At 45.0% G+C, this 142243-nt stretch overlaps 5 protein-coding genes and 3 pseudogenes across 11 annotated transcripts in view; all 8 read left to right on the top strand.

Annotated features, from left to right (window-relative positions):
• Positions 1–33553: 33553 nt before the first annotated feature.
• Positions 33554–37213, top strand: LOC115505069 (T-cell surface glycoprotein CD1a-like). The gene is made up of 6 exons (XM_030302444.1): positions 33554–33834; positions 34398–34664; positions 35347–35625; positions 35824–36102; positions 36434–36524; positions 36668–37213. The coding sequence occupies exons 1-6, from the start codon at positions 33774–33776 to the stop codon at positions 36744–36746; spliced, it is 1056 nt and encodes a 351-aa protein (XP_030158304.1). The 5' UTR covers positions 33554–33773; the 3' UTR covers positions 36747–37213.
• Positions 37214–42126: 4913 nt separating this feature from the next.
• LOC115505068 (T-cell surface glycoprotein CD1a-like) lies at positions 42127–113582 on the top strand. 6 transcript variants are annotated; one of them, XM_030302438.1, is made up of 6 exons: positions 42127–42307; positions 110780–111046; positions 111727–112005; positions 112204–112482; positions 112810–112900; positions 113038–113582. In XM_030302438.1, exons 1-6 carry the CDS (start codon positions 42247–42249, stop codon positions 113132–113134), a joined length of 1074 nt encoding a protein of 357 aa, XP_030158298.1. In that variant the 5' UTR covers positions 42127–42246; the 3' UTR covers positions 113135–113582. The 6 variants fall into 6 exon arrangements, with proteins under 6 accessions (XP_030158298.1, XP_030158301.1, XP_030158303.1 ...); XM_030302439.1 differs by lacking the exons at positions 110780–111046; positions 111727–112005; positions 112204–112482; positions 112810–112900; positions 113038–113582 and adding exons at positions 42882–43148; positions 43831–44109; positions 44307–44585; positions 44918–45008; positions 45152–45638 and having other exon boundaries at positions 42136–42307; XM_030302437.1 differs by lacking the exon at positions 42127–42307 and adding an exon at positions 110048–110227.
• Positions 50338–54123, top strand: LOC115505506 (annotated as a pseudogene).
• On the top strand, positions 66450–68523 carry LOC115505075 (annotated as a pseudogene).
• On the top strand, positions 82514–85496 carry LOC115505071 (annotated as a pseudogene).
• On the top strand, positions 101671–104676 carry LOC116737837 (T-cell surface glycoprotein CD1a-like). The gene is made up of 6 exons (XM_032591726.1): positions 101671–101824; positions 102373–102639; positions 103309–103587; positions 103787–104065; positions 104394–104484; positions 104631–104676. The coding sequence occupies exons 1-6, from the start codon at positions 101764–101766 to the stop codon at positions 104674–104676; spliced, it is 1023 nt and encodes a 340-aa protein (XP_032447617.1). The 5' UTR covers positions 101671–101763.
• Positions 113583–128285: 14703 nt separating the features above from the next.
• On the top strand, positions 128286–132394 carry LOC115505589 (T-cell surface glycoprotein CD1c-like). The gene is made up of 6 exons (XM_030303244.1): positions 128286–128499; positions 128906–129172; positions 129787–130065; positions 130273–130551; positions 130897–130987; positions 131118–132394. Exons 1-6 carry the CDS (start codon positions 128439–128441, stop codon positions 131137–131139), a joined length of 999 nt encoding a protein of 332 aa, XP_030159104.1. The 5' UTR covers positions 128286–128438; the 3' UTR covers positions 131140–132394.
• A 7698-nt stretch (positions 132395–140092) lies between these two features.
• The window catches only part of LOC115505328 (T-cell surface glycoprotein CD1b-like), a 3760-nt gene continuing 1609 nt past the window's right edge, over positions 140093–142243 (top strand). Inside the window, exons 1-4 of one of the 2 annotated variants that reach the window (XM_030302874.1) lie at positions 140093–140201; positions 140679–140945; positions 141528–141806; positions 142013–142243. The exon at positions 142013–142243 is cut by the window's right edge and continues 48 nt beyond it. In XM_030302874.1, coding sequence (XP_030158734.1) covers positions 140093–140201; positions 140679–140945; positions 141528–141806; positions 142013–142243 — 886 coding nt within the window. Of the gene's footprint in view, positions 140202–140258; positions 140431–140678; positions 140946–141527; positions 141807–142012 lie in introns of those variants that run through there. The other variant, XM_030302875.1, reaches the window with a different exon arrangement.

The raw sequence follows: 142243 nt of genomic DNA, 5'->3' as shown, positions 1-142243 counted from the left end.
TTTCACGTGAACAGCAAAGCAAACGCTTTGTAGATTATGGATAAACACAGATGCATAATGGGATAATGTAAGAAATTAATCTATAATCAAAGGGTATGCGGGAAAATTAGGGGGAAACCTCCATGTTATTTCTTAAAGGTTGTTTACGCATAGGACCATTTTCAAAATTAGGTAATGTTAGAAAAACATAGATGACGTATGCTACGAGGAAATCACTAGCAAATAAAATGCCACGTTTACTAAAATAAATCGGCCAGTTCAACACACTGCTGTTGTCTGCGTCCATTTTTTTTTGTTTTTATTTTAGTTTTTTATTTTTTGTTTTTATTTTAGTTTTTTATTTTCGTTGTTTTATTTTCACTTTTTCACCAATGCCGTTCATCCTTTGGGAACTCCTGGACCTGCTGGAGCTGGACTCCGGCAGGCGTCGGCGAAAAAGTGAAAATAAAACAGAACTAAAATAAAAAACTAGAAAATAAAAAACTAAAATAAAAAACAAAAATAAAAATGGACGCAGACAACCGCAGTGTGTTGAACTGGCCGGTTTATTGTAGCAAACGTGGCATTTTATTTGCTAGTGATTTCCTCGTAGCATACGTCATCTATGTTTTTCTAACATTACCTAATTTTGAAAATGGTCCTATGCGTAAACAACCTTTAAGAAATAACATGGAGGTTTCCCCCTAATTTTCCTGCATACCCTTTGATTATAGATTAATTTCTTACATTATCCCATTATGCATCTGTGTTTATCCATAATCTACAAAGCGTTTGCTTTGCTGTTCACGTGAAAGGCCCTCCGTTTCTCAGCACTTCAAGGGGAACAGTTACAGGGACATGACCTCCTAACCACACGAGGCCAGAAGAACAATGTGTCTGCCTCGGTCCGAGGTGCCAGGAAGGGGCCGAAAAGGCCTTAGAAACCCATGCCCCATACATTCTCAGAGAGACAATGCACCTAGGAACCAATGACCCATTCTGTAGCTTAAGCGACTAGGTTCAGTCATCATCTGGAATGCCTCTGGGGGGCAGGTGGGCCTAGGGGCTGAAGTCACCTGTGCCCAGAGACACACTCCTTAGTTGCCGGAGTGGGGCTTTCAAATCCATATGTCTCTCCTTTACAGGCCCTCTTTGCTGGCAAATGCATGAGGCCATCCTTCCCGTAAGTAGAGGAGTCTCCATAGGGGATGGCGAGGGCTAAACGTAAGGCCGCACAATTTCTTGCGGAACCTTATTTTCTTCCCTAATGGTTCTTTTCCCAGGGGGCCTGCCGAGGGCAATTCCCCGACAGACAATACCCCGGGGAGTTTTAAGGCCAAATTACCTAGAAACGGGAGGACAAGAAGCTTCACTGTCGGCGGGCCGCCCTGCAGTCACCAATCCGTCGAGAGCCCGGGCCCTGCCACTCAGGCTGGGATAGCTCGGCTTCCAGCAGACGCCGTTCATCCTTCGGGAATCCCTGGACAGGCTGGAGCTGGACTCCGGCACAAAGGTCCTCCTGATGAAAGTCTTCCAACAACTTCTCCGAGAGGACGGCCTGAAGAACGTTGGGAGCCCAGTGCACACGGCATGCAGGGAGCTGCAGGTGACGCTCAGGTCCTGAGCTGTGGAGCCTCCAGTTTGACATGCAGCATTTTGAAGGAAAATGAAGCATTGGTCAAGGAAATTGAATCGAGACAAACTGTGAAGAATAATATTTTACGTTGCATTCATCACGTTTGAATGCATTGAATTGCTGTGCAATAAACTCTGTTGTCTTTTGAAAACATAAAAGGAAGTAACCACTTGATGGTTTAGTGTATGTGGACACGGTGACATGCCCACAACCAAGCTAGTTAACATGGCTATCACCTCACATCCCGACCCTTTTCTTTTTTTCCTTTTTTTAATCAAGTTTTAATTTAAATTTCTGTTAGGTAGCATATAGGGTAATGTTACTTTCAGGGGTAGAATTTAGCAATTTCATCACCGACATACAACATCACAACAATGCCCATCACCCATTTCACCCATCCCCCACCCAATCCCCTCCAGGAACCCTCAGTCTGTTCTCTGTAGGTAAGGGTCTGGTTCATGGTTTGCCTCCCTCTTTGATCCCCCTACATGTATCTGTTTAGTTTCTTCAATTCCTCATGTGGGTGAATAAAGATGGTATTTGTGTTTCTCTGAGTGAGTTATTTTGCTTAGCATAATACACTCTAGCTCCATCCATGGAACTGTAAACATCAAGATATCGTTATTTTATGGCTGAATGACATTCCATTGTGTGTAGATACCAAGATCCATTCACCAGTCAATGGACATTGGGCTCTTTCCATTATTTGGCTATTGTTGATGGTGCTGCTATAAACATCAGGGTGCATGTACCCCTTCAAATCAGTATTTTTGTAGCCTTTGGGTAAATACCTAGTAGTGATATGGCTGAGTCATAGGTGGTTCTATTTTAACTTTCTGAGGAAGCTCCACACTGTTTCCCAGAGTGCCTGCACCAGTTTGCATTCCCAGCAACAATGTGAGGTATTCCCCTTTCTTCACATCCTCCCCATCACCTGTTGTTTCTTGTATTGTTAATTTTAGCCATTCTGACCAGGGTGAAGTGATATCTCATTGTAGCTTTGATTTCTATTTACTTGATGATAAGTATTGATGACCATCCTTTCATGTGTCTGTAGCCATTTGTATGTGTTCTCTGGAAAAATGTTTATTTATGACTTCTGCCTGTTTCTTAATGGAATTATTAGCTTTTTGGGGGGGGTGTTGAGTTTGATAAGTTTGTTATAGATTTTGGACACTAGCCTTTTGTCGCATATGCCATTTGCAATATGTTCTCTCATTTTGAAGGTTGCCTTTGAGTTTTGCCAATTGTTTTCTTCATGTGCAGGTTGTTATCTTTTTTTTTTTTAACGTTTTATTTTTTTATTTATTTTTGAGACAGAGAGAGACAGAGCATGAACGGGACAGGGGCAGAGAGAGAGGGAGACACAGAATCGGAAGCAGGCTCCAGGCTCTGAGCCATCAGCCCAGAGCCCGACGCGGGGCTCAAACTCACGGACCGTGAGATCATGACCTGAGCCGAAGTCGGACGCTTAACCGACTGAGCCACCCAGGCGCCCCCAGAAGGTTGTTATCTTGAGAATCTCACAACATATTATTTTTGTTTTTGTTTCCATGACACTCATGACATGTCTAGTAAGTTGGTGAGGCTGAGGTCAAAGAGGTTGCTGACTGTCTTCTCCTCTTGGATTTTGATGGTTTCCTGTCTCACATTTAGGTCTTTTATCCATTTTGAATTTATTTTTGTGTCTGGTGTAAGGAAGTGGCCCAGTTTCAATCTTCTGCGTATTGCTGTCTAGTTTCCCCAACACCACTTGTTGAAGAGATGAATATTTTCATTGTATATTCTTTCCTACTATGTTCAACATTAGTTGACCATATCGTTGTGGGTCCATTACTGGATTTTCTATTCTGTTCCACTGACCTATGTGTCTGTTTCTGTGTTCCTATGATACTGTCTTGTTCACCACAGCTTTGTATTAGAGTTGGAAGTCTGGAATTATGATGCCTCCATCTTTGCTTTGCGTTTTCAAGATTGCTTTGGCTCTTTGGGATCTTTTGTGGTCCCACACAAATTTTAGAATTGTTTGTACTATTTCTGCAAAAAGTACTGCTGGTATTTTGATAGGAATTGCATGAAATGTGTAGATTGCTTTGGGTAGTATAGACATTTTAACAATACTTGTTCTTCCTAACTATGAGCACTGTCAAGGCCTGAGTTATGACCCAGTATGTGATCTATCCTGGACAATGTTCCATTTACACTCAAAAAGTGTGTGTATTGTGCTGCTTTAAGATGAAATGTTCTGCATATATCAGTTAAGTCCATCTCGTCCGTGTGTCACTGAAATCCATTGTTTCCTTGTTGGTTTTCTGCTTAAGTGACCTGTCTCTTGCTTAAGTTGAGCATTAACGTCTCCTACTGTTTTTGTATTATTATCAGCGAGTTTCTTTATGTTTGTTACTAATTGATTTATATATTTGGGTTCTTTCAAGTTGGGGGTATAAGTATTTTCAATTGTTAGATATTCTTGTTGGATAGACTCCTTGATTATGATGTAGTGACCTTCTTCATCTCTTGTTACATAAGACAACCTTTTCTTTGTTTTAAAATCTAGGTTGTCTGATGAAAGTATGACTACTACTTCAGCTTTCTTTTTTTGATGTCCATTAGCATGATAAATGTTTCTTTATCCTCTTAATTTCAATCTGCAGGTGTCTTTATGTCTCAAGTCAGTGTGTTGTTAGCAGCATATAAATGGGTCTTGTTTTCTTTTTTTAAAATCCATTCTGATACCCTATGTGTTTTGATTGGAGCATTTAGTCCATTTACACTCAGAGCAATTATTGACAGATATGAATTTAGTGCCATTGAGTTACCTGTACAGTTGGTGTTTCTGGTGAGGTCCTCTGTTCTTTTCTAGTGTTTGTTACTTTTGATCTCCTCCCCCCCCCCCCCTCGCCAAGAGTCTCCTTTAATAATTCTTGCAGGGCTGGTTTAGTGGTCACAACTCCTTTAGTTTTTGTCTGTCTGGGAAATCTGTTACCTCTCCTTGTATTGTGAATGATCACTTTGCTGGATGGATAAAGTATTTTTGACCACACATTTTCCCTACTCGGCACGTTGAATATCATGCCACCCCTTCTGGCCTGCCACATTTCTGTGGACACATCTGCTGCAAACATGATCTGTCTTCCTTTTTAGTTAAGGACTTTGTTTTCCTTTCTGCTTCAGGATCCTTTCCTTGGCTGTGCATTTTGTGAATTTGACTATTATACGTCTTGGCGATGGCTGACTTTTGTTGAATTTAATGGGTGTAGTCTGTGCTTCTTGGATTTAGATGTCTGTTTTCTTCCCCAAATTAGGGAAGTTTTCAGCTATACTTTGCTCAAATAAACCTTATGTTTCTTTTTCTTTCTCTTCTTCTGGGACTCCTATGGTACAAATGTTATTATGCTTTAAGGAGTTGCTGCGTTCCCTAAGTCTACATTCATATTCCCCTACCTTTCTATCCCTCTTTTTTTCAGCTTCATTTTTCCCCCATAATTTAATCTTCTATATCACGGATTCATTCCTGTATCTACTCCATCCTCATTGCCATTTGTATTTGGTTTTGCATCTTGTTTATAGCATTTTTATTTTGGCCTGACTAGTTTTTAGTTTTTTTTTTTTTTTTTTTTTTTAATATGCTGTATGGGATTCTTTAGTGTCCTCTATGCTTTTCTCATCCTCAAATACTGTCCTATGATAACTGTTTTAAATTCTAGTTCAGACATCTTACTTGTATTTGTATTGGTTAAATCCTACGTTTGACTTCTTTTTGTTTGTTCTTTCCTTGAGGTGAGTTCCTCTGTTTTGTAATTTTATCTGGGTCACTGTTTTTGTGTCAGTAAGGCCATTTGTATTCTTGCTACTGAGAGTAATGTCTATGTTAAAAAGAGGTCCATAAAAAAAAGGAAGCTATATCCTATGTTTTGGACTCCTTGTTAACAGAAGCTAGATTCATAAAACAAATATTTTAGAAAGTTAAAATATAAAAAAATTAAAAAGTAAGCTAGATCATATTTCTCCTAGAGGTAAAGCTTTGTAGCAATCTAAAATCAGTTGACTTGCTGCATGAGAAGGGTTGGTGCTGGTGTTCTGGAGTTCTGTTGCATTGATCCTCAGGTGGCCTTGCCCTAGTCAGATGCACCCACAGGGCTCAGTGGGTGGGACTTGGTGTAGGTAGTTCCGAAATCCACTGGGTGGCACTGTTTTGCCCACTGAGGTCAGTAGGTGCTGAGGCATATGTGAGGGGAAAATGGTTTCTCCCCCCTCTTGTGTCCCTAGAGCAGGATTTTGCCTCCACCATTCTTCAGGAAGCCCTGACAGAAGAGCAAATAATCACCCCACTTGTGTGCCTAGCTTCTGCCAGATCCCTGCCTTCACCCTGTAGGCATCAGAGCAGTCTGCCTGGCAGGATGCACAGTCTTCCACAACATCCTACGTTGTACTTCAAGCATGTGGCTGTGTTTCAAAACTCTAACTTTTAGGGACTCCCTCCCAGTAGACCCATGCGTATCATCCGGGAGACCTTCTGGCCACTCTTTTGGTGTTTGCCACTTTGTCATGGAAATTCATCATACAACTGTGCACTGGCTCAGGGTTTATGGTAAAGTGCAGTCAAAACCGTGCACCAAGGTTTGCTGCCCTCATTCAGTATCTCTTTTCCCAGGCCAGTGAGTAGGGCATCATGTTGATGCCTGCAGGGTCTTTTGTCCCCAGACAGTCCATGCCACCTCTCCCAAGTGCACTCCAGCAGAGGTATTGTTTTTCCCTGTGCAACCCAGGGGATCCTAAGTCCACACTGCCCACTACAAAGCATCCACCACACCATCAAGCTCTCCATGCGTGAAACTGGCCTGGACCTCCAAATTTTCAGAATGTGTACACCCCCACTGCTAAAAACTTGCAGTGGACAGCCCCTCTCCTTTTCCCAGTCAATGGTTTTGGGAAAGAGTTCTTCTTACTGTGAAATCCCCCGAGTGTGCCTCCACTTTTTCTCTCCTCCTACTTCTATCTCTCTTTCTCTCTCCTGTCTCTGTGATCAGGGCTCCCTACCCTCTAGTTCTTTTCTCCCCCACATCAAATCTCTGCAGCTTCTTCCTTCCACAGTGTGGTCGCTTTTCTAGCTTTGGTTGTGTGGTTTTGTTCTCTCAATCCCGATATCAATTTCTTGTGTGTTCAAAATGATTTGATATTCAGTTAGCTATGTTCAATGGAAGAGGCAAGCCCAGGGTCCCTCTACTCCTCTGCCATCTTCACTTGTCTCTGATAGAAAATTTAAAGTAATGGCCACAAAGATACTCACTGACTTGAGAAAAAACTGGAAACCCTCAGTGAGCCTCTCAACAAAGAGGTAGAAAACAGGGCCTCGGTGATCCCATCTTGTTCCTTCTACCTGCTTTGCTTCTTTCTGCTATCTACCTTTTCCTTGCTCTTTCCTCTTCTTGGAGTTTTCTTCTATTTCCTTTTTGTCAAGTGTCTGACTACACTTGGATGAAAAAAGAAAAAAAGAGGTATATACATACAATGGAATCGTATTCAGCCTCAAAAAAAAAAAAAAAAAAAAAAAGAGGAAATACTGTCCCTGTGATAATATGATTGAAACTTGGTATTATGCTAAGTGAAATAAGCTAGTCCCAGAGAGATAAACACTGTATGATTTCATTTACATGAGTTATCTAAAATAATGGAACTCATAGAAGCAGAGTAGTAGTTGTTAGAAGTTTGATGGTGGGTAATTGGGAAGTTGTTATTCAAAAAGTATAAAGTTTCACTTATGTTAGTGAGTAAGTTCTAGAGATGTCCTGTGAAATAGTGTCTATGGTTATTAAAACCATATTGTGCACTTCAAGATTTGTTCAAAGAGTAGATCTGTTAAGTGCCCTTCTCACAATACAAAATGAAACAAAACAAAGGGACACAAGAAAACTTGTCAAGATCTTGGAGTTGTCTATTACCTGGTTGTGGTGATGATAACATAAATATTTGCTATCTCTGAACTCATCAAATTGTACATGTTAAATTTGTACAGTTCTTGATATATCAGTTTTACCTCAATGAAGTTGCAAAAATATTAGTAATAGTCACACAAAAAATGAGAAAAGAATCCAAGTATATCATGAAAGAAACTCAACTAACCATGAAAGAAGAGAGCAAGGGAGAAAGGAATGGAGAATACCAAAACAACCATAAAACAAGTAACACAATGGCAATAAATCATACCTATCAATAAATAATTGGACGTAACTGAAATAAATGCAATAATCAAAATACATACTGTGATAAGACGGATAAAAATGTTTCTGCTGCCTACAAGGGACTCATTTCAGACGTAAAGATACATGAAGATTCAAATTGAAGGAGTGAAAAAGCATATATCACACAAATGGATGTGAAATGAAAGCCAGGATGTCAATACCTGTATCAGACAAAATAGAGTTAAAAGAAAGACTACCAAGAGAAAAGAAGGACACTACATAAAAATAAAGGGAATAATACAACAAGAAGGTATAACAGTTGTATGTTTATGTACCTACATAGTAGCACCCAAATATATAAAGCAGCTAATAGCAAACATAAAGGAAGAAATTGTTAGTAATACAATAATAGTAGGGGACTTTTACAACCCACTTATATTTATGGACAGACCACATAAGAATAAAATCACCATTGAAACATGGGCTTTGAATAACATTCAACCAAATAGATCTAAGTGGTTTATTCAGTACATTCCATCCTAAAACAGCAGAATACACATTCTTTATCAGTGCACATGAAACATTCTCCAGAATAGATCATGAATTAGGCCACAAAACAAGTCTCAACATGTTAAAAAAGATCAAAGTCATACCAAGCATCTTTTCTGACCAGAACACTATGAAAGTACAAATTAACAACAGTAAAAATTCTGGAAAGGCATAAAATGCATGGAGGTTAAATAACATGCTACTAAACAACGAATGGGTAGGTCAACAAGGAAATTAAAGAGGAAATCACAAAATACATGGAGAGAAATGAAAATGAAAACACAATGTCCAAAATATTTGGGATGCGGCAAAAGTTGTTATCACAGGGAAATTTATAGCAGTACAGGCACACATACAGAAGCAAGAAAAATCTCAAATATGCAACCTAACTTTACAACTAAGGGGGAGAGAAAAAGAAGAGCAAATAAAACCCCAGACCAGTAGGAGTAAGGAAATAATAAAATCAGAGCAGAAATACAGGATATAGGAAATTAAAAAAGAAAAACACAGTAGAACAGATCAATGAAAGCAGGAGGCAGTTCTTTGAAAAGATCAACAAATTTGATAAACATTAAATGAGACATTAAAAAATGAGCCATTGACACAGCAACTCACATAAACAAAATTAGAAATGAAAGAGGAGAAATAACAGCTGGAACCACAAAAATACAAAGGATTTTAAGAGAACATTATGAAAAATTATATGCCACCAAATTGGAAACCTACAAGAAATGGATAGATTCCTAGAAGCACATAACCTCCCAAAAGTGAGGTGGGAAGAAATAGAAATTTTGAACAGACCCACTAGCAATGAAATTGAATCAGTAAAGACAAAATTACCAACAAACAAAAGTCCAGGATCAGGCAACTTCACAGGAGAATTCTACCAAAAATATAAAGAATAAATAATACCTATTCTTCTCAAACTATTCCACAAAATAGGAGGAAGGAAAGCTTCCAAATTCATTCTATGAGGCCGGTATTACCCTGATACCAAAAGCAGATAAAGGCATTACAAAAAGAGAGAACTACAGGCCAATACATCTGATAAACGAAGATGCAAAAATTCTCAACAAACGTTAGCAAACTGAATCCAACTATACATTAAAGAAAATCATTCATCATGATCGAGTGGAATTTATTCCTGAGATACAAGTGTTGTTCAATATTCACAAATCAATCATTATATGACACCAACAAGAGAAAGGATTAAAACTGCCTGACCGTTCAAAGGATGCAGAAAAGTCATCTGACACAGTACAACATCCATTGATGATAAAATCACTCAAGAAAATAGATTTAGACATAACATAACTCAACATAATAAAGCTCACATATATAAAAGAAACCCACAGCTATCATCATTCTTAATAGTGAAAAATTGGGAGCATTTCCCCAAACGTCAGGAAGAAGTCAGGGATATCCACTCTCCCCATTTTTATTCAATATGGTGCTGGAAGTCATAGCAATCGGACAAGAGGAAGGAATAAAAGGAATCCACATTGGCAAGGAAGAAGGAAAATTTTCACTATTTGCAGATGACATGATACTATATACAGAAACCATAAGATTTCACCCCCCAAAAAACAATTAGAACTGATAAATGATTTCAGGAAGGTAACAGGACATAGAATCAATATAGAAAAATCCCTTGAATTTCTATAAACCGATAATAAAACAGCAAGTAGAGAAATTCAGAAAACCATCCCATTTACCAGTGCACCAAAAATAATAACATACCTAGGAATACACGAAACCAAAGTGAAAGACCTGTACTTTGAAAACTATACAACATTGATTTAAAAAATGGAAGGTGACACAAGGAACTGGAAAGAAATTCCATGCTCATAGATTGGAGAACAAATATTGTTAACATGTGCGTATTATGCTACCCAAAGAAATCTACAGATTTAATGCAATACCCCTTAAAGTACCAACAGCATTTTTCACATTTCTAGAGCAAACAATCATAAATTTGTATGGAACCACAAAGTGGAAGAGAGCAGAGAGCCCAGAAACAAAACCAAGATTTTATGTTCAATTTATCTTAGACAAAGAGGGCAAGAATATGCAATGGGACATAGAAAGTCACTTTAAAAAAATGGTGTTGGGCAGCCAAGATGGCGGAAGAGCATGGAAGTTTTTTGTGTGTCTTGCGTCCAGGAAATGCAGCCAGACCAACACCCAACCATCCTACACACCTAGAAAACTGATTGGAGGATTAACACAACAATCTACACAACCTGAACCGCAGAATTCAGCAGGCACGTGGCGCGGAGAGGTGAACTTGGGGAGAGAGAGGCTGGCGACGGGCAGGGAGCTGTTTTGCAGGCAGAGAGAGGACGAGACTGGGGAGGTGGGGAGAATACGGGAAAAGCACCCCTCCCCAAAAGCAGCTGGAGAGAAAGTGGAAAATTGGAAACGGCCACAGGGACTAAACCGAAAAGGGAGAAAGGAGAAAGGAGAGGGTCTCAATTCCACTAAGACTATAAACAAGGGGAGCGCAAAGGCAGCAACTCCGCAGCTCCCTACCTGGCGGTGCTCTGGTGGGAAGGGCGAATCCCCAGGAGCAGAGTGGGGTCCGGGAGGTTCTCAGGCCACAAGGGGAGAAGCCGTTCCACTGCTGGAGGGACATTTGGTGGAGACTGTTGAAGCCACCTGGTCCCAGCAGACCCCGGAAGGAGGCCACATTCACTGGTGCTAGAACAAGGTCGTGGAGGGTGAAGCCCAGTGTCAGATGCGTGTTGTGATTTTCCATCATCCCTGAAACGCTGCTGCTACACTGCCCCACGAACTTTTTCTGGGACGGGCTGGCACCTGGCTCCATTCTCAGGGCACGGGCAACAGGGTCCAGCGGGCGTCCCTGGGTGCAGCCGACATTCGGCCATTGCTCATTCGGCCATCGCTCGGTGAGACCCTCCCGCAAAGTCGCAGTCCGTCAGAAGTAAGGGGCGGGGGAAAACGGCCACGTCTGAGACAAAACTCAGAGAGAGGTACTGCCTGGGGCTGGTCACGGAGAGTGAAAAAGCAGGGAGTGGACGAGAGCTGAAGACAGAGGACCAGTGCGCGATTGCTGATCCAGAACAGACTGAGTACCTGAGTGACGCCATTTTCACGTTCCCGCGCATGCGCATACTTACCAGCGCCGCAACAATCTACCCCAGTAGGCTGGCAGCGCCATCTATTGGACAGCAAAGCCGTTACACTGAGCCCCGCCCAACTGGGCCAACCTCGCTTTTCAGGAACACAAGTCTCACCACCTACTTAGTTTATGGACTATAAAGAGCTACATAGACTGACTTCTAGGGGAAAACAAAGTCATTTCGGTCCTATTTCAATCTGTTAGCAGGTCCATCTATTCAATTTTCCTTTTTATGTTCTCTTTTACACTTCTTTTCTTTTTCTTCCATACAGAAAAATAAAAAATTGATTTTTATTTTCAATTTTTATTAAAATATTTTTCTTTATTTTTTCACTATATTTTTTACTTTTGTGTAAATTTCTTCAAATTCTATCTTACTTCCATCATTCTATTTTAGTCTACTTCAGTGTATTCCCCTTTTCAAATTTTCAAATGATTTCTTTTTTCTTCTTTCTGTTTCTTTTTTCTCTTTTTCATTTCTTTTCTTTTTCTTGGGTGCAGAAAGAAAAAAAACTTCATTTTCACTTTCAATTTCTATGAAAAATATTTTCTTTAATATTTTTACTATATTTTTTGCTTTTATGTAAATTTTTCAAATTCTATTTTACTTCCATCATTTTATTTTAGTCTACTACAGTGTATTCCCTTTTTCAAATTTTCAAATGATTTCTTTCTTTTTCCTATTTTTTCTCTTTTCACTTCTTTTCTTTTTCTTGATACAGAAAGAGAAAAATTCATTTTTATTTTTAAGTTTTATTAAAAATATTTTCTTTAATTTTTTTCTACTATAATCTTTACTTCTCTGTAAATTTATTCATATCCTATTTTACTCCCATCATCTCATTTTAGTCTACTTCAATGCATTCATTTTTTCAAATTCTCAAACAATTTCCTTTCCCCTCAACATTTTTCCTCTAATCTGTCAAACCATGTCAACACCCAGACGAAAACACACCTAGGATCTAGCATCATTTATTAGATTTTGTGTGTGTGTGTGTGTGTGTTTAATTTTTTCATTTTAATATTTTTTAATGTTAATTTTTCTACCTCATTAATTCCTTTTCTCCCTCCAAAATGACAAAATGAAGGAATTCACCCGAAAAGAAAGAGCACAAGAAACGACATCCAGGGATTTAACCAACACAGATACAAGCAAGATGTCTGAACCAAAATTTAGAATCACAATAGTAAGAATACTAGCTGCAGTCAAAAATAGATTAGAATCCCTTTCTGCAGACATAAAAGGAGTAAAAAAATAGCCAAAATGAAATTTAAGATGTTGTAACTGAGCTGCAATCATGGATACATGCAGCAGAGGCAAGGATGGATGAGGCAGAACAGAGAATCAACGATGTAGAGGACAAACTTATAGAGAATTATGAAGCAGGAAAAAAGAGGGATATTAAGGCAAAAAAGCATGATTTAACAATTAGAGAAATCAGTGACTCATTAAAAAGGAACAACATCAGGGGCGCCTGGGTGGCTCATTTGGTTGAGCATCCAACTTCGGCTCAGGTCATGATCTCGTGGTCCATGAGTTAGAGCCCCATGCCGGACTCTTGCTGACAGCTCAGAGCCTGGAGCCTGTTTCAGATGCTGTGTCTCCCTCTCTCTCTGACCCTCCCCCATTCATGCTCTGTCTCTCTCTGTCTCAAAAATAAATAAACGTTAAAAAAATTAAAAAAAGAAAAGGAACAATATCAGAATCATAGAGGTCCCAGAAGAAGAAGAGAGGTAAATAGGGGTAGAAGGGTTATGTGAGCAAATCATAGCGGAAAACTTTCCTAACCTGGGGAAAGACACAGACATCAAAATCCAGGAAACACAGAGGACCCCCATTAGATTCAACAAAACCCTACCATCAACAATGCATATCATAGTCACATTCACAAAATACTCAAGCAAGGAGAGAATCATGAAAGCAGCAAGGGAAAAAAAGTCCCTAACCTAAAATGGAATCCCGATCAGCTTTGCAGCAGACCTATCCACAGAAACTTAGCAGGCCAGAAAGGCGTGGTGGGATATATTCAGTGTGCTAAATCAGAAAAATATGCAGCCAAGAATTCTTTATCCAGTAAGGCTGTCACTCAAAATAGAAGGAGAGATAAAAAGTTTCCCACACAAACAAAAACTAAAGGAGTTTGTGACCACTAAACCAGCCCTGCAAGAAATTTTAAGGGGACTCTCTGAGGGGAGAAAAGATATATATAAAAGATATATATATGTGTGTATATATATATATATATATATATATACACACACACACAAATATATATTTATATTTATATTATTTATATTTATATTTATATCAAAAGCAACAAAGATTAAGAAGGACCAGAGAACACCACCAGAAACTCCAACTCTACAGGCATCATAATGGCAATAAATTCATATCTTTCAGTACTCACTCTAAATGTCAATGGACTCAATGCTCCAATCAAAAGACATAGGATAACAGAATGGATAAGAAACAAGATCCATCTATATGCTGTTTACAAGAGACCCACTTTAGACCTAAAGACACCTTCAGATTGAAAATAAGGGGATGGAGAACCGTCTATCATGCTAATGGTCAACAAAAGAAAGCCAGAGTAGCCATACTTACATCAGACGATCTAGACTTTAAAATAAAGACTGTATCAAGAGATGCGGAAGGGAATTATATCATAACCAAGGGGCCTATCCATCAAGAAGACCTAACAATTGGGGCGCCTGGGTGGCGCAGTCGGTTAAGCGTCCGACTTCAGCCAGGTCACGATCTCGCGGTCCGTGAGTTCGAGCCCCGCGTCGGGCTCTGTGCTGACGGCTCAGAGCCTGGAGCCTGTTTCCGATTCTGTGTCTCCCTCTCTCTCTGCCCCTCCCCCGTTCATGCTCTGTCTCTCTGTGTCCCAAAAATAAATAAATGTTGAAAAAAAAAATTAAAAAAAAAAAAAAGAAGACCTAACAATTGTAAACATTTATGCACCAAATGTGTTAGCACCCAAATATGTAAATCAGTTAATCACAACAAAAAGAAACTCATTGATAGTAATACCATAATACTAGGAGACTTCAACACCCCACTCACAGCAATGGACAGATCATCTAATCAAAAAATCCACAAGGAAACAATGGCTTTGAATGACACACTGGACCAGATGGACTTAACAGATATATTCAGAACATTTCATCCTAAAGCAGCAGAACATACATTCTTCCCCAGTGCACATGGAACATTCTCCAGAATAGACCACGTACTGGGACACAAATCAACCCTCAGCAAGTACAAAAACATTGAGATCATACCATGCATATTTTCAGCCCACAACACTATGACACTCAAAATGAACCATAAGAAAACATTTGGAAAGGTAACACATACTTGGAGACTGAAGAACATCCTACTAAAGAATTAATGGGCTAACCAAGCAGTTAAAGAGGAAATGAAGAAGTATATGGAAGTGAATGAAAATGATAATACCACAACCCAAAATCTCTGGGACGCAGCCAAGGGGGTCATAGGAGGAAAGTATATAGCAATCCAGGCCTTCCTAAAGAAGGAAGAAAGATCTCAGATACACAACCTAACCTTACTCCTTAAGGATCTGGAAAAAAGAACAGCAAATAAAACCCCAAACCTGCAGAAGACAGGAAATAATAAAGATTAGAGCAGAAAGTAATGCTATCGAAACCAAAACAAAAAACAAAAAACAAAACAGTAGAATAGATCAGTGAATCCAGAAGCTGGTTCTTTGAAAGAATTAACAAAATTGATAAACCACTAGCCACTTTGATCAACAAGAAAAAGGAAAGGACCCAAATAAATGAAATCAAGAATGAAAGAGGAGAGATCACAACCCACACAGCAGGAATTAAAACAATAATAAGAGAATACTATGAGCAATTATATGCCAATAAAATGGGCAATCTGGAAGAAAGGGGCCAATTCCTAGAAACATATACACTGCCAAAACGGAAACAGGAAGAAATAGAAAATTTGAACAGACCCATAACCAGTAAGGAAATCGAATTAGTAATCCAAAATCTGCCAAAAAACAAGAGTCCAGGGCCAGATGGCTTTCCAGGGGAATTCTACCAAACAATTAAGGGAGAGTTAACACCTATTCTCTTAAAGCTGCTCCAAGAAATAGAAATGGAAGGAAAACTTCCAAACGCTTTCTACAAAGCCAGCATTACCTTGATTCCAAAACCAGACAGAGACCCCACTAAAAAGGAGAACCATAGACCAATTACCCTGGTGAGCATGGATGCAAAAATCCTCAACAAGGTATTAGCCAACCAGATCCAACAATACATTAAAAAAATTATTCACCACGACCAAGTGGGATTTATACCTGGGATGCAGGGCTGGTTCAACATCCACAAAACAATTAACATGATTCATCATATCAATAAAAGAAAGGACAAGAACCATATGATCCTCTCAATAGATTCAAAGAAAGCATTTGACAACATACAGCATGCTTTCTTGATAAAATCCCCCTAGAAAGTAGGGATAGAAGGAGCATACCTCGAGATCATAAAAGCCACATATGAACGACCCAACACTAATATCATCCTCAATGGGGAAAAACTGAGAGCTTTCCCCTAAGGTCAGGAACAAGGCAGGGATGTTCACTCTCGCCACTGGTATTCAGCATACTATTGGAAGTCTTAGCCTCAGCAATCAGACAACACAAGGAAATAAAAGGCATCCAAATCGGCCAGAAGGAGGTCACACTTTCACTCTTGACAGATGACACGGTACTCTATATGGAGAACCCAAAAGATGCCAACAGAAAACTGCTAGAATTGATTCATGAATTCAGCAAAGTTGCAAGATATAAAATCAACGCACAGAAATCAGTTGCATTCCTATACACCAACAATGAAACGAAAGAAAGAGAAATCAAGGAATCGACCCCATTTACAGTTGCACAAGAAACAATAAAATACCTAGGAATAAATCTAACCAAAGAGGTGACAAATCTGTGCGCTGAAAACTATAGACAGCTTATGAAAGAAATTGAAGAAGACACAAAAACATGGAAAAAGAGTCCATGCTGCTGGATAGGAAGAGCAAATATTGTTAAAATGTCGATACTACGCAAAGCAATCTACATATTCAATGCAATCCCTATCAAAATAACACCAGCATTCTTCACAGAGCTAGAACAAATAATCCTACAACTTGTATGGAGTCAGAAAAGACCCCAAATAGACAAAGCGATCTTGAAAAAGAAAACCAAAGCAGGAGGCATCACAATCCCACACTTCAAGCTATACTACAAAGCTGTAATCATCAAGACAGTATGGTACTGGCGCAAGAACAGACACTCAGATCAATGGAACAGAATAGCGAACCCAGAAATGGACCCACAAACGTATGGCCAACTAATTTTTGACAAAGCAGGAAAGAATATCCAATGGAAGAAAGACAGTCTCTTCAGCAAGTGGTGCTGGGAAAACTGGACAGCAACATGCAGAAGAATGAACCTGGATCACTTTCTTACACCATACACAAAAACAAACTCAAAATGGATGAAAGACCTCAATGTAAAACAGGAAGCTATCAAAACCCTCGAGGAGAAAGCAGGCAAAAACCTCTTTGATCTTGGCCGCAGCAACTTCTTACTCAACACGTCTCCGGAGCCAAGAGAAACAAAAGCAAAAATGAACTACTGGGAGCTCATCAAAATAAAAAGCTTCTGCACAGCAAAGGAAACAATCAGTAAAACTAAAAGGCAACCGACAGAATGGGAGAAGATATTGGCAGATGACATACCTGATAAAGGGTTAGTATCCAAAATCTATAAAGAACTTTTCAAACTCAACACCCAAAAAACAAATAATCCAGTGAAGAAATGGGCAAAAGACATGAATAGACTCTTCTCCAGAGAAGACATCCAGATGGCCAACATGAAAAATGTTCAACATCACTCATCATCAGGGAAATACAAGTCAAAACCACTATGAGATACCACCTTACACCTGTCAGAATGGCTAACATTAACAACAGATGTTGGCGAGGATGTGGAGAAAGAAGATCTCCTTTGCACTGCTTGTGGAAATGCAAGCTGGTGCAGCCACTCTGGAAAACGGTATGGAGGTTCCTCAAAAAACTAAAAGCAGAACTTTCCTACGACCCAGCAATTGCACTTCTAGGCATTTATCCATGGGATACAGGTGTGCTGTTTCGAAGGGACACATGCACCCCCACGTTTATAGCAGCATTATCAACAGTAGCCAGTGTATGGAAAGAGCCCAAATGTCCATCAATGGATGAATGGATAAAGAAGATGTGGAGTATTACTCAGCAATCAAAAAGAATGAAATCTTTCCATTTGCCACTACGTGGATGGAACTGGAGGGTATTATGCTAAGTGAAATTAGTCAGAGAAAGACAAAAATCATGGACTTCACTCATATGAGGACTTTAAGAGACAAAACAGATGCACATAAGGGAAGGGAAACAAAATAATATAAAAACAACGGGGGGGGGGCGCCTGGTTGGCTCAGTCAGTTAAGCATCTGACTTTGGCTCAGGTCGTGATCTCACAGTTTGTGAGTTTGAGCCCTGCATCTGGCTCTGCGCTGACAGCTCAGAGCCTGGAGCCTGCTTCTGATTCTGTGTCTCATTCTCTCTCTGCTCCTCCCCCACTTGTGCTCTGTCTCTCAAAAATAAATAAAAATGTAAAAAAAAATTATTAAAAACAAGGAGGGGGACAAAACAGAAGAGACTCTTGAATATGGAGAACAAACAGGGTTACTGGAGGGGTTGTGGGAGGGGGGATGGGCTAATCGGGTAAGAGGCATTAAGGAATCTACTCTTGAAATCACTGTTGCACTGTATGCTAACTAATTTGGATGTATATTTAAAAACATAAAAAATAAAAATGTTTAAAAAATAAATAAAAATTACAGTATTAAAAAAATGACGTTGGGTAAACTGGGCAGCAACATGCAAAAGAAAGAACCTGGACCAATTCTTACACGATACACAAAAGTAAACTCAAACTCGATTAAGAACCCAAATGTGAGAACTGAAAGCATAAAAAATCTAGAAGTGAGTCTAGGCAGTAAGATCTCTGGCATCAACTGCAGCAATATTTTTCTATAAATGGCTCCTGAGGCAATGGAAACAAAAGCAAAAATTACATATTAGAACTACATCTAAATAAAAAGCTTCTGGACAGCAAAGGAAATAATCAAGAAATTAAAGAAAATGTACTGATGATAGTAGATATTTGCTAATAACATAGTCAATAAAGGGTTAGCACCCAAAATATACAAGGAATTTGTACAACTCAGCACCAAATAAAACAAAAAATCCAATTTAAAAGTGTGCAGGAGACATGAACAGACATTTCTCCCAAGAAGACATCCAGATGGCCAACAAACCCCTGAAAAGATGATGAAAAGATGCTCAACATCACTAATCATCAGGGAAATGAAAAACAAAACCACAAGAAATCACCTCACACCAGTCAGAGTGACTAAATTCAAACACAGAAGAAACAAGTGTTGGGGAAGATGTGGAGAAAAAGGAAGTTGCACCCTGCTGGTGGGAGTGTAAATTGGTACAGCCACAAAGGGAAACAGTATTGAGGTTCCTCAAAAAACTAAAAGCAGAATTACCATATGATCCATTAATTCTACTACTATATACGTACCCCAATAATACAAAAAAAGCAATTTGAAAAGATACATGCACCCTTATGTTTATTGCAGCATTACGTACAATAGCCAAGATATGGAAGCAACGCAAGTGTCCATGGGTAGATGAATGGACAAATATGATGTGGTATACACATGCAGTGGGATATCACTAACTGTAACAAGGAGCAAAATCTTTCCATTCGCAACCGCATGGATGGATCTAGAAAATATGATGGTAAGTGAAAGAAGTCAGTAAGAGAAAGACAAATAGCATATGATTCCACTTATACGTGGAATTTAAGAAACGAGAAACATGGGGCGCCTGGGTGGTTCAGTCGGTTAAGCGTCCGACTTCAGCCAGGTCACGATCTCGCGGTCCGGGAGTTCGAGCCCCGCGTCAGGCTCTGGGCTGATGGCTCAGAGCCTGGAGCCTGTTTCCGATTCTGTGTCTCCCTCTCTCTCTGCCCCTCCCCCGTTCATGCTCTGTCTCTCTCTGTCCCAAAAATAAATAAACGTTGAAAAAAAAATTAAAAAAAAAAAGAAACGAGAAACAAATAACAAAAAAGAGATAAGAACAAAAAGAACTGGACCCTGAACTATAGAGAACACACTGCTGGTTTCCAAGGAGGATGTGGGTGGCAGGTGGGTGAAGTAGGTGAAGGAGATTAGGATTACCCTTATATTGATGAGCACTGAGTAATGTGTAGAGGTGCTGAATCACTCTATTGTACACGTAAAACTAATATAACACTGTATGTTAACTATACTGGAATTAAAAAAACAATAACAACAACCAAACAGAAGACCACTAACACTAATCAGCTGGGTTGGGGGTGAGACATGAAGGAAGTTCTTGGGCAGTGTCCCAAGGACTGGAGAGACAGGGTGAAGGGAGGGTCCAGGGCTGGATGCTGGGGAGCCATGTTCATGGGTTACTGCCTTGATGAGGAGAAAAGGCACGAGAGGTAGGTCCCTTTTCCATGCCACACAAGACTTGTTCTGCAGCACCTGAACTAGGGCCTCAGGGATCAGGATGGAGGCAGGTGACAGGGAGAAGCTGGAAGCTGGAGAGGAGGGTCAGACCTGGAGGAGAAGTGAGAGTCTGAGTAGGTGTCCAGGGTTGAGGGTGGAGCCCATTTGCATTGTCGCGGAGACTCAGGGAAGACGTGTGTTGAGAAGGAAGTCAGAAGAGAGGGGCTGTGTGTGTGGAGGTTTGTTAGGACAGATGCCAAAGACCCACTTTCTGAGAGAAAGAAAGTTGCAAATGGCAAGATTTCATTCTTTTTGATTGCTGAGTAATACTCCATTGTATATGTATACCAGATCTTCTTTATCCATTCATCCATTGATGGACATTTGGGCTCTTTCCATACACTGGCTACTGTTGATAATGCTGCTATAAACGTGGGGGTGCATGTGTCCCTTCGAAACAGCACACCTGTATCCCATGGATAAATGCCTAGAAGTGCAATTGCTGGGTCGTAGGAAAGTTCTGCTTTTAGTTTTTTGAGGAACCTCCATACCGTTTTCCAGAGTGGCTGCACCAGCTTGCATTTCCACAAGCAGTGCAAAGGAGATCTTCTTTCTCCACATCCTCGCCAACATCTGTTGTTAATGTTAGCCATTCTGACAGGTGTAAGGTGGTATCTCATAGTGGTTTTGACTTGTATTTCCCTGATGATGAGTGATGTTGAACATTTTTCATGTTGGCCATCTGGATGTCTTCTCTGGAGAAGAGTCTATTCATGTCTTTTGCCCATTTCTTCACTGGATTATTTGTTTTTTGGGTGTTGAGTTTGAAAAGTTCTTTATAGATTTTGGATACTAACCCTTTATCAGGTATGTCATCTGCCAATATCTTCTCCCATTCTGTCGGTTGCCTTTTAGTTTTACTGATTGTTTCCTTTGCTGTGCAGAAGCTTTTTATTTTGATGAGCTCCCAGTAGTTCATTTTTGCTTTTGTTTCTCTTGGCTCCGGAGACGTGTTGAGTAAGAAGTTGCTGCGGCCAAGATCAAAGAGGTTTTTGCCTGCTTTCTCCTCGAGGGTTTTGATAGCTTCCTGTTTTACATTGAGGTCTTTCATCCATTTTGAGTTTGTTTTTGTGTATGGTGTAAGAAAGTGATCCAGGTTCATTCTTCTGCATGTTGCTGTCCAGTTTTCCCAGCACCACTTGCTGAAGAGACTGTCTTTCTTCCATTGGATATTCTTTCCTGCTTTGTCAAAAATTAGTTGGCCATACGTTTGTGGGTCCATTTCTGGGTTCGCTATTCTGTTCCATTGATCTGAGTGTCTGTTCTTGCGCCAGTACCATACTGTCTTGATGATTACAGCTTTGTAGTATAGCTTGAAGTGTGGGATTGTGATGCCTCCTGCTTTGGTTTTCTTTTTCAAGATCGCTTTGTCTATTTGGGGTCTTTTCTGACTCCATACAAGTTGTAGGATTATTTGTTCTAGCTCTGTGAAGAATGCTGGTGTTATTTTGATAGGGATTGCATTGAATATGTAGATTGCTTTGCGTAGTATCGACATTTTAACAATATTTGCTCTTCCTATCCAGCAGCATGGACTCTTTTTCCATGTTTTTGTGTCTTCTTCAATTTCTTTCATAAGCTGTCTATAGTTTTCAGCGCACAGATTTGTCACCTCTTTGGTTAGATTTATTCCTAGGTATTTTATTGTTTCTTGTGCAACTGTAAATGGGGTCGATTCCTTGATTTCTCTTTCTTTCGTTTCATTGTTGGTGTATAGGAATGCAACTGATTTCTGTGCGTTGATTTTATATCTTGCAACTTTGCTGAATTCATGAATCAATTCTAGCAGTTTTCTGTTGGCATCTTTTGGGTTCTCCATATAGAGTACCGTGTCATCTGTCAAGAGTGAAAGTGTGACCTCCTTCTGGCCGATTTGGATGCCTTTTATTTCCTTGTGTTGTCTGATTGCTGAGGCTAAGACTTCCAATAGTATGCTGAATACCAGTGGCGAGAGTGAACATCCCTGCCTTGTTCCTGACCTTAGGGGGAAAGCTCTCAGTTTTTCCCCATTGAGGATGATATTAGTGTTGGGTCGTTCATATGTGGCTTTTATGATCTCGAGGTATGCTCCTTCTATCCCTACTTTCTAGGGGGATTTTATCAAGAAAGCATGCTGTATGTTGTCAAATGCTTTCTTTGAATCTATTGAGAGGATCATATGGTTCTTGTCCTTTCTTTATTGATATGATGAATCATGTTAATTGTTTTGTGGATGTTGAACCAGCCCTGCATCCCAGGTATAAATCCCACTTGGTCGTGGTGAATAATTTTTTTAATGTATTGTTGGATCTGGTTGGCTAATACCTTGTTGAGGATTTTTGCATCCATGCTCACCAGGGTAATTGGTCTATGGTTCTCCTTTTTAGTGGGGTCTCTGTCTGGTTTTGGAATCAAGGTAATGCTGGCTTTGTAGAAAGCGTTTGGAAGTTTTCCTTCCATTTCTATTTCTTGGAGCAGCTTTAAGAGAATAGGTGTTAACTCTCCCTTAATTGTTTGGTAGAATTCCCCTGGAAAGCCATCTGGCCCTGGACTCTTGTTTTTTGGCAGATTTTGGATTACTAATTCGATTTCCTTACTGGTTATGGGTCTGTTCAAATTTTCTATTTCTTCCTGTTTCCGTTTTGGCAGTGTATATGTTTCTAGGAATTGGCCCCTTTCTTCCAGATTGCCCATTTTATTGGCATATAATTGCTCATAGTATTCTCTTATTATTGTTTTAATTCCTGCTGTGTGGGTTGTGATCTCTCCTCTTTCATTCTTGATTTCATTTATTTGGGTCCTTTCCTTTTTCTTGTTGATCAAAGTGGCTAGTGGTTTATCAATTTTGTTAATTCTTTCAAAGAACCAGCTTCTGGATTCACTGATCTATTCTACTGTTTTGTTTTTTGTTTTTTGTTTTGGTTTCGATAGCATTACTTTCTGCTCTAATCTTTATTATTTCCTGTCTTCTGCAGGTTTGGGGTTTTATTTGCTGTTCTTTTTTCCAGATCCTTAAGGAGTAAGGTTAGGTTGTGTATCTGAGATCTTTCTTCCTTCTTTAGGAAGGCCTGGATTGCTATATACTTTCCTCCTATGACCCCCTTGGCTGCGTCCCAGAGATTTTGGGTTGTGGTATTATCATTTCATTCACTTCCATATACTTCTTCATTTCCTCTTTAACTGCTTGGTTAGCCCATTAATTCTTTAGTAGGATGTTCTTCAGTCTCCAAGTATGTGTTACCTTTCCAAATGTTTTCTTATGGTTCATTTTGAGTGTCATAGTGTTGTGGGCTGAAAATATGCATGGTATGATCTCAATGTTTTTGTACTTGCTGAGGGTTGATTTGTGTCCCAGTACGTGGTCTATTCTGGAGAATGTTCCATGTGCACTGGGGAAGAATGTATGTTCTGCTGCTTTAGGATGAAATGTTCTGAATATATCTGTTAAGTCCATCTGGTCCAGTGTGTCATTCAAAGCCATTGTTTCCTTGTGGATTTTTTGATTAGATGATCTGTCCATTGCTGTGAGTGGGGTGTTGAAGTCTCCTAGTATTATGGTATTACTATCAATGAGTTTCTTTTTGTTTGTGATTAACTGATTTACATATTTGGGTGCTAACACATTTGGTGCATAAATGTTTACAATTGTTAGGTCTTCTTTTTTTTTTTTTTAATTTTTTTTTTCAACATTTATTTATTTTTGGGACACAGAGAGACAGAGCATGAACGGGGGAGGGGCAGAGAGAGAGGGAGACACAGAATCGGAAACAGGCTCCAGGCTCTGAGCCGTCAGCACAGAGCCCGACGCGGGGCTCGAACTCACGGACCGCGAGATCGTGACCTGGCTGAAGTCGGACGCTTAACCGACTGCGCCACCCAGGCGCCCCAATTGTTAGGTCTTCTTGATGGATAGGCCCCTTGGTTATGATATAATTCCCTTCCGCATCTCTTGATACAGTCTTTATTTTAAAGTCTAGATCGTCTGATGTAAGTATGGCTACTCTGGCTTTCTTTTGTTGACCATTAGCATGATAGACGGTTCTCCATCCCCTTATTTTCAATCTGAAGGTGTCTTTAGGTCTAAAGTGGGTCTCTTGTAAACAGCATATAGATGGATCTTGTTTTCTTATCCATTCTGTTATCCTATGTCTTTTGATTGGAGCATTGAGTCCATTGACATTTAGAGTGAGTACTGAAAGATATGAATTTATTGCCATTATGATGCCTGTAGAGTTGGAGTTTCTGGTGGTGTTCTCTGGTCCTTCTTAATCTTTGTTGCTTTTGATATAAATATAAATATAAATAATATAAATATAAATATATATTTGTGTGTGTGTGTATATATATATATATATATATATACACATATATATATCTTTTATATATATCTTTTCTCCCCTCAGAGAGTCCCCTTAAAATTTCTTGCAGGGCTGGTTTAGTGGTCACAAACTCCTTTAGTTTTTGTTTGTGTGGGAAACTTTTTATCTCTCCTTCTATTTTGAGTGACAGCCTTACTGGATAAAGAATTCTTGGCTGCATATTTTTCTGATTTAGCACACTGAATATATCCCACCACGCCTTTCTGGCCTGCTAAGTTTCTGTGGATAGGTCTGCTGCAAAGCTGATCGGGATTCCATTTTAGGTTAGGGACTTTTTTTCCCTTGCTGCTTTCATGATTCTCTCCTTGCTTGAGTATTTTGTGAATGTGACTATGATATGCATTGTTGATGGTCAGGTTTTATTGAATCTAATGGGGGTCCTCTGTGTTTCCTGGATTTTGATGTCTGTGTCTTTCCCCAGGTTAGGAAAGTTTTCTGCTATGATTTGCTCACATAATCCTTCTACCCCTATTTATCTCTCTTCCTCTTCTGGGACCCCTATGATTCTGATATTGTTCCTTTTTAATGAGTCACTGATTTCTCTAATTCTTAAATCATGCTCTTTTGCCTTAAGATCCCTCTTTTTTTCTGCTTCATTATTCTCTATATTTGTCCTCTATATCGCTGATTCTCTGTTCTGCCTCATCCATCCATCCTTGCTGTTGCTGCATCCATCCATGATTGCAGCTCAGTTACAGCATTTTAAATTTCATTTTGGCTATTGTTTCACCCCTTTTATCTCTGCAGAAAGGGATTCTAATCTGTTTTTGACTGCAGCTAGTATTCTTATCATGATTCTAAATTCTGGTTCAGATATCTTGCTTATATCTGTGTTGGTTAAATCCCTCAATGTTGTTTTTTCGTGCTCATTCTTTTGGGGTGAATTCCTTTGTTTTGTCATTTTGGAGGGAGAAAAGGAATTAATGAGGTAGAAAAATTAACATTAAAAATATTAAAATGAAAAAATTACACACACACACACACACACAAAATCTAATAAATGATGCTAGATCCTAGGTGTATTATGGTCTGGGTGTTGAAAGTGGTTTGACAGATTAGACAAAATAAAGGGGGGGGGAAGGAAATCGTTTGAGAATTTGAAAAAATGAATACACTGAAGTAGACTAAAGTGAGATGATGGGAGTAAAATAGAATTTGAAAAAGTTTACACAAAAGTAAAGAATATAGTAGAAAAAATTAAAGAAAAATATTTTTAATAAAAATTAAAAATAAAAATGAACTTTTCTCTTTCTGTATTCAGGGAAAAGAAAAGAAACAAAAAAGAGGAAAAAGAGAAAAAGAAATTGAAAATTTGAAAAAGTGAATACACTGTAGTAGACTAACAAAATGATGGAAGTAAAATAGAATTTGAAAAAATTTATACAAAAGCAAAAAATATAGTAGAAAAATTACAGAAAATATTTTTAATAGGAATTGAAAGTAAAAATGAAGTTTTTCTCTTTCTGCATTCAAGAAAAAGAAAAGAAATGAAAAAGAAAGAAGAAAAAAAAGGAAATCATTTGAAAATTTGAAAAGGTGAGTACAGTGAGGTAAACTAAAATAATATGATGCAAGTAGGATGGAGTTTGAAAAAATTTACACAAAAGGAAAAATTTGGTAAAAAAAATTAAGGAAAAATATTTTAATAAAAATTGAAAATAAAAATCAATTTTTTCTTTCTGTATTCAAGAAAAAGTAGTGTAAAAGAGAGAAAAAAGAAAGAAAATTGAATAGATGGACCTGCTAACAGACTGAAATATGACTGAAATTACTTCGTTTTCCCCTAGAAGTCAGATCATGAAGCTCTTTATAGTCCATAAACTAAGCCGGTGGTGAGATTTGTGTCCTTGAAGAGCGAGGTTGACCCGGTTGGGCGGGGCTCAGTGTAATGGCTCCCGTCTCCACTAGATGGCGCTGCTAGCCTACTGGGGTGGAGTGTTGCGGCGCTCATAGGTCCGTATGCGCCTGCGCGGGAGCGGTAAAAATGGCGTCACCAGGTCTGTTCTCCCAGATCAGCAGTTGCGCACCCGTCCTCCGTCTTCAGCTCTCGTCCACTCCCCGCTTCTTCGCTCTCCGTGACCAGGCCCCAGGCAGCAGCTCTCTCCCGAGTTTTGTCTCAGACGGGGCTGTTTTCCCCGGCCCCTTACTTCCGAAGGACTGCGGCCTTGACCCGCTCCGCCCCTCTGCGGGAGGGTCTCCCCGAGCAATGGCCAAATGAGCAATGGCCGAATGTCGGCTGCACCCAGGGACGCCCGCTGGACCCTGCTGCTGCTGGTGCCTGAGACTGCTCCGAGGCGCCAGCCCGGCCCAGAAAAACTTCGCGAGCTAGTGCAGCAGCAGCGTTTCAGGGATGATGGGAAATCACAACACATCTGGCACCAGGGTCCACCCCCAACAACCCTGTTCCAGCACCAGTGAATGTGGCCGTTTTCTGGGGTCTGCCGGGACCAGGTGGCTTCAACAGTCCCCACCAAATGTCCCTCCGGCAGTGGAACCGCTTCTCCCCTTGTGGCCCGAGAACGTCCCGGACCCCACTCTGCTCCTGGGGATTCGCCCTTCCCACCAGAGCACCGCCAGGTAGGGAGCTGCGGAGTTGCAGCCTTTGCGCTCCCCTTGTTTACAGTCTTAGTGGAATTGAAACCCTCTCCTTTCTTCTTTCTCCCTTTTCAGTTTAGTCCCTGTGGCCGTTTCCAATTTTCCACTTTCTCTCTAGCTGCTTTTGGGGAGGGGTGCTTTTCCCGTATTCTTCCCCCCTCCCCAGTCTCTGTCCTCTCTCTGCCTGCAAAAGTGGCTCCCTGCCCGCCACTGGCCTCTCTCTCCCCAGCTTCACCTCTCCTCGCCACGTGTCTGCTGAATTCTGTGGTTCAGGTTGTGCGGCTCGTTGTGTTAATCCTCCAATCAGTTTTCTAGGTGTGTAGGATGGTTGGGTGTTGGTCTGGCTGCATTTCGTGGACGCGAGACACATAAAAAACTTCCATGCTGTTCCTCCATCTTGGCTCCTCCCCTCCCAGTTCTTTTTTTTTTTTTTTTTTAATTTGTATTATTTAATCACCCGGGGCAAACTATAGAACTGTGAGTAAAAAAAAATTCAACCGTGTATATTTGAGTATCTAATTGGCTTTATTAATTGATCCATGAATTGGGCATCACCCAATTTGGCACACAGGTAGGCACTCAGAGGAGTTGTACAAATGAAGGTTCTTAGAGGGAGGGTGGGGGCGGAGAATTAGTAGCAAATGAGAAGGGTTGTTCCAGGAGTCAGGCATGCTTTCTTGGGGAAAGAGCAAGGGGTCTCATCATGCACATGACCTCATCTTTTTTAGTGGGTTTTAGCTGCATTAGTTGACAGATTCACTGGTGCTGATGGAAAGAAAAATATCCTGCCTGACTCCTTTAGGCTACATTTCTGGGGCCACTGAAATTAGTTAGATGGGGTATGAAGCCCCCGGGAGGGAACTCAGTTTATGACATCCTTTTGGGTCTGAGATTTTCTGTTTCAAACAGGATGTGGCTCAAGGGGTTGCATCTTCATCCTCTTGTCCCCCCACCAGCAGGAGCTGCTCTTGGTTCCCTACTGGCTGGCCTGCTTAGGGCAGAGAAGGGGGTGCTACCTCTGCTCTGGTCCAGTCCCATCCTCATCCAGGTGCTTTGTGTTTCAGTTTGTGGACTAGGGGCCTTCTGAGTGTTCCCCCCTTTGGCCCAGCAGATGAAGACTCTTAGTCTGGGACAAAGTGTGTTCTTGTCTCTTCCCCCACTGGCACTCCCTCTTCCCCCAGTTGCACTCTGTGTCTCACTGTGCCCTGAGGCAGTGGGGCTCTCTGCCCTCCCCACACCCAGTTAAGGCTCCTTTCTGTGTGGGGAATGGTGGCCCTCTTCCTCTTCTCAGGAGGGAGCTGCTCTCAGGAGTCAGGCTTGTACCACCAGGAAGCAGTTCCCTGGTGTGTACCCTGAACTCCAGTCTGTCAGGACCCCCTGGCCAGGTCAATGGGAAAAAACCTAGAGATACAGGAAATTTCCTAAGTCTGTGACTCTCAGGACCTCTCAGGATTCAAGTAGCCTTCAGTCATTAGTTAACAATTGTAGTTGGATTATTCTTTCTGGCTTATAGAGCCCTTGGCATCTGTCCTAAGTAAGCAAGAATTTGCAAAACAGGGGGTGACCTGATCAGGAGGAGGCAGCATTGCCGGTGGTGAAAGAATTCACTTAAGGTAGAACAAAGGACATAGAAGTTTCTCGAATACACTGCAAGAGGGCAGGGAGCAGGACAGGAGAGATGGCCGGCAAGAAGGCGGTGGCGTTGGGGGCTGTAGTTAAGGGGGAACATAAGCAGGCATGGGAATGCAAGGAATTTTACGTTTTTGGTACCTGTGTTCAGGCATGAGTAACCCATTGGTCAGATGGGCTTATGGATATTTTGAGGTGGGTCTCCTAGTGGGCCAGTTGGCATTCAGCCAGGGGGTCACTGTGGGCCTTTCTATCTTACTCAGGTTTCCACACACCAGGTGCTGACCCAGAGTGGCCTCTACATTCCCCCTGACACATCCACAATGACAAATCTTTGACATTTTGGGAGAGGTCTCATTTTTTTGTGTGTTTCCTCCTGTTGAACAAGGGGTTCTGTGCAATTATATACCAGAGCATGGTATTATATTAACATACTGATAGGTGATTTGAATATTCCCTGGTGGTCAGGTTCATGGTATTTGGGGGAGGGAGCTCTCTGATGGTAGGGGTATAATCCCTGTTGAACCATCATTCGAATGTGGAAATGTTGGATTCTAGAAGAGACAAGTTGAACAAAAAGGTTAAATAGTAGGAGACCAATAATTAGGAGTAAAAATATTGAGGCCAGGGATTCTAAAAAGGAAATAATCCAGGAAAGCCATGAACAGATTTCTTTCCAGGAAAACCATCCTTACGTTGCATGGTCCCAGAGGGAGGAAACCAAAAGAAGGTTATGATGAGAAAGACACAGATTAGCCTAAAAAGGGATGTGACTATATTGTGAGAGCAGGACATTAAGGGGGCAACATAAATTGGTGGCATTTTTATACACCAATAATGAAGCAACAGAAAGAGAAATAAAGAAACTGATCCCATTCATAATTGCACCAAAAACCATAAAATACCTAGGAATAAACCTAACCAAAGATGTAAAAGATAGGTATGCTGAAAACTATAGAAAACTTATGAAGAAAATTGAAGAAGACACAAAGAAATGGAAAAACATTCCATGTTCATGAATTGGAAGAATAAATATTGTTAAAATGTCAATACTACCCAGAGCAATCTACACATTCAATGCAATACCAATCAAAATTGCACTGGCATCCTTCTCAAAGCTAGAACAAAGAATCCTAAAATTTGCATGGAACCACAAAAAGACCCTGAATAGCCCAAGTAATATTGAAAAAGAAAACCAAAGCGGGAGGCATCACAGTCCCAGACTTTAGCCTCTACTACAAAGCTGTAAGCATCAAGACAGTATGGTATTGACACAAAAACAGACACATAGACCAATGGAATAGAATAGAGAACCAAGAATTGGACAGACACATGTATGGCCAACTAGTCTTTGACAAAGCAGGAAGAGTATCCAATGGAAAAAAAGACAGTCTCTTTATCAAATGGTGCTGGGAGAACTGGACAGCAGACAGCAACATGCATAAGAATGAAACTGGACAACTTTCTTACACCATACACAAAACTAAACTCAAAATGGATGAAAGACCTAAATGTGAGACAGGAAAGAATCAGAACCCTAGAGGAGAAAGCTGGCAACAACCTCTTTGACCTCAGCTGCAGCAATCTCTTGCTCGACACATCTCCAAAGGGAAGGGAATTAAAAGCAAAAATGAACTATTGGGACCTCATCAAGATAAAAAGTTTCTGCACTGCAAAGAAAACAATCAACAAAACCAATAGGCAACTAACAGAATGGGAAAAGATATTTGCAAATGACATATCTGATAAAGGGTTAGTATCCAAAATCTATAAAGAACTTACCAAACTCAACACCCATAAAACAAATAATCCAGTGAAAAAATAGGCAGAAGGCATGAATAGACACTTTTCCAAAGAATACATCCAGATGGCCAACAAACACATGAAGAAATGCTCAACATCACTTATCATCAGGGAAATACAAATCAAAACCACATTGAGATACCACCTCACACAGAGTGGCTAAAATGAACAACTTGGGAAACTACAGATGCTGGCCAGGATGTGGAGAAATGGGAACCCTCTTGCAATGTTGGTGGGAATGCAAACTGGTGCAGCTGCTCTGGAAAACAGTGTGGAGGTTACTCAAAAAATTAAAACCTAGGATTACCCTGTGACCCAGCAATAGCACTACTAGGGATTTATCCAAGGGATACAGAAGTGCTGATGCATAGACGCACATGTACTTCCATGTTTATAGCAGTGCTTTCAACAATAACCAAATTATGGAAAGAGCCTAAATGCTCATCAACTGATGAATGGATAAAGAAGATGTGGTTTATATATACAATGGGGCAATACTTGGCAATGAGAAAGAATGAACTCTGGCCATTTGCAGCAACATGGATGGAACTGGAGGGTATTATGGTAAGTGAAATAAGCCAGGCAGAGAAACACAGCAATATTTTTCTAGATATGTCTCCTGAGGAAACAAAAGAAAAACAAACTATTGGGGTTACACCAATATAAAAAAAAACCTGCACAGGTAAAAAATCTATTCACAAAACTAAAAGAAAATCTATTGAATGTGAGTAGATATTTGCTAGTGATATGTGTGATCTAGGGTTAGTATCCAAAATACATAAAGAACTTGTACAACTCAACACCCCAAAAAGCAAATAATCCAATTAAAAAATGGGCAGAAGAGGGGCGCCTGGGTGGCTCAGTCGGTTAAGCGTCCGACTTCAGCTCAGGTCACGATCTCACGGTCCGTGAGTTTGAGCCCCGCGTCAGGCTCTGGGCTGATGGCTCAGAGCCTGGAGCCTGCTTCCGATTCTGTGTCTCCCTCTCTCTCTGCCCTTCCCCCGTTCATGCTCTGTCTCTCTCTGTCTCAAAAATAAATAAACGTTAAAAAAAATTTTAAAAAATGGGCAGAAGATATGAACAGATATTTCTCCAAAGAAGACATCCAGATAGCCAACAGACACATGAAGAGTTGGTCACTATCACTCATCATCAGGGAAATACAAATCAAAACCGTAAGGAGATATCACCTCACATCTGTTGGAATGGCTAAAATTAAAAAAAAAAAAACATAAGAAATAACAAGTGTTGGTGAGATTGTGGAGAAAAAGGAACCCTGGTACACTCTTGGTGGGAGTGCAAATTGAAGGGACCACTATGGAAACAGTATAGAGGTTCTTCCAAAGCTAAAAACAGAATTAGCATATGATCCAGCAATTCTACTACTGAAAATTTTCTCGAAAATGTGAAAACACTATAATGAGCAGATGCATCCAGCCTGAAGTTTACTGCAGCATTATTTATACTAGCCAAGATACGGAAGCAGCACAAGGGGCCATGGATAGATGAATAAAAGAAGATGTGGTGTATATATATATATGTACAAGGAAATATATATATACACAAGGAAGTATTACTAAGCCACAAAAAGGACAGAAATCTCACCATTTGCCACAACATGGATGGAGCTAGAGAATATTATGGTAAATGAAATAAGGCAGAGAAAGACAAATATCCTATGATTTCACACATTGGTGGAATTTAAGAAACAAAACAAATGAAACAAGAAAAAAGGGACTAATGAAAAGACAGACTTTTTTAATGTTTATTTTATTTTTGAGAGAGACAAAGTGCAAGCAGGGGAGGGGCAGAGAGAGAGGAAGACACAGAATCTGAAGCAAAAAACCAACGAAAGGGAAAGAAAACACCAACTCAGCGCACCAAAATGTATAGTTCTCGGTTTATGTGTTTTTTCCTCCAGTGTAGACTAAAAGCTCCTGGAATAAAATGATTGCATTGTGAACACTGTATTTTCATGAGTGCAGCAAGGTTCTTGGATCCAGGCTGGTGCTAAGTGACGGGTGAGTGAATACATTTTTAAAATTTTTTTATTTAAAAATTTTTAAAAAATATTTATTTATTATTTTGAGAGAGAGAGTGAGTGAGTGAGTGTGTGAGCAGGGAGGGGCAGAGAGAGAGGGAGACACAGAATCTGAAGCAAGCTCCAGGTTCTGAGCTGCCAGCACAGAGCTGGACGCAGGGCTTGAACTCACAGACCTCGAGATCATGACCTGAACCAAAGTCGGACGCTTAACTGACTGAGTCCCCCAGGCGCCCCTGGCGCGTGAGTATATTAATGCAAGTCACACAGACAGGGAATTCTTCAGATGTTTCAATGTCCTACAGTCTCTGTGGTGGCAACTGGTTCCTCCCTCAGAATAATGGCGTATTGGTGGGTGCTGACACTGTTACACAGGCAATCATGGGGGAATCTGGAAACGCAAATAGAGCAAGAGTTAAAAAGGAAACCATGGGCACAAAATGGCGGCTTGGGCCAGGCAAACTCCCCAAACCTTGTTGAACAGCTAACCTAAGTGCAGTTCCAACCTTGCCCAGAAAGGTAAGTCTTCCCCTGTCAGTGAGGAATCCTCTGGTCAGTGCCAATAAGGTCCTCTGTCACATGGACCCTCTCCCTCTCCATCCCACAAGGAGGGGAGGTCATCTGCATGATTAGACCCCTATCTTCCCAATTAAGGGAAGGTGACCTTCAAATCAATCTGCTTGATTTTGTATTTGAACACAGGCAGTGAGAAGTCAGAGATGTGAATGGGCTGGGGTGGGGGTGACACAGGGAAGGAAGACCATAGGGAGTGACCCAAGGGCATGAGGGACAGGGTGACAGCAGACTCCAGGGCTGGGTGCTGGGGAGCCATGTGTCTTCATGGGTTACTGTCTGGATGAGGAGAAAAGGCACGAGAGGTAGGGTCCCTTTTCCATGCCATGCAAGACTTGCTCCCCAGCACTTGAATTAGGGCCTCAGGGAGCAGCATGGAGGCTGGTGACAGGGAGAAGCTGGAAGCTGAGAGGAGGGTCAGACCCGGAGGGGAAGTGAGAGTCTGAGTAGGTGTCCAGGGTTGAGGGCGGAGCCCATCTGCATTGTCGGGGAGACTCAGGGCAGGCGTGTGTGTTGAGAAGGAAGTCAGAAGAGAGGGGCTGTGTGTGGGGAGGTTTGTGAGAACAGACGCCAAAGACCCACTTTCCGAGAGAAAGAAAGAACATCTGCACATAAGATGCTGTTGTTGCAACTGGTGTTGCTTACGGTTCTTGTCCCAGGTGGTGACACTGACGACGGTGAGGACTCCCGGTGGGAACGTGTGTGTGTGTGTGTGTGTGTGTGCATGTATGTCATATGTGCACACGTGTGCAAGTCTGTGCGTCCTGTGCAAGTGTGTACACATGTGTGCATGTGTGTGCTTGTGTGTCTGCATGTGTGTGTAAGTGTGTGCATATAGGTCCCTGTGTGTGAGTCTCTGTGTCCGCATGTATGTATGTATTTATGTCTGTTTGCATATTTATCTATGTGTGTGCATACATGTATAAATCTGAGTGTGTGGGTGTGTCAGTGGGTTTGTGCACATACCTGTGTGTGCACTTGTGGTGTAGGTTCCATGCCACACACCTGGGGAGTAAGGGATGTCAGCCTGGTTCCTTCCCGAGCGTCTCTGACCCCAGGTCCCTCTGCCCTTCTAAATGAAGGGTATGAAGCTCGGGACTCCTGGGCAGCACATGTCTCCAGAGAGAACTATGGCTCCCTGTCCTCCAGATTTTGGTGGCCTCCCTGGCGCCTCAATTCTGCATTCTCTGTCCTTCCCAATGCCATTCTCTTCCTCAGTCTATCTGTTCCTGTGGCACAGATTTCCAGGAGCCAGTCTCTTTTCGAACCATCTTGACAACATCCTTTTACAACCATTCCTGGACACAAAATCTGGGCTCAGTTTGGCTGGATGAACTGCAGACTCATGGCTGGGACAGCAAGACGGGCGCTTTCAGTTTTCTGCGGCCCTGGTCCAGGAGCAACTTCAGCAATGAGGAGCTAATGGAAGAAGAAAAGTCATTTTATACATTCTCCATCAGACTTCCTCTGATCTTTCAGGACCATGTCAGTGAATGGCAGCTTGAATGTGAGTTCAGTTCCCTCAGGGCAGGTGGGATGGAGGTGGCCGGTGTGTGTGTCTCTTGAGTTTCTTTTTCCTCCAGGAAAGAGCCCCCACTGGCTTCTGAACCTCATGTATTCCCATCATAAAATGGAATCAAACCGTGTGTTCAGGGGGCAGAAACTAGGACCTGATCTTGAAAAGCTGCATGTTCTCTGCTACTTCCCCTCGTCTCATTGACCTGAGGCTGTTCTTGAGTTTCTCCACTAGTTTCTCCTGTGATTACCCCATTGCCTGGCCTCTAGCCAGGCACATCCCTCTCCTTCACTGTGTGACAGATCCTTGAAATGTGCTTTTCTCCCCATTCAATCCCGTCAGCAAACTTTGTCTATGTGTTCCCTATACCCAGTGCTCTCCCTTCACCCTAGATGATTTTATCCCAGCTCTCCCACGGAGCTATTCCCTGTTCTCTGCCCACATCCTTCCTGTTTCCCCTAAAACATTTGTTCCATCTCCAGTAATTTACCTCTACCTCTGTCTCCAGTGACCACCACTTCCCATCTGTCTGAACTTCCACTCAAACCAAACTTTGTTCCATTCCCTCCAATATGCTCAACTTCTCCCTCTGATTCACCCATCGTTGTTTCTACTCATGTCATTTCATTTATTTCTCTCTCCCTTTCTTGTAACACACAGTCTCTCTTCCCAGATCCCTTTCAGGTACAGGTGTCAGTAGGCTGTGGGCTCCATGTTGGGGAACGGTCATTAGGCTTCATGCAGATTGCATATGAAGGATCAGATCTTGTGAGCTTCCAGAACATGTCATGGTGGCCATCTCCAAAGGGAGGAAGGAGGGCTCAGCAGGTCTCCAAACTATTCAATCAGTACCATGTGGACAACTTACAGCTACAAGCATGTATTAATGAGGTCTGCCCCCGTTTCCTCTTGGGTCTTCTTGATGCAGGAAAGGAAGATCTTCAGCGACAAGGTCAGTCCTGCTTCCTCTTTCCAAGAATTCTCACTCTGCACTCATAAATTTGCACCATTTCCTCAAATTCAGGGGAGAAGGGGGCAAGGGAGAGAGGTGATGATGGTGATAGGTTTCTAGAGGTAGAAAGATGTGTGTATCTAAAGCGATGTGAAAATCTACCTTCTCAGTCTGAGAATTCCTGTCCTGTCTCTGCAGTGAGGCCAGAAGCCTGGCTGTCCACTGGCCCCAGTCCCAGTCCTGGTCGTCTGCTCCTCTTGTGCCACGTCTCTGGCTTCTACCCAAAGCCAGTATGGGTGACGTGGATGCGGGGTGAGGAGGAGCACCAGGGAACCCGGCGAGGTGACATCTTGCCCCATGCTGATGGGACATGGTATCTTCAGACGTCCTTGGTCGTGGAAGCCAGAGAGGCATCTGGCCTGTCTTGCCGAGTGAGACACAGCAGTCTAGGAGGCCAGGACATGGTCCTCTACTGGGGTGAGAAAGGGTAGGGGTCCAGCTGGAAAAAGGGGGTGAGTGGTCCTGAAGCAGAGCAGGAGAGTGAGATGAAACATTTGGGATTCTAGGGACTCCAGACCATAAAGGACAGAAATGTAAGAACCCAAGAAATGGAGAGCTGAGGGTGAAGGTCCTATGGATGTGGGAGGAAGTAAAGGGTTGGGTGAAGTCCATCACTGAACAGGGATGGGAAAAGAGACAGAGGAAGGGTGGTTGGTGAGACAGGGTGACGGGAGCAAAAGGGAGCAGGAAGGTGCAGGTCAACCCGGGGTGGATGGGAAATGACACCCCCTGCACACTAAACCCACAGAGCAGCACCGCCCGGTGGGCTTGGTCTTCCTGGCGGTGGTCGTGCCCCTGGTGCTTCTGGCAGGTCTTGCGTTCTGGCTCTGGAAGCGCTGGTAAGTCTGGAACCACCTTCCTGCTCTTTCCCAACTGTGTCCCCACCTTTCTGTCTGTCCTCAGCCCTCCTCCTCACCATGCCCTTTCCCCTGGAGTCCTCACCTCCACCTGCTGCAGAGCATTTCCGATCTGTTCCTCCCAGGAAATCACACTGGAGACCTCAGTGCACTGGCCTCCCTTTGGAGAGAGATCCCAGCAGCCCAGGACCAGGACGTCCCTAAACCCAGCTCAGATGATGGACTTGCAAGTCTCTGTGTGCAGCTTTGTCTTTTCTTTCTGCTCAGTGATCAGTTGTCAAGACGAGTTAAGTGTAATTTAGTAGAATTTGTTGTTCTGACCTGATTCTGGGGCTTAAACATCAAAAGTATCTTAGAGTAAAATGAAGTCCCAGAAACCTCCATGAGCCACTGGCATCAGGCGTCACTTCCTGCAGTGAGCCGTCCCTTCTTCACAAGTCAAATAAATTTTTGCTTGGTTGGGATGGGATTAGCTTCACATTTTCCTGCACTTGCAAATCTATTCCTGACTTCCAGCCCTTGTTACCAACAGTTAGGGTCCTTTCCCTTCTAATTCTTAGGACTTTAGAGATCAGGTCCATGTCTTTTTAATATTTGTATCCTTGGCAAAGAATCTCCCCTGCATGGAATATGTCCTCAATAAAATCTGTGTTGCAGTTTTGTCAATATCATAGGTTTTCTTTTTCTTTTGCCTCGTGACATGTTTGTAGTAGTTGAGACATTTGCACATGTGGACATTCACGGAAAATAACGTTGAGGATGGGAGAGGTGGCAAAGGTGAAAATTATTGGGAAAGGGAGAGCAAATTATGGGACTTCCCCAAACTTCTCTCCTAAATTAGACTTGTTGACTGGTTCTCTAGGGTCCAGTCCACCTTGTCACCCTCGCATGGCCACCATGCGGTGTTTGGTTGGTTGACCTCCACCCTCAGGTGTAGCCCTGGGCTCCGATCACCTTGAGTCTCTCAGGAGAAAGTATCCTTGACAACGTGACAGGATGACGGAAGGGCAGGTTACATCAGGTTCAGGCCAAGACAGAAGCTACTTGTCCTTGGTCAGAGTGATGGTTCAGGGCTAGACGCCTGCTCCAGGTGGCTCAGGTCACAGGCATTATGACTCTTGTGGTCAATGGCAGGGAAAGAGATGGTGTCTCTTGTCCCGGATAATAAGGTTGGGGTATGAAGCCTGAAACAACTACAACCCATTTTTCAGCATCAGGGAAGCAAGGCTGAGGATGACACCTTCATGCAAGAAGGGTGAGAAGTTGCGCACGTGAACTTTTCCAAGAGAGTGGATCCAAGCGTTCTCATGGCAAGAATGAGAAGAAAAGAAAGAGAAAGAGAATCCAGATGGGAGCTGGTGGCTGTGTTGCCTACTGTGCTTGTGGGCCTCGTGTCCCCACGGACACACACACCACACATCAAGCGTGTACTTCATTTTATGCTCTTTAGAGAGAACAGAGTTTATTGCTCACCAATGAAAAGTATTCAAATGTGGGGGGAATGCTACATAAAATATCGACTTTCATGGTTTGCTTGAATGCAAGCTTTCTTGACCAATTCTTCATTTTCCTAACAAATGCTGCATGGCACACCGGAGGCTCTGCAGCTAAGCACGGAGGCATTCGTATCCAGCTCCCGACACGCCCCGTGTGCACTGGGCTCCCGAAGTTCCTCAGGCCTCGTCTCTGAGAAGTTGTTGGGAGACGTTCATCAGGAGGACCTCTGTTCACGTTACGTCATAGTCTCTGCTGCTCCTGTAGTGCCAGTGGCGGTCCACGTGTCCCATCGTGCCTCCCAGGTTTCCTCCCTGGCTGGTCAGGAAGCCGCATGCTGTACAAAGGTACAATTTTCAGTTAAAACTTTTTAAAATATTTTTTATTCATTTTTGAGAGAGAGAGAGAGAGAGAGAGAGAGAGAGACAGAGTTTGAGTGGGGAGGACCAGAGAGAGAGGGAGATAGAATCCGAGATAGACTACAGGCTCTGAGCTGTCAGTACAGAGTTGGACACAAGGCTCAAACTCATGGACGGTGAGATCATGACCTGAGCTGAGATCAGGCACCTAACAAACTGAGCCTCCCAGGCGCCTCCCCCCCAATTTTCATTTGTGATCATACTTCATTGAAGCCAGAAAGAGCAGCCACAATGAAACCAAAACATCAGGAAACTGAAGGCAGACACACAGACCCACAGAAGGGACTGGAGCCCCAACAACCCTGGGCTCCGCAGTTCCATGAGCTGATGATATATTCCCAGTATGTCTTCAGCTCCACAGGGTGGATTTCTGTCTTTTGTGACTGGACACTCCTCTCTGATGGATGTGGATGTGGTCCATGGGGAGGCTGGGCTAATGTCTCTTTTTCTTGCAATGTTTTTCCTCACTTCTCTCTTCCTCTCCCTGAGTTCTTGAAAATATTCCTTTTCTTGCCTGCTTGCCTTTTTCTTCATGTGTCCTCATCTGTCACACTCTTACCCTGTTTTACTTGGTAATCCTGACATCTGGGTGAGGCCCCATCCTGGGTGTTGTCATGGCTTTCTAACAAACCACTGGTCAGGAATCCATTGCTGGTTCTGCTGCTGAGTAAGTGACTGGTAAAAATTCACTCCATGGTTTTCCTACAGATGACAGACAAGCTGTACCAGCCTCCATGAAGCAGGAAATGTTGTGACAATGGCAGTTAAATCCTCAAAGGGAAGGAAATTTTCCATGGATTTCCTGCACACACAATATGTTCATTTTTTCCTTCCTTCTCTTCTTCCTCCCTTCCTCCCTCCCTTCTTCCCTCTCTCTCCCTTCCTCCTTCCCTCCCTTCCTCTCTCCCTTCCTCCCTCCCTCTGTTCCTTCCTTCCTCCCTCTCTCCATCCTTCCTTCCTTCTTCAATGCCACCCTCCTTTCCTCCCTGCCTCCCTCCCTCCCTCCCTCTGTTCCTTCCTTCCTTCCTTCCTTCCTTCCTTCCTTCCTTCCTTCCTTCCTTCATGACTTCCTCAGCTTTTCCTGTTTGTATGGTAAACACATTCTCTGAGACTGGTTTCAAAACATATGAGAAGCAGCTTGTGCCCAGATATTTAACATATAATGAATAATACTGTCCTCCAAGCTTTTATTTTATTTTTTGATGTGTATATTTAATCATCCAGAGGCAAACTTCAGAACCCTTAAAACAAGAAATTTCACCTTATAAACTTGACCAATAATTGCTTTATTAAATGATCCATGAATCGCACATCACCCCATCTGGCACAGAGGTGGGCACTCAGAGAGGTTGTACAAATGAAGGCTTTTATAGATGGAGCGTGGGGCCAGGGAATTAGCAGCAAATGAGAAGCCTTCCAGGAGTCAGACCTGCTTTCTTGGGGGAAGAACAATGTGCGTGTCTTATCATCGGGGGCTGGAGAGGACCCAGGAGACAGACCCATTGCTCTATGGAAAGAAAACTTTCCTGCCTGCCTGGGTAAGACTACATTTCCGGGGTTGTGAAATTTGTTCAATTGGGTATGAAGTCCCAGGGTGGGAACTCGGTTTATGACATTCTTTTGGGTCTGAGATTTTCTTTTTCAAATAGGATGTGGCTCAAGGGTATGTATCTTCATCGTCTTGTCCCCCCACCAGCAGGAGCTGCCCTTGGTTCCCTGCTGGCTGGTCTGCTTGGGACAGAGAGGGGGACGCTACCTCTGCTCTGGTCCAGTCCCATCCTCAGCCAGGTGCTTTGTGTTTCAGTTTGGGGACTGGGCCTTCCGAGAGTTCCCCCTTTGCTCAGAAATGGAGCCTCTTAGTCTGGGACAAGGTGTGTTCCTGTCCCTTCCCCCACTGCCCCTCCCCCAGCTGCAGAGTGGCTCACTGTGCCCTGAGGTAGTGGGGCTCCCTGCCCTTCCCACACCTAGTGAAGGCTCATTTTGTGTGGGGAATAGTAGCCTTCCAGCCTTTTTCAGGAGGGAGCTGCTGTCAGACCTCAGGCTTGTACCACCAGAAAGCAGTTCTCTGGTCCGTATCCTGGTCTCCATTCCATCTGGAATCCCTGGGAGGTTGGTGGGCAAAATCCTGGAGGTATAGTGAATTTCCTGAGTCTGTGACTCTCAGGACCTCCCAGGACTCTGCTTGCTTTCAGTCAATTGTTAGCAATTGTAGCTGAATTATTCCTTCTGGCTTCTGTCCCAGGTAAGCAAGGGTTTGCATGCCCTATTTTTTTGATGAGTCTGTATTTCTCTGGTATTTACGTTAACAAGTTGCTCTGATCCTTCTGCTCTGATGGACTCAGGAGAAGCCATTTTGATTATCCAGGCTTTCAAAATCTTAAGTGTGGGAGTGAGCTCTTCTTTCTGTATTCCAATCTGAACATTCCAAACAATATTATCTGTCTCTCATTAGCCTGAGGTTATTTCTGCTTACCTGTCAACCAAAAAATAACAAGACCAATAGCCCAAACACATTATCTGGAAGATATAAAGCACAAACAAATACTTAAGAGCCTTTAAACACTTAAGAACACCAAGGGGTAGAAGGTCAGCGTGTCCAGCACGGCCAACTCATGATAAGACAAGCATGGAACATTCTAGCAGGAACAGTAGGAAGGAAATCTGGATACATGATTCCAGAACACTCTATTAACTCCGCATACAATAAATTCCCATGATTTCTTATTGTAGATTTGCCGTAGGACCCTCTGTGTGAACTTCATAGTTATTAGCATATGCTTGCATCCAAAAGAAAATGTGCAAGATTCTCATTTCATCAGGTCAGATTACAGCCACTACTTTTTGATTCCTCAAAGATCTTTATGTCGAAGAAGTCCATAATCTTAAGAATGATTTGATGCCTGAAGTGAATTATTCAATCATTCAGAGATAATCGTTGGGCACCTACCACTTGCCAGGCCCCGTTGGATGTTGAGATCCGGGTAGAAACACTGAGTCCAGATTGTGAGAGGGCAAACACCAGCAAGGGTCACCATTTGAGTAAATATTGTTTCCAGCAGATTTGTTTTAGTCTAGAGTCTGCACGTTAAAAGTCAGCACACCAAAATGTATATAGTTCATCTTCACAATTAAGGGAAGGCGACATTCCCTCAGCCATTGCTCTCTCTTCTTTTGCTAATAAGAGAACATTTGTACAACGTCTGGGAGCTTCCCTCTTTCTTCCAGATGAGATGCTGCCTGACTAATGACTCACTCAACAACCAATTCGATCTTCAAATTCCTGGTTGGTTTTGTTTTTTAACACAAGCAGTGACACGTCAGAGATGTGAATGGGCTGGGGTGGGGGTGAGACAGGGAAGGAAGTCCATGGGGGTGTTCCAAGGGCACGAGGGAGAGGGTGACAGCAGACTCCAGGGCTGGGTGCTGGGAACGGTGTGTTTTCATGGGTTACTGTCTGGATGAGGAGAAAAGGCATGAGAGGTAGGGTCCCTTTTCCATGCCATGCAAGACTTGCTCCCCAGCACTCGAATTAGGGCCTCAGGGAGCAGCATGGAGGCTGGTGACAGGGAGAAGCTGGAAGCTGAGAGGAGGGTCAGACCCGGAGGGGAAGTGAGAGTCTGAGTAGGTGTCCAGGGTTGAGGGCGGAGCCCATTTGCATTGTCGGGGAGACTCAGGGCAGGCGTGTGTGTTGAGAAGGAAGTCAGAAGAGAGGGGCTGTGTGTGGGGAGGTTTGTGAGAACAGACGCCAAAGACACACTTTCCGAGAGAAAGAAAGAACATCTGCACATAAGATGCTGTTGTTGCAACTGGTGTTGCTCACGGTTCTTGTCCCAGGTGGTGACACTGACGACGGTGAGGACTCCTGGTGGGAGCGTGTGTGTGTGTGTGTGTGTGTGTGTGTGTGTGCGCGCGCGCACATTTGTGTCATATGTGCACACGTGCAAGTCTGTGCGTCCTGTGCAAGTGTGTACATATGTGTGCATGAGTGTGCTTGTGTGTCTGCTGTGTGTGTAAGTGTGTGCATATAGGTCCCTGTGTGTGAGTCTCTGTGTCCTCATGTATGTATATATGTCTGCTTGCATATTTATCTATGTGTGTGCATACATGTATAAATCTGAGTGTGTGGGTGTGTCAGTGGGTTTGTGCACATACCTGTGTGTGCACTTGTGGTGTAGGTTCTCCGCCACACACCTGGGGAATGAGGGATGTCAGCCTGGTTCCTTCCTGAGTGTCTCTGACCCCAGGTCCCTCTGCCCTTCTAAATGAAGGGTATGAAGCTCGGGACTCCTGGGCAGCACATGTCTCCAGAGAGAACTATGGCTCCCTGTCCTCCAGATTTTGGTGGCCTCCCTGGCACCCCAATTCTGCATTCTCTGTCCTTCCCAATGCCATTCTCTTCCTCAGTCTATCTGTTCCTGTGGCACAGATTTCCAGGAGCCAATCTCCTTTCGAATCATCTTGACAACATCCTTTTACAACCATTCCTGGACACAGAATCAGGGCTCAGCTTGGCTGGATGAACTGCAGACTCATGGCTGGGACAGCAAGACGGGCGCTTTCAGTTTTCTGCGGCCCTGGTCCAGGGGCAACTTCGACAATGAGGAGCTAATGGAACGAGAAAAGTTATTTTATACATTCTCCATCAGATTTCCTCTGATCTTTCAGGACCATGTCAGTGAATGGCAGCTTGAATGTGAGTTCAGTTCCCTCAGGGCAGGTGGGATGGAGGTGGCAGGTGTGTGTGTCTCTTGAGTTTCTTTTTCCTCCAGGAAAGAGCCCCCACTGGCTTCTGAACCTCATGTATTCCCATCATAAAATGGAATCAAACCGTGTGTTCAGGGGGCAGAAACTAGGACCTGATCTTGAAAAGCTGCATGTTCTCTGCTACTTCCCCTCGTCTCATTGACCTCAGGCTGTGCTTGAGTTTCTCCACTAGTTTCTCCTGTGATTACCCCATTGCCTGGCCTCTAGCCAGGCACATCCCTCTCCTTCACTGTGTGACAGATCCTTGAAATGTGCTTTTCTCCCCATTCAATCCCATCAGCAAACTTTGTCTATGTGTTCCCTATACCTAGTGCTCTCCCTTCACCCTAGATGATTTTATCCCAGCTCTCCCACGGAGCTATTCCCTGTTCTCTGCCCACATCCTTCCTGTTTCCCCTAAAACATTTGTTCCATCTCCAGTAATTTACCTCTACCTCTGTCTCCAGTGACCACCATTCCCATCTGTCTGAACTTCCACTCAAACCAAACTTTGTTCCATTCCCTCCAATATGCTCAACTTCTCCCTCTGATTCACCCATCGTTGGCTTCTACTCACTTCATTTCATTTATTTCTCTCTCCCTTTCTTGTAACACACAGTCTCTCTTCCCAGATCCCTTTCAGGTACAGGTGGCAGTAGGCTGTGGGCTCCATGTTGGGGAATGGTCATTAGGCTTCATGCAGATTGCATATGAAGGATCAGATCTCGTGAGCTTCCAGAACATGTCATGGTGGCCATCTCCAAAGGGAGGAAGGAGGGCTCAGCAGGTCTCCAAACTATTCAATCAGGAACATGTGGACAACTTACAGCTACAAGCATGTATTAATGAGGTCTGCCCCCGTTTCCTCTTGGGTCTTCTTGAGGCAGGAAAGGAAGATCTTCAGCGACAAGGTCAGTCCTGCTTCCTCTTTCCAAGAATTCTCAATCTGCACTCATAAATTTGCACCATTTCCTCAAATTCAGGGGAGAAGGAGGCAAGGGAGAGAGGTGATGATGGTGATAGGTTTCTAGAGGTGGAAAGATGTGTGTATCTAAAGCGATGTGAAATCTACCTTCTCAGTCTGAGAATTCCTGTCCTGTCTCTGCAGTGAGGCCAGAAGCCTGGCTGTCCACTGGCCCCAGTCCCAGTCCTGGTCGTCTGCTCCTCGTGTGCCATGTCTCTGGCTTCTACCCAAAGCCAGTATGGGTGACATGGATGCGGGGTGAGGAGGAGCACCAGGGAACCCGGCGAGGTGACATCTTGCCCCATGCTGATGGGACATGGTATCTTCAGACGTCCTTGGACGTGGAAGCCGGAGAGGCATCTGGCCTGTCTTGCCGAGTGAGACACAGCAGTCTAGGAGGCCAGGACATGGTCCTCTACTGGGGTGAGAAAGGGTAGGGGTCCAGCTGGGAAAAGGGGTGGGTGGTCCTGAAGCAGAGCAGGAGAGTGAGATGAAACATTTGGGATTCTAGGGACTCCAGACCATAAAGGACAGAAATGTAAGAACCCAAGAAATGGAGAGCTGAGGGTGAGGGTCCTATGGATGTGGGAGGAAGTAAAGGGTTGGGTGAAGTCCATCACTGAGCAGGGATGGGAAAAGAGAAAGAGGAAGGGTGGTTGGTGAGACAGAGGGTGACGGGAGCAAAAGGGAGCAGGAAGGTGCAGGTCAACCCGGGGTGGATGGGAAATGACACCCCCTGCACACTAAACCCACAGAGCAGCACCGCCCGGTGGGCTTGGTCTTCCTGGCGGTGGTCGTGCCCCTGGTGCTTCTGGCAGGTCTTGCGTTCTGGCTCTGGAAGCGCTGGTAAGTCTGGAACCACCTTCTTGCTCTTTCCCAACTGTGTCCCCACCTTTCTGTCTGTCCTCAGCCCTCCTCCTCACCATGCCCTTTCCCCTGGAGTCCTCACCTCCACCTGCTGCAGAGCATTTCCGATCTGTTCCTCCCAGGAAATCACACTGGAGACCTCAGTGCACTGGCCTCCCTTTGGAGAGAGATCCCAGCAGCCCAGGACCAGGACGTCCCTAAACCCAGCTCAGATGATGGACTTGCAAGTCTCTGTGTGCAGCTTTGTCTTTTCTTTCTGCTCAGTGATCAGTTGTCAAGACGAGTTAAGTGTAATTTAGCAGAATTTGTTGTCCCACAAACCTCCATGAGCCACTGGCATCAGGCGTCACTTCCTGCAGTGAGCCGTCCCTTCTTCACAAGTCAAAGAAGTTTTTGCTTGGCGGGAATTAGCCCCACGTTTTCCTGCACTTGCAAATCTATTCCTGACTTCCAGCCCTTGTTACCAACAGTTAGGGTCCTTTCCCTTCTAATTCTTAGGACTTTAGAGATCAGGTCCATGTCTTTTTAATATTTGTATCCTTGGCAAAGAATCTCCCCTGCATGGAATATGTCCTCAATAAAATCTGTGTTGCAGTTTTGTCAATATCATAGGTTTTTCTTTTTCTTTTGCCTCGCGACATGTTTGTAGTAGTTGAGACATTTGCACATGTGGACATTCACGGAAAATAACGTTGAGGATGGGAGAGGTGGCAAAGGTGAAAATTATTGGGAAAGGGAGAGCAAATTATGGGACTTCCCCAAACTTCTCTCCTAAATTAGACTTGTTGACTGGTTCTCTAGGGTCCAGTCCACCTTGTCACCCTCGCATGGCCACCATGCAGTGTTTGGTTGGTTGACTCCACCCTCAGGTGTAGCCCTGGGCTCCGATCACCTTGAGTCTCTCAGGAGAAAGTATCCTTGACAACGTGACAGGATGACGGAAGGGCAGGTTACATCAGGTTCAGGCCAAGACAGAAGCTACTTGTCCTTGGTCAGAGTGATGGTTCAGGGCTAGACGCCTGCTCCAGGTGGCTCAGGTCACAGGCATTATGACTCTTGTGGTCAATGGCAGGGAAAGAGATGGTGTCTCTTGTCCCGGATAATAAGGTTGGGGTATGAAGCCTGAAACAACTACAACCCATTTTTCAGCATCAGGGAAGCAAGGCTGAGGATGACACCTTCATGCAAGAAGGGTGAGAAGTTGCGCACGTGACCTTTTCCAAGAGAGTGGATCCAAGCGTTCTCATGGCAAGAATGAGAAGAAAAGAAAGAGAAAGAGAATCCAGATGGGAGCTGGTGGCTGTGTTGCCTACCGTGCTTGTGGGCCTCGTGTCCCCACGGACACACACACCACACATCAAGCGTGTACTTCATTTTATGCTCTTTAGAGAGAACAGAGTTTATTGCTCACCAATGAAAAGTATTCAAATGTGGGGGGAATGCTACATAAAATATCGACTTTCATGGTTTGCTTGAATGCAAGCTTTCTTGACCAATTCTTCATTTTCCTAACAAATGCTGCATGGCACACCGGAGGCTCTGCAGCTAAGCACGGAGGCATTCGTATCCAGCTCCCGACACGCCCCGTGTGCACTGGGCTCCCGAAGTTCCTCAGGCCTCGTCTCTGAGAAGTTGTTGGGAGACGTTCATCAGGAGGACCTCTGTTCACGTTACGTCATAGTCTCTGCTGCTCCTGTAGTGCCAGTGGCGGTCCACGTGTCCCATCGTGCCTCCCAGGTTTCCTCCCTGGCTGGTCAGGAAGCCGCATGCTGTACAAAGGTACAATTTCAGTTAAAACTTTTTAAAATATTTTTTATTCATTTTTGAGAGAGAGAGAGAGAGAGAGAGAGAGAGAGACAGAGTTTGAGTGGGGAGGACCAGAGAGAGAGGGAGATAGAATCCGAGATAGACTACAGGCTCTGAGCTGTCAGTACAGAGTTGGACACAAGGCTCAGACTCATGGACGGTGAGATCATGACCTGAGCTGAGATCAGGCACTTAACAAACTGAGCCTCCCAGGCGCCCCCCCCCCCCAATTTTCGTTTGTGATCATACTTCATTGAAGCCAGACAGAGCAGCCACAATGAAACCAAAACATCAGGAAACTGAAGGCAGACACACAGACCCACAGAAGGGACTGGAGCCCCAACAACCCTGGGCTCCGCAGTTCCATGAGCTGATGATATATTCCCAGATGTCTTCAGCTCCACAGGGTGGATTTCTGTCTTTTGTGACTGGACACTCCTCTCTGATGGATGTGGATGTGGTCCATGGGGAGGCTGGGCTAATGTCTCTTTTCTTGCAATGTTTTTCCTCCTTCTCTCTTCCTCTCCCTGAGTTCTTGAAAATATTCCTTTCTTGCCTGCTTGCCTTTTTCTTCATGTGTCCTCATCTGTCACACTCTTACCCTGTTTTACTTGGTAATCCTGACATCTGGGTGAGGCCCCATCCTGGGTGTTGTCATGGCTTTCTAACAAACCACTGGTCAGGAATCCATTGCTGGTTCTGCTGCTGAGTAAGTGACTGGTAAAAATTCACTCCATGGTTTTCCTACAGATGACAGACAAGCTGTACCAGCCTCCATGAAGCAGGAAATGTTGTGACAATGGCAGTTAAATCCTCAAAGGGAAGGAAATTTTCCATGGATTTCCTGCACACACAATATGTTCATTTTTTCCTTCCTTCTCTTCTTCCTCCCTTCCTCCCTCCCTTCTTCCCTCTCTCTCCCTTCCGCCTTCCCTCCCTTCCTCTCTCCCTTCCTCCCTCCCTCTGTTCCTTCCTTCCTCCCTCTCTCCATCCTTCCTTCCTTCTTCATGCCACCCTCCTTTCCTCCCTGCCTCCCTCCCTCCCTCCCTCTGTTCCTTCCTTCCTTCCTTCCTTCCTTCCTTCCTTCCTTCCTTCCTTCCTTCATGACTTCCTCAGCTTTTCCTGTTTGTATGGTAAACACATTCTCTGAGACTGGTTTCAAAACATATGAGAAGCAGCTTGTGCCCAATATTTAACATATAATGAATAATATTGTCCTCCAAGCTTTTATTTTATTTTTGATGTGTATATTTAATCATCCAGAGGCAAACTTCAGAACCCTTAAAACAAGAAATTTCACCTTATAAACTTGACCAATAATTGCTTTATTAAATGATCCATGAATCGCACATCACCCCATCTGGCACAGAGGGTGGGCACTCAGAGAGGTTGTACAAATGAGGCTTTTATAGATGGAGCGTGGGGCCAGGGAATTAGCAGCAAATGAGAAGCCTTCCAGGAGTCAGACCTGCTTTCTTGGGGAAGAACAATGTGCGTGTCTTATCATCGGGGGCTGGAGAGGACCCAGAGACAGACCCATTGCTCTATTGAAAGAAAACTTTCCTGCCTGCCTGGGTAAGACTACATTTCCGGGGTTGTGAATTTGTTCAATTGGTATGAAGTCCCAGGGTGGGAAACTCGGTTTTATGACATTCTTTTGGGTCTGAGATTTTCTTTTTCAAATAGGATGTGGCTCAAGGGTAGGTATCTTCATCGTCTTGTCCCCCCACCAGCCAGGAGCTGCCCTTGGTTCCCTGCTGGCTGGTCTGCTTGGGACAGAGAGGGGGACGCTACCTCTGCTCTGGTCCAGTCCCATCCTCAGCCAGGTGCTTTGTGTTTCAGTTGGGGACTGGGCCTTCCCGAGAGTTCCCCTTTGCTCAGAAATGGAGCCTCTTAGTCTGGGACAAGGTGTGTTCCTGTCCCTTCCCCCACTGCCCCTCCCCCAGCTGCAGAGTGGCTCACTGTGCCCTGAGGTAGTGGGGCTCCCTGCCCTTCCCACACCTAGTGAAGGCTCGTTTGTGTGGGGGAATAGTAGCCTTCCAGCCTTTTTCAGGAGGGAGGCTGCTGTCCAGACCTCAGGGCTTGTACCACCAGAAAGCAGTTCTCTGGTCCGTATCCTGGTCTCCATTCCATCTGGAATCCCTGGGAGGGTTGGTGGGCAAAATCCTGGAGGTATAGTGAATTTCCTGAGTCTGTGACTCTCAGGACCTCCCAGGACTCTGCTTGCTTTCAGTCAATTGTTAGCAATTGTAGCTGAATTATTCCTTCTGGCTTATAGAACCTCTGGAATGTGTGCCAGGTAAGCAAGGGTTTGCATGCCCTATTTTTTTGATGAGTCTGTATTTCTTTGGTATTTATGTTAACAAGTTGCTCTGATCCTTCTGCTCTGATGGACTCAGGAGAAGCCATTTTGATTATCCAGCCTTTCAAAATCTTAAGTGTGGGAGTGAGCTCTTCTTTCTGTATTCCAATCTGAACATTCCAAACAATATTATCTGTCTCTCATTAGCCTGAGGTTATTTCTGCTTACCGGTCAACCAAAAAATAACAAGACCAATAGCCCAAACACATTATCTGGAAGATATAAAGCACAAACAAATACTTAAGAGCCTTTAAACACTTAAGAACACCAAGGGGTAGAAGGTCAGCGTGTCCAGCACGGCCAACTCATGATAAGACAAGCATGGAACATTCTAGCAGGAACAGTAGGAAGGAAATCTGGATACATGATTCCAGAACACTCTATTAACTCCGCATACAATAAATTCCCATGATTTCTTATTGTAGATTTGCCGTAGGACCCTCTGTGTGAACTTCATAGTTATTAGCATATGCTTGCATCCAAAAGAAAATGTGCAAGATTCTCATTTCATCAGGTCAGATTACAGCCACTACTTTTTGATTCCTCAAAGATCTTTATGTCGAAGAAGTCCATAATCTTAAGAATGATTTGATGCCTGAAGTGAATTATTCAATCATTCAGAGATAATCGTTGGGCACCTACCACTTGCCAGGCCCCGTTGGATGTTGAGATCCGGGTAGAAACACTGAGTCCAGATTGTGAGAGGGGCAAAACACCAGCAAGGGTCACCATTTGAGTAAATATTGTTTCCAGCAGATTTGTTTTAGTCTAGAGTCTGCACGTTAAAAGTCAGCACACCAAAATGTATATAGTTCATCTTCACAATTAAGGGAAGGCGACATTCCCTCAGCCATTGCTCTCTCTTCTTTTGCTAATAAGAGAACATTGTACAACGTCTGGGAGCTTCCCTCTTTCTTCCAGATGAGATGCTGCCTGACTAATGACTCACTCAACAACCAATTCGATCTTCAAATTCCTGGTTGGTTTTGTTTTTTAACACAAGCAGTGACACGTCAGAGATGTGAATGGGCTGGGGTGGGGGGTGAGACAGGGAAGGAAGTCCATGGGGGTGTTCCAAGGGGCACGAGGGAGAGGGTGACAGCAGACTCCAGGGCTGGGTGCTGGGAACGGTGTGTTTTCATGGGTTACTGTCTGGATGAGGAGAAAGGCATGAGAGGTAGGGTCCCTTTTCCATGCCATGCAAGACTTGCTCCCCAGCACTCGAATTAGGGCCTCAGGGAGCAGCATGGAGGCTGGTGACAGGGAGAAGCTGGAAGCTGAGAGGAGGGTCAGACCCGGAGGGGAAGTGAGAGTCTGAGTAGGTGTCCAGGGTTGAGGGCGGAGCCCATTTGCATTGTCGGGGAGACTCAGGGCAGGCGTGTGTGTTGAGAAGGAAGTCAGAAGAGAGGGGCTGTGTGTGGGGAGGTTTGTGAGAACAGACGCCAAAGACCCACTTCCGAGAGAAAGAAAGAACATCTGCACATAAGATGCTGTTGTTGCAACTGGTGTTGCTACGGTTCTTGTCCCAGGTGGTGACACTGACGACGGTGAGGACTCCCGGTGGGAGCGTGTGTGTGTGTGTGTGTGTGTGTGCATGTATGTCATATGTGCACACGTGCAAGTCTGTGCGTCCTGTGCAAGTGTGTACATATGTGTGCATGTAGTGTGCTTGTGTGTCTGCATGTGTGTGTAAGTGTGTGCATATAGGTCCCTGTGTGTGAGTCTCTGTGTCCTCATGTATGTATGTATTATGTCTGCTTTGCATATTTATCTATGTGTGTGCATACATGTATAAATCTGAGTGTGTGGGTGTGTCAGTGGGTTTGTGCACATACCTGTGTGTGCACTTGTGGTGTAGGTTCTCCGCCACACACCTGGGGAGTAAGGGATGTCAGCCTGGTTCCTTCCCTGAGCGTCTCTGACCCCAGGTCCCTCTGCCCTTCTAAATGAAGGGTATGAAGCTCGGGACTCCTGGGCAGCACATGTCTCCAGAGAGAACTATGGCTCCCTGTCCTCCAGATTTTGGTGGCCTCCCTGGCACCCAATTCTGCATTCTCTGTCCTTCCCAATGCCATTCTCTTCCTCAGTCTATCTGTTCCTGTGGCACAGATTTCCAGGAGCCAGTCTCTTTCGAACTCATCTTGACAACATCCTTTTACAACCATTCCTGGACACAGAATCAGGGCTCAGCTTGGCTGATGAACTGCAGACTCATGGCTGGGACAGCAAGACGGGCGCTTTCAGTTTTCTGCGGCCCTGGTCCAGGGAGCAACTTCGAGCAATGAGGAGCTAATGGAACGAGAAAAGTTATTTTATACATTCTCCATCAGATTTCCTCTGATCTTTCAGGACCATGTCAGTGAATGGCAGCTTGAATGTGAGTTCAGTTCCCTCAGGGCAGGTGGGATGGAGGTGGCAGGTGTGTGTGTCTCTTGAGTTTCTTTTTCCTCCAGGAAAGAGCCCCCACTGGCTTCTGAACCTCATGTATTCCCATCATAAAATGGAATCAAACCGTGTGTTCAGGGGGCAGAAACTAGGACCTGATCTTGAAAAGCTGCATGTTCTCTGCTACTTCCCCTCGTCTCATTGACCTCAGGCTGTGCTTGAGTTTCTCCACTAGTTTCTCCTGTGATTACCCCATTGCCTGGCCTCTAGCCAGGCACATCCCTCTCCTTCACTGTGTGACAGATCCTTGAAATGTGCTTTTCTCCCCATTCAATCCCATCAGCAAACTTTGTCTATGTGTTCCCTATACCTAGTGCTCTCCCTTCACCCTAGATGATTTTATCCCAGCTCTCCCACGGAGCTATTCCCTGTTCTCTGCCCACATCCTTCCTGTTTCCCCTAAAACATTTGTTCCATCTCCAGTAATTTACCTCTACCTCTGTCTCCAGTGACCACCATTCCCATCTGTCTGAACTTCCACTCAAACCAAACTTTGTTCCATTCCCTCCAATATGCTCAACTTCTCCCTCTGATTCACCCATCGTTGTTTCTACTCATGTCATTTCATTTATTTCTCTCTCCCTTTCTTGTAACACACAGTCTCTCTTCCCAGATCCCTTTCAGGTACAGGTGTCAGTAGGCTGTGGGCTCCATGTTGGGGAACGGTCATTAGGCTTCATGCAGATTGCATATGAAGGATCAGATCTTGTGAGCTTCCAGAACATGTCATGGTGGCCATCTCCAAAGGGAGGAAGGAGGGCTCAGCAGGTCTCCAAACTATTCAATCAGTACCATGTGGACAACTTACAGCTACAAGCATGTATTAATGAGGTCTGCCCCCGTTTCCTCTTGGGTCTTCTTGATGCAGGAAAGGAAGATCTTCAGCGACAAGGTCAGTCCTGCTTCCTCTTTCCAAGAATTCTCACTCTGCACTCATAAATTTGCACCATTTCCTCAAATTCAGGGGAGAAGGGGGCAAGGGAGAGAGGTGATGATGGTGATAGGTTTCTAGAGGTAGAAAGATGTGTGTATCTAAAGCGATGTGAAAATCTACCTTCTCAGTCTGAGAATTCCTGTCCTGTCTCTGCAGTGAGGCCAGAAGCCTGGCTGTCCACTGGCCCCAGTCCCAGTCCTGGTCGTCTGCTCCTCTTGTGCCACGTCTCTGGCTTCTACCCAAAGCCAGTATGGGTGACGTGGATGCGGGGTGAGGAGGAGCACCAGGGAACCCGGCGAGGTGACATCTTGCCCCATGCTGATGGGACATGGTATCTTCAGACGTCCTTGGTCGTGGAAGCCAGAGAGGCATCTGGCCTGTCTTGCCGAGTGAGACACAGCAGTCTAGGAGGCCAGGACATGGTCCTCTACTGGGGTGAGAAAGGGTAGGGGTCCAGCTGGAAAAAGGGGGTGAGTGGTCCTGAAGCAGAGCAGGAGAGTGAGATGAAACATTTGGGATTCTAGGGACTCCAGACCATAAAGGACAGAAATGTAAGAACCCAAGAAATGGAGAGCTGAGGGTGAAGGGTCCTATGGATGTGGGAGGAAGTAAAGGGTTGGGTGAAGTCCATCACTGAACAGGGATGGGAAAAGAGACAGAGGAAGGGTGGTTGGTGAGACAGGGTGACGGGAGCAAAAGGGAGCAGGAAGGTGCAGGTCAACCCGGGGTGGATGGGAAATGACACCCCCTGCACACTAAACCCACAGAGCAGCACCGCCCGGTGGGCTTGGTCTTCCTGGCGGTGGTCGTGCCCCTGGTGCTTCTGGCAGGTCTTGCGTTCTGGCTCTGGAAGCGCTGGTAAGTCTGGAACCACCTTCCTGCTCTTTCCCAACTGTGTCCCCACCTTTCTGTCTGTCCTCAGCCCTCCTCCTCACCATGCCCTTTCCCCTGGAGTCCTCACCTCCACCTGCTGCAGAGCATTTCCGATCTGTTCCTCCCAGGAAATCACACTGGAGACCTCAGTGCACTGGCCTCCCTTTGGAGAGAGATCCCAGCAGCCCAGGACCAGGACGTCCCTAAACCCAGCTCAGATGATGGACTTGCAAGTCTCTGTGTGCAGCTTTGTCTTTTCTTTCTGCTCAGTGATCAGTTGTCAAGACGAGTTAAGTGTAATTTAGTAGAATTTGTTGTTCTGACCTGATTCTGGGGCTTAAACATCAAAAGTATCTTAGAGTAAAATGAAGTCCCAGAAACCTCCATGAGCCACTGGCATCAGGCGTCACTTCCTGCAGTGAGCCGTCCCTTCTTCACAAGTCAAATAAATTTTTGCTTGGTTGGGATGGGATTAGCTTCACATTTTCCTGCACTTGCAAATCTATTCCTGACTTCCAGCCCTTGTTACCAACAGTTAGGGTCCTTTCCCTTCTAATTCTTAGGACTTTAGAGATCAGGTCCATGTCTTTTTAATATTTGTATCCTTGGCAAAGAATCTCCCCTGCATGGAATATGTCCTCAATAAAATCTGTGTTGCAGTTTTGTCAATATCATAGGTTTTTCTTTTTCTTTTGCCTCGTGACATGTTTGTAGTAGTTGAGACATTTGCACATGTGGACATTCACGGAAAATAACGTTGAGGATGGGAGAGGTGGCAAAGGTGAAAATTATTGGGAAAGGGAGAGCAAATTATGGGACTTCCCCAAACTTCTCTCCTAAATTAGACTTGTTGACTGGTTCTCTAGGGTCCAGTCCACCTTGTCACCCTCGCATGGCCACCATGCGGTGTTTGGTTGGTTGACTCCACCCTCAGGTGTAGCCCTGGGCTCCGATCACCTTGAGTCTCTCAGGAGAAAGTATCCTTGACAACGTGACAGGATGACGGAAGGGCAGGTTACATCAGGTTCAGGCCAAGACAGAAGCTACTTGTCCTTGGTCAGAGTGATGGTTCAGGGCTAGACGCCTGCTCCAGGTGGCTCAGGTCACAGGCATTATGACTCTTGTGGTCAATGGCAGGGAAAGAGATGGTGTCTCTTGTCCCGGATAATAAGGTTGGGGTATGAAGCCTGAAACAACTACAACCCATTTTTCAGCATCAGGGAAGCAAGGCTGAGGATGACACCTTCATGCAAGAAGGGTGAGAAGTTGCGCACGTGAACTTTTCCAAGAGAGTGGATCCAAGCGTTCTCATGGCAAGAATGAGAAGAAAAGAAAGAGAAAGAGAATCCAGATGGGAGCTGGTGGCTGTGTTGCCTACTGTGCTTGTGGGCCTCGTGTCCCCACGGACACACACACCACACATCAAGCGTGTACTTCATTTTATGCTCTTTAGAGAGAACAGAGTTTATTGCTCACCAATGAAAAGTATTCAAATGTGGGGGGAATGCTACATAAAATATCGACTTTCATGGTTTGCTTGAATGCAAGCTTTCTTGACCAATTCTTCATTTTCCTAACAAATGCTGCATGGCACACCGGAGGCTCTGCAGCTAAGCACGGAGGCATTCGTATCCAGCTCCCGACACGCCCCGTGTGCACTGGGCTCCCGAAGTTCCTCAGGCCTCGTCTCTGAGAAGTTGTTGGGAGACGTTCATCAGGAGGACCTCTGTTCACGTTACGTCATAGTCTCTGCTGCTCCTGTAGTGCCAGTGGCGGTCCACGTGTCCCATCGTGCCTCCCAGGTTTCCTCCCTGGCTGGTCAGGAAGCCGCATGCTGTACAAAGGTACAATTTTCAGTTAAAACTTTTTAAAATATTTTTTATTCATTTTTGAGAGAGAGAGAGAGAGAGAGAGAGAGAGAGAGAGACAGAGTTTGAGTGGGGAGGACCAGAGAGAGAGGGAGATAGAATCCGAGATAGACTACAGGCTCTGAGCTGTCAGTACAGAGTTGGACACAAGGCTCAAACTCATGGACGGTGAGATCATGACCTGAGCTGAGATCAGGCACCTAACAAACTGAGCCTCCCAGGCGCCTCCCCCCCAATTTTCATTTGTGATCATACTTCATTGAAGCCAGAAAGAGCAGCCACAATGAAACCAAAACATCAGGAAACTGAAGGCAGACACACAGACCCACAGAAGGGACTGGAGCCCCAACAACCCTGGGCTCCACAGTTCCGTCAGCTGATATATTCCCAGTATGTCTTCAGCTCCACAGGGTGGATTTCTGTCTTTTGTGACTTGACACTCCTCTCTGATGGATGTGGATGTGGTCCATGGGGAGGCTGGGCTAATGTCTCTTTTTCTTGCAATGTTTTTCCTCACTTCTCTCTTCCTCTCCCTGAGTTCTTGAAAATATTCCTTTTCTTGCCTGCTTGCCTTTTTCTTCATGTGTCCTCATCTGTCACACTCTTACCCTGTTTTGCTTGGTAATCCTGACATCTGGGTGAGGCCCCATCCTGGGTGTTGTCATGGCTTTCTAACAAACCACTGGTCAGGAATCCATTGCTGGTTCTGCTGCTGAGTAAGTGACTGGTAAAAATTCACTCCATGGTTTTCCTACAGATGACAGACAAGCTGTACCAGCCTCCATGAAGCAGGAAATATTGTGACAATGGCAGTTAAATCCTCAAAGGGAAGGAAATTTTCCATGGATTTCCTTTACACACAATATGTTCATTTTTTCCTTCCTACCCTCCTCCCTCCCTTCCTCCCTTCCTCCTTTCCTCCCTCCCTCCCTTCCTCTCTCCCTTTTTCCCTTCTTTACTTCCTCCCTTCCTTCCTTCCTTCCTTCCTTCCTTCCTTCCTTCCTTCCTTCCTTCCTTCCGTTATGCCCAGAATTCGCGATCCCCAAAGATCACCAGGGAGCCGAGTCCGATGCATAAGCAAAGAGCCTTTATTCGAGCTAGCTCGAGCTCAATCCCCTACCTGCACCGACGCAGTGGTGAGATGCTGGAGAGAGCCAGTGAGTTTCAAAAGCACAAAGGTTTTATAGGAGTCTAGGGGCAGTTGGTGAGGTAATGGTTGTGGCCTTAGCTGATTGGCTGGAGAAGGGTTGTGGCCTCAGCCAATTCGCTGGGGAAGGGTCGGAGTCCCGATATGCAGGTTGCTGGGTGTGTTTTGATCAGGAAATTTGAACAGGTGAGCAGGAGGTTACTCAAGGGAAGGAGGCCTGTTCTGAGGTTTCTGCGATTTTCCTGGAAAGGGGGCCATGTCAGGGACATAGTCACTCAAGGTGGAGGACACAGAACAAGATGGAGTTGGCCGGCATAGGTCCGCTCTTTCATTCCCCCTTATCATGTAGCTTGCTGACCCAATCATGGGACCAGCTGCATTTCTATTTTGTCCTCTTCTGTTTTTAGGGGCTCGCCTTTAGCACAGAGGACCATTAGTTGGATGGACCCCACGCGGTCCCTGACAAACCGGACCAGTCTGTTGATTTTACAGGGTTCAAGGGTTGCTAGTATGAGCAGGATGGTGAGGGGCTGGCAAGGGCCGAGATGAGGGTAGTTAACCAGGGAGACCAGTTGAACAAAGACTCGTATGAGGACTGAGATTGTTCTCTCTCTAACTTCCCATTTTGCAGCCCTTCCCTTATGAGGGCCATAGATTCTTTTACGACTCCCCAAGTGATCAACATAGAGGCAACATTCTTCCCCTAGGGCTGCACATAGTCCTCCTTGCTGCAGGAATAATAAGCTTAATCCCCTTCTGTTTTGGAGTACTAGTTCTGATAAGGAAGTAAGGGATTCCTGTAAATGAGAAATTGATTTTTCAATTCTTTCTGTGTCTAAGTCAATGGCTGCCCTTAGGGTTCCGTAGTTTTTGTCCTGGATGATGAGTGAGGATATTCCGGTCCCCGCCCCCACTAATCCCAATCCCAAGAGCACAGCCAGGGTTAAGGTTGTAATAGGCTCTCTTTTACTTCGGGGGTTAGCAGAGCCTAACCTGTTAAGTATTTCTCCCCCCAAATGGTACACTAACTTGGGGATCAACTGCACGAGTAGGCAGAAGCTTTCTTTCAAGGAGTTAAGGACCTGGGAGTGGACACAGGGAGTAAGGCCACTGGAACAGGCCCACCATGCATTTTTGGGCAGGAGTAGATACACTCTCTCCCTGGGGACTGTTTGGGTTTCATTACAGAGATGTGATTGCTCGGGGGGTACGTGGCCTATACAAGTGCCTTGCCCCGTTACCGCCTGGAGGGTTAGTCTTGCAGTAGCCTGCTGCCATCTACAGGAGCTAGAGTTGGAGGCTGTTGTATAATTGCCTTTAATGGCAATACCTTCGTAATATGGGGGCCAGACATCTAGACAGAGCCAACAGGCCTTGGTCAGGTCGGGTCTAGAAGTGTTTAGTACCTGGTATGCTCCGACAACTGTGCTCCACAGGAGGTCTGCATCAGATAGTAAGTTGTGACCCGGGGCAGGAGATGCAGGTGACTCTCTAGTAGGGACAGGGGATGTGGAGGGCCATGTGGCTGGGGCCTGGGTGTTTCTGGGAGTGGCCATCTGGGTGGGGGCAGGTTGGGGAACTAGTACTTGGTTGGGTCCTACCCTCGTGGTGGACTGCTGGGTAAGGGGAGTCGCTTGCATTCAGAGGGTAAATAATGCTCCCTTGTCTTTGGCTCCCGACATAACCTGGTCTTATATCCTGAGTCCCCATGTTTTTCCACTCTCCCATCCTGTTGTTTTTTTTACCTTGGCTTGTAAAGGATATAACTATGGGATTACCGCGCCCCCAGACATATGGTGGTTGGCTGCCACTGGGCCGCATTACTACGATGAGATCTCTGGTGCGTGGTGGGGTCCACTAGATGTGCCCCATCGAGACACATGACCAGGGGGCACAAAAATAGTCAGCCACGTCCCCGCATGTGCTCGAGCGAGAGTGGCCGGGGCAGACATAGAAATAAAGGTTCTGCTCATGGAATCCGGGGGCGTATGGTGACAAGGGGAACAGAGTTTGGAGATCTACACAAAGTTCTAGGAACCAAGTGTCCCTGGGGTGGCTCTGGGAAGTCTGATTAAGTATTGTCCCTGAGCTGGTGTCTATGATCTGCCAGGTGATGTTTTGGGGGGCATGGGGACTCTCGGCAGCATGAGCAGTGCCAAACAGAGCTAACAGAGTTACCAAATTAGGTGGGTCGAATGCGCTGTAGCTTGAGCTTGAGTGGGTTGTGTTGGTCCCAATTGACAGCCCATCGCGTGACGAAGTCCTTCCGGATCGAGGAGGGGTCTGCTGGCCGAACGTGGGTGTGATGGACCCAGGTCGCGATGCCGTCTACTTTGAGAGCAGTGGGGGTTGTCAGCACCATGGTGTATGGTCCCTTCCAGGGCGGCTCGAGGGTCTCTCGGTGGTGCCTCTTGACGTAGACCCAGTCTCCCGGCCTGTACTGAAGAGGTGTCGGGGTTGGGCCAGCCTCGTAGATGGCACGGAGGTGCGGCCAAATGTCCTCGTGTGCCCTCTGGAGCCCTCTCAAGGAAAGAAAAAGTTCTTGATCTTTAAACTCAGCAAGAAGGTTGGGAATAATAGGGGGTGGCCTGCCACACATGATCTCGTAGGGAGTAAAACCCAGAGTGTAAGGAGTGTTTCTAACCAGGTAAAGGGTGTACGGTAGGAGGGTCACCCAGTCCCCGCCAGTCTCCATGGTTAATTTGGTCAGGGTCTCTTTTAGGGTTCTATTCATTCTTTCTACCTGTCCTGAGCTCTGGGGCCTGTAAGCACAAGGTAATTTCCAGTTTGCCCCCACCGCCTTGGCTACTGCCTATGTTACCTGTGAGATAAACCTGGTCCATTGTCTGATCCTATCATGGCAGAAAAACCATACCTGGGTAAAATGTCTTCCAGTAGCTTCTTAGCCACCGTCTGATCCGTTTCATGCTTGGTTGGGTATGCCTCCACCCAGCCAGAGAAGGTGTCTGTAAATACTAAAAGATATTTATAACCATACTTTCCTGGTTTGACTTCAGTGAAGTCGACTTCCCATTGGGCTCCCGGTCTGGTGCCTCTGAGCCTGGTTCCTTTTTTATTTGATGTGGCTCTCGCGTTGGTGAGTTGGCAGGTCTTGCAGGCAGATACAACTTGCTCTATTTTGGTGTCCTGTTGGTGCATCTTGATTCCAGCACGTCGGATTAAGTCTTTTAATTTTCGGGCCCCCATGTGAGTAGACCGATGCATGTGCTCTAATACTGAGACTCCCAGCTGGTCTGGCAGCACGAGCTCCTTGTTAGGTGTATACGACCATCCCTTTATCTCCTGGGCCATGGGGAGTTTCTTGATCTGCTGTAACTCCTCCTGGGAGTATTTGGGCTGGTCTGGTAAAACTGGGTCTCCCGGGTCTGGTAGTTGTATGGTCATGGTGGGGACTAAAGTAAGGGCTACTGCCTTGGCTGCCTGATCAGCCTTTTGATTACCTCTAGCCACTGGGTTATCAGTTTTTTGGTGCCCTTGGCAGTGGATAATGGCTAGCTTGGCAGGAAGCCATAAGGCCGTAAGCAGGTCAAGTATCTCCTGTTTATTTTTTATAGTCCGTCCTTCTGCTGTCAGTAACCCCCTCTCCTGATAAATTGCCCCATGAATATGAGCTGTGGCAAACGCATAACGGCTGTCTGTGTAGATGTTAAGCCGTTTTCCAGCTCCCAGCATCAGTGCTTTGGTGAGGGCTATGAGCTCTGCTCGCTGGGCTGACGTTCCAGAGGGTAGAGCCTCTACCCATACGGTGTCCATTTCGGTGACCACCGCTGCACCTGCATACCTGTGTCCGGCTCGTACAAAGCTGCTACCATCAGTGAACCAAGGAGCCTGGGCATCAGGGAGGGGCCGGTCGGTCAGGTCCGTCCAGAATCCATGTACTTGTTCCAGGATTCCCGCACAGTCATGTAGTGGAGCACCTAGGTCAGGATTGGGCAGCAGGGTTGCAGGATTGAGGGCTGCACTGGGGTGGAACCGCACCCGTGGAGGGTTGAGTAGGAGGCTCTGGTAATGAGTCATACGTGTGTTGCTCATCCATCTATCAGGAGGCTGTTTCAGGACCCCTTCAATGGCGTGTGGGGTAGTGATCCAGATCTCCTGTCCTAGGGTCAGTTTGTCTGTGTCCTTGACTAGGAGTGCTGTCGCCGCAATAATTCTTAGGCATGGCGGCCAGCCGGCAGCCATTGGGTCTAGCTTCTTGGACAGGTAAACCACTGGGCGGTTCTGGGGGCCTAAGGCTTGAGTTAGAACCCCTTTTGCTATTCCCTTATGTTCGTCTACAAAGAGGTGGAAGGGCTTCGTAATGTCTGGTAGGCCCAGGGCTGGGGCACTTAGGAGGGCCTTTTTTAACCGATTAAAGGCAGTTTCTTCTTTTTCAGCCCATTTAAATGTTTTCCCCTCTTTGGTAGCTTCATATAGGGGCCTGGCGATCTCAGCAAAACCCGGAACCCAGAGGTGGCAGTAGCTGGCCGATCCTAGGAATTCTCTTACTTCTCTTTGGGAGGTGGGAATAGGGATCTTTAGGACAGTTTCTTTTCTGGCATCTGATAACCGCCGCTGTCCGCCCTCCAGGATATATCCCAGGTAACTTACCCTCTCCCTGCATATCTGAGCCTTCTTCGTGGATGCCCGGTACCCTAAGGCCCCCAGGGTAGCCAGCAGGTCCTGGGTCCCTCGCTTACAGTCTTTGGCCATGTCGGCAGCAACCAGGATGTCATCTATGTACTGTAGGAGGGTGAGGCCAGGGTACTCCCTTCTGTACTCACCCAGGTCCTCGTGTAGTGCCTCGTCGAAGATGGTGAGTGAATTTTTGAATCCCTGAGGCAACTGTGCCCAGGTGAGTTGCCCACTGTAGCCCTCCTCTGGATCATGCCACTCGAAGGTGAACAAGGGTTGGCTCTGGGGTGCCAGCGGCAGACTGAAGAAGGCATCCTTTAAATCTAGTACAGTATACCAGAACCTGGAGGGTGCCAAGGAGCTCAAGAGAGTATATGGGTTGGGAACAGTTGGGTGTATGTCTGTGACCCTCTTATTTACTTCCCGGAGGTCTTGTACCGGTCGGTAGTCATTTGTGTGAGGCTTTTTGACTGGCAGTAGGGGGGTTTTCCAGGCAGACTGGCAAGGAACTAGGACCCCTAGGCTTCGTAGTCTCCGGTTGTGTGGCTGGATCCCCTTCTGGGCCTCCTGAGACATGGGGTATTTTTTGATCCTTACCTTCTGCTGTGTTGAAATCCCACTGGGGCCAAGTTAAGGGGAAGGAGGCATCTATCTGAGCCTGGTTGGTGGTGGGATTCCCGTCTGCACCTGGAACTAGTTTTCGGGCCTCATTGAGGATTCTTTCTCTTTTCCTCAGTCGTGAACAGGACCTGCAAAAGCTGCTGGCAATCGTCCTACGTGGGCTGATGAGTAAAAAGAACAGAGTCTAATAAATCAATAAGCCCTGCCAGTTTCTCGGAAAACTTAGGATTCTGAGCTTTCCAACTGTAGAGGTCACTAGTGGCAAAAGGCCAATAGTGATGGGGCTGATTCCCCTCCGCATCTGGGGGTCTGGTGGCTTGCAGGGGCAGAATAGTGGCGTCGGTGGCAGAGGCGGATTGCTCCCTCTGAGCCCTTTGTCTGGTAAAGGGCGGGCTTCCCACTGGAGCATTTCCACCTCCCGCTTTCAGAACAGTGTCTGCCTCCCCCGGAGGGGGAGGATGGTGTTCTTCCAGCATCCTAGGGGGGTTATATGGGGGAGGAAAAATTAATTCATCTTCAGTCCTCCCCCTCGTTGGACAGGGTAGAGGGGTATTAAAGGTTGGGTAAGACTTTTCTTGTTCTCCTTCTTCTCTGTCCCCTGCAAAGCAAGAATGGGTTTTGGCTCCAGAGGGTGTGGGGCTAGGAAGGGCTTAAGCCAAGAGGGTGGGTCTTTTACAAGGTCCCGCCAAGTGATAATGTAAGGGAGCTGATCAGGATGGCCAGTCTTAGGCGGAGAGATGATATCCCTGACTCGGTGGATGGAAGGGAGGTCTCGAAGGTTCCCTCTGGTGGCCATCCAACGTTGAAAGCTGGCCACTCACTAGAACAAAAAACCTGCCACTGACCCTTTCGGACTTCCACACTGAGGTTGTTAGCTCTTCCCCTCACATCCTTAAAGTGATCAATCATAATACTTAGAGGAGCAGTCTGAGTCTGTCCCATAACGTCCGTCCAGTAAGTCAACAGAACAAAACAGAGAAACACAGAAACAAACAGAGGGCCCCTAGAGACATTCTTCCAACTCTGTGGAAGCAAAACTGAAAGCTAGATGATGGTCTCGTGCCAACTGGCGGGAGCGACCCGCCTCATCTCAGACCTTTGAGGGCAATCCACGTCCCTCCAAAAGGGAGGATCGGAACGTCTTCCAAAACTCCTGGCCCGTGGTCCTCCAGTGTGTCCACTTAGACCACGCCAGACACTACCAGAATTTCAGAAATGAGCTCACACAGAAAAGACGGAACGAACATACACTAACCATGGCCAGTCAGGCTCTCCGGGTGGGGGGTCCCTCGGGGCTCTTGGAGATCCCGGACGAGCCCCCAAATATTATGCCCAGAATTCGCGATCCCCAAAGACCACCATGGAGCCGAGTCCAATGCAAAAGCAAAGAGCCTTTCTTCGAGCTAGCTCGAGCTCAATCTCCTACCTGCACCGACGCAGCGGTGAGATGCCGTAGAGAACCAGAGAGTTTCAAAAGCACAAAGGTTTTATAGGGGTCTAGGGGCAGTTGGTGAGGTAATGGTTGTGGCCTCAGCCGATTGGCTGGGGAAGGGTCGTGGCCTCAGCCGATTGGCTGGGGAAGGGTCGTGGCCTCAGCCGATTGGCTGGGGAAGGGTCGGAGTCCCATTACGCAGGTTGCCGGGCATGTTTTGATCGGGAAGTTTGCACAGGTGAGCAGGAGGTTACTCAAGGGGAGGAGGCGTTGTCTGAGGTTTCTGCGATTTTCCCGGAAAGGGGGCCATGTTGGGGACATAGTCACTCAAGGTGGAGGACACAGAACAAGATGGAGTTGACCAGTGTATGTCCGCTCTTTCACCTTCCTTCCTCCCTTCCTTCCTCCCTCCCTCCTTCCTTCCTCCTGTCCTCCCTCCCTCCTTCCTTCCTCCTGTCCTCCCTCCCTCCCTTCCTTCCTCCCTCCCTTCCTCCCTCCCTCCCTCCCTCTGTTCCTTCCTTCCTTCCTTCCTTCCTTCCTTCCTTCCTTCCTTTCTTCATGACTTCCGCAGCTTTTCCTGTTTGTATGGTAAACATATTCTCTGAGACTCATTTCAAAACATATGAGAAGCAGCTTGTGCCCAGATATTTAACATATAATGAATAATATTGTCCTCCAAGCTTTTATTTTATTTATTTTTTGATGTCTATATTTAATCATCCAGAGGTAAACTTGAGAACTCTTAAAATAAGAAAATTTCACCTTATAAACTTGACCAATAATTGCTTTATTAAATGATCCATGAATCGCACATCACCCCATCTGGCACAGAGGTGGGCACTCAGAGAGGTTGTACAAATGAAGGCTTTTATAGAGGGAGCGTGGGGCCGGGGAATTAGCAGCAAATGAGAAGCCTTCCAGGAGTCAGACCTGCTTTCTTGGGGGAAGAACAATGTGCGTGTCTTATCATCGGGGGCTGGAGAGGACCCAGGAGACAGACCCATTGCTCTATGGAAAGAAAACTTTCCTGCCTGCCTGGGTAAGACTACATTTCCGGGGTTGTGAAATTTGTTCAACTGGGTATGAAGTCCCAGGGTGGGAACTTGGTTTATGACATTCTTTTGGGTCTGAGATTTTCTTTTTCAAAGAGGATGTGGCTCAAGGGCATGTATCTTCATCGTCTTGTTTCCCCGCCAGCAGGAGCTGCCCTTGGTTCCCTGCTGGCCGGTCTGCTTGGGACAGAGAGGGGGACGCTACCTCTGCTCTGGTCCAGTCCCATCCTCAGCCAGGTGCTTTGTGTTTCAGTTTGGGACTGGGCCTTCCGAGATTTCCCCCTTTGCCTCAGCAGATGGAGCCTCTTAGTCTGAGACAAGGTGTGTTCCTGTCCCTTCCCCCACTGCCCCTCCCCCAGCTGCAGAGTGGCTCGCTGTGCCCTGAGGTAGTGGGGCTCCCTGCCCTTCCCACACCCAGTGAAGGCTCCCTTCTGTGTGGGGAATAGTGGCCTTCCAGCCTTTTTCAGGAGGGAGCTGCTGTCAGACCTCAGGCTTGTACCACCAGAAAGCAGCTCTCTGGTCCGTATCCTGGTCTCCATTCCATATGGAACCCCTGGGAGGTTGGTGGGCAAAATCCTGGAGGTATAGTGAATTTCCTGAGTCTGTGACTCTCAGGACCTCCCAAGACTCTGCTTGCTTTCAGTCAATTATTAACAATTGTAGCTGAATTATTCCTTCTGGCTTCTGTCCCAGGTAAGCAAGGGTTTGCATGCCCTATTTTTTTGATGAGTCTGTATTTCTTTGGTATTTATGTTAACAAGTTGCTCTGATCCTTCTGCTCTGATGGACTCAGGAGAAGCCATTTTGATTATCCAGCCTTTCAAAATCTTAAGTGTGGGAGTGAGCTCTTCTTTCTGTATTCCAATCTGAACATTCCAAACAATATTATCTGTCTCTCATTAGCCTGAGGTTATTTCCGCTTACCGGTCAACCAAAAAATAACAAGACCAATAGCCCAAACACATTATCTGGAAGATATAAAGCACAAACAAATACTTAAGAGCCTTTAAACACTTAAGAACACCAAGGGGTAGAAGGTCAGCGTGTCCAGCAGGGCCAACTCATGATAAGACAAGCATGGAACATTCTAGGAGGAACATTAGGAAGGAAATCTGGATACATGATTCCAGAACACTCTATTAACTCTGCATACTATAAATTCCCATGATTTCTTATTGTAGATTTGCCGTAGGACCCTCTGTGTGAACTTCATGGTTATTAGCATATGCTTACATCCAAAGGAAAATGTGCAAGATTCTCATTTCATCAGGTCAGATTACAGCCACTACTTTTTGATTCCTCAAAGATCTTTATGTCGAAGAAGTCCATAATCTTAAGAATGATTTGATGCCTGAAGTGAATTATTCAATAATTCAGAGGTAATCGTTGGGCACCTACCACTTGCCAGGCCCCGTTGGATGTTGAGATCCGGGTAGAAACACTGAGTCCAGATTGTGAGAGGGCAAACACCAGCAAGGGTCACCACTTGAGTAAATATTGTTTCCAGCAGATTTGTTTTAGTCTAGAGTCTGCATGTTAAAAGTCAGCACACCAAAATGTATATTTCGTCTTCACAATTAAGGGAAGATGACATTCCCTCAGCCATTGCTCTCTCTTCTTTTGCTAATAAGAGAACATTTGTAGAACTTCTGGGAGCTTCCCTCTTTCTTCCAGATGAGATGCTGCCTGAGTAATGACTCACTCAATACCACCAATTCGATCTTCACATTAACTTGGTTGGTTTTGTTTTTTAACACAAGCAGTGACACGTCAGAGATGTGGATGGGCTGGGGCGGGGGTGAGACAGGGAAGGAAGTCCATGGGGGTGTTCCAAGGGCACGAGGGAGAGGGTGACAGCAGACTCCAGGGCTGGGTGCTGGGAACTGTGTGTTTTCATGGGTTACTGTCTGGATGAGGAGAAAAGGCACGAGAGGTAGGGTCCCTTTTCCATGCCACACAAGACTTGTTCTGCAGCACCTGAACTAGGGCCTCAGGGAGCAGGACGGAGGCAGGTGACAGGGAGAAGCTGGAAGCCGGAGAGGAGGGTCAGACCCAGAGGGGAAGTGAGAGTCTGAGTAGGTGTCCAGGGTTGAGGGCAGAGCCCATTTGCATTGTTGTGGAGACACAGGGCAGGCGTGTGTGTTGAGAAGGAAGTCAGAAGAGAGGGGCTGTGTGTGGGGAGGTTTGTTAGAACAGACGCCAAAGACCCACTTTCGGAGAGAAAGAAAGAACATCTGCACATAAGATGCTGTTGTTGCCACTGGTGTTGCTTAAGATTCTTGTCCCAGGTGGTGACAATGATGATGGTGAGGACGGTGGCCCTGCTCAGAGTGGATGTGTGTGTGATGTGTCTGCATGTGTGTGTAAGTATGTATGAGTATGTGTGTGTAGGTGCCTGTGTGTGCGTCTCTGTGAGTCTGCATTTCCATGTTTATATGTAGGTCTAGGTGTATGCATTTGCGTGTGACTCCCAGTGTGTGTGCACATTTGTGCACTTGTACCCGTGTGTATGGACGCTCGTGGTGCAGTTCCCCAGCACATACCCGAGGAGTGCGGGATGTCAGCTTCCTTCCTTCCTGAGAATCCCTGACCACAGGGCCCTGTGTCTTTTGAATAATGGGTGGCAAGTTCGGGGCACTGGGGCAGCACATGTCTCCAGAGGGAACTATGGCTCCCTGTCCTCCAGATTTCAGTGCCCCTCCCCGGCACCTTTCTTCTACATTCTCTCTCCTTCCGAATGCCCTCCTTTTCTTGGTCTATCTGTCCTTCTGGCACAGGCTTCCACAAGTCCATCTCTTTTTGAACCATGTTGACAATATCTCTTTCTAACCATTCCCGAACACAAAATTCTGGGCTCCGCTTGGCTGGAAGAGCTGCAGACTCATGGCTGGGACAGCAAGACTGGCACTGTCATTTTCCTGCGGCCCTCGTCCAATGGCAACTTCAGTAACAAGAAACCGATGGAACATGAAAGGAAATTTCATACATGCTAAATTAGATTTCCTCTGATATTTCAGGACCGTGTCAGTCAATGGCAGCTTGAATATGTGTTGTGATCCCTCAGGGCAGGTGGGTGAAAGTGGCAGATGTGTGTGTTTCCTTCAGTTTCTTCTTCTTCCAGGAAAAAACCTCCACTGGCTTCTGACTCTCATGTCTCCCCATCATAAACCTGAATCACACCAGCCTGGGTAGGGAGCAGAAGCCAGAGCTTGATCTTGAAAAGCTTCATGCTTTCTGCTACTTCCCTTCCTCTCATTGAACTTAGGCTGTGCTCTCATGTCTCCAACTTGTGTCCCCTGTAACCACCCCTTTCCATGGCCTCCATTCAGATACCTTCTAGTCCTTCCCTCTGTAACTGATCTTTGAAATTTGCATTTTTCCCCATTTAATCCCCTCAGTGGCCTCTGTCTATGTGTTCCCTGTACCCACGGCCCTCCCTTAACTTTGGGTGGTTTTATCCCAGCTCTCCTGTGGAACCCTTCCCTGTTCTCTGTCCACACCTCTCCTATCTATCCTCCAACAGTTGTTCCTTCCTCAATTATTGACTTCTTCCCCTCTGTATGATCCTCCATTCAAACCAAACTTGGCTCCATTCCGTCCAATACCCTCAACTTCTCCCTCTGCTTCAGCCATCCTTGGCTTCCACTCATCTCATTTCATCTCTTTCCCTCCTCTTTCCTGTAACTCACAACCTCTCTTCCCCAGATCCCCTTAAGGTATAGCTGCCAGGAGGCTGTGAGTTGCACTTTGGAGAAGCATCACTAGGCTTCATGTGGATTGTGTTTCAAGGATCAGATCTCATGAGCTTCCAGAACACGTCATGGTGGCCATCTCCAAAGGGAGGAAGGAGGGCTCAGGAGGTCTGCAAAGTATTCAATCAGTTCCATGTGCTACACTTAAGAATACAAGCACACATCAATGACATCTGCCCCTGTCTCCTCTTGGGTCTTCTTGACACAGAGAAGGCATATCTCCAGCAACAAGGTCGGTCCTGCTCCCTCCCTCCTAGCATTTTCTCTCCCTGCTCATAAATTTGCAACATCTTCTCAACTTCAGAAGAGAAGAGGCCAAGAAGGAGAGATGATGGTGCCAGGTTTTGAGAGGTGGAAAGATGTGTATCTTAACTGATGTGAACATCTTCCCTCTCAGTCTGCGAACACCTGTCCTGTCTCTCCAGTGGGGCCAGAGGCCTGGCTGCCCAGTAGCCACAGTCCTGGTCCTGGCCATCTGCTTCTGGTGTGCCACATCTCCAACTTCTACCCAAAGCCATTGTGGGTGACATGGATAGGGGTCAGCAGGAGCAACAGCACACTTGGTGAGTCAGTGTAGAATTCAGTGATTCATCGCTTACACACAACAACCAGCGCTCATCACAAATGCCCTATTTAATGCCTATTACCCATCTAGCCCATCTCCCACCCATATTCCTCCATCAATCGTCAGTTTGTTCTTTTTCATAAAGAGTGTCTTATGGTTTGTTTCCCTGTTTTTTCTTTTTCTTCCTTCCCATATGTATGTCTGTTTTGTCCACAAGTGAAATCAGATGGTATCTGTCTTTGTATGACTGACTTATTCACTTAGCATAATACACTGTAGCTCCATCCATGTCATTGTCAATGGCAAGATTTCATTTTTTTTTGATTACTGAGTAATATTCCATCACACACACACACACACACACACACACACACACACACACACCACATTTTTATCCATTCATCATTTTTGGGCTCTTTCCATAATTTGGCTATTGTTGATAATGATGCTATAAATACCCCCTTTGAATCTGTATTTTTGTATCCTTTAGGCAAATACGTAGTTGTACAATTGCTGGATCATGGTGTAGTTCTATTGTTAACTTTTTGAGAAACCTCCACACTGTTTTCCATAGTGACTGTGCCAGTTTGCATTCCCATCAACAGTGTCAGAGGGCTCCCCTTTCTCTGCATCCTTGCCAACATCTGTTGTTTCCTGTGTTTTATTAATTTTAGTCATTCTGATAGCTGTGAGGTATTTTGATTTGTATTTCCCTGATGATGAGTGACTTTGAGCACCTTTTCATATATCTGTTAGATATCTGGATGTCTTCTTTGGAAAAATGACTATTCATGCCTTCTTTCCATTTCTTAACTGAATTATTTGTTTCATGGGTGTTCAGTTTTATAAGTTCTTTATAGATTTTGGATGCTAACCCTTTATCAGATATGTCATTTGCAAATATCCTTTCCCATTCCTTAGGCTGCTCTCAGTTTTAGTTGATAGTTTCCTTGAGTGTACAGAAACTTTTTATTTTGGTGAAGTCCCAATAATTTATTTTAGCTTTTCTTTCCCTTGCCTCCAGCAACCTGTCTAGTAAGAAGTTGCTATAACCAATGTCAAAGAGGAGGTTGCTGCCTGTGTTCTCCTCTAGGATTTGATGGTTTCCTGTCCTACATTTGTGTGTTTCATCCATTTCGAATTTATTTTTATGTATGGTGTAAGAAAGTTGCTCAGTATCATTGTTCTGCATGTTGCTGTCCAGTTTTCCCAACAATGTTTGTTGAAGAGACTTTTTTCCATTGGATATTCCTTCTTGCTCTATTGAACTTTAGTTGACTGTATAGTTGTGGGTTTTCTAATCTGTTCCATTCATGTATGTGTCTGTTTTCATGCCAGTAGCTTCCTGTGTTGATGACTATAGCTTTGTAATATAGTGTGAAGTTCAGTGTCATGATGCCTCCGGTTTGCTTTTCTTTTTCAAAAGCATTTTGGCTATTCAGGGTCTTTTATGGTTCCACACACATGTTAAGATTGGTTGTTCTAGCTCTGTCAAGAATGCTGGTGGTATTTTGATAAGGATTGCATGAAATATGTAGATTGCTTTGGGTGGTATAGATATTTTAAAAGTGTTTGTTATTCCAATGCATGGGTATGAAATATTTTCCTGTTTATTTGTGCCCCATTCAATATCTTTTATAAGTATTGTATTGTTTTTAGAGAACAGATTGTTTACCTCTTTTGTTAGGTTTATTCTTAGGTATCTTATGGGTTTTGGTGCAATTGTAAATGGGATCAATTCCTTGATTTCTATTTCTGTGCTTTGTTATTGGAGTATAGAAATGCATCATGTTTCTGTACATTGACTTTATATCCTGCAACTTTGCTGAATTCAGTGCTAGCAAACTTTTGGTGGAGTCTTCGGTTTTCTACATAGAGTATCATGTTGTCTGCAAATGGTGAATATTTGACTTCTTCCTTGCCTATATGGATACCATTTATTTCTTTGTGTTATCTGATTGCTGAGGCCAAGACTTCCACTAGTAGGTTAAATAATAATGGTGAGGGTGGATATCCCTGTCTTGTACCTGACTATAGAGGAAAAGCTCTTAGTTTTTCCCATTGTGGATGATATGAGCTATGGGTCTTTCATATGTGGCCTTTATGATATGTGGTATGTTCCCTCTATCACTACTGTTTTGAAGGTTGTTACCATGAATGGATGTTGTATTTTGTCAGATGCTTTTTCTGCATCTATTGAGATGATCGTATGGTTCTTATCCTTTTTTCCATTAAGGTGCTGTATCACACTGATTGATTTGTGAATATATATATATATATATTTTAAATATTAATTTTTTTTATTTTTTTTATTTTTTTTTATATATATATATGAAATTTATTGACAAATTGGTTTCCATACAACACCCAGTGCTCATCCCAAAAGGTGCCCTCCTCAATACCCACCACCCACCCTCCCTTCCCTCCCACCCCCCATCAACCCTCAGTTTGTTCTCAGTTTTTAACAGTCTCTTATGTTTTGGCTCCCTCCCACTCTAACCTCTTTTCTTTCTTTTTTTTTTTTTTTCCTTCCCCTCCCCCGTGGGTTCCTGTTAAGTTTCTCAGGATCCACATAAGAGTGAAACCATATGGTATCTGTCTTTCTCTGTATGGCTTATTTCACTTAGCATTACACTCTCCAGTTCCATCCACGTTGCTACAAAGGGCCATATTTCATTCTTTCTCATTGCCACGTAGTATTCCATTGTGTATATATACCACAATTTCTTTATCCATTCATCAGTTGATGGACATTTAGGCTCTTTCCATAACTTGGCTATTGTTGAGAGTGCTGCTATGAACATTGGGGTACAAGTGCCCCTATGCATCAGTACTCCTGTATCCCTTGGATAAATTCCTAGCAGTGCTATTGCTGGGTCATAGGGTAGGTCAATTTTTAATTTTCTGAGGAACCTCCACACTGCTTTCCAGAGCGGCTGCACCAATTTGCATTCCCACCAACAGTGCAGGAGGGTTCCCGTTTCTCCACATCCTCTCCAGCATCTATAGTCTCCTGATTTGTTCATTTTGGCCACTCTGACTGGCGTGAGGTGATACCTGAGTGTGGTTTTGATTTGTATTTCCCTGATAAGGAGCGATGCTGAACATCTTTTCATGTGCCTGTTGGCCATCTGGATGTCTTCTTTAGAGAAGTGTTTATTCATGTTTTCTGCCCATTTCTTCACTGGGTTATTTGTTTTTCGGGTGTGGAGTTTGGTGAGCTCTTTATAGATTTTAGATACTAGCCCTTTGTCCGATATGTCATTTGCAAATATCTTTCCCATTCCGTTGGTTGCCTTTTAGTTTTGTTGGTTGTTTCCTTTGCTGTGCAGAAGCTTTTTATCTTCATAAGGTCCCAGTAATTCACTTTTGCTTTTAATTCCCTTGCCTTTGGGGATGTGTCGAGTAAGAGATTGCTACGGCTGAGGTCAGAGAGGTCTTTTCCTGCTTTCTCCTCTAAGGTTTTGATGGTTTCCTGTCTCACATTTAGGTCCTTTATCCATTTTGAGTTTATTTTTGTAAATGGTGTGAGAAAGTGGTCTAGTTTCAACCTTCTGCATGTTGCTGTCCAGTTCTCCCAGCACCATTTGTTAAAGAGGCTGTCTTTTTTCCATTGGATGTTCTTTCCTGCTTTGTCAAAGATGAGTTGGCCATACGTTTGTGGGTCTAGTTCTGGGGTTTCTATTCTATTCCATTGGTCTGTGTGTCTGTTTTTGTGCCATGATTTGCGAATATTGAACCAGGCTTGCAACCCAGGAATAAATCCCACTTGATTGTGGTTAATAATTCTTTTAATGTGTTATTGTATTTGATGTGCTATTATCGTGTTGAGAATTTTTGAATCCATGTTCATCAGGGATATTGACCTACAATTCTCTTTTTTCAGTGGAGTCTGTGTGATTTTGGAATCAAGGTAATGCTGGTTTGCTAGAATGAGTTTGGAAGTTTTCTTTCCATTTCTAATTTTTGGAACATTTTGTGGTAATAGGTATTAACTCTTTAATTGTCTGGTAGAAATCCCCTGGGAAGCCATCTGGATCTGTCCCTTGGTCTGGTGAAAGATTTTTTATTAGTGGTTAATTTTTTTTTTTGTTGTTGGATATGGGTCTGTTCAAATTTTCTATTTCTTCCTGTTTTGTTTCTAGGAACTTTCCATTCCTTCCAGATTGTCCAGCTTGTTGGCATATCATTTTTCATAGTAGTCTCATAATTGTTTGTATTTCTGTGATGTTGGTTGTGATCTCTCCTCTTGCATTCGTGATTTTATTTATTTGGGTCCTTTCTATTTTCTTTTTGCTAAGTTTGGCTGGAGTTTATAAATTTTATTAATTCTTTATAGGGCCAGATCATAGTTTTTTTGATCTGTTCTACCCGTGTTTTTCTTTGTTTCTATATTGTTCGGTTCTGCTCTAATATATTTTATTTCCCCCTTTCTGCTGGCTTTAAGCCTTATTTGCTATTCCTTTTCTAGCTCCTTTAGGTGTAAGATTGAGCTGTGTATTTGAGTATTTTATTACTCTTGACATAAGCCTGTATTGCAATATACTACCCTCTAGGACTGCCACTACTGAATCCCTGAGGTTTTGGAATGTCGTCTTTTCATTTTTATTTGCTCCCATGTATTTTTCTTATTTCATCTTTAATTTCCTGGGAAATTTAGTGGAATGTTGTTTATTCTCCATGTATTTGTGATCTTAACAAAATTTTTCTCGTGGTTGACTTCAAGTGTCATAGTGTTGGGATCTAAAAATATGCATGCTATGGTTTCAATATTTTATACCTGTTGAAGGCTGATTTGTGACTCAGCATGTGATCTCTTTTGGAGAATGTACTCTTTGCCCTTGAAAAGAATGTGTGTTCTGCTGTTGTAGGATGGAATGTTCTGAATTATCTGTTAAGTCCATATGGTCCAGCGTGTCATACAAAGTCATTGTTCCCTTGTTGATTTTCTACTTAGATATGATCTGTCCATTGTTGTAAGTGGAGTGTTAATATCTCCTACTATTATGGTATTATTATCAGTGAGTTTCTTTACGTTTGTCATTAATTGTTTTATATATTTGGGTGCTCTCGCAGTGGGGGCATAAGTAGTTAAATTAGATCTTTTTGATGGATAGACCCCCTTATATATGATACAATGCACTTCCTCATCTCTTGTTCCAGTCTTTGGTTTACAATCTAGTTTGTCTTGTATAAGTATGGCTTCTCTGGCTTTCTTTTGACACCATTTGCATGACAGATCATTCTCCGTTCCCTCACTTGCAATCTGCAGATGTCTTTAGGTATTAAATGAGTCTCTTGTAGGCAGCATATAAATGGGTCTTGTTTTTAAGCATTCTGATAACCTATGTCTTTTGATTGGAACATTATTCTCTTTACATTCATCGTGATTATTGATAGAGATGAATTTGGTGCCATTGTGTTGCCTGTAAAATTGGCGTTTCTGGTGGTATTCTCTGTTCCTTTCTAGTCTTTGTTGCTTGGTCCTTTCCCCCACTCTAAGAGTCCCCTTTAATATTTCTTGCAAGGCTGATTTAGTGATCATGAATCTTTGAGTCTTTGTTTGTCTGTCTGGGAAACACTTTATATCTCCTTCTATTCGGAATGACAGCCTTGCTGGATAAAGTATTCTTGGCTTAACATTTGTCTGAATTAGCACTTTGAATTTATCTTGCCACTCCCTTCTGGCCTGCCACACTATGTACAGAGCTGTTGCAAACCTGCTCTGTTTTCCTTATAAATTAAGGAATTTTTCCCCCCTTGTTGCTTTCAGGATTCTTTCCTTGTCTGTGTTTTCTGTGAGTCTGACTATGTCTTGGTGATGGCCAGGTTGGTTGAATTTAATAGGAGTTCTCTGCACTTCTTGAATTTTGATGTCTGTTTCCTTTCCCAGACTAAGGAAGTTTTCAGCTATACTTTGTTCAAATAAACCTTCTGCTCATTTTTCTTCTCATCTTCTGGGACTCCTATGATATGAATGTTATTATGCTTTAAGACGTTCCTGAGATCTCCAAGTATACATTTATGATCCAATACCTTTATTTCCCACTTTCTTTCAGTTTCATCATTTTCCATAATTTTATCTTCTATTTTGCTTATTTGTTTCTCTGCATCATCTATCCTCATTGTCATTGCATCCACTTAGCTTTGCATCTCGGTTATAGCATTTTTAAATTTCTTCCTAAAAGGTTTTAGTTCTTTTATCTCTACAGTAAGAGACTCTCTGATGTCTTCTATACTTTCCTTAAGACCAAATAGAATTTTTATGATTATTGTTTTAAATTCTGGTTCCAACGATTCACTTGTATCTGTATTGATTTAATACTTGGCTGTTTCTTCTTCTTGTTCCTTTTTGGGGTGAATTACTCCATCTTGTCATTTAGTCTGGGTCACTGCTTTTTTTTTTTTTTTTGTTAATGAAGTCTATATTATTTCTGTTCCTGTGAGTAATGGGTACATTAAGAAAAATTCCAAAAATAAAAAAATAAAAGGAAGCTAAATCCTATATGTGTTTTGGTCTGCTTGCTAAAGTAGCTAGATCCAAATAATAATGATGATAATTAATAAAACTAAAAAGGGAAGCTATATTCTATGTGTGTTTTGGTCTTCTTTTTAAAACAAGTTTGATCAAAAAATAAGAGAAAAATAAATTAATAACATAAAAAAATAAAAAAGTAAAAAAAAAACAATAAAAAGGAAGCTGGATTCACAGAGTGCTTTGTAGCACTCTATGATCAGTAGACTTGGTATGTGAGAGGTATTTGTGCTTGTCTTCTGGGAAAGGGGCAATCTGTGTTGATTCTCAGGGGGACTTGTCCTAGTGGAGAATGCATCTGCTGGGTCAAGGAGGGTGGGGCTTGGTATCAGAGGCTCCAGCCTCCCCTGGGTGGCACTGTTTTGCTTACTGAGATTAAACAGTGCTGAAGGGGGGTGAATGGCATCGCCCCACTCTCATCCCCAGAGTGAGAACCTGGTGGCTGCCACTCTTTGGGAAGCCCTCACAGAAGAGCAAATAATCACCACTCTTATGTCCCTGGCTTCTTCTAGATGCCTGCCTTCACCCTGACTGTGTCAGAGCTGTCTGTCTGTCACAGCACAATTCTTCTTCTCCTCCTCTGCCCTCCTCCTTCTTCTTCTTCTTCTTCTTCTTCTTCTTCTTCTTCTTCTTCTTCTTCTTCTTTCTTCCTCTTCCTCCTCCTCATAAATGTTTCTTTTTGATGAGAGAGAGAGAGAGAGATTGAGAGCAGAGGAAGGTCACAGAGAGAAGGGGACAGAGGATCTGTAGCAGGCACCATGCTGACAGCAGAGAGTCTGATGCCAGGCTTGAACACACGAACCATGAGATCAAACTCAGATGCTTAGCCAACTGACCCACCCAGGTGTCCCATCCTGTGTTTTCTCTAAGACACACAGCTGGGTTACAAAACTCCAAAGTTTAGAGATTAGCGTGGACTTGTGCTAATCTTGTGGGGGAGTCTGTTGTGCTTTTGCTGTTTGACAGTTTGTCCCAGATATCAGTTGCGTGACTCTGTAGCATTTCGGAATTTATGATCAAACTCAGCCAAAATCTGGCATTAAGGTTTGCTACCCTTAACTGGTGTCTATGTTCTTATGCCAGTGAATAGGGCAGCACATTGGTGCCTACCAGGTTTCTGTCCCCAGAAAGGCTGTGCCACTTCTCCCAAATGCTTGGGAGCTGTTTCTCTCCAGGACATACTCAGACTATGCTGACCATTTCTGGTCTCTACCCTCCTTCTTCACTGGAGCACCACGGAACCCACCAGGCAAGACACTGGAGATGGTGTGGGCCTTCAAAACTTTAGACTCTACACTCTGCTCTTATAAAAACTCGTGATGGTCAAGCCCTCTTCTTTTCTCAGTCAATGGTTTTGGGGAAGGGTTCTTACTGTGAAATCCCCTGCAGGGACTTTCAACTTTTTCTCTCTCTGTCCCTCACACACTCTCTCTGCTTTCTTCTCTCTCCATGATCAGGGCTCCCTCCCTTTGCAACACCCACAGATGTTTTGCCCCCCAAATCAACTCTTTGCAGCTTTTACCTTTTATGATGTGGTCACTTTTCTACCTCCACTTCTGCATTTTTGCTCTCTCCGTTCTCAAATCAATTCCTTGTGTATTCAAATGATTTGATATTCATCTGTGTTCAGGGATGAGGCAAGTTCAGGGTTCCCCTATTATTCTGTTGTCTTAACTCCTCCTTGATAGAGAATCTAGAGTAATTGTCATAAAGATGCTCTCTTGACTTGAGAAAATAGAGGAGGACCTCAATGAGACCCTCAACAAAGAGAGAGAAAACATAAAAAAGAATCAGAGAAAGAGAGCACAATACATGAAATTAAAAATACACGCATGGAATGAAGGGTAGACTATAGGAAGCAGAGGAATGGAGTAATGAAAAGCAATCAAGTTTAACAGGAGAGAGAAAATAAAAACAAAATGAAAACAGACTTATGGAACTCAGAGATACCATTAAGCAGAGTAACATCGGAATTATCGAAATCACAGAAGGAGAAGAGAAAGAAAAGGGGGAGGACATTTGAAGAAATAATAGCATGAATCTTCCCAAATCTGATAAAGGAGACAGAAATCAAGAATCAGAAGGCATAGAGAGCCTCCACAAAATCAACCCAAGGAGGTCCACATCAAGACACATAGTAATGAACATGACAAAGCATCATGATAAAAGAGAATTTTAAAACCAGCAAGAGAAAAGAAGACAGTTGGATACAACGGAAACACATAAGCTATCAGCTGATTTTTCAGCAGAAACTTTGCAGGCCAGAAGAAGTGTGATGATGTATTCAAACTGCTGAAGGAATGAGAGCTGCAAGCAAGAGTACTCTACCCACCAAGGCTATCGTTCAGAATACAAATAGAGATGAAGATTTTTCCAGACAAACAAAAGTTAAAGGAATTAATGACCACAAAGCATCAGTACAAGAAATATTAAAAGGGACTGTGAGTAGAAAGGAAAGACCAAAGGTGAACTAAGCACAGAAGCAGTAAAAATAAGGATATCCATAAAAATCAGTCACAGAATTTACAAAATAAAAGGACGTAAAGTATGACACCACATACCTAAAAAGTGGGGGGCTGCGAGAGGGAGAGGAATAAAGAATGGGCTTAAAGTGAAGTGACCAATAAGTTCACATTGACTGCTATATGCAGAAGATATTATGTAGAAACTGAATGACAACTATAAATCAAAAATTAGGAATAGCTATCAAAAAATAATGAGGAAACAATCCAAGCATATCATTAAAGAGCCCAACTGATCACGAGGAAAAGAGCAAGAGGAGAAAGAAACAAAGAATACCAAAACAACCACAAAAGGAGTAAAGAAAATGGCAATAAATACATACCAATCAGTAGATATATTGAATGTAAGTGGATTAAACGTCCTAATCCAAAGACATAGTGTGATGAGATAGATTAAAAAAACAAGTCCTGTCTCTATGTTGCCTACAAGAGACTCATTTCAGACCTAAAGACACATGCAGATTCAAAGTGAAGGCATGGAGAAGAATTTATCTAGCAAATGGATGTGAAATGAAAGCCAGGGTAGCAATACTTGTATCACACAGAATAGTCTTTAAAATAAAAACTGTACCAAGAGACAAAGAGAGACACTATATACCACTAAAGGGAATAATCCAACAAGAAATATAACAATTGTAAATATTTCTGCACCCTACATGGAGGCACCCAAATACATAAATCAGCTAGTAACAAAAATAAAGGAAGTAATCCATAGTAACACAATAATAGTAGGAGACTTTAACACCCCACTGACATTGATGGACAGACCACCCAAGCAGAAATTCAACAAAGAAGCAATGGCTTTGAATGACACCTTGGATCTGATAGATCTAAATGATATATTCAGAACATTCCATCCAAAAACAACAGAATACACAACTCTTTAAGTGCACCTGGAAGGTTATCCAGAATATATATTAGGCAACAAAACAAGTCTCAATAAATTAAAAAAGATCAAAATCATACCAAGCATCTTTTTCTGACATAAACAATATGAAACTACACATGAAACTCAAGAAAAAAATCTGGAAAAAGCATAAAATACATGGAGGTTAAATAACATGCTACTAAAGAATGAATGGGTCAAACAGGAAATCAAAGAGGAAATAAAGAAAATACATGGAGACAAAGGAAAATGAAAACACAATGGCCCAAAAGTTTGAAATGCAGCAAAGGCAGTTCTAAGAGGGACGTTTATATCAATACATGGCTCTCTAAAGAAGCAAGATAATTATTTAAAAAATTTTTTTAAATGTTTTATTTATTTTTGACAGAGGGAGAGAGACAGAGCATGAGCAGGGAGGGGCAGAGAGAGAGGAAGACACAGAATTCGAAGCAGGCTCCAGGCTCCAAGCTGTCAGCACAGAGCCGGACACAGGGCTTGAATTCACAGATCACAAGATCATGACCTGAGCCAAAGTCAGACTCTCAACCGAATGAGCCACCCAGGCGCCCCAGAAACAAGACAATTATTAAAGAAACAACCTAACCATACAACTAAAGGAGCTAGGAAAAGGAGAAATAAAAACAAAAAGCAGTGGAAGAAAGGAAAAAGATAAAGATTAGAACAGAAATTGGGGCGCCTGGGTGGCGCAGTTGGTTAAGCGTCCGACTTCAGCCAGGTCACGATCTCGCGGTCCGTGAGTTCGAGCCCCGCGTCAGGCTCTGGGCTGATGGCTCAGAGCCTGGAGCCTGTTTCCGATTCTGTGTCTCCCTCTCTCTCTGCCCCTCCCCCGTTCATGCTCTGTCTCCCTCTGTCCCAAAAATAAATAAACGTTGAAAAAAAATTAAAAAAAAAAAAAAGATTAGAACAGAAATAATGATATAGAAAAAAAAACACAGAAGACAGTTCAATGAAACCAGGAGGTGGTCCTTTAAAAGATCAAAAACTGATAAACATGTAGCCAGATTCATTAAAAAAAGAGCAAGCAATAGAGCAAACTCAAACAAAATCAGAAATGAAGAGGGGAAACAATAACTGACACCACTGAAATACAAGGGATTTTAAGAGAATTTTATGAAAAATTATAGACCTCCAACTGGACAACCTATAAGTAATGGATAGATTCCTAGAAACACATAATCCCCCAAAATGAAGTGGGAATAAATAGAAAATTTGAGCAGACCAATTACCAGCAATGAAATTGAATCAGCAGGGAGAAAATTCTGAACAAACAAAAGTCCAGGACTAACAGCTTCACAAGAAAATTCTACCAAATATTTAAAGAAATAATATCTATTCTTCTCAACTATTCCACAAAATAGGAGAGGACGGAAAGCTTCCAAATTCATTTCATGAAGCCAGCATTACCCTGATACCAAAAGCAGTTAAAGACACTACAAAAAGAGAGAACTACAGGCCAACACTTCTGATGAACAAAGATCCAAAATCCATCACAAAATATTAGCAAACCAAATCCAACAATATATTAAAAATTCATTCCTCATGATCACGTGGAATTTATTCTTGCTGTACAAGTGTCATTCAGCATTCACTAATGAATCAACACAATACATAATACCAAGAGAAAGGATAAAAACTATATGACCATTTCAGAAAATACAGAAAAAGCATCTGACGCAGTACAACATCTATTGATGATAAAATCCTTCAACAACATAGATGTAGATGTAACATAACTCAACATAATAACGATCGTATGTAACAGACCCACAGCTAACATCATACTTAATGGTGAAAAATTGAGAGCATTTCCCCTAAAGTCAGGAGGAAGATGAGGATGTCCACTCTCCACTGTCACCACTTTTATTCAACATAATAGTGGAAGTGTCAGCCACAGCAATCATACAAGAGAAAGACTAAAAGGCATCCAAATTGGCCAAGAAGAAGAAAAATATTCACGATTTGCAGATGACACAATACTATACATGTAGAAACCCTAAAAACTCCTCCCCATAACAACCAGAACCAATACATGAATTCAGTAAGGTCATAGGATACAAAATCAATATGGGGAAGTCCCTTGCATTTCTATACAAAGATAATGAAGCAGCAGAAAGAGAAATTAAGCAAACCATCCCATTTACAGTTGCACCAAAAATAATAACATATCTAGAAATACACTTAGCCAAAGAGGTGAAAGACCTGTACTCTGAAAACGATAACACATTGATGAAACAATTGAAGGTAACACAAAGAAAGGGAAAGATATTCCAGGCTCATGGAATGGAAAAACAAATATTGGGAACATGGCTATACTATGCAAAGCAACCTACAGATTTAATGCAATGTTTCTCAAAACACCAACAGCATTTTTCACAAAACTGAAACAAGCAATCCTAAATTTGTATGCAAGCACCAAAGATTCTGAATGGCCAAAGCAATCTTGGGGGAAAAAAACAAAGCTGGGGGAATCATGAGTCCACATTTCAAGTTAGCCTACAAAGCTGTAATCAAAACAGTATGGTATTGGCACAAAAGTAGACACAGAGAACAATGGAAGAGACTAGAGAGCCCAGAAATAAACTGACGATCTTGTGGTCAATTAATCTTTGACAAAGGAGACAAGAATATGCAATGGGAAAAAGAAAGTCTCTTTAACAAATGGTGTTGGGAAAATGGGACAGCCACATGTAAAAGATAGAAACTAGACCACTTTCTTATACCATACTGTAAGACTTGAAATCATACACATCCTAGGAAAATCCAGGCAGTAATGTCTCTGACATTATACATAGAAACTTATTTCTAACTTATTATGTCTCTGGAAGTGGGGGAAACCAAAAGAAAAATAAGCTATGGAAACTACATCAAGATAAAAAGCTTCTGCACAGCAAAGGAAACAATAAACAAAACTAAAAGGCAGCCTATGGAATGGGAGAAGGTATTAACAAATAACATGTTTGATAAAGGATTAGTATCCAAAATATATCATGAACTTGTACAACTCAACAGCAAAAGGACAAATAATCAGAAGACATAAATAGAAGTTTCTCTGAAGAAGGAATCCAGATGGCCAACAGACATTTGAAAATATGCTCAACATCACTGATCACCAGGGAAATGCAAATCAAAACCACAATGAGATATCACCTCACACCAGTACTCATAGATGTTTCAGTGTCCTGTGGTCTCACTGATGGCAACTGATTCTCCCCTAAAAACATTGGTGAATTGGTGGTTGTTGATACTGTTACACAGGCAATCAAGGGACATCTGGAAAAGCAAATAGAACAAGTATTAAGAGAAACCCATGGACTCAAAATGGTGCCTTGGGTCAGACCAATTTCCCAAACCTTGTTTAACTTAACCTAACTGCAGTTTCAACCTCCCCCAGAAATGTAAGTCTTCCCCCGTCAGTGAGGAATTCTCTGTTCATCACAAGTGAGGTCCTCTCTCACATGGACTCTCTCTATCCCGCAAGAAGGCAAGATTATTTGCATGATTAGACTCCTGTCCCCCCAGTTAAGGGAAGGTGACCTTCAAATCAAGCTGCTTCATTTTGTATTTGAACACAGACAGTGAGAAGTCAGAGAGGTGAATGGGTTGCAGAAGGGGTAAGACAGGCAAGGAAGTCCATGGGGAGTGACCCAAGGGCACGAGGGACAGGGTGACAGCAGGGTCCAGGGTTGGGTGCTGGGGAGTCGTGTGTCTTCATGGGTTACTGTCTGGATGAGGAGAAAAGGCACGAGAGGTAGTGTCCCTTTTCCATGCCACACGAGACTTGTTCCCCAGCCTGAACAGGGCCTGAATCAGGGCCTCAGGGAGCAGGATGGAGGCTGGAAGCCAAGAGGAGGGTCAGACCCGGAGGGGAAGTGAGAGTCTGAGTAGGTGTCCAGGGTTGAGGGTGGAGACTCAGGGAAGGCGTGTGTGTTGAGAAGGAAGTCAGAAGAGAGGGGCTGCATGGGGAGGTTTGTTAGAACAGACGCCAAAGACCCACTTTCGGAGAGAAAGAAAGCACATCTGCAAATACGATGTTGTTTCTGCAAATGGCGTTGCTCACAGTTCTTGTCCCAGGTGGTGACAGTGACGATGGTGAGGACGGTGGTCCTGCTCAGTGGGTGTAAAGTGTGCATGCGCACATACGCATACCTGTGTGTGTTCGTATGTGTCCTGTGTGTTTTTGTGGGTGCACATGTGTGTCTGCACATGTACATGTGCTTGTGTGTCTGCATTGGTGTGTAAGTACGTAGGAGTATGTGCATATAGGTGCCTGTTTGTGTCTCGGTGTGTCCGCATGTGTCTATACATCTTTTTGCATATGTGTGTATGTTTGTGCATACATATGCGACTCTGTGTGTGTGTACATATGTGCATTTGTGTCTGTGCATGTGGGCACACAGGGTGTGGGTTCCTAGCATCTGGGGAGTGAGTGGTATCAGCCTGGCTCCTTCCTGAGCACCCCTGACCCCAAGACCCTCTACTTTTCTGAACAATTGGGTACGAAACCTGGGAGTCTGGGGCAGCAAATGTCTCCTGAGAGAAGTACGGCTCCCTGTCCTCTAGATTTTTGGGCCCCTCCCTGGCAGCTTTCTTTGGCATTCTCTCTCCTTCCCAATGTGTATCTGTTCTTCTGGCACAGACTTCCAAGAGCCAATCTCTTTTGGAACCATCCTGACAACATCCTTTTGCAACCGTTCGTGGACACAGAATCAGGGCTCAGCTTGGCTGGATGAACTGCAGACTCGTGGCTGGGACAGCAAGACGGGCGCTTTCATTTTTCTGTGGCCATGGTCCAGGGGAAACTTCAGCAATGAGGAGCTAATGGAACAAGAAAAGTCATTTCACACATTCTCTGAGATTTCCTCTGATATTTCAGGACCATGCCAGTCAATGGCAGCTTGAATGTGAGCTCGGGTCCCTCAGGACAGGTGGGATGGAGGTGGCCTGTGTGTGTGTCGCCATGAATTCCTTCTTCCTCCAGGAAAGAGCCTCCCCTGGCTGCTGAACCTCTCGACTCCCCATAATAAAACAGAATCACACCCGTGTGTTCAGGAGGCAGAAGCCAGACCCCGAACTTGAAAAGCTTCACGCCTTCTGCTATTTCCCCTCCTCTCCTTGGCATCAGGCTGTGTTCTCCTGTCTCTCACCAGAGTCTCCCATGACCACCCCATTCCCTGGCCTCCAGCCAGAGACTCTCTTCTTCCTCACTCTGTGACTGATCCTTGAAATGTGCTTTTCTCCCCGTTCAGTCCCATCAGAGACATTTGTCTGTCTATGTGTTCCCTCTGCCCACTGCCTTCCCCTCACCTTTGATGATTTTATCACAGCTCCCCTGTGGAGCCCTTCCTTGTTCTCTGCCCACATCCTTCCTGTTTCTCCTCCAGCATGTGTTCCTTTCTCAGTAATTTACCTTTCTTCTGCCTCCAGCGACCACCACTTCCCCTCTGTCTGAGTCTCCACTCAAACCAAACGTTGTTCCATTCTGTCCAATGCCCTCAACTTCTCCTCTGCTTCCTCTGTCCTTTGCTTCCACTCATCTCCTTTCATCTCTTTCCCTCTCCCTTTCCTGTAACTCACATTCTCTCTTCCCAGATCCCTTTCAGGTACAGCTGGCAGGAGGCTGCAATTCTCACTTTGGAGAGGCATCAGCAGGCTTCATGCAGATTGTGTATCAAGGATCAGATCTCGTGAGCTTCCAGAACACGTCATGGTGGCCATCTCCAAAGGGAGGAAGGAGAGCTCAGCAGGTCTCCAAACTATTCAATCAGTACCATGTGGTCAACTTATGAATACAAGCAAATATTAATGACATCTGCCCCCGTTTCCTCTTGGGTCTTCTTGAGGCAGGGAAGGCAGACCTTCAGCGACAAGGTCAGTCCTGCTCCCTCTCTCCAAGCATTATGTCTCCGTGCACTCATAAATTTGCACCATATTCTCAAATTTGGTGGAGTAGGGGCCAAGAGAGTAAGGGGATGATGGTGACACGTTCCTAGAGGTGGAAAGATGTGTATTTCTAATGTGATGTGAAGACGTACCCTCTCAGTCTGAGAATGCCTGTCCTGTCTCTGCAGTGAGGCCAGAGGCCTGGATGTCCACTGGCCCCAGTCCCAGTCCTGGCCATCTGCTCCTTGTGTGCCACGTCTCTGGCTTCTACCCAAAGCCAGTATGGGTGACGTGGATGCGGGGTGAGGAGGAGCACCAGGGAACCCGGCGAGGTGACATCTTGCCCCATGCTGACGGGACATGGTATCTTGAGACGTCCTTGGATGTGGAAGCCAGAGAGGCAGTTGGCCTGTCTTGCCGAGTGAGACACAGCAGTCTAGGAGGCCAGGACATGGTCCTCTACTGGGGTGAGAAAGGGTAGGGGTCCAGCTGGGAAAGGGGGTGGGTGGTCCTGAAGCAGAGCAGGAGAGTGAGATGAAACATTTGGCATTCTAGGGACTGCAGATCATAAAGGACATAAAATTAATAACGCAAGAAATGGAGAGCTGAGGGTGAGGGTCCTACGGATGTGGGAGGAAGCAGAGTGTTTGGTGAAGTGTCCATCTCTGAGCAGGGGTGGGAAACAAGAAGGAGGAAGGGTGGTTGGTGAGGCAGAGGGTGACAGGAGCAAAAAGGACCAGGAAGGTGCAGTTGAACCCAAGATGGATGGGAATTGACACCGTCTGCACCAAACCCACAGAGCAGCACCGCCCGGTGGGCTTGGTCTTCCTGGCGGTGGTCGTGCCCCTGGTGCTTCTGGAAGGTCTTGCGTTCTGGCTCTGGAAGCGTCGGTAGGTCTGGAACCACCTTCCTGCTCTTTCCCATGTGTCTCCTTACCTTCCTCTCTGTCCTCAGCCCTCTTCCTCCCCATGCCCCTCTCCCTGCTGTCCTCACCTACACCCGCTGCAGAGCAATTTCCAATTTGATCTTCCCAGGAAAACGCACTGGAGACATCGGTTCACCGGCCTCCCTTTAGAGCAAGATCCCGGCAGCCCAGGGGTCAGGACTTACTTAAACCCAGCTCAGTGGTGATGGATTTGCAAGTCTCTGTGCGCAACTTTTGTCTTTTCTCTCTGCTCGATGATGGGTTGTCAAGATGAGTTAAGTGTAATTTAGCAAGATTTCTTGTTCTGACCTGATTCTGGGGCTTAAATCTGTAATTTATCTCAGAGTAAAATGAAGTCCGAGTACCTCCATGGGTCATAGGCATCTGTGTCACTTCCTCCAGGGAGCCTTCCCTCATCCACAAGAGGAAGTGGTCTCTGCCTGGTGTGAATTTCCGCCACTTTAACCTGCACTGTGGATAATCTGCGCCTCACTTCCCATCCTTTTTGCCCCACATTTACATCCTTTTTCCCTTCCAATTCCTAGGCCTCTTGAGTGCAAAGTCCATGTCTTTTTAATATTTTTATCCTTGGCAAGGAGTCTCGCCTGCATGGAATATGTTCTTAATAAAAATGTGTGTTGAATTGATGCCAATTTCGTAGTTTTTTCTTCTTTCGCCTCCTGTGGTGTTTGTAGTAGTTGAGACGTTTGATGTTCTTCTTGTCAAAAGTCTTTTCACTTTGCCTGGAGACTTGATACTGTTATGGTTCCTTGGTAACATCTCTGAGCCTCTGAGGAGAATACAGTTTTGTCTGTGGATATTTCTATTATTTAAACACAGACACCTGTTGGAGTGGACGTGTTGTGGATGAAAGGAACAGGTCCTGGCTGTTTGAGGCCCTCAGGACAGGAGCAGAGACGTCACCTTGGGGCTTGTTGGCAATATAGGGGCTTGGCCTCAGCTGAGGTTCACTGCATCACAATTTGCATTTTAGCAAAACCAGCAGGGGATTCACAGGTGCATAAATGTGGTGCCTGAGAGGTAGCAGTGCGAGCGTGTCCCTGGAGGGAAACGAGTGGGTCCAGAAAAGACAGGAAGAGTGTTGTGCTCAGGAATGAACGGGGGTCCGGCAGGGAGAGGGCATACAGAGCATCCTCACATTCGTGGCTGCTGTGTCCCAGTCCCTGAGGACACGGAATCAGCCACAGTGAGCCGTTGCTCCTGGAGTTAATAGGGGGTTGGGATCATGGGAGCTTCTGCCTGCAACACTTGCCCACTGATGAATACACAGCCTTGTTCCCTGTGTGTTTTTTTTAAAGACACCTTATTTTACACACACACACACACACACACACACATCCAAATAATTTATTGTATGTTGAATTTCCCTATCCTGAAATACCAGCTCAGAGCTGTGACATTTCCAGGCCTGGCTACTTTGATCCCCAGTGTCTTTGGCTTTCAACTTCACAACTGTGCTACCCATGATGCCTTTAGAAACAGTTAGAAATCATCATCATCATCTCATGAATCCTCATATTGAGCTCTTTCCCCCTCTTTTCCGTGGCATCATCATAACATCCTAGATGTTCCTTTAACATTTTCTTAGGTGGCTCCACATAGACATCAAGAATTTCCTTTTCCTGGAATTACCGCATTGTTGATTCATTACCACTGAACTCAAAGGCACAGGACTCTGCATCGCGAGCCTGAGCAGGACCTACCTGCACAGGAGTTTTGTCAGTGAGGCTCATCTCACCTTCTTGTGCTTAGGAACACCAGTCAGTCCTGCAGCTCTGGGCTTCAGGGCCTTTTGAAACACTGAAATCACCAGGAAAGTGCATGTAAATGCAGAAAATGTGGCACCAAATAGACACTGAAAAGGACACGTGTTTACAGTGTGGGACTTACCATGGAAATGCAGAGCAGCAACTTGTTCAGCCTCACAGGACACATGCGATGGGTGACACATGTCAGAGCACTCTCCCTGCCATCATGAACAGCAGTGAGCTGGTGGATCTGGGGGTTACAAATCAATGTCACTAGGTGGGTCCATTAGCACAGACAGCCTCTGTGGATAATTGATTATTTCAATGGCAGTGCTAGTGGAGATGTCCATGGTTAGATTTCAGTTACTCTAGTTTTTTTTTAATTTTTCAATACATTTTACTTTTTTTTAATTAAAAAAAATTTTTATTTGATTTATTTTTTAAATTTACATCCAAGTTAGTTAGCACATGGTGCAATAATGATTTCAGGAGTAAATTCCTTAATGTTCCTTATCCACTTTGCCCATCCCCCCACCCACAACCCCCCCCCCCCATCAACCCTCTTTTTATTCTCTGTATTTAAGAGTCTCTTATGTTTTGTCCCCTTCCTTGTTTTTATATTATTTTTGTTTCCCTTCCCTTCAGTCCATCTGTTTTGTCTCTTAAAGTCCTCATATGAGTGAAGTCATATGGTATTTGTCTTTCTCTGACTAATTTCACTTAGCATAATATCCCCTAGTTCCATCCACGTAGTTGTGAATGGCAAGATTTCATTCTTTTTGATTGCTGAGTAATACTCCATTGTGTATATACACCACATCTTCTTTACTCATTCATCCATCAATGGACATTTGGCCTCTTTCCATACTTTGGCTGTTGTTGATAGCACTCCTGTAAACATTGTGGTGCATGTGCCCCTTTGAAACAGCCCACCTGTATCCCTTGGATAAATGCCTAGTAGTGTAATTGCTGGGTTGTAGGGCAGTTGTATTTTTAATTTTTTGCAGAACCTCCATACTGTTTTCCAGAGTGGCTGCACCAGCTTGCATTCCCACCAACAATGCAAAAGAGATCCTCTTTCTCTGCATCCTTGCCAAAATCTGTTGTTGCCTGAGTTGTTAATGTTAGCCATTCTGACTGGTGTGAGGTGGTAACTCACTGTGGTTTTGATTTGTATTTCCCTGATGATGAGTGATATCGAGCATATTTTCATGTGTCGGTTGGCCATCTGGATGTCTTCTTTGGAGAAGTGTCTATTCATGTCTATTGCCCATTTCTTCAATGGATTATTTGGTTTTGGGCGTTGAGTTTGATAAGTTCTTTGATTTTGGATCCTAACCATTTATCTGATATGTCATTTGCAAATATCTTCTCCCATTTCATCGGTTGCCTTTTAGTTTTGCTGATTGTTTCCTTTGCTGTGCAGAAGCTTTTTATTTTGATGAGCTCCCAAAAGTTCATTTTTGCTTTTGTTTCCCTTGCCTCCGGAGACGTGTTGAGTAAGAAGTTGCTGCAGCGGAGGTCAGAGAGGTTTTTGCCTGCTTTCTTCTCTAGCATTTTGATGGCTTCCTATTTTACATTTAGATGTTTCATCCATCTTGAGTTTATTTTTTTGTGTGGAGTAAGAAAGTGGTTCAGGTTCATTTTTCTGCATGTCACTATACAGTCTTCCCAGCACTTCAGCCTCTTGCTGAAGAGACTGTCTTTATTCCATTGAATATTCCTTCCTGCTTTGTCAAAGATTAATTGGCCATACGTTTGTGGGTCCATTTCTGGGTACTGGGTTCTGTTCCATTGATCTGAGTGTCTGTTCTTGTGTCAGTACCATACTGTCTTGATATTACAGCTTTATAATACAGCCTGAAGTCTGGGATTATGATGCCTCCTGCTTTGGTTTTCTTTTACAAGATTGCTTTGGCTATCAGGGGTCTTTTCTTGTTTCATGCAAATTTTAGAATTGTTTGTTCTAGCTCTGCGAAGAGTGCTGGTGTTATTTTGATAGGTATTGCATTGAATATGTAGATTGTTTTGGATAGTATTTACATTTTTATAATATTTGTTCTTCCTATCCAGGAGCATGGAATCTTTTCCAATTTTTTTTGTGTCTTCTTCAATTTCTTTCATAAGCTGTCTAAAGTTTTCAGTGCATAGATTTGTCACCTCTTTGGTTAGAGTCATTCCTAGGTATTTTATGGTTTCTGGTGCAATTGTAAATGGGATCGATTCCTTGATTTCTCTTTCTGTTGCTTCATTATTGGTGTATAAGAATGCAACCGATTTCTGTGCATTGATTTGATATATTGCCACTTTGCTAAATTCATGGATCAGTTCTAGCAGTTTTTTGGTGGAATCTTTTGGGTTTTCCATATAGAGTATAGTATTATGTCATCTGTGGAGAGTGAAAGTTTGACTTCCTCCTGGCTGATTTTGATGCCTTTTATTTCCTTGTGTTGTCTGATTGCTGAGGCTAAGACTTCCAATACCATGCTGAATACCAGTGGCGAGAGTGAACATCCCTGCCTTGTTCCTGACCTTAGGGGGAAAGCTCTCAGTTTTTCCCCATTGAGGATGATATATGGGTCTTTCATATATGGCTTTTACGATCTCGAGGTATGATCCTTCTATCCCTACTTTCTTAAGAGTTTTTATCAAGAAAGGATGCTGTATTTTGTCCAATGCTTTCTCTGCATCTATTGAGAGGATTATGTAGTTCTTGTTCTTCTTTTTACTGATGTGATAAACCACATTGATTATTTTGTGGATATTGAACCAGCCCTGCATCCCAGGTATAAATCCCACTTGGTCGTGGTGAATAATTTTTTTAATGTATTGTTGGATCCCGTTGGCTAATATCTTGCTGAGGATTTTTGTATCCATGTTCATCGGGGAAATTGGTGTATATTTCTCCTTTTTTGTGGGGTCTCTGTCTGGTTTTGGAATTAAGGTAATGCTGGCTTCATAGAAAGAGTTTGGAAGTTTTCCTTACATTTCTATTTTTTGCAACAGCTTCAAGAGCATAGGTGTTAACTCTTCCTTAAATGTTTGGTAGAATTCCCCTGGAAAGCCATCTGGCCCTGGACTCTTGTTTTTTTGGCAGATTTTGGATTACTAATTTGATTTCCTTACTGGTTATGGGTCTGTTCAAATTTTCTATTTCTTCCTATTTCAGTTTTGGTAGTTTATATATTTCTAGGAATTTGTCTATTTCTTCCAGATTGCCCATTTTATTGGCATATAGTTGCTCAAAATATTCTCTTATTACTGTTTTAATTTCTGCTGTGTTGGTTGTGATCTCTCCTCTTTCATTCTTGATTTTATTTATTTGGGTCCTTTCCTTTTTCTTTTTGATCAAACTGGTCAGTGGTTTATCAATTCTGTTAATTCTTTCAAAGAACCAGCTTCTGGTTTCATTGATCTCTTCTACTGTTTTGTTGTTGTTCCTGTTGTGTTGTTTTGTTTTTGTTTTTTGTGTTTTTTTTGTTTGTTTTTTGGTTTTGATAGTGTTGATTTCTGCTCTAATCGTTATTATTTCCTGTCTTCTGCTGGTTTTGGGTTTTATTTGCTGTTCTTTTTCCAGCTCTTAAAGGTGTAAGGTTAGATTGTGTATCTGAGACCTTTCTTCCTTCTTTATGAAGGCCTGGATTGCTATATACTTCCATCTTATGGCAGACTTTGCTGTGTCCTAGAGGTTTTGGGCTATGGTGTTATCATTTTCATTGGCTTCTATGTACTTTTTAATTTCCTCTTTAACTTCTTGGTTAGCCTATTCATTCTTCAGTAGAATGTTCTTTAGTCTCCAAGTATTTGCTATCTTTCCAAATGTTTTCTTATGGTTGATTTTGAGTTTCATAGTGTTGTGCTCTGAAAATATGCATGGTATAATCTTGATCTCTTTGTACTTGTTGAGGGCTGATTTGTGTCCCAGTATGTGATCTACTCTGGAGAATGTTCCATGTGCACTGGAGAAGAATGCATATTCTGCTGCTTTAGGATGAAATGTTCTGAATATATCTGTTATGTCCATCTGGTCCAGTGTGTCATTCAAAGCCATTGTTTCCTTGTTGATTTTCTGTTTAGATGATCTGTCCATTGCTTTAAGTGGGGTGTTGAAGTCCCCTACTTTTATGGTATTATTATCAATGAGTTTCTTTATATTTATAATTAATTGATTTATATATTTGGGGGCAAACTCATTTGGTACATAAATGTTTACAATTGTTAGGTCTTCCTGGAGGATAGTCCCCTTAATTATGATATAATGCCCTTCTTCATCTCTTGTTACAGTCTTTATTTTGAAGTCTAGATTGTCTGATATAAGTATGGCTACTCTTGCTTTCTTTTGACAATCATTAGCAGGATAGATGGTTCTCCATTCCCTTACTTTCAATCTGAAGGTGTCTTTAGGTCTAAAGTGGGTCTCTTGTAAACAGCGTATAGATGGATCATGTTTTCTTATCCATTCTGTTACTCTATGTTTTTTTATTGGAGCATTTAGTCCAATGACGTTTAGAGCAAGTACTGAAAGATATGAGTTTATTGCCATTATGTTTCTTCTTGTAGAGTTCGAGTTTCTGGTGGTGTTTTCTGTCCCTTCTAGTCTTTGTTGCTTTTGGTCTTTTATTCCCCCTGTCTTTCCTCCTCTCAGAGAGTCCCCCTTAAAATATCTTGTAAGGCTGGTTTAGTGGTCACAAACTCCTTTAATTTTTGCTTGGGAAACTTTTAATCTCTCCTTCTATTTTGAATGACAGCCTTTCTGGATAAAGAATTCTTGGCTGCATATTTTTCTGATTTGGCACATTGAATATATCCTGCCACTCCTTTCTGGCCTGCCAAGTTTCTGTGGATAGGTCTGCTGCAAACCTGATCTGTCTTACCTTGTAGGTTAAGGACCTTTTTCCCTTGCTGCTTTCATGATTCTTTCCTTGCTTGAGTATTTTGTGAATTTGACTATGATGTTCTTTGTTGATGGTTGGTTTTTGTTGAATCTAATGGGGGTCCTCTGTGCTTCCTGGATTTTGATGTCTGTGTCTTTCCCCAGGTTAGGAAAGTTTTCCACTCTTATTTGCTCACATAACCCTTCTGACCCCTTTTCCCTCTCTTCATCTTCTGGGACCCCTATGATTCTATTGCTCCTTTTAATGAGTCACTGATTTCTTTAATTATTAAATCATGCTCCTTTGTCTTAGTCTCCCTCTTTTTTTGTCTTCATTATTCTCCACAAGTTTGTCCTCTATATCACTGATTCTCTGTTCTGCCTCATCCATCCTTGCATCTGTGGCATCCATTTGAGATTGCAGCTCAGTTATAGCATTTTTATTTCATTCTGACTAGTTTTTACTTCTTTTATCTCCACAGTGAGGGATTCTAATTTATTTTTAGCCCCAGCTAGTATTCTTATTATTGTGATTCTAAATTCAGGTTCAGACATCTTGCTTGTATCTGTGTTGATTAAGTCCCTGGCTGTCACTTCTTCCTGTTCTTTCTTTTGGAGTGAATTCCTTTGTTTCATCATTTTGAAGGGAGGAAAGGAATTGATAAGGTAAAAAAAATTAAAATTAAAAAATTAAAAACAACATACACACAAATCAAATAAATGATGCTAGATTCTAGGTGTGTTTTGGTCTGGTTAATGAAACTAGTTTGATAGATTAGAGAAAAAAGGGAAAAAAAGGAAAACCTTTGAAAATTTGAGAAAATGAATACAATGAAACAGAATAACATGAAATGATGGAAGTAAGATGGAATATAAAAATTTTACAAAAAAGTAAAAAATATAGTAGAAAAAATAAAGAAAAATATTTTTAATAAAAATTGAAAATAAAAATAGATTTTTCTCTTTCTGTATTCAAGAAAAAGAAAAGAAATGAAAAAGAATACAAAAGAAAGAAAATTGAATAAATGGACCAGTGAACAGACTGAAATATGATTGAAATTACATCGGTTTCCCCTAGAAGTCAAACTATGAAACACTTTTTAGTCCATACACTAAGCAAGCAGAGAGGTTTCTGGTGTTCCTGAAGAGCAACATTGGCCCACTTGGGTGGGGCCTAGTGTATCAGCTGTGTTTTTCACTAGATGGCACTGCTTAGCTTACTGGGGTGGATTGTTGTGGTGCTTGTAGGTGTGTATGTGCATGCGCAGAAGGGGTGAAAATGGAGTCACCCAGCTACCCAGTGCTCTCCCCTACTAGCAATCTTGCTCCTGTCCTTTGTCTCTGGTTTCCATCCACTCCCTGCTTTTACACTGTCTGTGACCAAGCCATTAGTTTACCAGGTGGCACTTCTCTCCTGAGTTTTATCTCAGATGTGGCTGTTTCCCCACCCCTCACTTCTGAGGGACTGCAGCTTTGACCCATTCAGATCGTCTGCAGGAGGGTCTCACCAAGCAATGGCTGGGTGCCGGCCATGCCCAGGAACATTTGTGGGATGGTGCTGCTGTTGATGCCCAGAGACTACAGCTGGGCGCCAGCCCACCCCAGAAAAAGTTCACGTGATTGTACAGCAGCAGCATTTCAGAGATTATGGAAAATCACAACGCACATCTGGCACCAGGCTTCACCCTTAATGACCTTGTTCCAGCACCAGTGAATGTGGTTGTTCTCTGGGGTCTGCTGGGACTGGGTGGCCACACAACCTCTACCAAATGTCCTTTCAGCAGTGGAACCACTTCTCCCCATGTGGCCCAAGAACCTTCCAGGCCCCACTCTGCTCCTGGAGATTTGCCCTTCCCACCAGAGCACTGCCAGGTATTGAGCTGAAGAGTTTCAGACTCTGAGATCTCCCTGTTTATAGAGTGTTAATGGAATTTAAACCCTCTCCTTTCTCCTTTCTCCCTTTTTAGTTCAGTCCCTGCGACTGTTTCCACTTTTCCACTTTCCTTCCAGCTGCTTTTGGTGGGGCGCTTTTCCCGAACTCTCCCTCCATCTCCGTCTTCTCTCCTCAAGCAAAAATAGCTCCCTGCCCTCCACGGCTTTTCTCTCCCCCAGTTCACCTCTCCGCGCTGTGAACCTGATGAGTTCTGTGGTGCAGGGTGCAGATTGTTGCGTTGATCCTCAAATCAGTTTTCTAGGTGTGCAGGATGGTTTAGTGTTGATCTGGCTGTATTTCATGGATGTGAGATGCAAAAAAACTTCCATGGTGTTCTGCCATCTTGGCTCCTCCTCCAGTTGGTTCTTTGCAGCATTCTATGATCAGTAGATTTGGTATGTGAGACAAATTTGTGCTGGTCTTCCGGGATTGGACCGGTTTTGCTGATTCTCTGGAGGACTTGCCCTAGTGGAGATGTACCTGCAGGGTGCAGTGGAGGGGGCTTGGTGTAAGAGGCTCCAACCTCCACTTGATGGTGCTATTTTGCTCACTGAGGTCAATCATGCTGGGGGAGGGTGGGAACGGCATTACCCTGCTCTCTCGTCCCCAGAAAGGGAAGCTCAAGCCTGCCGCTCCCCGGCAAGCCCGCACAGAAGAGCAAATAATCACCCATCTTGGGTCACGAGCTTCTTCCAGATCCCTGCCTTCTCTCTGCTTGCATCCAAGCTGTCTGCCTGCCAGGTGGCTCAGTACTCCTAGGTTTTATCTCAGATGAAGAGCTGTTTCAAAACTCCAAATTTTAAAGATCCACATGGTTCAGATTCATTCTAACCCTCTGGGAGAGTGTTTTGCTGCTTTTTTGCTGCTTGACAGTTCATCGCAGATATCAGTTGCCTGACAATGCAAGGTTTTGGAGTATATGGTAATGCTCAGCCAAAACCTGGCACCAAGGCTTGCTACCCTAAGCTGCCATCTCTATTTTATGCCAGTGAATAGAGCAGCACATTGGCATCTTCCAGGTCTTTTGTCCCCTACAGGCCATGCCACCTCTCCCAAATGAACTCCAAGCAGGGGAACAGTTTCTCCCCATGTGACCCAGGGGATCCTCAGACCATGCTGCCAGCTTCTGGGTCTCTACCTTTATTCCCCACCAGAGCACACTTAAGCCCACCAAACAGGACACTGGTGATTGTTCTGACCTCCAAAACTTCAGTCTTTGTGTTTCATTGCTTATAAATAATGTGGTAGTCAGTCTGTCTTCTTTTTCCACAGTGGTTTTGGTGAAAATTTCTTAATGTAAAATACCCTTTGTGTGCATCCACCCTTTCTCTCCCTCCAACTGTCTCTCTCTCTCTCTCTCTCCCTCCTCTTTGCTCTGTGATCAGGGCTCCCTCCCCTTTGCAGTGTCCACAGTTCTTTTCTCCCCCAAATCTCCTACCTACCACATTGTGGCTGTTTTTGAGCTATTGTTCAGTTTTGCTCTCTCAGTACCCAGATCATTTCTTGTGTACTCAAAATGTTTTGATATTCATCTACCTATGTTTGAGCAATGAGGCAAAGTTTCCCCTAGTACTCTGCCAACTTAACTCCCACCTGATAGGGAATTTAAAGTAAGGAAACCATAAGGAAACCATCTGATTTGAGTAAATAATGGAGGGCATCAGTGAGACCCTCAATAAAGGGAGAGAAGATAAAAAAAAGAAAGAATCAGAGAGGAAAAACTCAAGAGATGAAATTAAAAATACATGGATGGAATGAAGAGTAGACCATATGAAGCAGAAGAATGGATCAGCAACCTGGAGGATAAGGTAAATGGAAAGCAATCAAGCTGAGCAGGGGAGAGAAAAGATAATACAGAATGAAAATAGATTTATGGAACTCAGAGGCCCAGGCAAGCATAGTAGCATTTGCATTATCAGGATCATAGAAGGAGAAAAGACAGCAAAGGGTCAAAACATTTATTTGAAGAACGAATAGCTGGAGAATTCCCAAATCTGTTGAAGGAAACAGAAATCAAGAATCAGACAGCACAGACAGAACCTTACAAAATTACTATGTCCACACCAAAAGACATAGTAATGAAAATGACAAAGAATCATGATAAGGGAGAATTTTAAAACCAGCAAGAGAAAAGAAGACAGTTGCATACAAAGGAAATCCATAAAGCTATCAGCTGATCTTTCATCAGAAACTTTGCAGACCAGAAGGGAGTGCCATGATATCTTCAAAGTGCAGAAAGAAAAAGACCTCTAAACAAGAATGCTGTACCCAGCAATTGAATTGAAGGAGAATTAATGAGTTTCCCAGACAAACAAAAGTTATGGGAATTCATGACCACTAACCCACAATACAAGAAATACTGAAAGGAACTGTGAGTAGTAAGGAAAGGAAAGATCAAAAGGAAAGGAAGCACAAAAGTAGTAAAAATAAGGATATACATAAAAATGAGTCAAAGGACTCACAAAATAAAGGAAGTAAAATATGACACCATATCCCTAAAATGTGGGGAGAGAGAATAGAGAAAGATTTCAAAGTTAAGTGACCAATAAGTTAATATTGACTGCTATATACAGAAGATGATATATATAACCTAAATGATAACTACAAATCAAAAATTAATAGTAGGTACTCAAAAAATAAAGAGAAAACAATCCAAGTATATTACTAAAGAACACAACTAATCACAAAAAAAGAGACCAAGAGGAGAAAGGACCAGAAAATACCTAAACAACAATGAAACAAGTAACAAAATGGGAGTAAGCATATGCCTAACAATAAATACATTGAATATAAGTAGATTAAATGCTGTAATCAAAAGACATAGTGTGATGAGATGGATGAAAAAACAAGTCATATCTCTATACTGACTACAAAAGACTCATTTCAGACCTAAATACACATGTAGATTGAAAAGGAAGGGATGGAGAAACATTTATCCAGCAAATGAATGTGAAATGGAAGCCAAAATAGTGTTTAAAGGAAAAACTGTACCAAGAGACAAAGATGAACACTATGTACTAACAAATTGAATAATGGAACAAGAAATACAGCAGTTGTGAATATTTCTGCCCCCTACATGAAAGCACCCAAATACATAAAGCAATAGCAAACACAAAGAGAAAAGGAACTAGGAACAATGGCTTTGAATGATACATCAAATCTGATAGATCTAAATGATATATTCAGAACATTCCATCCTAAAACAGCAGAATACATATTCCCTTCAAGTGCACATGAAACATCCTCCAGAACAGACCATATATTACACAATGAAACAAGTCTCAATAAATTCAAGAAGATGAAAATCATACCGAGCATCTTGTTCTGACAGCAACACTATGAAATTAGAAATTAACCACAAGAAAAAAAAATCTGGAAAAAGCATAAAATACATGAAGTGTAAATAACATGGCACTAAGCAATTAATGGATCAGCCCAAGAAATCACAGAGGAAATAAAATTTCATGGAGACAAATGAAAATGAAAACACAATAGTCCAAAATTTCTGGGATATAGCAAAGGCTGTTTTAAGAGGAAGGTTTATAGCAATACAGGCCTACCTAAAGTAGCAAGAAAAATCTCTAGAAACAACCTAACCTTACAACTAAAGGAGCTCGAAAAAGAAGAAGAAATAAAACCCTTAAGCAGCAGAAGAAAGGAAAGAATAAAGATTAGAACAATTTAAATTATATAGAAAATTTTTTAAAAGGACACAAAAGAACAGATCAATGAAACTAGGAGGTGGTTCTTTCAATAGAACAACACAATTGATAAACATTTTGCCAGGTACATAAAAAAGGAGGGAGTAATAGAGTGAACTCAAACAAAATCAGAAATTAAAGAGGAAAATAACAACTGACACAACAGAAATAAAAAGGGTTTTAAGAGACTATTATGAAAAATTATACACCATCAAATTGGACAGCCTACAAGAAATGGATAGATTCCTAACAACACATAATCTCCCATAAACGAAGTCAGATGAAATAGAAACTTGGAGCAGACCATTTATCAGCAAGGAAATTGAATCAGTGAGGAAAAAATTCCTAACAAACAAAAGTCCAGGACCAGAAACCTTCACAGGAGAATTCTACCAGATATTTAAAGAAGAAATAATACCTATTCTTCTCAAACTATTCCACAATATTGGGTGGAAAGCAGAGCTTCAAAATCATTTTATGAAGCCAGAATTATCCTGATACCAAAAGCAGATAAAAACACTATAAAAGAGAGAACTTCAGATGAATAAAGATACAAAAATCCACAACATCATAGTAACATATTGAATCCAACAATACATTAAAAATTTCATTTGTAATGATCATGTGGAATTTATTCCTAAGATTCGGTATCATTCAATATTTACAAATCAATCAGTATTATATATGACATAACAAGAGACAGGATAAAAACTGTATGATCATTTCAATAGGTGCAGAAAATTTGTTTGACACAGTACAACATCCATTGATGATAAAGTCCCTCAACAAAATAGAGTTAGATATAACACAGCTTGACACAATAAAGGTCATATATAAAAAACCCACAGCAAACATCATACTTAATAGTGGAAAATTGAGACCATTTCCCTTCATTTCAGGAAGAAGGCAAGGATATCCTCTATCACCATTTTTATTCAACACAGTTCTGGAAGTCTCAGCCACAGAAATCAGACAAGAAAAAGTACATCCAGATTTACCAAGAAGAATAAAAACATTCAGTATTTGCAGATGACACAATACTATATATAAAAATCCTGAAGATCCCTCCAAAACTACCAGAGAAAATAAATGAATTCAGTATGGTCACAGTATACAGATTCAATTTAGAAAAATCCCTTGCATTTATATACACTAATAATGAGGCAGCAGAAAGAGAAATTAAGAAAACCATCCATTTATAGTTGCACCAAAAATAATAACATATCTAGGCATACACTTGACCAAAGAGGCGAAAGACCTGTGCTCTGAAAACTATAACACACTGATGAAAACATTTGAATGAGACACAAAGAAATGGAAAGGCATTCCATGCACATGGACTGGAAGAACAAATATGTGAACATGTGTATACTACTCAAAGCAATCTATAGATTTAGTGCAATACCGCTCTAAATCCCAATAGAATTTTTCACAGAACTAAAGCCAACAATGTAAAATTTGTATGCAACCACAAAAGACTCCAAATGGCCGAAGAAATCTGGAAAAAGAAAAACAAAGCTGGAGGTATCACAATTCCATATTTCAAGTTATACAACAAAGCTATGGTAATCAAAACAGTATGGTATTGGCACAAAAGTAGACACATAGATGAATGGAAGAGAGTAGAGAGCCCAGAAATAAATCAATGATCTTATGGTCAATTAATCTTTGACAAAGGAGGCAAGAATTTGCAATAGGAAAAAGAAAGTCTCTTCAACAAACGGTGTTGGGAAAACTGGACAGCTACATGTAAAAGATAGAAACTAGACCACTTTCTTACACCATACATGAAAATAAACTTAAACTAGCTTAAGGACCTAAATGTGAGACCTGAAATCATATACATCGTAGAAAAGAGCATGCCCAGTAATGTCTCTGACATCAGCCACAGCAACGTTTTTCTAGATATGTCTCCTGAGGCAAGGGAAACAAAAGGGAAAGATAAGCTGTTGAGACTGCATCAAGATAAAAAGCTTCTGCACAGTGAAGGAAACAATTAACAAAACTAAAAGGCAGCCTATGGAATGGGAGAAGATATTACCAAATAACATATCTGATAAAGGATTAGTATCCAAAATATGTAAAGAACTTGTACAACAAAACACCAAAAAGACAAATCATCCAATTAAAAAATGGGCAGAAGACATGAATAGACATTTCTCCCAAGAGGACATCCAGATGGCCAACAGACTCCTGAAAAGATGCTCAACATCACTAATTGTCAGGGAAATGCAAAGCAAAACCACAAGAAATCACCTCACACCAGTCAGAGTGGCTAAATTTATTTATTTATTTATTTATTTATTTATTAAAATTTTTATTTTTTCAATATATGAAGTTTATTGTCAAATTGGTTTCCATACAACACCCAGTGCTCATCCCAAAAGGTGCCCTCCTCAATACCCATCACCCACCCTCCCCTTCCTCCCACCCCCCATCAACCCTCAGTTTGTTCTCAGTTTTTAAGAGTCTCTTATGCTTTGGCTCTCTTCCACTCTAACCTCTTTTTTTTTTTTTTCCTTCCCCTCCCCCATGGGTTTCTGTTAAGTTTCTCAGGATCCACATAAGAGTGAAACCATATGGTATCTGTCTTTCTCTGTATGGCTTATCTCACTTAGCATCATACTCTCCAGTTCCATCCACGTTGCTATAAAGGGCCATATTTCATTCTTTCTCATTGCCACGTAGTACTCCATTGTGTATATAAACCACAATTTCTTTATCCATTCATCAGTTGGTGGACATTTAGGCTCTTTCCATAATTTGGTTATTGTTGAGAGTGCTGCTATAAACATTGGGGTACAAGTGCCCCTGTGCATCAGTACTCCTATATCCCTTGGGTAAATTCCTAGCAGTGCTATTGCTGGGTCATAGGGTAGGTCTATTTTTAATTTTCTGAGGAACCTCCACACTGTTTTCCAGAGTGGCTGCACCAATTTGCATTCCCACCAACAGTGCAAGAGGGTTCCCGTTTCTCCACATCCTCTCCAGCATCTATAGTCTCCTGATTCAGAGTGGCTAAATTTAAACACAGAAGAAACAAGTGTTGGGGAAGATGTGGAGAAAAAGGAAGTTGCACCCTGCTGGTGGGAGTGCAAATTGGTACAGCCACTAAGGAAAACAGTATTGAGGTTCCTCAAAAAACTAAAAGCAGAATTACCATATGATCCATTAATTCTACTACTGTATATGTACCCAAATAATACAAAAACAGCAATTTGAAAACATACACGCACCCTTATGTTTATTGCAGCATTACTTACAATAGCCAAGATATGGAAGCAGCCCTAGTGTCTGTGGATAGATGAATGGACAAATATGATGTGGTATACGCATACAGTGGAATATCACTAGCTGTAACAAGGAGCGAAATCTTTACATTCGCAACCGCATGGATGGATCTAGAAAATATGATGGTAAGTGAAAGAAGTCAGTAAGAGAAAGACAAATAGCATATGATTCCACTTATACGTGGAATTTAAGAAACGAGAAACAAATAACGAAAAAGAGATAAGAACAAAAAGAACTGGACCCTGAACTATAGAGAACACACTGCTGGTTACCAAGGAGGATGTGGTGGCAGGTGGGTGAAGTAGGTGAAGCAGATTAGGATTACCCTTATATTGATGAGCACTGAGTAAGGTGTAGAGGTGCTGAATCACTCTATTGTACACCTAAAACTAATATAACACTGTATGTTAACTATACTGGAATTAAAAAAACAACAACAACCAAACAGAAGACCACTAACACTAATCAGCTGGGTTGGGGGTGAGACACGAAGGAAGTTCTTGGGCAGTGTCCCAAGGACTGGAGAGACAGGGTGACAGCAGACTGCAGGGCTGGGTGCTGGGGAACTGTGTGTTTTCATGGGTTACTGTCTGGATGACGAGAAAAGGCACGAGTGGTAGGGTCTCTTTTCCATGCCATGCAAGACTTGCTCCCCAGCACTTGAATTAGCGCCTCAGGGAGCAGGATGGAGGCAGGTGACAGGGAGAAGCTGGAAGCCGAGAGGAGGGTCAGACCCGGAGGGGAAGTGAAAGTCTGAGTAGGTGTCCAGGGTTGAGGGCGGAGACTCAGGGAAGGTGTGTGTGTTGAGAAGGAAGTCAGAAGAGAGGGGCTGCGTGTGGGGAGGTTTGTGAGAACAGACGCCAAAGACCCACTTTCCGAGAGAAAGAAAGAACATCTGCACATAAGATGCTGTTGTTGCAACTGGTCTTGCTCACGGTTCTTGTCCCAGGTGGTGACAGTGATGACGGTGAGGGCTCTGGGCCTGCCCTGTGGGGGCACGTGTGTGTGCGCGTGTCTGTGTGTGTGCTTGTATGTGTGCGCACACACATGTGTGCATTGGTGTGCATGTGCTTGTGTTCTGTATGTGTAAATATATGTGACTATGTGTGGATAGTGCCTGTGTGCGTCTCTCTGTGTTTGCACGTGTGCACACGTGTGTGTCTGTACATCTGTGTTTCTGTATGCGTGTGTGCGTAATTCTGAGTATTTGTGTGTGTACACATACGTGCATTTGTGTCTGTGCATATGGGCATGCAGGGTGTGGGTTCCCCAGCACATACCTGGGGAGTGTGGGATGTCAGCCTAGTTCCTTCCTGAGCATCCTTGACCCCAGGGCCTTGTACTCTTCTGGACCATGGGTATGAAGCTCTGGGCTCTGGGGCAGCACATGTCTCGAGAGGGAACTATGGCTCCCTTTCCTCCAGATTTTGGTGCCCCTCCCTGAGACCTTTTTCTGCATTCTCTCTCCTTCCCAATGCCCTCCTCTTCCTCAGTCTATCTGTTCTTCTTGTACAGACTTCCAGGAGCCAATCACTTTTCGAAGCATCATGACAGCATCCTTTTACAACCATTCGTGGACACAAAATCTGGGCTCTGCTTGGCTGGATGGGCTGCAGACTCATGGCTGGGACAGCAAGAAAGGCATTTTCATGTACAAGCGGCCTTGGTCCAAGGGCAACTTCAGCGAGAAGGAGCTGAGGGAAGAGGAAAGGACATTACAGACATTCTCCATGATTTTTCCTTTGATATTTCAGAACCATGTTCGTCAATGGCAACTTGAATGTGAGTTTGGATCCATCAGGGCAGATGGGATGGAGGTGGCAGGCATGTGCATCTCCTTGAGCTCCTTCTTCCTCTAGGAAGGAGCGTCCCCTGGCTTCTGAACTTCATATCTCTCCCCATCGTAAAACTGAATTCCACATGTGTTTAGGCGGCAGAATCTAGACCCCGGTTCTTGAAAACCTTCATGTCTTCTGCTACTTCCCATCCTCTCATTGACTACAGGCTGTGCTGTCATGTCTCTATTGGTATCTCCCATGACCACCCCATTTCCTGGCCTCCAGCCAGGTACCCACCTCTCCCTCACTCTGTGACTCATCCTTGAAATGTGCTTTTCACCCAATCCAGATCGCTCAGTGAATCTATGTGTTTCCTGTACCCACTGCTCTCCCCTCACCCTAGATGATTTTATCCCAGCTCTCCATTGGAGACCTTCCCTGTTCTCTGCCACACCCTTCCAGTATCTTCTCCCACATTCGTGCTTTCCTCATTCACCTCTTCCTCTGCCTCCAGTGACCACCTATTTTCTGAGCCTCCACCTAAACCAAACTTTGCTCCGTTCTTTCCAATACACTCAATATCTCCCTCTGCTTTCTTTGCCTTTCACTTATATTCACCTCATTTCATTTCTTTCTCTCCCCCTTTCCTATAACACACAGCCTCTGTTTCCAGATCCCTTTCAGGTACAGGTGGCAAAAGGCTGTGGACTACATGTTGGGGAGCCATCAGTAGGCTTCATGAAGATTGCATATGAAGGATCAGATCTCGTGAGCTTCCAGAACACGTCATGGTGGCCATCTCCGAAAGGAGGAAGGAGGGCTCAGCAGGTCTCCAAACTATTCAGTCAGTACCATGTGGTCAACTTAAGAATACGAGCACATATTATTGACATCTGCCCCCGTTTCCTCTTGGGTCTTCTAGACGCAGGGAAGGCAGATCTCCAGCGGCAAGGTCAGTCCTGCTCCCTCCCTCCAAGCATTCTCTATTTTGCACTCATAAATTTGCAACATTTCCTCAAATTCAGAGTGAAAAGGGGCCAAGAGGGAGAGGGGTGATGTTGACAGGTTTCTAGAGGTGGAAAGACGTGTGTATCTAAAGCGATGTGAAGATTTACCTTCTCAGTCTGAGAATACCTGTCCTGTCTCTGCAGTGAGGCCAGAGGCCTGGCTGTCCACTGGCCCAAGTCCGGGGCCTGGCCATCTGCTCCTCGTGTGCCACGTCTCTGGCTTCTACCCAAAGCCAGTGTGGGTGACGTGGATGCGGGGTGAGCAGGAGCACCAGGGCACCCGACGAGGCGAGGTCTTGCCCCATGCTGACGGGACATGGTATCTTCAGACGTCCTTGGACGTGGAAGCCAGAGAGGCAGCTGGCCTGTCTTGCCGAGTGAGACACAGCAGTCTAGAAGGCCAGGATATGGTCTTCTACTGGGGTGAGAAAGGGCGGGGTCCCCTCTGGGAAAGACGGTGGCAGGTCCTCAGAGCCAGAGAGCCTGAAGAGAAACTTGGGATTCTAGGATTCCAGACTAAAAAGTACATATATTTAGTAACCCAGGAAGTGGTGAGCTGTGTGTGAGGGTCCTGTAGATGTGGGAGGAAGCAGATATTGGGTGAACGGTCCATCTCTGAGCAGGGATAGGAAACGAGAAGGAGGAAGGGTGGTTGGTGAGGCAGAGGGTGATGGGAGCAAAAAGGACCAGGTAGGTGCAGGTCAGCCTGGGGTGGATGGGAATTGACACCCTCTGTGCACCAAACCCACAGAGCAACACCGCCCTGTGGACTTGCTCTTCCTGGTGGTAATCATGCCCCTGGTGCTACTGGCAGGTCTTGCCTTCTGGCTCTGGAAGCGCCGGTAAGTCTCTGGAGCCACCTTTCTGCACTTTCCGAAGTGTCTCCCCACTTTCCTGTCTGTCCTCAGCCCTCCTCGTCCCAGTGCCGTTCCCCCTGCATTCCTTACCTCCCCCTGCTGCAGAACGATTTCCAATCTGTTCCTCCCAGGAAATCACACAAGACACCTCAGTGTACTGGCCTCCCTTTGGAGTGAGATCCCGGCAGCCCAGGACCAGGACGTCCCTAAACCCAGCTCAGTGGTGATGGACCAGCAAGTCTCTATGTGACTGTTGTCTTTCCTTTCTGCTCAGTGATCAGTTGTCAAGATGAGTTAAGTGTAATTTAGGGGGATTTGTTGTTCTGACCTGACTCTGGGACTTAAATCTCAAAATTATCTCAGAGTATAATGAAGTCCCAGCAACGTCCATGCGTCACAGGCATCATACATCACTTCCTCCAGTGAGCCATCCCTTATTCATAACTGGAAGCAGTCTTTGCTTGGTGAGAATTAGCACCGCATTTTCCTGCACTTGGCAAATCTATTCCTGACCCCCAGCCCTTGTTGCCAACAGTTAGGGTCCTTTCCCTTCTAATTCTTAGGACTTTAGAGATGAGGTCCATGTCTTTTTAATATTTGTATCCTTGGCAATAAATACCTGTGTTGAATTTATGTCAGTTTCATAGGTTTGTCTTTTTTTTTTGCCTCCTGACAGGTTTGTAGTAGTTCAGATGTTTGCACACGTGGACATTTCTGGAAAATAACGTTGAGATAGAAGGGATGGAAAAGGTGAAAAATATTGGGAGAGGGAGAGCAAATCATGGCACTTCACCAAACTTCTCCCCTACATTGGACTATTTGCCTGCTTCTGTTGGGTCCAGCCCACCTGTCATGCTCTCATGGCCACCTTGTGGTTTTTGGTTGGTTGACTCCACCCTCGTGTGTAGCCCTGGGTTCTAATCAGCCTGACTTCCTCAGGAGAAAGCATCTTTGACAATGTGACAGGACAAAGGATGGACAGGTAACCTCCAGTTCATGACAATCATCAGACAGCTGCCACTTGTCCTTGCCCAGAGTGATAGTTCAGGGCCACGCACCTGCTCCAGGTGGCTCAGGTCACAGGGATTCTGATTCCTGTGGTCAATGGCAAAGAATGAGATGATCTTTCTTGTCCCAGATGATAAGGTCGGGGTATGAAGCGTAAACAACTGCAATCCATTTTTCAGCAGCAGAACAGCAAGCCTGAGGATGACACCTGCATTCAAGAAGGCAGAGAAATTGTACATGTGAAGTTTTCCAAGAGGTTGGGTCCAACGTGGTCTCACCACAAGAATGAGAAGAAGAGAAAAGAAAGAGAAAGGAGAGGACCCAGATGTGAGGTGGTTGGGTAGTGTGGTTGTGGGCATCACGTCACCCTGTACATCAATGTGTACTTCGTTTTATGTTTTTTTTGGAGAAAACAGAGTTTATTGCCCAGCAATTAAAAGTATTCAAATGTGGGATGAAAGCTACATAAAATGTTAATTTTCAAGGTTTGCTTGAATTCAGGTTTTCTTGACCAATTCTTCATTTTCCTTCAAAATGCTGCATGCCACTCGAGGCTCGGCAGCTCAGGACCTGAGCGTCACCTGCAGCTCCCTGCATGCCGTGTGCACTGGGCTCCCGACGTTCTTCAGGCCGTCCTCTCGGAGAAGCTGTTGGAAGGTCATCAGGAGGACCTTTGTTCATGTCACATCACAGGCTCTGCTGCACCTGCCAGAGCTGGCGAAGGCCCATGTGGCCCGTGGGGCCTCCCAGCCATCCTTCCTCAGGGGTTAGAAAACTGCACTCTGTACAAAGGTACAATTTTCATTTGTCATCATATTCCCGTGAAGCAGAAAACAGTAGCAACAACAAAACCAAAGCATCGCAAAAGTGAAGGCAGACGCACAGACCCACAGAAGGGACTGGAGCCCCAATAACCCTGGGATCCCCAGTTCCATCAGCTCATTCATTTCCTGTATGGTTTCAGCCCACAAAGGTGGATTTCTGTCCTTTGTGATTGGGTGCTCCCTCTGATGGACGTGGACGTGGCCCCTGGGGATGCTGGGATAAAGCTCTCTTCCTTGCGGTGTTCTTCCTCACTCTTCTCTTCCTTTTCTTCAATTCTTGAAAATATTCCTCTATTCTTTTTCTTGCCTGCTTGCCTTTTTCTTCACATGTCCTCACCTGTCCCACTCTTACCCTGTCTTATTGACACTGACATCTGGATCAATCCCTATCCTGGGTGTTTTCGTGGGTTTCTAACAAACCGCTGATCAGGAATCGAGTGCTGGTTCAGCTGCTGGAGAAGTGGTAAAAATTTTCTCCAGGGTTTTCCTAGAGATGGAAGGGTAAGCTGCACCAGCCTTCATGAACCAGGAGCTGTCGTGGCAATGGCATTAAATACTCAAAATGCAAGAAATTTTCCATGGATTTCTTCCCAACACATGTATTCATTCATTCATTCACTCATTCATACATACATTCTGTTATTCATTCATTCATTCATTCATTCATTCATGACTTGGTCAGCTTTTCCTATTTGTATGGTAAACATGTTCTCTAAGACTGGTTCTAGAATGTATGAGAGACAGCTGTGTGTACAGGTGTTTAAGACATAACGAATAATCTTGTCCTCCAAGCTTTTTTTTTTTGATATGTACATTTAATCATTCAGAGCAAACTTTAGAATTGGTAAATAAGAAAATTTAACCTCATAGATTTCAGCAATAATTGCTTTATTAAATGATCCATGAATCACACATCACCCCATGTGGCCCTCAGGTAGGCACTTAGAGAAGTTGTACAAATGGAAGGTTTTTACAGAGGGAGGGTGGGGCCGGGGAGATGGCAGCAAATGTGAAGGATTGTTCTAGGAATCAGGCCTCTTTCTTGGGGGAAGAGTAAGGGCTCTTATCATGCATATGACCTCATCTGTCTTTGGGGGCTGGAGAGAAACCAGGTGACAGACTCATTGCTCTGTGGAAAGAAAAATTTGCTGGTGATGACTGGGTAAGGCTACATTTCTGGGTGGTTGTAGTTTGTTCAACTGGGTATGAAGTCCCAGGGAGGGAACTCAGCTGATGACATCATTTTGGGTCTGCGATTTTCTTTTTCTAACAGGATGTGGCTCAAGGGCGTGTATCTTCATCGTCTTGAGCCCCCACCAGCAGGAGCTGCCCTTGGTTCCCTGCTGGCTGGTCTGCTTGGGACAGAGAGGGGGACGCTACCTCTGCTCTGGTCCAGTCCCATCCTCAGCCAGGTGCTTTGTGTTTCAGTTTGGACACTGGGCCTTCCGAGAGTTCCCCCTTTGCTCAGAAGATGGAGCCTCTTAGTCTGGGACAAGGTGTGTTCCTGTCCCTTCCCCCACTGCCCCTCCCCCTAGCTGCAGAGTGGCTCACTGTGCCCTGAGGTAGTGGGGCTCCCTGCCCTTCCCACACCCAGTGAAGGCTCCTTTCTGTGTGGGGGATGGTGGCCTTCCCGCCCTTCTCAGGAGGGAGCTGCTGTCAGACCCCAGGCTTGTACCACCAGAAAGCAGTTCTCTGGTCTGTGTCCTGGACTTCAGTTTGTCAGGACCCTGGGAGGCCAATGGGCAAAAGCCTAGAGATATATCAAATTTGCTAAGTCTGTGACTCTCAGGGCCTCCCAGTCCTCAATGAGCCTTCAGTCATTTGTTAACAATTGTAGCTGAATTATTCATTCTGGTTTATAAAGCCTCTGGCATCTGAATCCCTGATTTCCTTGGAGGAGTCTGTATTTCCCTAGATTTTGGGTTGACAACTTGCTCTCACCCTTCAACTTTGATGGATTCCAGAGAAGTGATTTGGACGATCCAGCTTTTCAAAATCTTATGTGTGGGAGTGAGCTCTTTCCAATTTTCTATGTTCCAGTCTGAACTTGCCAAAAATATTATCTTTCTCTCAACAGCCTGAGTTTATTTCAGTTTACTGGTCATCCAAGAAATAACAAGACAAATAGCCCAAACACATTATCCAGATGACATAAAGCACAAATACTTAAGGGCTTTTAAACACTTAAGAACACCACGGAAGTAGAAGGTCAGCATGTCCAGCACGGCCAACTCATGATAAGACAAGCATGGAACATTCTAGCAGGAATAGTAGGAAGGGAATCTGGATACATGATTCCAGAACACTCTATTAAGTCCACACACTATAAATTCCCATGATTTCTTGTTGTAGATTTGCCGTAGGACCCTCGGTGTGAACTTCATGGTTATTAGCATATGCTTGACTCCAAAAGATAACTGTGTAGATTCAGATTTCATCAAGTAGGATTACAACTAATACTTTTGGATACTAAAAACATTTTTATGCCAAAGAAATCCATAATCTTTAAGAATAATTTGATGCCTGAACTGAATTATTCAATCACTCAGAGTTAATCATTGAGCGCCTACCACTTGCCAAGCCCTGTTGGATTTGGGATCCGGTTCCAGGGGATTAGAAACACCTGAGCCAACAACTGAGTCAAGATTCTGAGAGGGCAAACACCTGTAAAGGTCACCACTTTAGTAAATATTGTTTCAGGCAGGTTTGTTAGAGTCTAGAGTCTGCACATTAAAAGAAAACTCAGCACACCAAAATGGTTAGTTCTTGGTTGACGTGATTTTCTTCCCAAGTAGACTAAAAACTCCTTGAATAGTGGTTGCAGTGTGAACACTGTATTGTCATGCATGTAGTGAGGTGCTTGGATCCAGGAAGCTGTTAAGCGACTATTTGGTGAGTGAATGTATATTAATGCAAGTCCGACTGAGGGGGTATTCTTCAGATGTTTCAATACCCTGTGGTCTCTCTGATGGCAACTGATTCTCCCCTAAAAATAATGGTGAACTGGTGGTTGTTGATACTGTTACACAGGCAATCATGGCGAAATTTGGAAAAGCAAATAGAGTAAGTGTTAAAAGAAACTCATGGACTCAAAATGGTGCCTTGGGCAGGCCAACTCCCCAAACCTTGTTTAACCTAACCTAAGTGCAGTCCAACCTCCCCCAGAAATGTAAGTCTTCCCCCGTCAGTGAGGAATTCTCTGTTCATCACAAGTGAGGTCCTCTCTCACATGAACCCTCTCCATCCCCCAAGAGAGGAAGTCATCTGCATGATTAGACCCCTTTCCTCAATTAAAAGAAGGTGACCTTCAAATTTATCTGGTTGATTTTGAATTTTAATGCAGACAGTGAGAAGGCATAGATGGGAATGGGTTGGGGTGGGGGTGAGACATGGACGGAAGCCCTTGTGGGGTGTCCCAAGGTCACGAGAAGGTGACAGCAGGGGCCGGGGCTGGGTGCTGGGGAGCCGTGTGTCTTCATGGGTTACTGTCTGGATGAGGAGAAAAGGCATGAGAGGTAGGGTCCCTTTTCCATGCCACACGAGACTTGTTCCCCAGCCTGAACAGGGCCTGAATCAGGGCCTCAGGGAGCACGACGGAGGCTGGTGACAGGGGGAAGCTGGAAGCCGAGAGGAGGGTCAGACCCGGAGGGGAAGTGAGAGTCTGAGTAGGTGTCCAGGGTTGAGGGCGGAGCCCATTTGCATTGTCGCGGAGACTCAGGGAAGGCGGGTGTGTTGAGAAGGAAGTCAGAAGAGAGGGGCTGTGTGTGGGGAGGTTTGTGAGAACAGACGCCAAAGACCCACTTTCCGAGAGAAAGAAAGAACATCTGCACATAAGATGCTGTTGTTGCAACTGGTGTTGCTCACAGTTTTTGTCCCAGGTGGTGACACTGACGACGGTGAGGATGTGGCCCTGCCTGGTCGGTGCAAGAGTGTTTGTCTACATTTGTGTGATGTGTGTCATGTGTGCACATATGTTGTTGTGTACATGTGTGCATGTGTGTATATGTGTGTGAGTATGTGTGTATAGGTGCCTGTGTGTGTACCTCTGTGTGTTTCTGCCGTGTGTGCATGTGTGTGGGTGGGTGTCTGTATGTCTGTGTTTGCGTCTGTGTCTATGTGCGTGCATATCACGTGTAACTCTGAGTGTGTGTGCATGTGTGTGCATTGGTGTCTGTGTGCGTGTGCACACATGGTGTGGGTTCCCCAGCACATCCCTGGGGAGTGAGGCATGTCCACCTGGTTCCTCCCTGAGCTTCCCTGACCCCAGGGCCTTGTGCTCTTCTGAATGGTGGGTGCCAAGCTCGGGGCTCTGGGGCAGCACGTGTCTCCAGAGGGAACTATGGCTCCCTGTCCTCCAGATTTCGGTGCCCCTCCCTGGCCCCTTTTGCTGATTCTCTCTCCTTCCCTCTGCCCTCCTCTTCCTCAGTCTGTCTGTTCTTCTGGCGCAGACTTCCAGGAGCCAATCACTTTTCGAATCATCCTGACCGCATCTTTTTACAACCGTGCCCGGGCACAAAATCAGGGTTCAGCTTGGCTGGGACAGCTGCAGACTCATGGCTGGGACAGCAAGACCGGAGCTTTCATTTTCCTGCGGCCTTGGTCCAGGGGCAACTTCAGCAATGAGAAGTTCATGGAACTGGAAAAGTTATTCTATTCATACTCCATTAGATTTCTTCAGGTATTTCAGGACCATGTCAGTCAATGGCAGCTTGAATGTGAGTTCAGGTCCCTCAGGGCAGGTGGGATGGAGGTGGTCGGTGTGTGTGTAACCTTGAGTTCCTTCTTCCTCCTGGGTAGACCCTCCACTGACTGCTGAACCTCTCGACTCCCCATTGTAAAACTGAATCACACCCCTCTGTTCACGGGGCAGAATCCAGATGCTGATTCTCGAAAAGCCTTATGTCTTCTGCTCCTTCCCCTCCTCTCGTTGACCTCAGGCTGTGCTCTGAGGCCTCCAGTAGTGTCTGCAGTGACCACCCCATTCCCTGGCCTGCAGCAAAACATCCTCCTCTCCCTCACTCTGTGACTGATCCTTGAAATGTGCTTTTCTCCCTGTTCAGTCCCCTCAATGACCTCTGTCTATGTGTTCCCTGTATCCACTTCTCTCTTCTCACCCTAGATGATTTTATCCAAGCTCTCCAGTGGAGGCCTTCCCTGTTCTCTGCCCACACCCTTCCAGTCACTCCTCCAACATTTGTTTCTTCCGCAGTCATTCACCTCCTCCTCTGCCTCCAGTGACCACCCCTTCCCCTCTCTCTGAGCCTTCACTCAAAGCACACTTTGCTTGATTCCTTCCAATACCCTCAACTTCTCCTTCTTCCGTCCATGGCTTCCACTCACCTCATGTCAACACTTTCCCTTCTCTATTCCTGTATCTCACAACCTCTCTTTCCAGATCCGTTTCAGGTCCAGCTGGAAGGAGGCTGTGAGCTGCACCTTGGAGAAGTATCAGTAGGATTTGTGCATATTGGATATCAAGGATCAGATCTCATGAACTTCCAGAACACGTCATGGTGGCCATCTCCAAAGGGAGGCAGAAGGACCGAAGAAGTCTGCACACTATTCAATCGGTTCTATGTGGCCAATGAAATTATACACACACTTTTCAGTGATACCTGCCCTCAGTTCCTCTTGGGTCTTCTTGATGCAGGAAAGGCATATCTCAAGCGACAAGGTCAGTCCTGCTCCCAACCTCCAAGCATTCTCTCTGTGCATTCATAAATTCGCACCATTTCTCAGCTTCAGGGTAAGAGGGGGCCAAGAGGGAGAGGGGATGATGCTGACAGGTTTCTAGAGGTGGAGCGATGTATGTATCTCAACTGACGTGAAGATCTTCCCTCTCAGTCTGAGAATTCCTGTCCTGTCTCTGCAGTGAGGCCAGAGGCCTGGCTGTCCACTGGCCCCAGTCCGGGACCTGGCCGTCTGCTCCTTGTGTGCCACGTCTCTGGCTTCTACCCAAAGCCAGTGTGGGTGACGTGGATGCGGGGTGACCAGGAGCAACAGGGCACCCGACGAGGTGACGTTTTGCCCCATGCTGACGGGACATGGTATCTTCAGACGTCCTTGGATGTGGAAGCCAGGGAGGCAGCCGGCCTCTCTTGCCGAGTGAGACACAGCAGTCTAGGAGGCCAGGATATTGTCCTCTACTGGGGTGAGAAAGGGCGGGTGCCCAGCTGGGAAAGGGTGGTCCTCCAGCAGTGCAGGAGAGATAGATACAAAGTTGGGATTCTAGGGACTCCAGATCATAAAGGACTAAAATTTAGTGACCTAAGAAATGGAGAGCTGGGTGTGAGGGTCCTGTAGATGTAGCAGGAAGCAGAGGGTTGGTTGAAGGGTCCATCTGTGAGCAGGGATGGGAGAGGAGAAAGAGGAAGTGTGGTTGGTGAGACAGAGGCTGACGGGAGCAAAAGGGACCAGGAAGGTGCAGGTCAACCCGGGGTGGATGGGAATTGACACCCTCTGTGCACCAAACCCACAGAGCAGCACCGCCCGGTGGGCTTGGTCTTCCTGGTGGTGATCGTGCCCCTGGTGCTTCTGGCAGGTCTTGCGTTCTGGCTCTGGAAGCGCTGGTAAGTCTGGAACCAACTTCCTGCTCTTTCCCAACTGTGTCCCCACCTTCCTGTCTGTCCTCAGCCCTCCTCCTCACCGTCCCCCTGCAGTCCTCACCTCCACCTGCTGCAGAGCATTTCCAATCTGTTCCTCCCAGGAAATCACACTGGAGACCTCAGTGCACTGGCCTCCCTTCAGAGAGAGATCCCAGCAGCCCCAGTTCCAGCACTTACCTAAACCCAGCTCAGTGGTGATGGATTTGCAAGTCTCTGTGTGCAACTTTTGTCTTTCCTTTCTGCTCGATGATCAGTTGTCAATATTGGCCAAGAATAATTTAGCGGGGCTTTGTTGTTCTCACCTGATTCTTGGAGTTAAATTCTACATTTTCTCCAAGTAAAATGAAGCCTGAGTACCTCCCTGGGTCACAGGCATCAGATGCCACTTCCTCCTGGGAGCCCTCCCTGATTTTCAAGGGGAAGCAGTCTCTGCCTGCTGAGAATTTCCAACGTCCATAGTTTCTCTTTGGCAAACGTATGACTCACTTCCCATCCCTTATTGTCCCCAGTTGGGTCCCTTTTCCGTCCTAATTCTTAGGCCTCTTGAGAGTAAAGTCCATGTCTTTCTAATATTTGTATCCTTGGCAAGGAGTCTCGCCTGCCTGGAATATGTCCTCAATAAAAGTCTATGTTGAATTGATGCCAATTTCATAGTTTTTTCTTCTTTGCCTCCTGTCATGTTTGTAGTAGTTGAGACGTTTGATGTTCTTCTTGTTGAAAGTCTTTTCACTTTGCCTGGAGACTTGATACTGTTATGGTTCCTTGGTAACATCTCTGAGCCTCTGAGGAGAATACAGTTTTGTCTGTGGATATTTCTATTATTTAAACACAGACACCTGTTGGAGTGGACCTGTTGTGGATGAAAGGAACAGGTCCTGGCTGTTTGAGGCCCTCAGGACAGGAGCAGAGACGTCACCTTGGGGCTTGTTGGCAATATAGGGGCTTGGCCTCAGCTGAGGTTCACTGCATCACAATTTGCATTTTAGCAAAACCAGCAGGGGATTCACGGGTGCATAAATGTGGTGCCTGAGAGGTAGCAGTGTGAGCGTGTCCCTGGAGGGAAACGAGTGGGTCCAGAAAAGACAGGAAGAGTGTTGTGCTCAGGAATGAACGGGGGTCCGGCAGGGAGAGGGCATACAGAGCATCCTCACGTTCGTGGCTGCTGTGTCCCAGTCCCTGAGGACACGGAATCAGCCACAGTGAGCCGTTGCTCCTGGAGTTAATAGGGGGTTGGGATCATGGGAGCTTCTGCCTGCAACACTTGCCCACTGATGAATACACAGCCTTGTTTCCTGTGTGTTTGTGTTTAAATAGAGCTTATTCGTATATATATATGTGTTTCCAAATAATTGATTGCATGCTCTATTTCCCTATACGGAAATACCAGCTCAAAAGTTTGTAATATTCCCCTGCATGGATACTGTGATATCCAGGGTCTTGGCTTTCCGCCCCAAAGCTGTGCTGCCCATGATGCTTTAGAAACAAACAAGAAATGGTCATCATCTCATGAATCCATGAATATAGTTTCCTTTCCCCTTTTCTGTGGTGTCATCATAGCATCCTAGATGTGACTTTAGTACTTTCTAGAGTGGCTCCACATGGCCATCACGAATTTTCTGTTCCTTTTCCTGAATTTATTGTATTATTGATTCATTACCACTGACCTCATGGCCCACAACTCTGCCTTGTGAGCCTGAGCGAGCCTTACCCGCACAGGTGTTTTTGTCTGTGAGGCACATCCCGCCTTCTGTGCTTAGGACCACCCATGCTCCTTGTAGCTCTGGGCTTCAGGGTCATTTTAAATACAAAATCACCAAGAAAGAGCATGTAAGTGAGGAAAGTGTGGCACCAAATGGATCATGAATAGGGCACGTGTTTGCAGTGTGGGAATTCACACAGGAAGGCAGAGCGGTACCTGGTTCATCCTCACCGGGGAACATGTGGGGTGTGTGACACATGTCGGCCACTCTATGTGTCCATGAACATCAATGAGCACATGTGTCTGGGGTTACAAATCAATGCCAGTAGGAAGACCAATCTGCACGGACAGACTCCGTGAATAATGAACATGGACTCTTTGTGACTTATGACCCCAAAGGCAGTGGAAACATCCATGGACAGACTTCAGTTACTGTAGATTTCATTAATTCACTCAATAAACCTTTCTCAAGCCCTGACCATGCAGCAGGGACATTTGGAGTGGAAGGTAGTGGGGAGGAAAACGTTATTATAGCCTTTGGGGTTTGAAAATTTTGTTTTCTTGATTTTTTAAGGTTTTATTTATTTATTTATTTATTTCAACGTTTATTTATTTTTGGGACAGAGAGAGACAGAGCATGAACGGGGGAGGGGCAGAGAGAGAGGGAGACACAGAATCGGAACCAGGCTCCAGGCTCCGAGCCATCAGCCCAGAGCCCGACGCGGGGCTCGAACTCACGGACCGCGAGATCGTGACCTGGCTGAAGTCGGACGCTTAACCGACTGCGCCACCCAGGCGCCCCAATTTTTTAAGGTTTTAATTGTTGCTTCTAAATAGTTTCTTAGTACAGGAAGCTCTTTGTGCTCAATGGCAAAAGAGACTTAGTTCTAATCTGTTCAGGGTCAGAGAGTAGAGGCTCAGGGCAGGAGAACATCCAGAGGGAACAAATGCAGGTTCCCACTGCTGCACATGTGGATATTTCTGGGAGATAATGTTGAGATGGGAGAGGTGGCAAAGGTGAAAAATATTGGGAGGGAGAGAGCAAATCATGGCACTTCCCCAAATTTCTCCCCTAGATGAGACCCATTGGCTGCTTCTCTAGGGTCTAGTCTACTTCATGGCCACTTTGTGGGTTTGGGTTGGTTGATTCTAGCCTCGTGTGTAGCCCTGGGCTCTGATCACCCTGAGTCCCTCAGGAGAAAGCATCCTTGACAATGCGACGGGATGAAGCATGGACAGGTTCCATCCATTTCAGGCCAATCACCAGACAAAGCCACTTGTCCTTCCCCAGTGTGATGGTTTGGGGCCAGACACTGGCTCCAGGTGGCTCGGGTCACAGGCATTCCGGTTCTTGTGGTTGATGGCAAGGAAAGAGATGGTCTCTATCGTCTTGGATGATAAGGTCGGGGCATGAAGCCTGAAACAACTTCAGCCCATTTTTCAGCATCAGGGAAGCAAGCCTGAGGATGACACCTACATACAAGAAGGCAGAGAAATTCTATACACGAAGTTTTCCAAGAGGGTAGATCCAAAGTGTTCTCACCACAAGAAACAGAAAAGAAAGAAAGAGAAAGGAGAGGATCCAGGTGTGAGGTGGTGGCCGTGTTACCAAGAGTGATTGTGGCATCATGTTACCTTGTACCAAACATATACCAAACATCAAGTGTGTATTTCCTTTTACGGTTTTCAACGTTTATTTATTTTTGGGACAAAGAGAGACAGAGCATGAACGGGGGAGGGGCAGAGAGAGAGGGAGACACAGAATCGGAAACAGGCTCCAGGCTCTGAGCCATCAGCCCAGAGCCTGACACGGGGCTCGAACTCACAGACCGCGAGATCGTGACCTGGCTGAAGTCGGACGCTTAACCGACTGCGCCACCCAGGCGCCCCTCCTTTTACGGTTTTTAAAGAAAACAGAATTCTTGCCTCGCAATTAAAAGTATTCTAATGTGTGATAAATGCAACATAACAATTCACTTTCATGGTTTGCTTGAATTCAGGTTTTCTTGACCAATTCTTCATTTTCCTTCAAAATGCTGCATGCCACTTGAGGCTCGGCAGCTCAGGACCTGAGCGTCACCTGCAGCTCCCTGCATGCCGTGTGCACTGGGCTCCCGACGTTCTTCAGACCGTCCTCTCGGAGAAGTTGTTGGAAGATTTTCATCAGGAGGACTTTTGTTCTTGTCACATCACAGGCTGTGCTGCACCTGTTGGACCTGGCGAAGGCCCGTGTCGCCCGTGGTGCCTCCCAGCCTTCCTCCCTGGGTGGCTGGAAAGCTGCACGCTGTACAAAGGTACAGTTTTCATTTGTCATCATATTGCCGTGAAGCAGAAAACAGTAGCAACAACAAAACCAAGGCATCGCAAAAGTGAAGGCAGACACACAGACCCACAGAAGGGACTGGAGCCCCAATAACCCTGGGATCCCCAGTTCCATCAGCCCATTCATTTCCTGTATGGTTTCAGCCCCAAAAGGTGGATTTCTGTCCTTTGTGATTGGGTGCTCCCTCTGATGGACGTGGCCATGGCCCCCGGGGACGCTGGGCTAATCTCTCTCTCTCTTACAATGTTCTTCCTCACTTCTGTCTTCCTTTCCCTCAATTCTTGAAAATGTTCGTCTACTCATTTTCTTGCTTGCTTGCCCTTTTCTTCATGTGTCCTCATCTTGTGACACTCCTACCTGTTTTGCCTGTTAATCCCGACATCTGGATCAGGCCTTGTCCTGGGTGTTTGGGTGGGTTTCTAATAAACCACTGGTCAGGAATCGAGTGCTGATTCTGCTGCTGAATAAGTGACTGGTAAAACTTCACTACAGGTTTTTCCTACAGACCAGAGGACAAGCCTCACCAGCCATCATGAACCAGGAAGTGTTGTGGCAATGGCAGTAAATACTCAAAATGCAAGAAGTTTTCAGTGGATTCCCCCCAGACCCAATACGTCAGTTCATTCCTTCACCTCTTACTCAACTTGTACTATTTGTGCGGTTCCATATTCTCTGAGACTGGTTCCAAAACCCTTGAGAAGCAGCTGTGTGTCAAGATATTAAAGAATAATGAATAATCTCTTCCTCCAAGCTCAGTCCTTTTTTGATGTCTGTTTTTAATTTCCCAGGTGAAAACTCAGAAATCTTTGTCGCCTTTCTGTGTCAACTTTTCTCTTTACAGGTTATTCTCTACAAAATCTCTAAAAATCTTGTCTACAGTGGGCTTTATGAGCCTTCACATGGGATGGGGACAGAGCCTTCCTCTCTTTCCTGTAAGCATTCCTGTTGGTTTCCTAAATAGTGGCTCTGCCTCGGCCACAGTGGGCTCATATTTAGGGGATGGAAGTGTCCACTAGGAGAATCTCCTCATAGAAGGATCCAGAGTGTAGTACAAATGTGACTCCATTGTGATTGGACACGGGAGAAAGGAGAAGCTGAATGAAAAGTAAAACAGTTGGAAGGAGGGGCTGTTGTGCAGAATCCATGAGATCCGTGGGCAGATGGGGAGAGCAGGTGAGTGAGTGGTGACATTTTGCTCCCACTGTGCAGAAGCATTGTGCCCCCACCCAGGTGCGTCTCCTGCTTTCTGGACATAAAAGTTATTTGATCAGGTTGAAAGGTGTGATATTTTAAAATGTGAAGTTGTGTTGCATAGTAAAAGTGTTTAACTTAGTTAGTATTTGATGTTTTCCTAATTTATTCATTAGCTTTTCATCTTGTTCTAAACTTAAAAAAAATTTTTTTTCAATGTTTATTTTTGAGAGTGAGAGAGACAGAGCACGAGCTGGGGAGTGGCAGAAAGAGAGGGAGACACAGAATCAGAAGGAGGCTCCAGGCTCTGAGCTGTCAGCACAGAGCCCAACGCGGGGCTCAAACCCATGAGCAGTGAGATCATGACCTGAGCTGAGGTTGGACGCTTAACTGACTGAGCCACCCAGGTGCCCCGACATTTTTTAAAAATTCAAGTCAGTTAACATATAGTGTAGTATTGGTTTCAGGAGTAGAATTAAGTGACTCATCACTTACCTAGAACTTTTTAATGGCATGTAAAAGCCTTCTCCTCCTCCTCCTCCTTCTTCTTCTTTTTTTCTTTTTCCGAAATCCAGACATGTGACCAGATGACTACAGTCAGTTTTGTCCATGAGAGAAGAGTTAACTGATCACCGCCTGATCACCTTTATGAATCTTTATGTTCACTATTTATAATGATTTCATTATGAACCCTTTCATTTTTAACTATTTTAATCGTTTTGGTGACCTTAAAAATTCCTTTTCTTATTCCCACATGAGAGGAAGTTTACCTGGCCAAGTCCACAGCAAGCTGCGAGCATCTAGAGAATGTCTCCGTTCTGAAAAGAAGATTGAAATGGAACTTGAGAGCTGAAATGAGCACTTGTAGTGAATAACTAGGCAAAGGGCATTTCTTCTTGAAACAGGGCTGCGCATGTCTGCCCACAAAGACATACTTCCTCATGAGTGAGAAGGAAGGAGAAACAAGAAGGGGGAAAACGCCTGAGGGCGTGGTCCTTGCTACAGAGAAGGAAGGGGCATCAACCAGTTCCTGTGAGCTGCACAGGGTCCTGGGTGCAGACTGCAGGCGCAGCGGTAACTCTGCTCCAGATGTGTTGTTCCAGGCAGAGAGAAAGATGGAAAACAACCCCAACCAGTTCCCTGAGGCAAAATCTGCATGACACCAAAGCCAGCGAGACTTTTTCCAGAAAACAATAAAACAAATATTAAAATGGTGACTAGCTGCTGACCTCATTTAGGCACACTTTCAGGGAAATTAGGTGCACAGACTCAAAATATTTATCAACAGAACCCAGCACCCGACAAAGTGGGATTTACCCACACAATGTAAGGATTGTCTACCGTTAAAAATCTCTCCATAGGCACCTGGGTGGCTTGGTCGGTTAAGCGTCTGACTTCGGCTCAGGTCACGATCTCGCGGTCCGTGAGTTCGAGCCCCGCGTCGGGCTCTGGGCTGACGGCTCGGAGCCTGGAGCCTGTTTCCGATTCTGTGTCTCCCTCTCTCTCTGCCCCTCCCCTGTTCATGCTCTGTCTCTCTCTGTCTCAAAAATAAATAAACGTTAAAAAAATTAAAAAAAAAATCCATAGAATCCCTTACTTGAACAGACGAAGAAAATAAAACCACATATATATAAATAATCACGTCCAGAGTTACAAAAAGAGCATTTGATGTCTTGAAATGTCCCCTCTGATAAAACCTGACCAGCCCAGAATGGAGGGAATGCGGGTGTAAGCAGCCTGCAGGGCACTTATTTGCTTCTGAAGGTTTAAAAGTATTCCAGTGAGAACCAAGGACGAGATGACCGCCCACTGGAATCTTCGCTCTTCTGTGGAATACTACAAGCCATCCTTAATCCAAGAAGGCGAGGGAAATAAGGAGGCATGGAAATAGAAATTGAAGAAAAATTATTATTATTTGCAGATCATATAATTGTATGCAAGAAAATTAAAAAATAAGCAAAACAATGGGAATAACGAGAGAGTTTAGGAACTTATCTAGGGAAAAATTTAATGTATAAATAAAAATCGTAAGGATTTTAAGAAAATGAGTATCTTCTTATTCTTGGTGTTTTTTTTTTTTTTTTTTTTTTTTTTGAGATAGTATGATTTCTACCTAGAATTAGAATTCTAGGAATTGGAATTTAATTGGAATTAAGAGTAAACAACTGGAGCTAATATAAAAACTTCTGGGGCCCCTGGGTGGCTCAGTCAGTTAAGCATCTGACTTCAGCTCAGGTCATGATCTCACGGTTAGTGAGTTTGAGCCCCGCAGCAGGCGCTGCATTGACAGCTCGGAGCCCGGGGCCTGTTTCAGATTCTGTGTCTCCGTCTCTCTCTGTCTCTCCCCTGCTTGTGTTCTGTCTGTCTGTCTCTCTCTCTCAAAAAGAAACATTAAAATTTTTTTTTAGCAAGTTCTTGGGGCGCCTGGGTGGCTCAGTCGGTTGAGCATCTGATTTTGACTCAGGTCATGATGCCAGGGTCTTGGGATCAAGCCCGGAGTTGGGTTCTGCGCTGAGTGTGGAGTCTGCTTGGCATTCTCTCTCTCTGTCCCTCTGTCCCTTTCCCCTGCTCACAACCTCTCTTTTCTCTCTCTAAAATAAAAAAAAAATAGAAAAAGTTTTAAAAAATTTAGCAAGTTCTTTAGCCACAAAATAAATATTAAAAAGTCATCAGCACTTTTTATATAAGCAACAAGAGAAAATAAGGTAAAATTAAATGCCACTTATAATAGCAACAAAATCTATAAAATAGCCAAGAATTAGCTAAAGAAAGAATATATGAGAATTCTACAGAGAAATTACAAAAACGCTTAACGATCCTAACAGTATTCCTAATTCATCAGAGTTGGATGGAAGGAGTTATCATTATAAAAAAGCATACTTCTCTTTAAATTATTCTATAGCATCAGTAAATTCCTAATTAAAATTCCAGCTGGATTTTTGGAGGCACATAGCAATTTAATTTTTATATTATATGGAAGAATAAATGACTACAAATAGATTTGAAAGAGTAGAGCAAAGATTTATTCGCAATGGAATAAAGTCATAAATGTAAAAGACAGTACTACAAAGTTAGGAGCATAGAACAAGGCAGAATATTTTTATGACCTATTGGTGAGGAATTATTTCTTAAATTAAGTTCCCTAACTGGAGGCTGCAGAGCCTTGGCGAGAAATGGCCCAGGGTGGTCATTCACCAGCCTGCCATATACATGTACACGGCCCCCATTCAGCAGTGGGGCAGGCTCCAAGGGCTTGGTCCTTCCCAGGGACCCGGAACTAAGGGGGGTCCTGCCAGGCAAGAGTCCTGGGTTCTCCTCCCTTAGGAGACGGGCCTGTCCAGGAGGAGTGGGGGCAACACGGACGATTTCACTGTTTTGCAAATTGTTGCTTCTGTACCACGAAGTGTATAGAATGGATGGGCTTTCTGAAAAAACAAATACACAAAAAATAAACACTGTTGCATTTTCCTTTACAAAATCAAAGCTTTCTTGTCCACCAAGTAGACACTGGACAGAATTAATGGTGGACGACTAAAAGAAGTATTTGGAATTCTAAAAATAAAATACGCATGTACACAGAGCACTGTGGTAACGTCTTTAAAACAGTGCTCAATGACATATGCTAGTAAATAAAGCATACAGTTTAATACCTTTTGTGGAAATTGAACTTGTATACGTCAAAAAACACCACGTTTTCTAAGAACACACAGGAACAGAAGGACAGCCCATCAAGACAGTAAAATGTGGGGAGAAGGGAGTGGGGGGATGAACAGATCAGGTAGTTTACAGAGGTGGTCTGCTCAGACCAAGAAATGTCTGGGGGCCACAAATGAAGGAGAATATTTGCTCAACTGTCTGCGCTTACGATTCTACAGGCAAAACACAACAGGACAAAACAAATATTGGAAAACGCTTTAAAATTATGTTCTACAGAATAAAGAGACTGAATTGGGATAATGGGTTGCACCATGGATAAAACGCCAGGGAAAAAAAGACATAAAAATATAAAATATTGTATCAAGTACTTTCATTTCTAAGCACAGAATCAAAAGGTGCAACATCAAAACCCTCTGGTTAGAAATGTGAGGGTTTTTTTGTAATCGCCCAAGGCTACAGATTGGGATAAATTTCTATATTTTACCTCTGGGTGGCAGTGGAGATTAAAACAAAATTTCTGTGTCCTTGTTCCTGAAGGAACAAGTGGCTTAAAAACCCCACGCTTCAATTCACACTAACTTGTTAGTCATTGGAATTACTTGTAAAAATATGCATATAAGATGAAAAGTTTGTCAACACTTATACGGGAATAGAATCCAAGGGAATATTTGGCTGGTAAAATAGGATGACACCAAGAATGGAATAAATTTAAAAAAGCATCTTGATGCCCTCCTAAACACTGGCTGTGAGTTTTAAGTCACGGGAGGACTCTGCAGTGACTGAGGCAGGGTCTAGAAGGGCCTAGAAGATATAGAAAAGTGAGTCATTCGGGATAAGTATAGGTTTTCCTGGTCCTCAGGCCACACGGAAATTTCTCCCATCAGTTCCTATGTGGCACGGTGAACAACGTTCTCGAGAAATTTGTTCTGTCAATTTCACCAGTTTGCTAAGTCCCTTAAAGTAAGGGGATGATATCAGGCTACGTGAAAGATGAGGAGACAACCCTACACAACATGACAGCATCTGGGCCCGCGTGTAGGTCTCCCACGCTCTGGCAAACTCAAGGCTTGATTTTCCGTTATCTGCAGGAATGAGCATACTCTACGTCTCTTGTAAATACCACCTATGTTGAACTTGAGCGGCAGCGACTTTTAGACTATGTACTCTAACCTCCACCTCATGTGCCACAATTTTTATATTATCTGCTAAATGCAGAGCGGTAAACAATAATCGGTTGAGCTGTGGGTAGAATTAGGAACTGGACATTTCTCGTGGCTTTTGGAGATCTGGTCAAAGACTGTCGCTTGAATCCGGGATTTGCTCCCAGGGGGCTGAGAGTGTCCACAGGGAATACGGAGATTCTTCCTGAGACCCAATTTTGGGTCTGTTCTAAGACAGAGGCACCGGCTGGCCTGATTACGACTCCTTCCGTTCCCAGAGCACAACACATTCTGCTTCAGCAAGAAAGCCAGAGATGACTGTCGACAGGACCCAGCACCATCCCTAATTTGGGTGTAATGTGTCCTGAGAAAAGAACCCTTGGTCTTTGAGCTTTGAGTAGCATTACTCAAGCAAACTATTGACCAACCATATATCATACCTACGTGCCTAAATGGATAGGTGGATTGGGCTCCTCGCAGAGACCACTGGTTGTCTCTAGAATCTATTCTCCACCTTCTCTGGAATAAATCAACCCCCCAATTATTAGCTGGGCAGCAGAAAGGCTGCAACCATTAGGCACCCTGTAGCTGGTGTGGTTGCGTGACTGTGCTCTGACCGATGGACTGTACAACCTCCGTGAAGTGTGCTGAGATAGCAGGAGGTGGGTGTGCCCAGCACCCTCCTTTTTTCCTGATTGCTGGTGGAAAGGTGCGTTTGCAGGAACGACCTTCAGCAACCATCTCGGAGCACGGGGTGACCTTCAGAATGAGGACCTGGAGCGGTGAAGACCATGATAGGACAAAACAAGGTAAAAAAAAAAAAAAAAAAAAAAAGCCCCAAACAAAAGAGGAAACCAGCACCCAAGCCCCTGATGCAATGAAGTGCCACCACCACCCTGAACTGCCTACTTCTAGTTTTTTCTCAAGGGACAGAAATACAACCGTATATTTTTAAAGATACTGCTAATTTGAACTTTTAATAAAACAAAAGCCAAACGTGGGCTTCCAAATATCCTTTACGTTGACGCCCTCAGTCCTAATGTGGCACGACATTTTAGTAAACTTAGTAAACGCAGAATGATATTCGAATCCCAACTGAATGTACTTAATTCCTTGCAAGTTTCAGAGGATTAAGGGATTTTTTTAAAAAGAAAAATGAAGTAAACAATTTGAAAAAGATAAAAATAAAATAAAAATGAAGTTATGTTGTCAATAAGAAGATGTCGTCAATGCCAACAAATTGCCGTTGTTCAAATTTTGACCCCAAATCTTGTGGTATAGTCAGTCTTTGCTTTGCATGAGAGTGTGGGACCGTAAAAATGGATGATGCAAACCTTCACCTTACAAAAAATATCTACTTCTGTCTTGCAAAAAACAAAACAAAAAAAAAGCCCGTGGTTCATATATAATTACACACAGAAATCTAAGGGTCAACGTGATAAGGTAGTGCCATAGCTCTCAGATTTTAGCCAAGGGGTGGTGGGTCTTTGAACGAATGGATGAGGAGGGAAGGCAGCAGGGGCGGTAAAAGAGAGGAGGGCCTGGGAACTCACATGAAGGGTGAGTAGAAAACAATGTGGACTCAAGCTAGAAAAGTAAGAAATGAGACCCGGGAAACAGAGAAAGAAAAGACTCTGTAAGTAGAAATGGATGTGAACGTGGACCAAGTCAGACACTGTTGCAGTTGACGGCGGGCTAGAGAACGTCAGTCCCCCTCCATCAGAGAAGTTATTTGTGGGGGAAGCATTCTGCAGGTGGTCCTCCTGGGGGGCTATCCTGCCCTCAGTGCTGTGGGTGGGGGGCAGGTGGAGGATGGGGAAGGGGGCAGGGCTGCTGCTGGGACCCGGAGGAAGGGGGTAGCCCGCAGGCGTGCTGATGGGGAAGTGAAAAGGCCAGGAAGGGCATGTGGCTGTGGGGTTTCTCCAACAGGGAACTGGGCAGAGGGTGAGGCTTACCGGGCAGGGGATGGCAGGGCAGGGGGCAGGTCCTGTGAACTTGGCCGCGACCACAGGGAACCCAGGAGAGCTCTCTGAGGGGCAAACGTCATCCATGGAGGTGAATTTGGGAGGGCCAAGGACCAGGACTTCTGGGCGAGCAGAGGGCGCCTGGGGAAGGCTGTCGCCAGAGGCAGAGCAGGGGGCCCGCAGCACAACCACAACCTTCTGATCCCAGGAGGCCGCTCCCGTGTCAGATTATCCCATCTGGGCCATGTGTGTCTACAGGCTCACCTGTACCCGCTTCTTCTCCCCGATGCCTTTTCTACAGACTCCAGACCCTGGGGTCTGTGTTCCTGAGCATTCGCTACCGCAAATAGCTTCAGCCCCCTCCTCACGGAGCCCCCTGCCCACCCCACCTGCCTTTCTGTTGGGGTGCCAGCCACGTGAGCCTCCGGGCATAAAACTGACCAATTTAGGATGAGTTTAGCTGGCTTTTCGTGGAAGTAACTGAAATATTTTAAGAACGAGCCTGACGTAATCAGGTCTACATTTTATGTGGCCACTGAGGCAGAGTGCCCAGCAGATGTGGAATGTGGAGGGGGCGTGGGCTGCAGGAGGCAGCAGGGGTCACGGCTGCCCCTGGCCCCCACGGGAAGAGGCATACTATGCAGGTCACACAGACAAGTGACAGGGAGCAAGGAGAGGACGGGTCCCAGGAACGCAGGTTTCCAGCTTCTGTTGGGGTGACTGGCCCGGCACGGCCGTATCCTAGGCTGGGCTGTCCCTGCTCTTCTCGTTCCCCTGAGGCCAAGTTTTCCCACGTTCTTCTCCCTTCTTTCATCAGTCTGTGCTCTTTCCTGTGGCAATCACGTGGATTGTCTCCTGAGTGACTCTGGGAGAAAAAGTGAGGGTAGGCTGCCCGGGCCTGACCCCCACACCGTCACTTTCTCCCAGTTCTTGGCGCTAGAAGAGCAAGGGTTTGGTTTCTGGTGGAGTCTCCCTTTCTTGGTTTGAGGGCGGCTGCCTTCTTGATGTGTCCTCACATCACCTTTCCTCGGTGCGTGAGGACAGAGGGAGAGAGAGCGAGCTCATTCCCTGGCATTTCTCCTTGTAAGGCCCCCCCGTTAGCACCTGTGTAACAGTGACTGCCTTCTTGGAGGCCCTATCTTCTAATAGAACCACCCTGCAGGGGGTGAGGGGGAGGGTAGGTCTCCCACGTATGAATTTGGTGGGGGAGGGGACACAAGTACTCAGTTTATAACAGTAAGACCACTTCCTTTGGAGGTCAAGGCCACCAAGACTACTTGGATTACATGCGTAAGGGAAGTTCTCTAGAAGCTTCATCAGAAGTGATGTGGACGATTTGATTGATAGATCTTATGCTCTGTGTCTTTACCCCATTTTGTTCTGAGTTCGGGAGGGGGGCAAGTTACAGGGTTACAGGTTCTATAATACTAACCGCTGTGGCCAGGTTGCGTCCCAGTGATAAGTAAACGTGAGAGGGGCGCCTGGGGGGCTTAGCGGGTTAAGCGTCCGACTCTGGGCTTCTGCTCAGGTCACGATCTCACAGCTCGTGAGTTCAAGCCCCGTATCCAGCTCTGCGCTGACAGTGCGGAGCCTGCTTGGGATCCTGTCTCTCTCCCTCTTTCTCTGCCCTGCCTGCCATCTGTCTCTCTCTCCCTCTCAAAATAAATAAATAAACTTAGGGGCTCCTGGGTGGCTCAGTCGGTTAAGCAGCCGACTTCAACTCAGGTCACGATCTCGCGGTCCGTGAGTTTGAGTTCCACAACGGGCTCTGTGCTGACCGCTCAGAGCCTGGAGCCTGTTTCAGATTCTGTGTCTCCCTCTCTCTCTGACCCTCCCCCGTTCATGCTCTGTCTCTCTCTGTCTCAAAAATAAATAAACGTTAAAAAAAATTTAAAAAAAAAAGAAATAAACTTAAAATAAGTGAACTTGAGAATCTTAGAGACCAAATACAACACGGTTGATTTCTGATGCCAGCCAATGGCCCGTGGCCTCTGCCTCGGAAACTCCTACTGGAGGCAGCAGTTCTCAGAATCCTGCAGGGAAGGTGGTCAGAGGCCACGTCTGAAGCACAACACATTCCATGCCCAGAGCTCAGCGGCCCCAGCCCCAAGGCGAGGACGCAGGGAGCTGTAGTTTTCCTACGAGCCCGTGGGAAAAAATGTAATAACCACACAGCATTGTGTGGACTGTGGCCTCCTAAAACCAGAGTTTGCCATTAATAAGAAGATTTGGGCGATGATAGGATCTGGGATGTGAGCGAGATCTGGCTGGGGCTGAAATTGTGGATGGTGGCTCTTGGAAGTTTGTGGCACGCGGAAATCGCCATGTATCGGTGGCCGTAATAGAAAGAACTCACTGAGGGGCTCTTGCGTGGCTCAGTCAGTTAGGCTCTTGGTTTCAGCTCAGGTCATGATCTCATGGCCTCGCGGGTTTGAGCCCCCAAGTCAGGCTCTGTGCTGACAGTGTGGAGCCTGCTTGGGATTCTCTCTCTCTCTCTCTCTCTCTCTCTCTCTCTCTCTCTTCCTCTCTCTCTCTGCCTCTCCCCCCACTCACGCTGTCTCTGTTTCTCTCAAAACAAATAAATAAACTTTAAAAAGAAAGAAAGAAAGAAAGAAAGAGCTCACTGAGTGTGATTTCTAGCCTTGTTATCAATGCTGACAAACGTGTCCCCGAATTCAATTCTTGGCTGAAAATACACTTCTGCATTGGCTGAACGCATTGTCAGGCTCTATCCGTTCACGACTCCGTTAAGATGCTTGGAACCGAGCACGTGTTGAGTGACTTTTTGGTGAATGGATGTATGAGTTAGATTCAATAGGCGGGCAAATTCTTTACACTTTTCACGGTCCTGTGCACTCTGGGGTGGCTGCACTTTCCTCTCTCGGGGGAAGGGGGAGCCGGCGATGGCTTATCAAGGCGCCTGGGGAGGTGGCGCAGACCTGAGAACACAAATCCTCCAACTTACAAAGGTGCCTGCGAGAATCAGGGGAGGAGAAAGGTGGGGGGATACGGGGTGAGGCGGGAAAGAGCTGACTCTGAAGATTCTGGAAAGGGGAGGAGAGGGAGGGACCATCCGGAGAGGGGGCTGGATGGGACAGAGGCAGAGCTGGGCCCCTGATCTGTTAGAACAAGCAGGACGCAGCCAAATGGTGCGGTTTCTGTGTTTTGCTGTAGCGATGAGACGTGAGTCCCAGGGAGGCGCGGTGACGCTCCAGTGTCACACACAACTCCCTACAGGATCCTCGAGGAGGGAAGCGGGCGTGGTGGGGGGTGGAGACAAGGAGAGGAGCTGGAAGCCAGGCAGGGGGACAGTCTTGGTGGGAGCTGGAGGGGAAATGGGAGCCGGCGTAGGAGGCTGCAGGCTGGAGAGGGAGCAGCCGAGCTTTTTTATTTCAGTCAGCAGTTGTGGGGGAGGACGGCTTGTCGGTGGAAGAAGGAAGTCAGAGCAGAGACAGTGCCAGGCAGGTTGGCTGAAAACAGAGGGGGTGGGGAAACCTCTCCAGGTGACATGGTGTCTCTACGGGTCACCCTGCTGGCTGCCCTTCTCCTGGGAGGTCACGGTGCACGAGGTAAGGGGGCCTCTGCCGCCCGCCCGGTCCCCAGCTCCGGGCAGAGCCCGGCGGCCTCTCCCAAGACGATCGGGATTCTCAGGTGGCTGGAGTGTCCGCACCCTGAGAGGTCCCGGCCCGGGTTAGGTCCGCTCCTTGAAAGGTGGCGAGCGTGGGGCCCCGAGCCAGGGAAATGTCATCATTAACCTCGTCGTGGCTTGCCCCTCTCTCCCCCTCCCTCCCTCTTTCCCTCTCCTTCTCTCCCTCTTTCTCCCTCCTTCCACCCCCTCCTCTCGCTCCTCCTCTCCCTCTCCCCCTGCCCTCTCTGTCTCTCCTCCCCTCCTTCATAACTGCTTCACTTCCCAACTTCTCTTTCCTGTTTGCTTCTTTTTTTCTCTTAAACGACCTGATGCTCTACTACCCACAGCAGCCCAGGAACCCCTCTCGTTCCATGTCGCCCAGATCTCCTCCTTTGCCAACCAATCCTGGGCACAGCATCAGGGCTCAGGCTGGCTGGGTGACATGCAGACTCACGGCTGGGACAGCGAGTCCGGCACGATAATTTTCCTGCACTCGTGGTCTAAGGGCAACTTCAGCAACGAGGAATTGATCGACCTGGAGCTTCTGTTCCGCGTCTACTTCATCGGATTAACTCGGGAGACTCAAGAGTACGCCGGGCAATTGCACTTCAAATGTAAGTTCCCTCGGAAGGTGCTCCGATTTCCGGGAGGCATGCGCACACCCTTCGGGACCATTGCCTGTTGTTCCTGTCCCAGGATAAACATCTTCATGAATCAACTCGGGGGTCCTTCCAGATTTGGGCTCCTCAAGACTTCCTAGACTCTTTCTTCTTCTGACTCCTTTTTTCTTGCTCATTTTTAGCTTTCCTCAGTGGTCTCCGTTCTGCGGCCTAAAACACAGAGACACACAGTCGTGCCCCTCTGTGCCTGACTCCCTTAAACTGTGATCTCTTCCTCCATTCAGGAAGGTTTATGCGACAGCCCAACAACCATTACGACCCATGTCACGTGCCCTCTACTTGCAGGAGACCCTTCACGTGGACTCTGACCTCCACTTTCCTATCATTTCCCTGACTTCTTCAAATCAGATTCTTAATTCTTGGCATGTATCCCTATGGCCCCTTCCCCATCCCCCGAATTCTCTTCCTTCTTCCTGATCAAACACATCTTTGGCTTACGCCCACACCTCTACAAAACCTTCCAGCTCCACTTTTCAATCAAGTCCTTATATCATTTGTCTCATTTTCCCACCCACAAATCTGTCTTTCCCCTTCCTCCTTCTTCCCAGATCCCATGGAAATACAGGTGGCAGCTGGCTGTGAGCTACATTCTAGTGACATTGCAAAAGGCTTCTTACGGGCAGCTTATCAAGGATCAGATTTCCTGAGCTTCCAAAACATGTCCTGGGTGCCATCTCTAGAGAGTGATAGCAGAGCCCAGAGCACCTGTGACCTCATGAACCAGTATGAAGCCATCAGGGAAACGGTGCACAGCCTCACCGCAAACACCTGTCCCCGATTTGCCTTGGGTCTCTTCGATGCAGGGAAGGTGGATCTCCAGAAGCAAGGTTTGTACAGCCCCTGCCTCTAAGATTTTTCTATATATGCCCCTTCCTACCATCCCTTTCAAAGTAGGGACAAGGACGAGTTCAAGGAGGTTAGGATTTTCTGGGTACAAGTTTCCTAGAGCAGGATAATACGTACATACCGATGCGGTTACCCCCTTGAGCTGTGTGTTAGAATCTCCGTCTGAATACCTTTCATGCCCTCTGCAGTGAGGCCAGTGGCCTGGCTGTCCAGTGGCCCCAGTCCCGGTCCTGGCCGTCTGCTGCTGGTGTGCCATGTCTCCGGCTTCTACCCAAAGCCAGTGTGGGTGATGTGGACGCGGGGTGAGCAGGAGCAGCAGGGCACCCGGCGAGGCGACGTCCTGCCCCACGCTGACGGGACGTGGTATCTTCGGGTGACCCTGGACGTGGTAGCACAAGAGGCAGCCGGCCTGTCTTGCCGGGTGAGACACAGCAGTCTAGGAGGCCAGGACATGGTCCTCTACTGGGGTGAGTAAGGTAGAGCCTGTAGGTGGGAGAAGGTGGCTCTTGAGCCTAGAGGGTTGGGCAGAGGAAAGTTTCATGGCGCCAGAATGAGGGGAGTGCGGTATCAGGAAAGAATGAATACAAGTGATTTCAGGAAAGTAAGGATGGAGCACAAGGGGGGCTCGGATGTCAGAGGCTTGGGGAAGAGATGAGGCACCCTCCTCTGGGCAGGTGTGAGAACGGAGTGACAAAGTTGTTTGAAGACGGCCTTCATATCCGATGCACCTGTTGAGATGGGGAATCAGTGGACAGAGTCGAACCGGCAGTGGGTCAAAAATGATGTCTGTTGTGTCTCTCCAATACCCACAGGACACCACCTTTCCATGTACTTGATCCTGTTGGCTGTGATAGTGCCCCTCATTCTTCTGATAGTCGTTGCGTTGTGGTTTAAGAAGCGCTGGTGAGTTCTCTGGGTTTCCTCCTCTCTTCCCAGTTTCTTGTTTCACATTCCAGCTTTACCCGTCTTAGCTTCTGTCTCCTGACTCCTCACTCCTCCAATGCACCCAGAGTTTGCCATGTCTCTTCCACAGCTCCTATCAAGACATCCCGTGAGCTTCCTCACCACGCCTTCCCCAATGGCCCGGGAGCCTGGGACATCAGAGTGATACCCTTCTTTCCACCCTCCATTTAATTTGTTTTTCCTGTTTCTGCTTTATGATCATCAGTTCACACAAACCAGTCTAGTTGTGTAACCCTCTATGGAATCCCTCCCTTATAATCTCCATTCGTTCCATAGTTCTCAACTTTCAAAGCCCATTATGGTTCACAACCTCCAGAGTCTTCCTTGACCCATTGGTGGGAAGCCCTTCAACTCTGTTCGGTGTGCATCTCATTTCTCCCTGCACAGCGTCTCCTTAGGTTGTTCTTCCCCTTCCAATATGCAAACTCCTTTAGGACGGTGATCATGATGAAGATGTGTTTTCTGCGGGTAAAACGTGCTCAGTGAAAATCAAACCCAAACAAACCATATCCAAGCTGGACTCACTGTTCTATTGACAGTCTCTCCTCATATGTTTACTCCTGACATGGTTATAGGTTTTGAAGGATTGGTGTTTCCCTTTTTTTTTAAATGTTTCTTAAGTGGCCCCCAAATCCCATATCCCTTTAGCGCCCTCATTTTTTCACTAAACTCTTAAGGAAAAATGCAGCGTTGCTCCTTGCCAAGCTTTATCCCCCCCAAACACAACGATGCTACTCTTTCCAACTTATTCCAAACACGAAGAGAGAAAGAGTGAGCAGGCCACGTGTGCGGTGGGGCAGATGTGTCGCGGATGGTTAACAAAACAGAACAAGAGAGCCGGTCCCCAGGATTGGGGTGGGATCAAGGCACAGGATGTATATGGAAGACAAACCCCCCCCAAGGGTGGCACTATCTCAGATACCTTTGTCTGGACTTTGTTTTCTTCAAGACTCATTCACTAATTCAAGTAACACTTGTCAAACCCTGAAACACGGGACAGGCACACTCGTGAACTGGTCGAGGAAGAAACAGTGGGGACCGTATCCATTTGACTAGAGATGCAATGCCCACCTTCTTCAGTCTGTCGATGCCCTTTGTACTTGGTACATTTTTTTGGTTTCATTTTAGAAATTTCGAATCAACTTTATGAATGTATAATTTACATACCATAAAATGCATCTATTTTAAGTATACAATTCCATTCGTTTTGACATACCTATACACTTATGTAAGCAAGACCGCCGTCAAGATACAGCACATCCCATTACCCCAGTTACCCCCATACCCACTGGCAGCTAAACCTACCGCCAACCAGGAATCCTTGCAAATACTGGTATGCTTACTGACATGGCTAAGCTTTGATTTGTCTTTTCTGTAATTTTATTAAAATAAAATCACTTATATAAACCATAAGAGACTCTTAAATACAGAGGACAAACTGAGGGTTTGTAGGGTGGTGGGTGGGGGGAATGGGCTAAATGGGTGATGGGCATTAAGGAGGGCACTTTAGGGGATGAGCACTGGGTGTCCTATGTAAGAGATGAATCACTGGGTTCTACTCCTGAAGCCAAGATGACACTGTATATTAAGTAAATTAAATTTAACTTAAAACAAAGAGGAAAAGGAGCACCTGGATGGCTCAGTCTTGACTTTGGCTCAGGTAATGATTTCATGGTTTGTGAGTTCGAGCCCCAGCATCGGGTTTCGTGCTGACAGTGTGGAGCCTGCTTGGGATTCTATCTCCCTCTCTCTCTCTCTCCTATTTGCTCTCTAGCTCTCTCTCTTTCAGAAATAAATAAAAAAAAAAGAAAAGAAAAATTTAAAAAAGGAAGAAACAGAATCACTTATATGTACTCTTTGTATCTGGGCTTTTTTTTTTTTTCCACCTAGTATATGATTGTAAGTCATTTCATATTTCTTGTTATTGCTCAATAGATCTCTGGTATGAATATACTATCTTTTTTTTTTTATTCATCCACTCTTTGATGGTTATTTGAGGCTCTTTGATTGTGGTTTTGTTTATTTCATTACCTGCCTGGGCTAGTTCTGTGGATTCTGGCTGCCCTCCTCACTTTGCTTTTTTATCGAGGTGACAACTGGTGTTATATTAGTTTCAGGCGTAAAATGTCATCCTTGGGTCTTTGTCCACACTGCAAAGTGGTCACCGCAAGAGGATCTCTTTTCCTTCCTTCCCTCCCTCCCCTCTTCTCCTTCTTCCTACTTCCTGCCTCCCTGGAAGTCATTCCCATCTCGACTTCCTAGATGGGATGCTGCGCGATTCATGAATCGTTTCATAAAGCCGATTACATCTTCAAATTTTCTTGGTTGAAATTTGTGTTTTAGCAGCACTGGTAAGGGTTACATCTTTTGTTGAGGGGACACATATGGATTGGAGCACACACACATTTACCATTCAAGCAGCTTGCAAATCTGCCCTGGCCTCTACTTTTTCTGTGCAAAGCTTCGTGCCTGGCCAGGGATAAGCAGAGAACTGTGGCCCGCTTTGCTCTCTCCTTAGTATGTGCACAACGTTCCACACTGCTAGGAATACATGACAGCTCATCAGGCCCCACCATGGCTGACTCATTTCCCTGATATCTGTTAAATTTTGGCCATTCTATTCTTTGCCTTAACGGGTATTGCAGCCCTAGGCAGCAGTCATGTTGACCTTTGATTTTTGCTACCCATTGTTATTATTTTCTACAACCTCCCTGGGCATGAGGCCTCTCTGCAGAGCTCCAGGTTGGGTCCACCCTTCCGGTGACAGCAAAACCGTAGGTCCTTGGCTTCCAGAATCACCAAGCCAGGGGAGGGATGGGAGCAGCCTGGCGTCAGTCATTCTGTTGTTCTCGCTGAGGGTAAGGTAGCTCTGGAGTAAGTACTTCTCAATCTGTTGTATATCTCTGGTCATTTTCCAGAATTCTGAAATTGCTTATTTAGAAAATCATGCCCCTTGTTATCACCGATAGTTAGGGAAAGAACGTGCTGAGCCCCTTACCCAGCCACTCTGGACACCTTGCTCCCTGTGAACATTTTGTAATATTATACATCAAACAAGCAAGAGTTTCCATTCCTAACCATTGAAAGCAAAATACAACACTACTCGTAACCACTTGTCAAGATGGTGACAAGCCGTAAGTCTGGAACTATTTCAAGCTCCTTTAAAGCAGAACAGTTTACTTATCTACAGGGGATCTACCCCAGGGTCAGAAAACAATACTTACCTTGTTTCCGGTAATCATATTGTTCATGATGGTGTTGGTATTGTCCTAAGACCATCTTGCGTGTGCGGTCTAATGGGATGTAGCATAGAGTGGGGTGGGTGAGGACGTATTTGTGTTGGTTCATCGGCGGCCAGTTTTTCCTCATGGGAGAAGAAGTTGCTGTGAGTTAAAGGAATAAAACTCTGTGGTTCTGGACTTGAAAAGAAATTTATACAAATGTGAACTCATTATGGTATTCTTTTTTTTTTTTTTCACGTATCAATCTTTTAATGTCGAGACATAAGAAAATGACCGACCAGAAAACAGCTTTCCGTTGGCCTAGTGGAGATCATTCGTTACAAGTAGCCGTTCTGGCAAACTGCACAGCTGGGCGTGAAGTCAGGGCAGCCCCTGCTCCATTGTCACCTCCAGGCTGAGCCCCCCTACCTCCCGTAGAATCAGAGCATGCGGTGAGCGAAGCCGAACTTCTCGGGCCTCCGCTCTGCCTCTTCCTTCTGAACCAAGAGGGGAGAGAAGAACCAGCAAAGGTTGTGTTGTTATCCAGAGGGGAGGCTGTAAGAACGTCACTGTCAGCGTCCTTTATACCTGGGGGCTCGGAGCCCACAGGACGATTTTAAGAGGCCCCCGTGTAGACATGTGATTGGCTCCCAGAACGGACATTTTGGTCTGAACCGTGAGGGTTACAGCAGACACAGAGTGGGCAGATGGTAGGGAGAGGCCAGGAAGCGAGTGTCACAAATGTTATGTCTTCAAAGAAGTAAGGCATGTGCTGCTGTCCCCAACTGCCATCAGGCAAGGAGTGGCTCAAACCAGGGTCTTTGCAAAAATATAGTCTGTGTGCGGAGGCCCCCCTTTCAGCGAAAGGCGAAGGTCCTAGAACGGAATGCTGGAAGGACTTTTATTAATCCCCTGGGTTAAAATGACAGTTAAAGTCACTTGGGGAAAGAGAGAAACACCAACTACCCCTCCCTTCAAGCTTTAGTGGCCGACAAGAATCCAGGCTCTGAAGTCACAAACACCTTTTATTTTTCAAGATTATGAGCGAGAGCGGCAGCTGGTTAAGCGTGTTCTTGCAGGAAGGCCGGGAGCAGGGAACGTGAGGGGTGCTCCCTGTGAGCGGCTTATGGGGAGAGTGGCGGTCCAGCCCCACGGCCCCCACGCGGGGACAGTCGTCCTCAGGGCCAGGGATAGGGGTGCTGGGGACAGGTGATGCTGTGTTCCACAGATAATGGTATGAAGGGACGGTTAAAACGTAAAGTTTAAGTGCGGCATTTGGAAACAACATTGTTATTAAAATCTTAGGAGATTACAACCTGGAAGGATTGAGGAATTCTAAAGAAACTAAGCAAAAGCAAACAAAAAAGAAGGCGGAAGATGTCAAAGGCATGAGAGCTCTTTGTGGGTGCTGACCAGCTCACTTTGCGATTAGACATAATAAATCGTATATTATAAAACTTGATAATCAGGGGCACCTGGGTGGCTCAGTCCGTCAAGCATCCGACTTCGGCTCAAGTCACGATCTCACGGTTTGTGGGTTCGAGCCCCACATCGGGCTCTGTGCTGGTGGCTCGGAGCTTGGAGCCTGCTTCGGATTCTGGGTCTCCCTCTCTCTCTGCCCCTCCCCCACTTGTGCTCCCTCCCTCCCTCCCTCTCTCTCTCTCTCTCTCTAAAATAAATAAACACTTAAAAATTTTTAAAAGAACATTAAAAATAAAAATGCATTAGTTTTTACTTCTAGTAGAGTATCTATCTATGTAAAATTTCAGCCCTCTCGTATCGCCGGTGGGAATGCAAAGTGGCACTGCCTCTGTGGAAAATGGTCTGGCATTTCCCCAAAAAAGCTAAGCGTAGAATTAGCCATATGACACAGACCTTCCACTTCTAGGTATATCCCCGTAAAACCTAAAGACAGATGTTCAGATAAATGTACGCAAAAGTTCATGGCAGCACTATTCGCAATAATGAAGACTGAATAGGGAGAAGCAGCCCAAATACCCATCGGTGAGTAAATGGCTGCACAAAATGTGGTAGTTACATAGAATGGAACATCATTCAGCCATAAAAAGGAATGGAAAATAACACAGCGTGGATGTGCCTCAGAAACATGATGTTTGGGGGAAAAGAAACCCGGTTGCGTAATTCTGTTCATAGGAAATACAACGGTAAGTCCACAGAGACCTAAAAAGGATTATGAGCTAATAGGGGATTGGCCTGGGGGAAGGGTGGGGGTAGGTGGCCACATAATGGCTGTGGGATAGTCCCTTGGGTAATATAAATTTTGGGCAAGTTGTTCGAGCTGGTGGTTGCACAACATTGTAATGTACTAAATTCCACTGAGCTGGCTTGTTTTATATTGTGTTTCACCTCAACAGCAAAACAGATAAGCAATTAGATAATCTGAAATTTTGGAGTCTATGAGATGTTCCATTGGAAAAGAATGGAAGGAAAGATGGAAAATCTTTGGAGAAAAAAAAAAGCCTACAAGGTAATAACAAATAGAATAATAAACGTTTCCTTTTCAACAGTAGATGTGGGAAACAGTAAATTAGAATTTGACACTAGAATTTGAAATCCAGACCTACTGGAACCTCTGTCTGCTCTATAGATAGAAGGATTGTACGGACCCCAACATATGCACTCATAAAAGATAGACAACAGCAAAAAGCAAAGTAAACCTACAGAAACAAAGGTGTGTAAAAAAAAAAAAATTGAAACCCCAAAACATACAGTTTGGATTCAAAGACCAATAAGTCAAAAATACAGTGGGTTTTCCAATCAGTCTGTCTCAGAAGTTTAAATCTCTCAAGAGGGACACGTGGGTGGCTCAGTCAGTTAAGCATCCAACTTAGGCTCAGGTCATGATCTCGCAGTTCCTGAGTTTGAGCCCCTCTTGTCGGGCTCTGTGCTGACAGCTCGGAGCCTGGAGCCTGCTTCGGATTCTGTGTCTCCCTCCCTCTCTGCCCCTCCCTGATCGCTCTCTCTCTCAAAAATAGACAATAAAAAAAAAATTAAAATGTTAAAAAAAAAAGAGAAGTTTCAACCTCGCTGTGTCCCAGTTCTGGGGAGGCAGGTACATTTCACTGGAAATTGCCCCTTCCAGCTCAAATTTGAGGTTCTTTGTGGCCCTTAAGAACCTGTGTGTTCTGGGCAAAGTTCAGCCAGCCAAGGTTCCTGAGCTAAAAGGAAGTCTGTGAACTCACTTCCAAGTTTGGGATAAGGTGGGCTGGGGGACGAGAGTCTGGATGCTAAACAGGTACCGCAGAGCTGAAAAAGGTGCGAACGGCAGGTGCCCCGTGAATACCCGCCGGATAAATGAACGAGTAGGGCAAGACGCCTGCCGTTTTCGGATCTGTTGCTAACTTTTATCCCTTGGTTAAAATCGCAAAGTTTGAAAGAAAGCAATACTTCTACGGGCCGCTCACTTGCCTGCTTCCTCTGCCCGGCTTCGGGCCCGCAGGTACCGTGACCTTGGCTGGGGCTGCGGGACGCGGGCGGCGCTGGGCCTCAGGCGGCTGCTGGAGGCCAGCTCGCTGGGCCGCTGCCTGGATTTAGGTGGAGGGGCCCCGACTGGCCCCGGACATCTCACGTTTGCCACCGAGGTGTTTGTGCTCTTTGCTTTTGGGGTGGAACTTGAGGATCTTTGTTGTATTTCTTGTTTTTGGGATCTTGGAGGAATCAGGGACGTTTTCACTCGTTAATCCTGCTCTCTCTCCTCTTTACCAGTAAAGGCAGGACCCTGTCTTCTGAGTCTTCTTGGTTGGAGTCATCTGGGTGTCCGAAGATTTGTGTCCACTCAGGCTTCTGTCTTGGAGGCGCGGGACATTTGGGAGAGGGGACTTTCCGGCCGGAGGGTGGATTGATGTGGCAGGGTGCGTCCTCACGGCCGCCAACCTCCCGTCCCAGCGGGTGCGGTCGCGCCTTCGGTCGGGTTTGCATCCGAGCAGGGGTGGTGGTGGCGGCGACCTTGACGGTGGACGAGAGGGCACGAGAGCAGCTGTCAGGTGTCTGACCCGGAAACGGAGGCTGCCGTTCCTAGTCTCTCTTTGAGTCCACGCAGGACGCCGTGGGCCAGCATCCCGATCGGCCCACACTGCTCGGCCAGCGTCCCCTCCGAGGCCAGCTCCACCGGCTCTCGGTGCTGCCACATCGCTCTCAGCGGGATGTTTGTTGTGTGGGAGAATTAATCTACTCACTGGGCTCACCCACCTACTAAGTTCTTACCATTTGGGCCGGTCAGCGAGTCAACGCCACATCCCGCAGATGGAGTCTTGGGTGTTCTCCCTCAAACTCAAGGCTCACGAAGAAATAAAAAACCAACCATGTTAATGGCAGGAGGTGTCAAGTCTCTGCTGTCGTCTGGCTGTCACCCAAACGGTGACTTCCATACTTCACAATTCGGACTTTGCAGTCAGGCTCAGATAAAGGCCACTCTTCAAGGCGGGAGCCACTGATTTCCAGGCGTAGAGATGGTGACTGTCCTCATTTTGGACTTGCTTATCGACAGCCGTAAGATCGGTGCGAGAAAGCCCCTCGTGCTTGGAAATTCTACCACCCCGTTTCTGCTAGATGATACGTGGATCTATGCCAGTGGGTCACGCTTTCCTGATTGGAGGAAATCCAAGAATTATCGTAACAGGCAACATGTTGACGAGCGCCCATATATTTCCCTCCGTGGATGCTCAATGTACTGTTGCGATGTGCCGAGGGCATTCGCAGAGAAGACAGGGGATGACAACTCAGGACCCAGAACTTGGAACTTTTGGTGAAAAGTGACAAGCTCCTTGCTCACCTAGGAATCGTTTATTTGCTGTCGGAAAGGCCAAAAGGTAGAGTGAGGCTGTGAGATGCTGCGAGAGGAGAAGGACGCTCTCTGGCCTGGGACCTTCCTACAAAAATCTGTCTCTGAGACTGAAGCTACACACAGGAGACTCCCCAGGTTCTCCTGGGCTCAAGAAGCTTTGTTACTCTATTTTTTTTTTCGCTAAATAATTTTTTTAAATATAATTTCTTGTCAAGTTGGTTTCCATGCAGAAGCTTTGTTACTCTATTTTTTTAACTAAATAATTTTTTTAAAATATAACTTCTTGTCAAGTTGGTTTCCATGCAGAAGCTTTGTTACTCTATTTTTTTAACTAAATAATTTTTTTAAAATATAACTTCTTGTCAAGTTGGTTTCCATGCAGAAGCTTTGTTACTCTATTTTTTTTAATTAAATAATTTTTTTAAATATAATTTCTTGTCAAGTTGGTTTCCATGCAGAAGCTTTGTTACTCTATTTTTTTAACTAAATAATTTTTTTAAAATATAACTTCTTGTCAAGTTGGTTTCCATGCAGAAGCTTTGTTACTCTGAACGCCAAAGCCTGAGCGCCACCGAAAAGAAGGTCATATGCCAGTAGAAAGTGTCATCTTTACCCGTGAAAAATGGCTGTGGCATAAGACGAATTTGTTTGGATTCTTAAACGGCAGTATTTATCATACTTGATTCTGGGATTTGGGTTTGTGGCACTACAGCCCGGGTGGGGTTTTCAATGCTTTGCCTTGTTGTAAATGACTGTCAATATATACAGCACCCCAGAAATGAGAATGTGGGTGAGAGGGTCCAGACAAGGGGGGGTGAGATGAGCCACAGGAACCACTGAGGACGCCAGGAGCAGTGACAGAATTGCAGAGCAGGGAGGCGGGACAAGGTCCAGCGGGGCAGTTAAACCCAAAGCATCCTTCTAGATCGAGGCAAGCCGGAGGAGCTGTCCACCATTTCCCCCTTATTGAATGCCGTGGAAGGACCTGCGTGGGGAGGTGAAATGGCCCTTCAGAACCACATGGGGGTGGGGGTCTTCCGAGGTAGGAAGCAGAAAGGGAACTGGCCCGCGGGAGCCAAGGAGACAAGGAACCAGACGGCGGTCAGATGGGCTGGGGTGAAAACGAGCGGTGAGTGGGAGGCCCGGGGCTGCGGGAGGGGCGGCCCTTCTCTGCTGGGCAGCCTGGACCAGGAAGAGATCTACCAGCTGGGAGACGGAGGAAGTCACCTCTGAGCGAAACTGCTGAGCCAGAGCCAGAAGAGCGGCTCTGAGAGGCAGCAGCCGGGTCCCCGGGGAGATGCTGCTTCCGTGGCTCCTGTGGCTTGTGGTCCTCTGCCCGGGGGGCGGCGGCGAGGCAGGTGGGCGACTGGCCAGCACCAGGAGGGGCTGTGGATAAAGCCCCGGAGGGTCGGGTGATCCTAGCACCGCTGCTCCCCCCCTCCGGAGGGGGGGTGGGCGCCCAAGGCCTTGGGGGCAAAGGTCTCGGGCTCTGTGTCGCTCCTCAGACTCCGGGTTCCTTTTCTCCGGATCTTTCCAAGTTTCATTCTTTCGTTGTCCCCAGCTTCTCCCTTTCTGCTCACTTTTCTTAACCTTCCGTCCCCCACAGCCTTTCAAGGGCCCACCTCTTACCACGTCATCCAGATCTCGTCCTTTGCCAACAGCAGCTGGGCGCAGAACCAAGGCTCAGGATGGCTGGGTGACTTACAGCTCCAAAGCTGGGACAGCGACACGGGCAGGGCGGTTTTCCTGAAGCCCTGGTCCAAGGGCAACTTCAGTGAGGAGGAGGTGACCGGGCTGGAGGAGGTGTTCCAGGTCTACCTCAACGGGTTCATCCTGGAAGTACAGGACCATGCCCACGAGTTCCAGATGGAATGTGAGTCCGGGCCTCTCGTCGCGGGAGGTTCTCAATGACTTGTCTCTCTCCTGTTGCAGGCCACGACTGCCTCTGACCCTTCCCCTCCTTCCCTCGGTGCCCAGCTGCACCCACAAGCTGGCCTGGGGCAGCCACAGCCTTAGATTCCACACCCCACAGAGTGTTCACACGCTCTGCTGACGGCTGAAGGTCCCCTTTGCAACATCTCCTGGTTGGCTTGGGTATAACTTGCGTCTCTCACACCCCAAGCAAGAAGCCCCACTTCCCTGCCCTGACGCTTGAGCCATCTTTACCTGCAATCCCTCTCCTCGAGCCTCCTGCCTGGCCCTCCTTTCCATGCACTCCCCCCGTTCACCCAGCCCAGCTGCCCCCCTTTCTCTGTTCACACACACACCATCACAACTGCCTCTCTACCGTTGGTGACACGTGTGCCTCTCCCTGGTCCTAAGCTCTCCGAGACCCTGGCTCATCCTTTTACGCCTCACACCTTTTGCCCCACCCGAATCGCAAATCCCAGGTTCTTCTCCCGTCTCTCTCTTGGGTGCGGCTTAATAACCGTTTCTCTGTTTTCCTTCTCTCCAGATCCCTTTGAGATCCAGGGGATAGCAGGCTGTAGCCTGCATTCCGGTGGGGGCACGGTGAGCTTCCTGCGGGGAGCGTTAGGAGGAGTGGACTTTCTGAGCCTCAAGAATCACTCCTGTGTGCCCGCCCCGGAGGGTGGAAGCCGGGCACAACGCATCTGCGCGCTCATCCATCAGTACGCGGGCATCCGGGACATCGCGGGGAAGCTCCTCTTTGAAACCTGCCCTCAGTATCTCCTGGGTGTCCTCGATGTGGGGAAGGCAGAACTGCAGAGACAAGGTCAGTCCCGTCCCCCCCACTGAGGCTTTTCTGTTTCACCTGCCACCATTTCCTTTAAGTTCAGGAGTAGGATGTACCCAAGAGAGGGCTTAATAAATTATTTGGTTTCCAAAGGAGGAGAAAGGGCCACCGTCCAAACTTGAGTTTCCAAATCCCTCTAGACTAGAGTCATAATCCTTTGCTCTCCCTGTTCCTTCCTGCCCCAGTGAAGCCCGAGGCCTGGCTGTCCACTGGCCCCAGTCCCGGTCCTGGCCGTCTGCTCCTCGTGTGCCATGTGTCCGGCTTCTACCCGAAGCCAGTGTGGGTGACGTGGATGCGGGGTGACCAGGAGCAGCGGGGCACCCGGTGCGGCGACGTCCTGCCCCACGCTGACGGGACGTGGTATCTTCGGGTGACCCTGGACGTGGCGGCCGGGGAGGCGGCCGGCCTGTCTTGCC

The sequence above is a fragment of the Lynx canadensis genome, chromosome F1 (genome assembly GCF_007474595.2).
Source record: "Lynx canadensis isolate LIC74 chromosome F1, mLynCan4.pri.v2, whole genome shotgun sequence".
NCBI classification, from domain to species: domain Eukaryota; kingdom Metazoa; phylum Chordata; class Mammalia; order Carnivora; family Felidae; genus Lynx; species Lynx canadensis.
This window is presented reverse-complemented; position numbering and strand designations above follow the sequence as displayed.

Excerpts from the sequence above, each read along its gene's own strand:
- LOC115505069 (XM_030302444.1), top strand. The coding sequence starts at position 33,774 with ATGCTGTTGTTGCAACTGGTGTTGCTTACGGTTCTTGTCCCAGGTGGT. Across the intron at positions 35,626-35,823 it reads GGAAGATCTTCAGCGACAAG|TGAGGCCAGAAGCCTGGCTG; the intron begins GTCAGTCCTGCT and ends CTGTCTCTGCAG. Across the intron at positions 36,525-36,667 it reads TTCTGGCTCTGGAAGCGCTG|GAAATCACACTGGAGACCTC; the intron begins GTAAGTCTGGAA and ends TGTTCCTCCCAG.
- LOC116737837 (XM_032591726.1), top strand. The coding sequence starts at position 101,764 with ATGCTGTTGTTGCAACTGGTCTTGCTCACGGTTCTTGTCCCAGGTGGT. Across the intron at positions 101,825-102,372 it reads AGGTGGTGACAGTGATGACG|ACTTCCAGGAGCCAATCACT; the intron begins GTGAGGGCTCTG and ends CTTCTTGTACAG. Across the intron at positions 103,588-103,786 it reads GGCAGATCTCCAGCGGCAAG|TGAGGCCAGAGGCCTGGCTG; the intron begins GTCAGTCCTGCT and ends CTGTCTCTGCAG.
- LOC115505068 (XM_030302438.1), top strand. The coding sequence starts at position 42,247 with ATGCTGTTGTTGCAACTGGTGTTGCTCACGGTTCTTGTCCCAGGTGGT. Across the intron at positions 111,047-111,726 it reads CAGTCAATGGCAGCTTGAAT|ATCCGTTTCAGGTCCAGCTG; the intron begins GTGAGTTCAGGT and ends CTCTCTTTCCAG. Across the intron at positions 112,901-113,037 it reads TTCTGGCTCTGGAAGCGCTG|GAAATCACACTGGAGACCTC; the intron begins GTAAGTCTGGAA and ends TGTTCCTCCCAG.
- LOC115505589 (XM_030303244.1), top strand. The coding sequence starts at position 128,439 with ATGGTGTCTCTACGGGTCACCCTGCTGGCTGCCCTTCTCCTGGGAGGT. Across the intron at positions 129,173-129,786 it reads CGGGCAATTGCACTTCAAAT|ATCCCATGGAAATACAGGTG; the intron begins GTAAGTTCCCTC and ends CCTTCTTCCCAG. Across the intron at positions 130,552-130,896 it reads GGACATGGTCCTCTACTGGG|GACACCACCTTTCCATGTAC; the intron begins GTGAGTAAGGTA and ends CAATACCCACAG.